General features: G+C 57.3%; 7 protein-coding genes across 15 annotated transcripts; 5 read left to right on the top strand and 2 right to left on the bottom strand.

The window, feature by feature from the left end:
- Positions 1-864: 864 nt before the first annotated feature.
- On the top strand, positions 865-27,314 carry SPIRE2 (spire type actin nucleation factor 2). Of its 2 annotated transcripts, XM_068527746.1 has the most exons (14): positions 865-1,162; positions 8,538-8,578; positions 12,928-13,287; positions 15,955-16,035; positions 16,122-16,286; positions 16,892-16,978; positions 17,152-17,538; positions 18,183-18,360; positions 19,347-19,459; positions 21,674-21,808; positions 21,900-21,967; positions 25,959-25,986; positions 26,595-26,710; positions 26,939-27,314. In XM_068527746.1, exons 1-14 carry the CDS (start codon positions 892-894, stop codon positions 27,159-27,161), a joined length of 2,253 nt encoding a protein of 750 aa, XP_068383847.1. In that variant the 5' UTR covers positions 865-891; the 3' UTR covers positions 27,162-27,314. The 2 variants fall into 2 exon arrangements, with proteins under 2 accessions (XP_068383847.1, XP_068383846.1); XM_068527745.1 differs by lacking the exons at positions 25,959-25,986; positions 26,595-26,710; positions 26,939-27,314 and adding an exon at positions 23,154-23,272 and having other exon boundaries at positions 892-1,162.
- Positions 27,315-30,469: 3,155 nt separating this feature from the next.
- On the top strand, positions 30,470-53,868 carry TCF25 (transcription factor 25). Of its 3 annotated transcripts, none has more exons than XM_068528358.1 (18): positions 30,470-30,744; positions 39,573-39,737; positions 40,635-40,709; positions 41,147-41,265; positions 41,728-41,793; positions 44,698-44,780; positions 45,816-45,946; positions 46,055-46,154; positions 46,819-46,912; positions 48,122-48,214; positions 48,323-48,428; positions 49,418-49,577; positions 50,647-50,734; positions 51,264-51,422; positions 51,533-51,623; positions 52,145-52,224; positions 53,387-53,459; positions 53,570-53,868. In XM_068528358.1, the coding sequence occupies exons 1-18, from the start codon at positions 30,553-30,555 to the stop codon at positions 53,726-53,728; spliced, it is 2,034 nt and encodes a 677-aa protein (XP_068384459.1). In that variant the 5' UTR covers positions 30,470-30,552; the 3' UTR covers positions 53,729-53,868. The 3 variants fall into 3 exon arrangements, with proteins under 3 accessions (XP_068384459.1, XP_068384461.1, XP_068384460.1); XM_068528360.1 differs by having other exon boundaries at positions 30,475-30,744; positions 41,147-41,250; positions 51,204-51,422; positions 52,145-52,263; XM_068528359.1 differs by having other exon boundaries at positions 30,476-30,744; positions 51,204-51,422; positions 52,145-52,263.
- A 101-nt stretch (positions 53,869-53,969) lies between these two features.
- On the top strand, positions 53,970-69,817 carry TUBB3 (tubulin beta 3 class III). 2 transcript variants are annotated; one of them, XM_068528369.1, is made up of 6 exons: positions 53,970-58,449; positions 60,041-60,045; positions 61,447-61,574; positions 66,949-67,057; positions 67,596-67,706; positions 68,404-69,817. In XM_068528369.1, the coding sequence occupies exons 1-6, from the start codon at positions 57,500-57,502 to the stop codon at positions 69,477-69,479; spliced, it is 2,379 nt and encodes a 792-aa protein (XP_068384470.1). In that variant the 5' UTR covers positions 53,970-57,499; the 3' UTR covers positions 69,480-69,817. The 2 variants fall into 2 exon arrangements, with proteins under 2 accessions (XP_068384470.1, XP_068384469.1); XM_068528368.1 differs by lacking the exons at positions 53,970-58,449; positions 60,041-60,045; positions 66,949-67,057 and having other exon boundaries at positions 61,462-61,574.
- A 5,752-nt stretch (positions 69,818-75,569) lies between these two features.
- DEF8 (differentially expressed in FDCP 8 homolog) lies at positions 75,570-91,696 on the top strand. Of its 5 annotated transcripts, none has more exons than XM_068528364.1 (12): positions 75,570-75,654; positions 80,950-81,083; positions 81,720-81,817; positions 83,179-83,328; positions 84,271-84,412; positions 85,649-85,813; positions 86,379-86,506; positions 86,673-86,786; positions 87,641-87,718; positions 88,299-88,439; positions 88,542-88,651; positions 89,767-91,696. In XM_068528364.1, the coding sequence occupies exons 2-12, from the start codon at positions 80,960-80,962 to the stop codon at positions 89,867-89,869; spliced, it is 1,353 nt and encodes a 450-aa protein (XP_068384465.1). In that variant the 5' UTR covers positions 75,570-75,654; positions 80,950-80,959; the 3' UTR covers positions 89,870-91,696. The 5 variants fall into 5 exon arrangements, with proteins under 5 accessions (XP_068384465.1, XP_068384466.1, XP_068384467.1 ...); XM_068528365.1 differs by having other exon boundaries at positions 87,638-87,718; positions 88,350-88,439; XM_068528366.1 differs by having other exon boundaries at positions 87,638-87,718; positions 88,610-88,651.
- Positions 91,697-95,392: 3,696 nt separating this feature from the next.
- Positions 95,393-96,760, bottom strand: LOC137753556 (tigger transposable element-derived protein 1-like). Its single transcript, XM_068528804.1, has one exon. The coding sequence runs from the start codon at positions 96,758-96,760 to the stop codon at positions 95,393-95,395; it is 1,368 nt and encodes a 455-aa protein (XP_068384905.1).
- Positions 96,761-100,000: 3,240 nt separating this feature from the next.
- On the top strand, positions 100,001-117,154 carry LOC137753282 (mitochondrial inner membrane m-AAA protease component AFG3L1-like). The gene is given in 13 exon segments (XM_068528373.1): positions 100,001-100,069; positions 101,195-101,282; positions 104,533-104,598; positions 105,170-105,294; positions 105,663-106,035; positions 108,033-108,170; positions 108,381-108,521; positions 109,839-109,947; positions 110,590-110,715; positions 113,592-113,702; positions 114,864-114,979; positions 115,399-115,599; positions 115,681-117,154. Coding segments are annotated over 13 exon segments (2,151 nt in total). The 5' UTR covers positions 100,001-100,046; the 3' UTR covers positions 116,215-117,154.
- A 1,902-nt stretch (positions 117,155-119,056) lies between these two features.
- On the bottom strand, positions 119,057-120,322 carry DBNDD1 (dysbindin domain containing 1). The gene is made up of 3 exons (XM_068528372.1): positions 120,240-120,322; positions 119,936-120,076; positions 119,057-119,224 (listed from the first exon to the last, which is right to left on the bottom strand). Exons 2-3 carry the CDS (start codon positions 120,006-120,008, stop codon positions 119,067-119,069), a joined length of 231 nt encoding a protein of 76 aa, XP_068384473.1. The 5' UTR covers positions 120,009-120,076; positions 120,240-120,322; the 3' UTR covers positions 119,057-119,066.
- Positions 120,323-121,896: the final 1,574 nt, after the last annotated feature.

Raw genomic sequence — 121,896 nt, 5'->3', positions numbered from 1 at the left:
GCCGCCTCCCACGCACGGAGAGAGGCCAGGCGGGGACGAAGCGCTGCTCCATCGCCGGTGCTCTGCGCCTCTGCCCATGTTCCACGGAGACACCGGGGCTCATTAACGCTGCCGCGTGTCCCCGCTGGAAAGGGACGCTTATTAAGTGCTTCCTACTCGGGTCTTTCTGCCTCTCATCACCCTGAGTGGTGACTCCTGAGGTCACTCTGCCAGCCGGCTCTGCGGCACCGCTGCTCCTCCTGCAGTCACGGGCCTCCCGGCTCTGCCGCAGCCCAGGGTCCAACGTGCCGGGGCCCCACTATTACCGCGGTGGGTCTTGGGCTGGATGCTGGCCTGGCACGAGTGTGAGAGCCCGGCGTGGGTTCGCGGGCAAGGCGAGGAGAACCGCGTCTCAGTACGCGCCTCCCTCCGAGCGTCCCTCTGCGGGTCCCGGCTCTGCACAACCCCCCGCACCCCGTCCCTTCCACCTTCCTCACCGCGCCCCCTCACCTGGACCCTCCCCCCAGCAACCGGATCCCGGCTTCTCCACCCCCTCCTCTGGCCCAGCTCCGCGCCCCCTCCCACCTGCCTCACCCCCTCCACGGGCCTCCCCCCGCCCCTCCCTCCCCTCCCCCTCCCCCTCTCCCTCTCCTCCCCTCCTGCTCCTCCCCTGCCCTCCTCCTCCCCCTCCTCCTCCCCCCCTCCTCCTCCCCCTCCTCCTCCCCCTCCTCCTCCCCTTCCTCCTCCTCTCCCAGGCCTCACCTGCGGCCGCTCGCGCTGGGCGGGGCCCGACAATGACAAAGCAGCGGCCGGCGGCGCGGGATCCGCCCCCCGCGCTTCGCGGGCGCGTCGGCCCTGGCGCGGCTGTTATGGAAACGGGCTGGGCGCGCAGGCGGCGATGATGGGGCGGCCATGGCCCGGGCCGGCAGCTCCAGCGGCGACGCGGCCGCGGGCGAGCGGGCCGGGGGCGCTGGGCGGCCAGAGCCGTGGGAGCTGTCCCTGGAGGAGGTGCTGAAGGCGTACGAGCAGCCCATCAACGAGGAGCAGGCGTGGGCCGTGTGCTTCCAGTGCTGCCGCGGGCTGCGGGGCGCGCCGGGCGGCCGGCGGCGCATCCGGGACACAGCGGACATCCTTCTGCGCAGGGACGGCTCGGTCAGCGCGCAGCGGGAGCCCGGCGCGGCAGGTGAGGCCGGGGGCGGGGGCGCGGCGGGGCGGCGGGCGGTGTCCGCCCGGGGGGAGGGGCTGAGACCCTCCCTCCCTCTGCTGGACCTGGACCTGGACCCGGCGCCGGCGCCCCCCTTCTGGCGCCTTCCCTCTCTGGACCCGCCGACCTCTCCCATTTCCGCGCCCTCCCTCTGCCGCACTGGGGGCCCCTCCTCCACCTTCTCTCTCTACGAGACTGGAAGGCCCTCCTCCCTCCTCTCCCCTTTCTGGATTGGGAGCCCCCAGCAACTCTCCGCTGGGACGCGGACCTCCGCCCCTTGCCCCTGCTTTTCCTCTCTCCCTCTGCTAGACATGAAAGTCACTCTTTCGACCTGGGACCCTCACCCCCCCTCCCTTTCCTGGACTCCCCCCCACCTGAAACCCATCTTAACATCAGGGCCAGCTGCTGGCTGGAGAGGAGGGGGCTTTGGCTCCTTGCCTGAGGCCCTTCAGCAGGGAGACTGGACTCTGCCCCTCCTACCGCGGTCCTCCCCACCTGGGCTGCTTCCTTTTCCTCTGGGGGTCTGCAGCCCTCAGACCTTCCCACCCAGTGACTGGTGGTGTGGATCCTTGTTGGAGTGGTAGGTGCACAGGCGCTTAGGCACGAAAGGAAACACATGTTTTCCTCGGGCTCGTTTTCCGTGGGTATGAAGATTTAACAGAGAATGTGTAAAATTTGGGGAACAACTTGCTTAGTGTTCTGCTCTGAACCATGAACGGGAACCAACAATGAAGCCCTTGAAAGATACTTGAAGTCTATGCAGAATGATGAGTTTAAGTGATTTGTAGCCTCTTTAAGAAAAAAGTTTTCTTCCTGGAAAAGTGGAGTGCTGGGACGGAGCATATGATGATATTACCCCCAAAAGTGATACCCCTGGGGAAGCACACAGGCCAGCTGTGTGTGCTGGAGGGGGTGGGTTTGCAGAAATCCATGGGCAGACTCATGGAGGGCTGGGAAGGACCAGGGCAAAGCTAGCCAGAAGCGACAGCTCCTTTGGTAACAGGGAGGGGTCTGCTGAACCTCTCCCACCCCCTAGGACCGTCACTATTTCTCCACAAGCTTCTTCTCATCTCTGAACCCTGCTCCCACCTCCCTTAACACCTCAGCTGTGTGACACTTGAGAGTTGCTCTATTTTGCACAAAAACACTTATTTGACAGGAGAAAATAATAAGAGCTGGACTCAAACAGTCCTGTTCCCATTTTACAGTCGGGTAAGCTGAGGCTCAGGCTTACCCATAGTCACACAGGAAGCGGCAGGATTTGGATTCAGCCCTGATGCTCTCAATGCCTGTGTCCACTGTCTTCAAAGGCTGGGCTGAGAGCACGATACAGGATGGCCTCTCCTCATCGGTGGGGCCCTGGAGTCTGCATATTCACCAAGAGTTTTTCTCTTAAAGCTGTATGTCCTCCTTAAAAGACCTTCCCTGTGCCCCTCCTCATCCCGGAAGACAAGCAGTGTAACCCAGGGGGTGGCTTCTGGCACCGCAGAGCAGTACAGGACTATAACGGGCCTGCCTGGTCTCACCCTCTGACTTTAAAGATGGGGAAGCTGAGGCACAGAGTGGTAAGTGGTTCACCACCAGTCAGATGCAGAGCTGAGGGGTCCCTGCATCTCTGACTGTGGGGTCAGTACTCTCCACAGTGGACCACAAGGGCCATCCTCGGGTGCAGCGGTCATCTGGTTCTGTCCACCTCTCCAGCCCCGGGGATGTGTCAGCCCCTTCTTCCTGGTCCCTGCAGGCCCAGCGGCACTTGTGCTGCCTTCATACTCACAGGTCGACTGGAAATCCAAGGCTGCGCTTCAAAGCTCACGTGTGGCCACTCTCCACTGACCTGTATGGGGACGTCCCAGCCCACGACACAGAGGAGCCCAATTTCGTTTTCCCTTAGGCATGATCTTTGGTGTCTGTCCATAAACACGTCTTGTAAAGGTGGATGAGTTTTGTGACTTGCTGCCTCTTTAAAGATTAAGAAAAATAGATTACCCTGAACTTTCTCTTCTGTCCCTGTTGAGCTTTTGTGAATCAGCTGAAACTTTAGACCAGCTGTCTCCCTAAGGTAGCTAACCCAGCGTTTCTCTGGGACTTGAGTGATTACTGGATTCACTGAAAGATGCGTGTTTATCTCGTGCTGTAATCGCAGTTGAGAAGAAGGTTCCCATCCTCCCTCAGGAAGTTCTGGTAAACGTAGGCGTTAAGTCAATGTTTAAAATAACTTTAAAGAAACCAACAACCAGGGACTTCTCTGGCAGTCCAGAGGTTGAGACTCTGTGCTTCCACTGCAGGGGGAGTAGGTTCGACCCCTGGTCAGGGAGCTAAGATCCCACATGCCACGTGGCCAAAAAGAAGAAAAAAGAAAAGAAATCAACAACCAAACTAAACCTGACTTGCAGGGGGCGGGGGGGTGTGGAGGAGTACTATTACTTTAGCATATGAGTGGGAATACTTCCCACTTCCAGCTAAGCAGGGGACGCTTACTCGAGTAAACTTCCTAGTTGGCAAGTCTGAAGACTTCTTCATAACTGCTCGGAAGCCCCCTTTTTCAAGTGGGAAAATGGAAAAACATGTTAACAGTGAAGTTATTTTTAAGAGGCCATTATTAAAACCTCCCGATGGGCAAGGGTGTTTTGTTTTGTTTTTAACTTGAGGCAAGAAAGTCCACCAGGCATCTCTGCAGTGCGTGTGCTGACCGTCCTCTGAGGCGAAGCCCATTCTTGCAGCGTGGCCAGTGGTCAGTGGTCCTGGGACACTTTCAGTGGCATTTGTCCGCCTGATGCCTCCAGGGCAGGCCCGCCAGGACACTGCCTGCTCCAAAGCAGCGCTCGGCTGTCACCTTGCCTGAGACCTCCCACCCTCCCAGCCGACATTTGCGGGCAAACATAACATACTTTTCTCCAGGCACCAGGCTCTCCCCCATGAAAACCCCCTTGGGCAGGTGGAGGGTGGGTTCGGGGTGTTGATGGGGCTCCTTTCACCTCCGACCTTCTCCATTCTGCTTACGCTCATTTACACACCGCCCTGCTTTTCTGGGTTTTTTTCTTGTCAGTTTTGGTGCTAGAATTTTGCACAGGCCCCTCTCTTCACGCTTGGCTGCTCATGTGACCTGTCCGCCGGGTCACACCTGCCCCTGCACCCCTCCTCCCACTCCGTCCTTTTCTGCCTGTAGTTCTGAGGCCACTGGCCCTTCCAGGCCCTCCCCCCACCAAGCACCGGGCCCTGTCTCCAGGGTCAAGCTTCCCCCTTGCAGCCCACCGCTGCCTAGAGGCAAGGCCTTCCCAGTTCACCTCGTTTGCAGCCCTGAGTTCCAAACACAGAGGCCGTTTAGTTTGTCCTGCGTTGGACCTTGGCATCCCTGTGTCATGAGCTTCATGGGGCCCAGTTCTCTATCTACCTCTTTACCTCCAGCCCAGTAGGTGGAGAAATAGCAGTGCTGGGGCCCCCACTCCTCCTGCATAAACTGGGCTGAGAGTGGCACGTGCCCAGGGAGTGGGGAGGACTCATGAGGGAACATCAGTACGGAGCCCACATCACCCTGGGCCCAGGGACCTGTGCACACAGACACACAGACACACGTGCTGCTCTTTCTGCCCCTGCTGCTGCTGTTTTCTGTGCTGCTGTCACTGTGTGTGTACGTGGGGCCGTCTGTGCTCACTGGAGATGCCCCTTCCCACGTCTCCTGGCCCAGCATGTCCCTTCCCAGGAGCTGAAGTTGGACCCCTGGTGTTCCAGGCAACCCTGCGTGTCCTGTGGGCTCCGGGCCCTCAAGGTGGACTTGCTGGGCCTCACTGGGAGATCGCCTCCTGAGTGACCAGGGACTGTCTCTGTAGCTTGCCTATATCTTTTTTAAAATTTTTATTTATTTATTTTTGGCTGTGTTGGCTCTTAGTTGCTGCACGCGGGCTTTCTCTAGTTGCGGCGAGCGGGGGCTACTCTTCATTGCGGTGCGTGGGCTTCTCATTGCAGTAGCTCCTCTTGTTGCGGAGCGTGGGCTGTAGGCGCGCAGGCTTCAGTAGTTGTGGCTCGTGGGCTCTAGAGTGCAGGCTCAGTAGTTGTGGTGCACGGGCTTAGCTGCTCCGCGGCATGTGGGATCTTCCCGGACCAGGGCTCAAACCCATGTCCCCTGCATTGGCAGGCGGCTTCTTAACCACTGTGCCACCAGGGAAGTCCCACCTGTGTCTTTTTAAATGGCTCTCCACACAGATGGACGTACAGGTGAGGGCTGAGTGTCCAGCAGTGAGAGGTGAGCAGAGGCTGGCTGGAAAGATGAAATCCTGCTTCCGAGGAGAGCATACTTCCCTGAATCTCCTCCTGGCAGCCAGAGTATTTCTGGTTGAAACATTTTCTTTCAACCAGGTCCTTCCCGTATGGCTTTTGTCTCCTGCTTCTTGACCCCCCAGCAAAGCTGCCATGCACCCTTGCTGTCATGCAGGGGTCCTCCCGGGCCCTTTGCTCCTGTGAGGGTCACACAGTCAAGACATGGTGCGGGGATGCAGCGGCTCCACCTTGCCATCCTGGGAGACGGGGAGCGAGGGAAGCACTGCTGTGAGCCCATCGTACAGACGAGAAAACCGAGGTTCAGGAAGCAAAGCAGCGATGCAGTCACCCTCGGGGAGAGGTGGGGACAGGGCTGGCGAGTAGACTCAGCCTTAGCTTGCGCCCACCGCTGCCTGACCTTGGGAAGTTACTTAGGCCTCTGGGTGCCTCAGTTTCATTCTCTGTGCAGTGGGGGTTTGATAGCAACTGCCCCAGAGGCCGTGTGGATGTTTGGGGAGCCTTGGGACATACCTGGCCCAGGAGGCACTGGCTTGTGGGCTGTCCTGATCCTGGTCCCATGTGCACCTCCCCAGACACAGCTGGGGAAGCAGCTCCCGCAGGTTCATGTGATGGGCCCAGAGCAGGACTGCAGGAGGCAGGGGCCTGGGCACTGCTCCACTGCACAGTTCTTGATGGGAAACGTCCTCCGCTGCAGAGAACACCAAGCACCCCCTTCATAAAAATGGGGGCGAGGGCTGAAGGCACTGCATGGGGCAGGTGGGCGTGCGTGCGTGTGTGCGTGCGTGTGTGCGTGGGAAGGGTGTGAATGTGTGAGCTGGTGTGCTTGTAGATAGCACTGAGATTTAGTCTCACCTCTGAGCAAGGATTACCTCACAGGAAGGCAGTCCCTTGACAAGCTGTGTTCCCTGTTGGGACACCTGTGAGATGCCTGTGCCTGGGGTCACATGACAAATGACCCCACTGTAAGCTCAGCCCACCCGGCCCTTTGCCAGTTCTGCCCCATGCTTCTAGAAGAGGCTTCAGGTCTTTGGGGTCCCTGGGGGACCTGTGTGCCCTGGAGACTTGGCTCATGGGGGATGCAGCCCAGCCTCTCTGCCACTGCAGGGCCCCACTCCTGCTACCCAGGTGTTCACGCAGAAGGGGTCCTCGGTCCCCGGGACGGCATCAACGGTTCAGTGCCAGGGCCACGCTGTGGGGGCCGAGGTATCTGTGTGGCTCCCACAAAGGGAGCACCGGGCACTGGTTGCTCTGGTCCCAGGACGTGGCCGTCTAAGCAGACACGCCAGTGAGTGTCAGGTGCTAGGGTTTCGCTGTGATCCTGTTAGACTCCTGGGAGGGAGTTTGGCCTCCGGGTACGGCCCAGTCAAGGAGGAGGTGGCCTGGAGTTGGCACCCCGGTAGCTGGGCAGATGAGCCTGAGCTGAGCCCAGGGCGCCCACCACTGTGTCAGCCCCGCCTGCAAGCCCCAGCTCCACCATTTGTTAGCTGTGTGGTCTTGGTCAATCTCTGTATCTCTCTGAGCTTCAGTTTCCTCCTCTGTAAAGAGGGAGCCGTGGCGCCAGCCTCCACAAGGAGTCTGTGGACTGAAGCCACGGTAAGTCACTTGTTAGCTCTGCAGCAAAGCGCTGGGCACGGAACCACCGCGGGGCCCCCGAGTCTGTGCGACTTAAAATACAACTGGGTTGGTGAACACTCACCTTCCAGACCGTGCTGGGTTGTGATGGGCGCTGAGGGCTGGCTGCCCCCTGCCCCCTTGAAATCAGGGAAACTCGGGGCCCTGGCACCTCCGGGAAGCACCTTTGTCAAGTGTGATCCCTTGCACCTTCCATGGCCCCCATTCACAGCTACAGGCTTTTACTGACCATCCAACACCTGTATACGCCCAGCTGCTCACTGGGAGTTAATGCTCACTGTTGCATTAACTCCACTGATGCTGGGGGTGCAGTGTCTTCCATTATTTAATGGATCAGCCCGACACAAACGCGCTTTATCTTTGGCAGTCTTCCGGTCTCTTGATGGCATTTTGAAAATATTTGCAGAGTTAGCAGGTTCACTTAGCAGAGAATTGCACAGTTTGTGTTTTTTATCCACCTCAATTTAAGGCAGCTAAACTTCATACCCTAACACAGTTCTGCGTGCCTTATTCAAGGCAGGTGGTGGAAGGAGGTGGGTTTTCTGTGTCTCGTCCAGCCTGGCCCCTTGGGAGGCCTGGGGGTGGCTCAGGGAGTGACTGGAGCATAGATTCTGGGGTCCCCCAGCCTGGCCACACCCGGCACCACCACTTACTAGCTGTGACACCTTGGGGCCAACGAGCTCACTCCCTTGGGCATCCGTTTCCTCATCTGTGAAATGGGTACACGAACCATCTACCTCCTGGGCTGTACACCGGTTACACAACTGAGTACTTGTAAACATGCCAACTCAGTGCCATGTTTAATAATAAACATAATAAAATACCTAGAGCCCAATTCAGCACCTGGGTTTCGTCCCGGAGACTCTGAATCTCTGGCAGAGACAGTCTGGGGAGAAATCCCCAAACCCAGAGGTGGTGGCCAGATGCCAGCTGACCCAGTGCAGCTGTTGGGAACTCTGGAGCAAGGCCTGCCCTTTCCACTGCGTCTGGGTTTCTCATCTAGCTCTGATTTGGGGGTGTGCGGCTTCCGACCGTGAGGGCTTTCCCTGGGCCTGGCTGACCCGAGCTGGCCCCTGGCTACTTCCTCTCTCCCCTTTCACTTGTGCCCCCAGCCTTGCTTCCCAAGGGGGCGGGATGGACCCCGTGGCCCTGTTGGCTGCTCCTCTCTGAGTGGTCGCTGTACGGGGCGAGCAGGGGCTGTCTTTGCCAGCCGACCCTCCGCCCCTGGGGCAGGGCTGCACGGCTCGCCTGGTGTCCAGCCCGGAGCTGGGCCTTGTCGGTGTCCGTGCAGTGGCTGATGGCTCAGCTTTCTGGTTTCCGATGGAGACCTTGGGCGATGCGCCGTGTGCTCCGGGTGGGGGGGCAGTGGGGGGCGGGGGCCGGCCCCGTGTGTCGGGTCCCGGGGCCGCTGAAGCTGGTCCTGACTGCCTCTTCTCTCCCCTTGCAGAGTCCACAGCGATGGTGTCACCGGCCAGCTCGGAAGCTCAGGTACTTTACAAACAAACTTTACACGTTAAAGTTAGGTGTCTTGTATATCGCACATAAAGTTATACAGTTGTTCCCGTGAGGCAGGACGCAGATAAATGCTCAGTGGCTTAGTGGAAAGGCTTGATGGGGAGATTGAGCCCAGAGGGCAGGCGGTGATGGGGGAGCCCGCCAGGGTGGTGTGGACTCGGTGGGCCTGAAGTTCAGGGGAAGTGAGGTACCCACCTCCCTCTCCCCTGCGACCCCCGGGCTCCTGGAGGGGCCTCCCATTGACCCGAGGGAGGAGGGGGCAAAGGTGATGTGGTCTCTGGGGCTCCCTGGTCACAGAGTGTTGGACAGGAATTGGGTCTGGGGGACAAACAGGAAAAGCAGCCCACAACCAATGTCCCGGAGCGTCCACCCAACCCAGAACGCAAACCTCACCGGCAGGACCTCTTCCTGTGTCTCCCGTCCCATCTGCCCGCCCCCAGGTAATTGAATTTGATGTTTAGCATTCTCCTGCCTTACAAAAAACAGTTTTGTGCAAATACATATTTATATATTAAACACAGTGTTAGAGCAAGGGTGTGGGCACAGGCCAAAAGAGGCTGTATGGTTTGCTGTGTAGAGTTTAGAAACAATAATAAAACCATCCCCAAGTTTTCTGACTTTTTCTCATCGCCACGTGCTGGCAATTCTTAATAATGTCAGTGATTAGATATCCCCTCTGGCTGGGGTGGATGCCCTGCTGTTTACACAACATGGATTTCCCATAGGATTGCTGTGAACTCTGTGCTATACCGTTTTCTGGAATTTGAGGGGGAAAAACGCAGCCACGTGTTTTCAAGAACCGATTTCACTGCTCGGCCCTGCTCCCGCTGCTGGGGCTGCCCTGCTGCCCGCAGGCCCCGAGTAGACTTGTGTTCACGACCTCCCGCTCCGAAGGAGGCCTCTTGTTATCAGTTTTGAAAATATTTACAAGGAACTTTGTATGTAGGGGTGCAGTCTGCACTGTTCTGCCTGGAGCCTCATAAATCAACCTGAGAGCCCCGCCCGAGGAAGTGGGGCAGGGCAGTCTCCTGTGCTGTTTGCCTAGATTCTCACACTGGCCCTTCAGTTACTCGGGCCGGTCCCTGGGGCTGGCCCACTGGGCCTGCGGGTGCCTGGTTCCCACGCTGCCCGGGCAGGCGGGGCCCAGGGTTCTGAGACTCTTGGCCGGCTGCCCAGATTTTTCCTTATGGGGAAGCCGGTGGTCTTTGCCTTTGGGAAGCTTTTAAGGAGCAGCTATCAGATAAGAGGCTGCAGTGGAGTTAACCCTTTCACTGATGTGATGCCCGCACGGGCCTGCGACCAGGAGAACGGGGTGGGGGTGGGGGGGCGGAGAGGCTGGGCGGGCGGCAGGCTGTGCTGCGCTGGAGCAGGGGAGCTTTGCTGCCTGCCCCACCCCATGGGGCACAGTGGCCTCCTTCGGAGAGACTGGGTCAGGGCCACCCCTGTGCTTGGCAGGGGCTGTGAGGCCCCCCCCGGGGGGGCGGGAGTGGAGTTCACTCCCCCCACCATCTCCTTCCTGGCCCCCACCTCTGGGGCACGAAAGGACCGCTGGAAATTTGTGTGAAGTGCGGCCCTCGCCCACCCACTCGTCCTGCGGGGCATCCAGGCGCTTTCTGGAGATCCCACTGCCACAGGGACTCCACCAGCCACGGCCTGGCCCTTCGGTCACCTGTGGGATGTGACCGGCCTTCGGGCCTCTGACTCATGGTTTTAGGGTGCGACTTGGAGCCAGGTCTGACCCTTGCCTCCTGAGGCAGAGATAAGACACCTCCAGGCTGGGAGCGTTGTTGACTTTTGCTGGAACTTTTCTCCCACTGGGGCCTTGCTCCTCCCACGCGTCCGGTGTCCCGAGCCAGGCTGACGCCCCTACGCCCCCTCCAGGCTCAGGGTGTCTTCTCTGGCGTTTCTGCAGGACAGGGAAGGCCTGTTCTTGTGCCCTGTCCCCTGCACAGCACTGACACTCGCACCTGTCCTTCAGCTCTGCTCCAGCCCACTCCCTTGGGGCCCAGGGGGGTGGGATCACAGGAAAGGAGAGGAGAGGCCAGAAGGCCCCGGGAGTCCAGGTGGCCTGGTGCCTGGTGAGGGTGCAGCTCTGTCCATGGCACGAGGTCAGGGCAGAGGCTGCAGGCCAACCCGACCCCCAGGCCAGCGCGGCCATTCTGTGCCATTCTGTGTCTCTGCCCCACCTGTGAAACGAGAGGTTACCTCAAGGCTTGTGGCAAGGTGAAGTGGCAAAGAGCTGTTGTCATTTTGGTGTGTGTGTATCTTTTGCATCGTTGTCCTCAAGGGAAACCACAAAAGCAGTTTCAAACACAAAAACAAAGTGCCGTGCACACTGGATGCAGCTTCCTTATTCTTTTTTTTTTTTTTTTTAAGGATTTATTTATTTATTTTTGACTGCATTGGGTCTTCGTTGCTGCGCGCGGGCTTTCTCTGGTTGCTGCGAGTGGGGGCTACTCTTCATTGCAGTGCACGTGCTTCTCATTGCGGTGGCTTCTCTTGTTGTGGAGCACGGGCTCTAGGCGCACGGACTTCAGTAGTTGTGGCACACGGGCTCAGTAGTTGTGGCTCGCGGGCTTAGTTGCTCCGTGGCATGTGGGATCTTCCTGGACCAGGGCTCGAACCCCTGTCCCCTGCGTTGGCAGGCGGATTCTTAACCACTGTGCCACCAGGGAAGTCCAGCTTCCTTATTCTTATTTCTTATGCTCAGCTGCGCCACTGGCTGGCATGGAACTGCTTTCCCCTCGGTGCCTCCCTGTCAAGCAGACCCGCGTCCCAGGGCCACTGTGTGAGCAGGGACTGTCGGGTGCACACGGCACTGGGACAGATGACCATCTTCCACAGAACCTGGATTCCTAGATGTTAATGGTAGTCTGTGCAAACAGGGTTCCTTGCCAAGTAAAATTGAAAGCAGAGTGAAGAGGTCTCTCTACCGCAGGACTCAGATTCCTAATGTGCTAATCCACTTTTAAAAAAACTTATTATGGGACTTCCCTGGTGGCACAGTGTTTAAGAATCTGCCTGCCAATGCAGGGGACACAGGTTCGTGCCCTGGTCTGGGAAGATCCCACAGGCTGCAGAGCAGCTAAGCTCGTGCGCCACAACTACTGAGCCTGTGCTCTAGAACCCGCGAGTCACAACTACTGAGCCCACGTGCCACAACTACTGAAGCCCGCGTGCCTAGAGCCCATGCTCCGCAACAAGAGACGCCGTTGCAGTGGGAAGCCCGCGCACCGCGACTGAGAGTAGCCCCCGCTCGCCACAACTAGAGAAAGCCCGGACGCAGCAACAAAGACCCAATGCAGCCAAAAATAAATAAATTAATAAATTAAAAAAAAAAAACATTACGGAGAAAGAATTTCAAGCATATACAAAGCCAGCAGAATAGCATGGTGGGCCCCACAGCTAAGGACACACCTGTTCCCTGCGGGCCCCGCCCCTTCCCTCCGCACCTGCCCCCTGGTGACCCCACCCTGCTCCCCGTACTCAGGTACAATTATTTTTTAGGTTTTTCTTTTTCAGCTTAAATTTACATACATTGAAATTTACATGCAGCTTAAAATACTTGAGGGGATCTCGCTTTTTGTGAGTTCCAGTGTCAAGCTTTATCGAATAAGCTAGTCTTTCTCCTCTGATTTAAAATATGCTGTTACAGCATATGAAAAGCTAACGTTTCATTAGGTTGCCTCTCTGTCTTTTTTTAACAAAGTTGTTGGGGTAAGCTTTCATTTGGTGAGTTCTGACCAATGTGTATACCACGTACGCAACGCTGCACTCAAGAATACAGACCTCTTCCAACGTCCCCCAAGTTCCTGTGCTCCTCCAACCTCCACCCCCCATGCCGGCTGGGAGCCACGGGCCGGCCCTTGGTGACTGTAGAGTCGATTTGTCTTGCTTAGAGCTCCGTGTGTGCGGAGCCGAGCAGCCTGGAGTTCTGGCCTGGGCTGTGCGTGGGGGTCAGGGCTCCACACGGCTGCCCAGCTCACGACTTGTGAGGATACACGTTTTTCCTCTCTCCTGGTTCAGTTCCCCAGAGAGGAGCTGCAGTCCCGCGGTAAAAGCGTGTTGGATTACAAGAACTTGCCACACAGTCTTCCACAGTGGCTGTGCTGCTCGGGAGCACGCTGTTCCCTGTCTGGGTGACCCTGGGCGCATCCCCAGGGAGGACAGCTTCTGTTCCATTTCACCATTAGAAGCCGCGCGGTGGTGACCTTCTCCTGCGGCGGCTGGGACTCAGGCCCGCCGCCGGCCCCCTCCCGGCACCCCTCCCGTGCGTGTGTGCCCTCCCTGCCTGTCTGTGACCGCGGGCCCCTGTCCCGCAGGTGGTTCAGTCGCTGGGCTTCGCCATCTACCGCGCGCTGGACTGGGGCCTGGCAGAGCACGAGGAGCGCGAGCTCAGCCCGCAGCTGGAGCGGCTCATCGACCTCATGGCCAACAGCGACTGCGACGACGATGGCGGTGGCGGGGCAGCCGACGAGGGCTACGGGGCCCCCGAGGAGGAGGAGGAGGCCGAGGGCGGCCCCCGCGCCGTGCGCACCTTCACGCAGGCCATGCGCCTGTGCGCCGCGCGCCTGACCGAGTCCCGGGGCGCTCAGACCCACTACCAGGCCGTGTGCCGCGCACTCTTCGTGGAGACGCTGGAGCTGCGCGCCTTCCTCGCCAGGGTCCGGGAGGCCAAGGAGGTGAGTGGAGACTCGGGGGGAGGGACCAGGCCGTAGGGACCAAGGACGTGGGGGCGTCTGGGAGGGGCTGAGGGTGCGGCAGGCGGAGCACGTGGGGGTGGGTGGAGCAAGGGGTGGGGCCGTGAAGGCGCCTCCACCCGCAGAGGCGGGGCCAGGTGGGCGGAGCCAGGCTGTCAGTCCCCGTCTCTGCCTCCTTCCCTGTGTCCCTCTGTCGGTCCACAGGTCGTGGAAATCCTCCGCTCGCAGCTCACTCTGTGTGGGAGTGCCCTGAACGCTTTGTAGGTTTTAGCTTAACCCGCACACCTCCTGCTTACTCGGTTTTGCACAGGAGGGAACTGAGGCTCAGAAACTTACATAAGTGGCACCTTTACCCTGTGACCTCACTCCTGTTGCCTCTAAGTTAGTTATTAACGTCCCTGATCCCCATGTTTACATCTGCAAAAGGGGCTGTGAGTCCTGCCTCCGGCTCACCTGCCCAGGTGATGGTTCCTTCTGAAAATAGGGTGCAGAGGGCGGCCCAGGACCCATGCAGAGGTGCCAGCGTGCTGGAGCTTTGGGGAGGTGGGCGGTTCAGTGAGAGGACACTCGCCCAGGTGTTTGCCCCGCTGGTGACAGTCTGCTGTTCCCCTCCACCTCCCTCCGTGGTTATCACCCTTTTCCCAGATGAGCAGTTGGAAAGCCTCTGAGGGGCTGTGTCCTTGCCCCACGCCACAGCTAGTACAGAGCAGAGGGGGCCTGACCCGGCTCCCAGCTGGCCTTCTCCCGGGGCTGCTCTGCTTCTTCGTGGTCTCAAAGTCACAGGAGGTGACAGTCTCCGCCCCAGCTCTCCCAGCCTCTCCCTTGGCGGGAACTGAGGTGTTTCCTTGAAACGGGGGTCACAGCCCACAGGGACCCCTGCCTTCCACCAGCATTTCACAGATGAGAAGAAACAGAGATTTTGGAGAGGTCAGGAGGTATTTTTGGAATTAACTGATGCTGGCCCCTGATTCCACCCTGGCCCTTTGTGGGCATGTGTCTCTCGTTTCCTCTGACCAGGAAGCGTGCCTGCACAGCTTCCCTGGCCCTGAGCTTGAGCAGGCTCTCAGGGTTGTTTTGATCGATGGGCCTGGGACCCAGCGCAGGACAATTCAGATGCTGCTTGAGCCACTTGGCCCTCATCTGCAGCCCAATCCTAGCCCAAGGGGGGGGTGGTCCCTCTGCACAGCCTGTGCCTCCGAAGCCCCATCCCCCTTCTTCCCTCCCCACGCTTCCCCGGCATCTCAGAGATGCCCTTGCAGTGCTCTCATTGTGGATGGCCCTAATGCTTTTCTGTCACCTGTCCTGTTGCTGAGGCCAATTCCTTACCCAGGCAATGAAAGCTCTTTGTTTTAGGAGCGAACAGCTCTAGACTTCAAGCAGTTGACCCAAGAGAAGTCCGGGAAATTGGAGGAGGTGGTGAGAGGGAGGCTGTTGGTGGGGCGCAGCTCGGCTGGCGTTTGGGGCAGAAACAGCCAACTCGGGGCAGGTAGAGATACTCCAGGCAGGACAGGAGACCCACCTTCATGCCCTTTGCGGAGACTGCCAGGTCACACGCAGGTCTATTTTTAGAATCACACACCTTGTGCTTCTCAGAGACTTGGCAGAGTTTTCTAGAGCGTCCCAAAGCAGTTTGGCAAGTGGCTTGGGGTGAAAGCCAGGGTAACCAGTTCTGTCTGATTTGGGGGATGGGGTGGGCGAGGCTGTGCGCCAAAGGCAGCTGCTTCTCCAGGGTGGAAGATTGGGGAGAGCAGAGCCCCAGCTGCTGCCAAGATCCAGGGCAACGAACCTAGCAGCTTCTTCCCAAATTCTCAGCGTAGGACAGCTACCTAACAATCCCCAGCATCCTTGGGCCCTCACCATGAGGGCAGCATTCTTCCCAGTTCGTGAAATACGTCCCTGTGACTGTTTGCCTGGACCTGCTGAGTAACTCACCCTCTCGGCCGTCCACCCACCCATCCGACTACCCATTTATTGATTCATTTATTCCTTCAACCAATGTTTAAGACCTAGCATGTGTCACACAGTGCTAGGAGCCAGAAACACTAAGATAAGAAGATAAAAGCGAAAACAGAAAACGTGGTTCTGGCCTCACGGAGCCAACCATTCAGACAACAATCAAAGCAGCAGATAAACGTACAACTGCAGGAGGGATCCTGTGCAGAGAAGCGCCAAGGGTGTCCCATGAGGGTGGGTGTGCGTGGGGCCCAGGGGCCCTGTGAGCTGAGGTCTGAAGCCCTTCCCGGATGAGGGAGTGGCCTCCACGCCTGCGTCTGCTGTCTGTGGAAGACACGGTGCCTGGGGGTGGGCGGGTGGGGTGTGGATCAGTGAGGGAAGGGGGCAGATTCTACTGCAGCCAGGAGGTACTGTGTGGTGCCATGTGGAGGCTGTGCTTTCTCCTCTGCCCTTGCCTGGGAGATGCAGCCACAGGTAGCCAGTGGGACACAAGTGTTCCCGTGTGGTTCCAAGGCTGATGGCTTGGTTCCCCCAGGTATCTTTCTGAGCCCCAAAGCCTTGTCCAAAATGCCCACTTGTCCCTTTTTTAGCTGGTGGGCTAGTAGCCCATGTGGTACATGAGCGTCCCCAGGGGGACAGACCAGCAGGGCCCACATCCCCACGGCTGCTGTTCTCCCGTTTCTCCTGGACTTACAGATGCTGCAGAAGCTTCGGGAGGACGAGCCGCAGTCAGAGAAGCCCCTGATGGAGCTCGACAGCCTGGGACGCACGGACTGGGTAAGCCGTGGCCCCCGCTGGCCCGGGGCAGAGCCCGGGAGCCCTGCCCGGGGCTAAGGGCCATTTTCATCTTCTCGGGGGCCCAGGCCCGACTCTGGGTCCAGCTCATGCGGGAGCTCCGCCACGGGGTGAAGCTGAAGAAGGTGCAGGAGCAGGAGTTCAACTCCCTGCCCACAGAGTTCCAGCTCACCCCCTTCGAGATGCTGATGCAGGACATCCGCGCCAGGAACTACAAGCTGCGCAAGGTCATGGTGAGCCTCTCAAGGTCATGGTGGGCCACTCGAGGTCATAGTGGGCCCCTCAAGGTCATGGTGGGCCACTCGAGGTCATAGTGGACCCCTCAAGGTCATGGTGGGCCTCTCTAGGTCATGGTAAGCCGTGTTGAAGGGGGTCCACGTTCAGCCCCCTCTGCTCGCTGGAGCCCCTGCTTGGTGTGCTGGCCACTGAACTGGGGCAGACGTGGCCCGGAGTCACATGGCTCATGGTCCTTTCAGGGACACAGTGTGACAAGGGCAGGGAGAAGGGGACCAGGGGAGGAGCTGAGGCTGCAGGATCGTCCCATTTAACGCTCACATAGCCCTCGCTGTGTGCTAGCATCGCTGAGAATCTTAAACGTGCGAGTTAATTTCATTGTTATGACAACCCTATGAGGTGGTGCCACTGACCCCCATTTCCACATGAAGAATCTGAGATGCAGGGAAAGCTCATGGTCAGGCCTTGAAGGCCACGGCCACACAGCCGCTGAGAGGGAGGCTGGAGTGAGGCCCAGGCGCTGCCCATGGCTGCATGAGCCCCTCTCAAGGCCGCAGCCCTGGCAGATGGGCCCTTAGCCCTGCTGCCCTCACCCCACACACAGGTCAACGGGGACATCCCTCCCAGGGTGAAGAAGGATGCCCATGAACTTATCCTGGACTTCATCCGCTCCCGGCCTCCGCTGAAGCAGGTACCGGCTCCCTTGGGGCGTTTGGAAGGTTGGTTCTGGGGCGCTCACTGCCCCAGGAGCACGCAGGGCCTCCACGTCCGCCCCTGTGATGCCGCGGGCTCCGGATTCCTCATGCAGGGTTCCTCCCCAGCTTGGGAGTCGGCCCCCACCTGGCGCTGCCACACCCCTTGCAGGTCTCAGAGAGAAGGCTTCGCCCCTTACCCCAGAAACAGAGAACGCTGCACGAGAAGATCCTGGAGGAGATCAAGCAGGAACGCAGGCTGCGCCCCGTGGAGGGCAGGCACTGGGACGGGCGGGGTGAGCACGGGACACCCCCTCCCCTGCCCCTTGCCTCCCCTCCACCCCCCAACCCGTCCTGTCCTGTCCTGCCTCACCTGCTGCCTGCCCCAGGGTTCGGCTCTCTGCCCTGCATCCTCAACGCCTGCTCTGGGGACGTCAAGTCCAGCTCCTGCATCAACCTATCCGTCACGGATGCCGGGAGTAGTGCCCAGCGCCCGCGGCCCCGAGTCCTGCTCAAGGCGCCCACGCTGGCTGAGATGGAGGAGATGAACATATCCGAGGTCAGAGCCCACGGGTTCCTGAAGAGAGACTGAGGAGGAGGGGGGGAGGGGGAGGAGGAAGGGGAGGGAGGGGAGGTGGGGGTGGGGGGGAGGGGGAGGAGGGAGGGGGCAAGGACACAGCCAGTGTCCGGCGTCCAGCTCTGTGGGACGTGTCCTGCTGTGAAGCTGGTGTCCTGCTGTGGGGCTGGGTCTGCCCTGTGGGCAAGCATGGCCGGGCTCAGGGACCCTTTCCCATCTTGGTGGCTCAGAAGGGTCACTGGGACGGTGGCCTTGAGCCACTGTGGCCTCTGCACAAAAAGGTCTAAAGCAGAGCGCTCCGTCCTCCTGGGGCTGGGAAGCTGGGCAGCCCCCCTTGGAGGTGAAAAGCCAGCATGTCCCAGTGGGGCTCTGCATCCTGGCTGCTGCCCTCTGAGCCCAGAGACCAGGGTGGTGGCCATGTCCACGGGCCCCACCTGCCCCAGACCTGCCCTCCCAGGGCTTTCCAGGGGCCGCAGACCAGGGTCTGGTTTTCGAGGCACCCGCCTCCCCCCTGGCCTGGGCAGTGTGTAGTGGAGGCCCCTGTGCCCGACACCTCAGCCCAAGGGCAGGCAGGAGGCGCTGGCGGGCAGAGAGGTCAGGGCGGTGCCGGGCTGGTGTGTTCTCAGGAGGAAGAGTCGCCGTGTGCGGAGGTGACACTGAGGCGAGACCGCTCTTTCTCGGAGCACGACCTGGCCCAGCTCCGGAGCGAGGTGACCTCTGGCCTGCAGCCCCCTGGAGGCCTGGAGCCGGCTCGGCCGCGTGCGGGCAGCGTGCAGTCCTGGACGCCCAGCGCCCAGGAGCCGGGTGGGTGCTGCCCTCCCTTCCCTGGACACCCTCCTGCGGGCGCCCTTTGCCCCTGCCCAGTCCCAGTGGCTTCAGAGGGTACAGGGAGCTCGCACCTGCAGGAAGGGTATTTATCACCCAGGCAGCCATCCCCCACCTTTTAAAACTTTATGAAATTAGTAATCCATATTCACTGTAAAGCTCTAAAAAAAAGTTCCCAGGATTCTATTACCTGGGGATAATTGCTGTTGACATATTGGTGTATAGAAAGAAAGCTGGATGGATGGACGATTGATAGATCCGCCTAGTCTTTCTGTCAATGGAGACGTGCCCACAGAGTAGCACACACCACTCTGGAGCCTGACCAGTGCCCTGGGCTTTGTCACGAGCCCCGCCCTTTCCCTGTCGGTCAGCGCGCAGGACGGTACGGTTCTGCTGGCCACGCAGGGTTAGTTGGTCCCCTCCGTGGTGAAGGCTGGACCCCACCAAGTGCCCCGGGTCACAGGGTTGCCACCCCGCCCAGTGCCTCCCACCAGATGTGGCCAGGCCCCCTTCTCTCCCCTCAAGGTCACCTTGAGCCCCCGTGTTGTTTTCTGGCCCCTCTCGGGATGGTCTCATTTAGTGGCTATGACTCCTGGTGTGAAGAGGTCCAGGCCAGGGATTCCGTACCTCACTGTCCCCCCGTGGTGGAGGTGGACCCCCTCTTGCCCCTCTTCCCCCTCCGACCCTCTCTGCCCCTCTGGGTCTCCCGGAAAAGTGTGGTGAGGGGGGCTGACCAAGGCTGCCACGGCCCCATCGTGGGGCTCAGATATGGGCCCCTCTGGCTTGCCGCACTGCACAGGCCCTCGCTGTGGGTGACGTGTCCTCTACTAGACCCCTCACCCCCAGGAAACCACCCCACCATCATCTCCTGCTGCCTGGAGGGCCATCTCCCTGCTCCCTGGGCACAGCTGTCCGACGCCAGAACTCCTGCAGGTTGTCCTGACAGCCCCCGGCTCTTCTACCAGGTTCTGTCAGCGTCCAGTCCCGGCCTGACCCCAGCTCCCCGCCACGCAGTGACCTGGGCTCAGTCGACAGGCCTGGGGCCTCCGAGGCCCCAGACGCCAATCACCGGTGGCTGGTGAGTGAGGGAGGCGCTGTCGGCCAGGGTGGCTGTGATGGGGTGGTGCGCCTGCTGGGCTCTGGGGTGGGGAGGGCTCCCCTCAGTGGCGAGTGGGGTCCCCGCTCCAGCCACCCCATCTGGGCAGGTTGGTCTTTGCTGCCACCCCCTGGACCTTCTGGGCACCGCGGCCCCCCGGGCCGGAGAAGGGCCTTGCTAAGGGGACAGCCCAGTTCCATCTCTGGGGGGGTCAGGACAGGCGAGAAGCCCAGCGCCCTGTGCCTGGAAGGCAGCGTGGTGACACCGGAGAGCACTTTCTCAGGTCTCGACTCTGTGCTGTTCCCTCGCTGCGCCTCAGTTTCATTGGCTGTGAATTTTGTCTGACTTTTCATTGTGTAGAGCTAACAGTTGCTGCTGTTTTGAGGTCCCCACTTGGACCTGAACCTTGGTGCATGATTTTATCAAATGGGATGAGAGCAGTGAAGTGCCTGGGGGGCCACAGGGCACCTTGCTGGCGTGTGGAGGAACGTCCGGGGTGTGGTTGTTATAATCGCTTCCTTGAAGTTTTACCAAGAGCCTCAAGTGAGAACAGATGTTCAAAGGCTTTGAAAAGTTAAGGTCGTGTTACTGTTAATACTCCCCAACTGAAGGGCATGCTTTCCCCTCTGAGTCCTGTATTAGGTGTCTTTTGCCGTGTAAAAAATCACCCCCAAACTTAGCAGCTACAACAACACATTTATTATCTCACAGTTTCTGTGGGTCCCGAACCCGGAAGTGGCTCGCCTCGGCCCGGCGGCCCTGGCTCGGACTCGAGCGAGGCTGCAGCTGGAGTGTCAGCAGGGCTCCCGCCTCACCTGAAGGCTCCACCCGCCTCCAAGGAGGCTCCTCCCCCGGCTGTGGGCAGGAGGCCTCAGCTCCTCCCGTGTGGCCTCTCCCCGGGGCTGCCTGAGTGCCCTCACAGCATGGCTCCCCCCCCGGGGTGAGCAATCCGAGAGCCAGGAGGAAGCCAGTGTCTTTATGACCCAGTCTCGGAGGGGACACACTGTCACTTCCGCCTTATCCGTTCAGTACAAATGAGTCACTGAGTCCTACTCAGGGGGCCACTTCTTGACAGCAGGGATGTCAAGGATTCGGGGGACGTGTTTGAATAGCAAGTCCTGTAAGTGTTTCCCTTCCGAGCGGCTTGGCTCTCAAACCCGAGAACTTGAGTGGCCTTGCCTCTGCCCTGAGTACGTGCTCAGCCCAATCTGCCCAGCACCCAGCTTGAGATCTCTTGGCAATGTGTGCAGTTAGTGTAACATCTGTAAGGTGTAAGGTTTAGAGGGGAATTGTTCAAATATAAACAGCACCACCAGGCTACTAGAAACAGAAATCAGAAGCCAGAAGACCTGGACGCTTCTGGTTGGAGAAGAACACGGGGTCCCAGACTCACCTGATGCCACACAGTAGCAGCTGACCAACAAGCCTAAATAGGACAGTCCTGAAAGTCTGACCCATAAACACTGTCCAACTCCCACCAGCCTCTGGTGCCTCCCATGCCGCCTCATCTTGGTAGCTAACGTTTCAATTCCGGGCGCCAGGCACTGCGTCCTCTCAGTGGAGCTGAAATGCCCCGCTTTATAGAAGAGGAACTGACGCTTTGAGAGATGGAGTTCTGTGCTAAGAATACAGGACTGTTCCCCTGGGGGCTAGGACAGGGTGTACTCGCCATGGCGGCCCAAAGGGCCGGGCGGTTATGACGACGTGGATAGGTGCAACCACCTGACTGGCAGACCCGGAGTCGCAGTGGATGGTTGGCGCTGGGAGGGAGGTGGGAGCGGGGGAGGGTTCCAGGAGGGGGGGCAGTGGGCCTGGGGGCTCTGGCTGGCTTTGACTGGCTTGGTGTTGGCAGGTGGGGAGCAAGGCTGGAGGCAGATGCTTCAGGTCCGGGAGCACTGCGAACGAAGGTGGGACGGGCTGAAGGGTTACATGTGCAACGAGGCCATCGACGGGCTGGGGGCTGACCGGTGGGGTGGGCAGGGCCGGTCAGAGAGCCCTTGCCTGTAGCCGTGCACAGAGAAGTCCTAGGGAGCAGTACGGCTCCCTGGCGTGGCCGAGCTGAGGAGTGGGGCGTTTTATGGAGCTGCTGGGCTTGGTGGACCAAGGCCAGGGAGGTGCCAGGGTCCTCAGGGAAGAGGGGAACTTGTGGAGACGCCCTGAGAGCCTGAGACCGGCCCCTCGGGCCTCCTGCCACAGGAGTTCAGCCACCCCGTGGAGAGCCTGGCTCTGACGGTGGAGGAGGTGATGGATGTGCGCCGTGTGCTGGTGAAGGCCGAGATGGAGAAGTTCCTGCAGAATAAGGAGCTCTTCAGCAGTCTGAAGAAGGGGAAGGTGAGGAGCCCGGGGTTGGGGCAGGTGAGGGCAGGACTGGGCCTGGCGAGTTCTGGACAAAACTGGGCTCTAACCAGACCTTTCCGTACAGATTTGCTGCTGCTGCCGGACCAAGTTCCCACTGTTCTCCTGGCCGCCCACCTGTCTCTTTTGCAAGAGGTGAGTGAGCCTTTTGAATGCACCTTGGCTGTGAATTAACATGGGAAGGAGGGCTAAGAAGCCTCTAGGCTTCTGTCCAGTAGAGCTTCCTGTGATTCTGAGGATGATCTATCAGGCACTGTGAGTCGTGCAAGGAAGGGACAGAATTTTTAATTTAATCGTAACAGCTGAGCAGCCCCCACTTTCAGCCAAGGTGGGGTAACAGGAAGCAGGACAGGCATCTTCCACATGAAACAGCCAAAAAGAAAAAAAAAACAAAAACAAAACTCAAAGACATGAAACACCGGTTCTCAAGACATCAGGTATCAAGCAACCAACGGGAAGCAGACAGGGTGAGCTGTATCCTAGGACTGCCTCAACTCTGGACTCGGAGCCTGTTCAGCTCCTGGAGTGGAGGAGCTAAAGCTGAGAACCAGGGGACCCGGGCATCTAGAGTTCTCCCCTATGGAGAGAGTCCTCCAGGAAGCAGGTCTCAAGAGACCTGCAGAAGGTCCCCCTTGAGTGTTCAGTGTTCTGATCAGCACATACATGCAAGGAAATTACTGAGGGTTTGGAAGGAATCATCTTGAAGCACAGATTGGCAAACTCCAGCCCATGGGCCAAATCTGGCCCACTGCCTATTTTATAAATAAAGTTTTATTGGAACACAGCCACACCCATCTGTTTATTATTCATTTAGCCACACCTAAAATGTTGACTATCTGAGCTTTTACAGAAAAAGTTGACTGACCCTGTCCTAAGGTTTTAAAGGAACAGTACCAGGAATAGTGTCTATTCCCACCAGCCACGGTGGAAAGTTGTGATTCATGGCCGCTGAGTGGAATACACAGGAAGGTCTTGCCTCACTAGCAGGAATAAGTGCCCCTAGACTGAGCACTGCTCCAGAACTAACAAATCGCAAAAGCAAGACCAGAAAGGACCAAACTATTCCCAAGTGTCTTAACTGCTTCCCAGAGCAAAGCTCAAGAATAGGAATAAAGAAATATCCAGCACCGAGCAAGATAAAACGCCTGGCATCCAATCAAATATTATCAGGCATGTCAAGAAGCAGGAAAACATGACCCATGATGAGAAAAATCAATCAAATCACCCAGAACTGACACAGATTTTAGGATTAGCAGATAAGGACATTAAAAGGTTTTTTGTTTTTTGTTTTTGTTTTTGTTTTTTTGGCCACACCGCACAGCATGCGGGATCTGAGTTCCCCAACCAGAGATTGAACCCGCGCCCCCTGCAGTGGAAGTGTGGAGTCTTAACCACTGGACCACCAGGGAAGTCCCGTGGACATTAAAAGTTTTGAACTGCATTTCATATGCTGCCAAAGTTAAAGACATGGAAAAGGTAAAGAAGAGACAAATCAAACCTCTAGGCATGAAAACTGGAATGTTTGGGATGAAAATTACACTGGATGATTTATAGCAGCTTAGACATTCAGAGGACTGTGCAGAAGAAAAGATTAGTTAACTTGAAGACGTAGCAATAGAAACTATCCAAAACAAAATTATCCAAAACAAAAACACTGAGAGAAAAAAGAATTTAAAAATAAAAAAGGTGTTGGCAAGCTATGGGATAACGTTAAGAAGCCTAATATAGGTGTAATTAAAGTCCCCAAAGATGTGGGGGCAGAAAAAGTATTTGAAGAAATAACAGCTAAAAAGGTTTTCCGAATTTGATGAAAAATATAAACCTACAAGAAACTCAGTGAACCCCAAGCACAAGAAATATGAATAAAATCACACCAAGACACATAATAATTAAATTGATCAAAACCGGTGATAAAGAGAAATTCCTAAAGTCAGTCAGCAAATAAAGACATGTTATGTACAGAGAAAGAGAAAGATGACTGCAGATTTCTCACCAAAACATTGCAGGCAAGATGTCAGTGGAACAACATCTTTAAGGTACTGAAAGAAGGAAAAAAAAACGGTCAGTCTAGAATTCTGTACCCAGCAAGAGGCAAAAGTAAAGACATTTCCAGAAATACAGAAGCCAAAAAAATTCTTCACCAGCAGACCCACACTGGAACAAATGTTAAACGAGGTCTGCCACGTAGATGGAAAATGACACCAGATGGAGATCTGAATGTACACAAAGGAATAAGAGCACTAGGAACAGCAACTCCTGACATATAAGATTATCTTTTTATACCTCTTTAAAAGGTAAACCAATACCCAGCACCCAACAAGGTAAAATTCAGTGTCCATCATCCAGTCAAAGATTACCAGGCATGCAAAAAAATAATAAAAATGTATTTGGGGGGTTATCACGTATCTCTAACTAAAAAATATAACAATAGCATTAAGACCAGAGGTGGAGGATTGTAAGTATGCTGTTACAAGTTTTTATATGAGATGGTAAAATATTACTTGAAGGAAGACTGTGGTAAATTAAACACTATCCTATGAGCCCAAAAGCAACCACTGGAATGGCTTGTATGTCAACAAAGAAGATAAAATGGAATCATAAAAAATACTCAATACAGAAAGCATAAACAGGAAAAGGGAACAAAGAACAAATAGGACAAAAAGAAAACAAATCACAAGATGATAGACTTAAACCCAATTATATCAACAATTACATTAAACATAAATGGTGTAAACAATCCAATTAAAAGGCAGAGTTTCCCAGATTGAATAAAGAAAGCGAGACAATCTGCTGTCCACAAGACATGTAATTTATTTTTTATTTTATTTTATTTTTTGGCTATGCTGCATGGCTTGCAGGATCTTAGTTCCCCAACCGGGGATCAAACCCAAGCCCCCTGCAAACCCAAGCACGGAGTCCTAACCACTGGACCGCCATGGAATTCCCAAGACATGTACATTAAATAAAAGACACAAACTGGTTGGAGGGAGACGGGTGGAGAAAGATACACCACACCAACAGTAGTCTAAAGAAAGCTTGAGTCGATATATTAATACAATACAAAGTAGACTATGGAGTAAAGAATATTATCAGAGTTAAAGGAGTTCATTTCACAATGATAAAAGGAGGAAATAATCCTGAACATTTTCCACACCTAGCAAGAGATTCAATATACATGGAACAAAACATTGACAGGCTGCACGGAAAAATAGCTAAATCCATGGTTACAGTTAGAGATATGAAACCCTAAGGGTATAGGAGATTTGAATGACACTATCACCAACTTGATCTAAGTGACATTTAGAGAAACTAGACCCAACAGTGGGATGTATGTTCTTATCGAGTGCACACGGAACGTTCACCAAAATTGACTATTCTGGGTCAAAAAACAAGTCTCAAAAATGCGGAAGGATTGATATCATACAAAGTATGTTCCCTGACCACAGTAAAATAAAATCAAACTAATACAGAGGTTCGTTGATGGCGAATTAATTATGGGACATCCATGCAAGAGTGCATGGTCCCTTGTTTTAAAAAATGAATTTGTACAATTTGTACTGATGTGGAGAAGAGCCCTGGTGTATCTTTATAGGATAGTACACATGATACCCCATTTCATTTATTGTATTTTTATTTTAAATGTATGTTTTTGTTAATTTATGCTTAGATATGGAGAATGGAAACTGCTGATAGTAGGGATCATCTCTAGGATGGGCTTTACAGGAGAGGACTCCTGTCTAAATTAAAATTCTCTCTAGTGTTTGAATTTTTACAGCAAGAAGGCATTCACTTTTGAAATCACGTATGGGAAATAAAAACTGTTAATCACTGCTTAAAGCTGGGCATCTCACTTGAGGGCGTCTGGCTCTGACGGTGCTTGTGGAGAGGGGTCAGGTACCCTCCACTCCAGACCAGATGCTCCCCAGAAAGAGCGAGGAGGGGCAGAAGGATTTTGGGTGTAGAGCTGAGCAAGAAGAAAAGCAAGATTTGGGAGTAAAATGAAAGTAAAGCACTGACGTGGCCAGGGGTCAAGCAGGAGGCAGTGACAGCCTGGCCTCGCCTGTGTGCTGGGCGGGTGCTGGACCCCTCACAGCTGACACTGCTAACCCTCTTCTTTTCTCTCCAGAGCTGTCTGCAGTTCCTGCAACATAAAGGTGAGGACCACCTGGGGTCAGAGCGAGGGCCCGCATCTCAGGTGTCCTGCGGCCTGACTGGGCCTGTCCGGGGGTGGGCAGAGGCTCTGCTGTCTCCTGTCAGATGATCCCCGCTCACTACTCACCACTTCAGCTTCCTCCAGAGCAATCCACTCCTACACTTCCCAAGACTGCAGTTTTTAAAGACCCTTGTAAATGGTCCCTTTTTTAAAAAATTAAATATTCTGTGTTAGTAGGCCAGTGCCAGGAGACCCGTCTCGTTCTCTAAAAGTCCTCCTTCTGACACCCCAAATTCCTCGAGTGTTTTTGCAAAGCCTCATTTTATAGCAGCTTGGGGTGTCTGCGTACACGCAGGTGTGCACAGAGGTAAAGGATAACATTTGGAAGGATGTCACCCCTTTACACCTCGTCCCAGAAACAATCATCTGTTTGAGGGATTTTTACCACCGCTATTTTCAAACCCTTACTTTTTATGCTGCCACTTGGCCATAGAGAGACCACCTCATCGATGTTAAGTACTGATAACATACAGGCCGCAGTGCTCCATCTTGTGTGTTGGCGGCTGTTCAGGGGGACCAGGGTGCCTGGAGTGTCTCTCTGTCTTGCAGATGAAGATGCCGTCTAAGAAGTTTGCACACATCCCCGTGTACACGCTGGGCTTCGAGAGTCCTCAGAGGGTGTCAACCGCCAAGGTCCCGCTGGCGCAGAGAAGAGACGCCTTCCAGTGCGTGCCTGCCCTTGGTGACGTCCCTGTGGTGGGCAGCCATCACAGTCACCCGGAAGCTGGGCAGGGGCCTGTGTGCTGGGGTGGGCTGGGGCTGAGAGGTCAGAGCCCAGGACCCAAATTCCGCCCAAGGAAGAGCTGCTGCGGGATGGACTTTGCTCTGCCTGCTGTGGGTGCGGGGGGATGTGGAGACTCGGGAGGACCCCTGACGGCCCCGTCCTGCCCCAGACCCCTGCAGGGGCCCCACTGGCGGAGCGTGGAGGAGGAGTTCCCGCACATCTACACCCACGGCTGCGTCCTGAAGGACGTCTGCAGCGACTGCACCGGCTTCGTGGCGGACGTGGTGCGCTCCAGCCGCAGGAGTGTGGACGCCCTCAACACCACGCCCCGCCGCGCCCGCCACACCCAGTCCCTCTACGTCTCGAACACCTGGACACTCGACCTCAAGTGATGGCTGTGGCCCCCTGGCCGCCCGGTCAGAGGCTTTTCGAGGTGCCCGGGTGACCATGCTTCTGGGGAGGAGCCAGGCTAGTCCTGGACCAGGCGGAGAAGCCCCCGTCCTGGGGCACGGCGGCCCCCGGCCCTCATGATGTGCATGTACATATATACATATACAGATACGTTTATGTAATATATACACACAGCATATATATTTATATTCATGCTTCCTGGCCCCAGAGTTCATTTGGGGTCAGGCTCACTCCAGGACCCTCCCTGGGGGAGGCTGTTTCCTCTCAGGATTCCTTGAGCAGAGCAGGGGCAGGGGGGGCAGATGGGAACAGGTCTTCTCACTCAGATGCGGAAGGGGCACGTGGGCATACAGCAGAGGGCCCCAGCAGTGGGGCTCTGGGGAAGAAGGTCCTGCCCGCACGTTTTCTTTTCCGGCAGCTTCCCCTCCCTGGGTGGACGTCCAGGCCGGGACAGGGGTCCTTGGTCCCCAGGGGGCCTGGAGCACCCCCCTCGCACCTGTGCTCTCCTAGCAGGGCCGTGGGCTGCGGAGGCACCTGGGAAGCCTCTCAGTGGGCTAGGATTCCCATTGGGCATCCCAGCCCTCCATGTGGAAGGTCTAAGGCCAAGCTCACTCCCGGCCCCCACCTGGCATCCGTACCCCGGCCATCCGCCACGCAGCCAGTGTCACTGGCCTCACACACTCAGAGGTGTGGGGATGGTGCTGGCCCGGGGGCCCTGGCGATGCTGGCGGTCCCGGTACGGGAAGGAGCTCTGTAAATTGCACACAAGGCCACTCCTGGCCGAATAAAGGTGGCCTCCCAGTCTCCCGGCCGGGGTGTGCACTGAGAGCTGCCCGGTTGCAGGGGTGGGCCTGTGCTCCAAGGGCGGACACTGGGCTCTGAGGGGCCACCTGCCCTCGGGTGCCATCATGACACGCACGTGCTCAGGCACACTCCATGATCTGGCCATCTTGGTCCTACAGCCGACAGGGCTGTGTGTGTGTGTGTGTGACAGCCGCACAGCCTGCTGCCTGTCACCTCCCAGCCTGGGAACACTTTGGCCTCATCCGCCAGATCTCTACTCCTGTTCTCCAGGCAAAGGGTTCCCTCAGGGCCGGCAGGTTTGGGGGGAACCTGTGGGTGAGCACCCGGGTGCTCTGCCTGCCCACAAGGAAGGGGGCTTCTGTTGTCACCCCCATCTTACAGATGAGGAAACTGAGGCTCAAAGAGGTGAGGGAATTTGGCCACAGGTGCACAGCTTGCCCAGGATCTTCAGCCAGGCCTATCAGATGCCAGGCTCTAAGGCCTGGCACACAGATATGGGCCCGGAGGAGGCCCCAAGGGACAGACCTTGTAACAGACGGGCCTACGGGTGAGATGCTTTCTTCAGCTAGGGTCCAGGACCCTCAATGACAATTACAGCAGCCAGGAGAAACAGCCCATTCCCAGCACTTGTTCTGAGCACTTCATGGGCAGGCAGTATTGTTATCCCCATTTTAAAATGAGAAAACTGGCACACAGAGGGTAAAGAATTGCCCCCGGTCACACAACCAGCAAGGAGAAAGCACTTCCAAGGGCAGATAATCCTGCAGGTGTGGAAACAGGGCAGGTGACACGAGCAGGGCCATGCTCCCAATAGGGGGAGACCCAGGTTCTTATCCTCACAGGAACACCTTGAAATGAAAGCCCATCGGAAAACAGAATAAACCCCATCCTGGGACAGCTGGGCTAAGCCAGGAGGGCCCACAGGGCTCCAGGGTGAGGTCAGGAGGGAGGGTCCTGCTGTCCTGGCTGCTGGGGCTCACCTCCCGCCGACTCCAGGTGCAGAAAGCTGTAGTGCTGGCCCAGGGAACCCAGCCCTGCCTCCGCTCACCTAATTTAGATCCTGACAGACGGAGGTCGCTCGCTCTAGAACTGTTCACAACCAAGCTTCTCGCTGAGGACCAGGCCTTCGGGAGCACAGAGAGAGGCTCATGTTCAGAGTTGCCTGTTCAAGGAAGGCACCCCTCACAGCCCCCCGGCTGCCGACTTAACAGACGGCAAGGCAGGAAGCAGCTCCTGGTGACACTCCCCTCGTTTCCACCCACAGGTGAGGCGATAAGCCTGCATAAGCTGGTCACACCTTGGAATAGCAGTGACACAATCTATTGAACAACTAGCCTGATCCCTGAACAATCAATTTTTAGGAGGATGGTGCCCTGGAGGTCCTGTATGTGCTGAGCGTGACTCTTAGTGGCTGGATTGGGGGGGGTGGGGGGGTGTGAGGCAGCAGCCACGTGCCAGCTAGCGTGAAGCAGTTCAAGATCCCATGACCAGTATGGCTGCCAGGCCAGCGGCGTGAGCACTGCCACACACACCTGCTTCCCTTCTGGGGCTGTGCCAGCAGCCTTCCTCATCTCAGCTCTGGAACCACAGACACGAAGGCAGACCCACATTCTACCTGGGCCAGTTCCTTACTCTCTGAGTCCCAGTTTCTTTACCTGTAAAGGGGAGGACGTCTACCTTCCAGGGCCAGATAAGAACTCAGGACAAGGCTTGGCGCCACAGTGAGGGTCGTCCGCGACCCTCCTCCGTCAGGGTGGGAGGGCCCCTTCCCCACACCAGACCATCCTGCCCTAGCGTTTGGACCTCTGCAGTGCAGGGGTTCTCAATCTGCCTGTACACTCTAATCCCCTGAAGAGCTTTTTAAAAATGTCAATGCCAAACCCCACATTGGAATTTCTAGGGATGAGTCCTCGACCTTCACTGTAAAAATCCCTCCAGGAGATGATGACACACGGTAAGGGTGGCGAGCCTCCACTTTAGACCACGGATTCCCACACCTAGATGTACAGGAAAATCACCTGGGACGCACTAATGACGACAAAAAGCAAACGCCCAGGGCGTACCCTAAGGGTCGGTTTCAGCCTGCCCTGGGAGAGGGGTCCAGATCCGCAGCTTTGGGAAGCTCCTCGGCTTGGACGCGCCTACTTTTAATGAGGACAGAACTGTCTCGCCGTCAGCCCTGGAGGCGGCCTGCCGCGACTGGGCGCACCACCCCCCCCCGCGACCCGCCCCCAGCTGCCGCCCGGCCCCGCCCCCGCCCCGCCGGCCCGCACTCGCTACTGGAGGCTCGGAGCCCCGCGCCCTCCAAACGTCTCTCGCTGCCGCGCCTCCAGGAGACCCAGAGACACCCGCCCGCGGAAGCGCCCAAATCTCGCGAGAACTCGCCCGGAAGTGCCTGCGCCTTCTTTGATGCCACCGCAGACAGAGAGGAAGTTCCGGAAGGCCGCAGCGCGCAGACGCGACACGCCAGACTCGCGCCACCGCGCCTTAAGTGCGCAGGCGCGCCGTCTGCTCTCTTTTCCGCTCTTCCTTCTGCCCGTCTCTAGACGTCAGCGGCTGTTGGGTCCTATGTCGCGCCGGGCCCTCCGGAGGCTGAGGGGGGAACAGCGCGGCCAGGAGCCCCTCGGGCCTGGCGCCCTGCAGTTTGTCCTCCACGATGATGATGATGTGGAAGAAGAAGGCCCAAAGCGGGGGCCAGGTGGCCGGCGCCCCCGGGGCGCAGGGGAGGAGGGCGTCCGTGTCAACAACCGGTTCGAGTTGGTGAGGCGTGGGGCTGCCTGGGGTGGGGGCCCGGGGTGGGGGCGGCAAGCGAGGAGGGTCCGTGACGTCACGGGGCGGGGCTACGGGGGTCTGGGCTGCAGTGGGGGGCGGGGCGAAAGGAGTGGGCGGTGGCCTGAGGCCGGGGGCGGGGCTACGTTGGCTTTGGGCTGCGGTGAGGGGCGGGGCCATAGTCCGGGGGCGGGGTAAGGGGGGGTCCTGGCTGCAGCGGGTGGGCGGGGCCGCAGCGCGGTGGGCGAGGCTTCGCTCCCAGGGTCTGGGGGCGCCAACCCTGATTTCAGGCTTAAGTGTCTCCCTCGCGGTGCTGTAGCAGGGCCTTCGCAAACGATCTCGGTTGGTCCTCACAACCCAGGACTCGGTGCCTCTCTGCCCGTCGCTGCGTCCCCATAGCAGGTGTCTGGCACAGAAAAATAACGCCACCCCTCCACCCCCGCCCCCCCGCCCCCCCCCCGCCCCCCCCCCCCCCCCCCGTCTCTGTAGCGCTGGCCTCAGTCTGTAATTCTGCACGTGCTCGTTCTCGCTCCCTTGACCGACCTGTGCGGCAGGTACCGTGTCTGCTTGCTCACCGTGTGTCCCTAGCACCATGTGCCCGGCGCACACTAGGGCGCGACCGCGGTTGCCGAGTGATTGGAGGAGTACCAGTAGGTGTGAAGATCGTGGAGACACCAGCTGCCCAGCTGTCGTCTGTAAGGGTTTTTAGTCTGGCAACCGCTCCCAACTTCAAAGGAAGTTGGCAGGTTAGGGGCCCATCCTAAGACTGGGGAGTGTGGGCTGCCAGTCTGGGAGTTTGGTTTAGAGATTGTCCACGTTTCTCCAACGTAAGAGGCAGCCTCACCCTGTAGTTTCTGCTGGAGGCGGGACCAAGTCCGTCTTCAAATTCTCCAGACTCTCCCGCCACCTACCTCTTCTGAGCCTCCTCGCTCCCTTGTTTCTTGCCATTTCTTTGTTTTTAATTTTTTATTATGGAAAATTTCAAACACATGCAAAAATAGAGCAGTACAAGTAACCTTCACGGGCCCCCACCCAGCTTCCACGGTTCTCCACACATGGCCGGTTTTTCCCCAGTGCTCCCATCACATCATTTATCCCTAGGTTTTCCAGTCATTTTTTGACTTCTCTCAAAATCCTCGAGGCTTCTTTCCATCCCACTTGTTAACAGGCTGAAATGAGTTTGTGTTGAAGTCGGCTGTTTTCCCTGACCGTCTGTCAAGTGTACTTTCTCCTTTTTCTGACATCCTCCAGGTTTAGTCTTCTTTTTTTTTCAGTCTTAAACAACAGTAACTCATTTGGAAAACGTTCACACGTTCCAGGCCCTGCTGTGATGTCGTGTGTCTTACGGTCTGGGAAGGTCATGTTGTCCCCATTGTACAAATAAGGTAGTAAGTGACACCCACAGTGAAATCCAGGCTCTGGACTCTTTTTTTTTTTAATTATTTATGTATTTATTTTTGGCTGCGTTGGGTCTTTGTTGCTGTGCGCGGGCCTTCTCTAGTTGCAGCGAGTGGGGGCTACTCTTCATTGCAGTGCATGGGCTTCTCATTGTGGTGGCTTCTCTTGTTGCGGAGCACGGGCTCTAGGCGCGCGGGCTTCAGTAGTTGTGGCACACAAGCTCAGTAGTTGTGGTGCACGGGCTTAGTTGCTCTGTGGCATGTGGGATCTTACCGGACCAGGGCTCGAACCTGTGTCCCCTGCATTGGCATGCGGGTTCTTAACCACTGCGCCACTGAGGAAGTCCCTAAAATTGTATTCTGAACCATGCCCTGGTGTTTGTCTCTGAAGCAAAGTTAGCGTTCCTTCTGAAGAAGAAAGGAGGGTAGATGGACAGTGGGCCGGGGTGTGGGGATAGATGAAAAAAAAAAGGCAGGTGCTTCTGTGTGTGAATAGAGGGAAAAGGTGCTTCTGTGGACTCCCTGTGGTATCGGTCAGGTCAGAGGGACCCAGCAGCTGCCCCTGCCGAGTGCTGTGCTGTGCGTGTCCTCCTCGGCTCTCCGGCAGGACCCTGATGTTGCACAGACCTCCGTCGTAGTCTCTGGATTCAGACGCCATCTTCACATCGTCTCCTTTAGGTGTCTCGCAGACGTCTCAGGCTCAGTGTGTCCAGACTTTAACTGCCCTCTCTGCCTCCTCCAGCCTTCCCTGTCTGTTGAGGGCAGCTCCACTCTTCTGCTGCCAAGGCCATCAGCCTGGAATACACCCCTGACCTTTTTCTCTCACACACCGCATGCAAACCCTGGTGAAGTCCTGGGCGGCTGCAGGTGTAGCACCTGTGGTGTGGCCGTCGCCTCTGCCTGGATACTTCTGACCCGGTCCCGCTCGTCCTCTTGGCCTCTGCAGCCTGGTGCAGCAGCCACAAGGATCCTGTTAGGCCCACATCTGCTCTCAGCCCTTTCTCACAGCCCGCCAGGGACCGGATCGCCCGCCTCATCTCCCCCTGATCTCGCCCGCTCTGCTCCAGCCACAGGCCTGGAACACAGGTCTCCCCGCCGTCCCCTCTACCCGGAACACCCCATATTCCTGTGTCACTTCCCCCGCTCAGGCTTCACTCAGATGTCGCCTTCTGAGTCTTGCTTACCCTTCCCACCGATTGAAAGTTACAGCCCCTCCCCCCCTCCCCCCATTCTTCTGATCTTTCCCCTTTTTCCCTGGAAGTTATCACAGAACAAACCGTACAAGTTACCCACGTGTTCTTTTTATCTCATGCTGCTTGGCCCCCACTGCCGGAGAGTATCAGCCGTGTGAGAACAGAGACTTTGTTGTTCCCTTGCCCATCCCCACCCCCGGAACAGTGTCTGTTCTCTTAGGTGTGCGGAGAGGTCGCGGCATGAGTCAGTGTTTCCTCTGAGGACAGAGTGTGAGCGTCTGCACACGGGCTTTGCATCCCGGCTCCGCCTCTTCTTACCTGTGAGAACTTGGGCAGGGTTCCTAACATACGCGTCGGCTCCCCTGTTTCCTGGGGATGATGTTACTTACCTCATGGGGTTGTCACAAAGAGTCAGTGAACTAATGTGTACAGCCCTTAGCCCATGCCGGGCGCGCAGTACTCAGCAAATGTTGATGTTAAATCATGTTGACAGCCAAGAACTTCAGTAGAAACATGTGACCCTAAGTGGTTTAGAGACGTTTCTAGGGGCTGGTACCCCCCTCTCCCCCTGGGGAGTGGGAAGACACCTTTCTGTGACTTAATGGCTGGGACTGTCCTCTTTGCTAGCTCTTGGGTGAGTTTCCTTGGCCTTAGATTAGAAATCGCCTTTTCTACCTCATTCAGAGTGGTTTTTGAAAATCGGTTTTATTGAAATGTAATTTATATGTAATAAATGCACCTGTTTTAAGGGTATAGTTTGAGTTTTGCAGCATAACGTACTGTGCAACTGTTAAAAATGGTGTTGTAAAATAGAATTTATTAGTGTTTTGGGGTCAGGGACCACTTTGACAATCTGATAAAAAACCACAAGCTTTTAAAAACTATCAGGATTTATTCTATATCATTGAAAAGTTTTAGCGAGGAAGATTATTTTTTTCTGAAGAATTACGTGTGTATGTCTCTCTGTTTTCATGTACAATATAGTGGCCAGTCTCTGAAAGAAATCTAGATTGGAAGAAATCGAAGTTGTGTAATTAAATAAAAGGAAACTTGTTCCAAAGTAAGCGTCATTGATGAGGTTGCTCTTGTTTGACTGGAATAAGAACTGGACGTTGTTCAGTGACCGTCGACTCGCGGACATTGGTCATCTTCATGTTTGATGCCCAGTTCTGCTGGCAGCAGGAGCCAGACCCTGGATTCGCATTCACAAACGCATTTGGTAACAGGTGGTATTGGAACCCCTGTAGATTTTTTCACTGCTCAATGGCACATTTGGTCGTGGATTACAATAATTTTCTAAGATTCTTCAGGTTAGTGTCATGTCACATCACTTCTTTTGTCCTCAAGTCTGTGAGAAAACCTTTAGCAGAGGTGGCCTCATCCATGCCAGTTTCCACCTACTGAAAGATGGTAGAAAGATGAGGCTTTGTCATCCCTGACTGCATGCTGGAGAAGAACTTCCTCAGTAATGTCAAGTTTTAATGTTTTCCCTCTTTTAATAGGAAAAATAACTTTTTTTTTCCAGTTAGCACTCTTAGGGGCCCTAAAACGAAAGGCGTTTTTTGCTTTGTTTTGTCTTTTTCGGCTGCACCATGCAACTTGCGGGATCTTAGTTCCCCGACCAGGGATCAAACCCGGGCACAGGGAGGCTGTCCCAGCAGATCGTGGTGCTCATGCTGAGCCAGGGGACAGATCAGATTTGGGATCTGTAGAAGTGGCTGGAGTTAAGGGGGAAGGTGCTGGAGAGGAGGAGTTCCGGAAACCTGCTCGGAGTCTTGGGCTCGATACTAAGCTGTGTTGGGCATAGAACAGCCAATGGGGGAAGGGCAACACGAGACACTCACCACCACTCGAGCTCCCAGGGTTGGGAAAACATTCAGCTCTGACCGACCAGAACACAGAGGCCTAACCGAGAAGCCTGGTGACCAGTGGAGGCTTCAGAAAGGCCCTTCCATAGCAGTAGGGCTAACGTCTCCCTCCAGTGAAGAGTACTCTATGCCTGTCTTAAGATAGCTTGAAAATAAAGTTTGGAGGTATTGTGCTAATCTGCGAGTAAATTAACTGCCTGCCTGAACAAACGTCAACACTTTATTAAGTAAAAGGACAAAATCTAGTCACTCAGCAGTGTAGCATCATGACAGCTAGCACACACTAAAAAATTACCAGACACATGAAGAAGCAGGAAAATGTGATTCATAACCAGGAGACAAAGCATTCAGGAGAAACAAGCCCGGTAAAATCATACGCAGACCTAAGACAAGATATAAATATATTCAAGGATTTAAAGGAAAGCATGAATGTAATGAGGGAAAATATAGGGAATCTCACTAGGGAAGTATAAACTATAAAAGAGCAAATTCCAGATGTGAAAAATATATATTATCTGAAATGCATAACTAGCTTGATGGTCTGAATTGCAGATTATAGATACTTGAGAAGAAAAGGTGAGTGATCTTGAAGTTAAGGCAAAGACACTATCCAGACTGTCCAGAAAGGGGAAAAATAACCTCAGTCCTTTGTAGGACAATATCAAGGAGTCTAATGTCTGTAATTGTGGGAGCGGAACAGAGGCAGGAAGTTGGGCAGAAAAAATAACTGATGAAATAGTGGCAGAAAAAGTCCCAAATTTGACACAAAAGAAAACCCCATAGATCCAAGAAGTTCAACAAACCCTAAGCAGGATATGATTTAGCAGCAGTTTGAATCATAACTGCTGTAAACCCATGGTGAAGAAAAGTCATAAACGAAGCTGGAGGTTAGAGACACATTATCTACAGGGAAGCAATCACTGACTTACCGTTAGATCAGAGCAGGCCTGCAGACAGTGGGTCACCATCTCTAAAGTGCCGAAAGAGAAGTGGACCTGGCATAGTATATCCAGTGAAATGCTTCTCAAAAATGAATGTGAAATAAAAGATGTTTTCATAAACCCAAAAGCTGAGAAAATTCATTGTCGAAAGGCTTACACTAAGAGAAATGTTAAAGGAAACTTCATTTTGAAGGTAAATAATACCAGATGGGAATGTGGATGTATGTGAAGGAGTGCTGGAAATGGTGAATATTGGGATAGATGCATAATCTTTTCTAGTTTTAAAATTTCTTTTTAAGATAATTTGCTGTGTAAAGCAAAAGTAATAGTGTATTGTTGGGTTTATAACATGTGAAAGTAAAATACGTGGCCTGACTAGTAGTGGGAGGAAGGGCAGAGTGGGCTGGGCCGTTGGGTGGTCTCGTGTTTTCTGTGACATGATAGAATATCTCATGAAGGATACTCTCGGCAAACCCCGGAGCAGCCACCAAAAGTATAAGGCAGACACAGTGTGCTGCTGGCATAAATGCAGATACACAGGCAAGCACAGCAGAAACAAAACTTCAGAAGTGAATTCACACACAGTCCACTGTTTTTTTCCAGAGCAAGTCAGTATCCCTGTAAGACATGGTGTTAGAATAACTGGCTGGTGGTGTGGGGAGAGATGAACTTCAGCCATACCCGCTCCTCCACACGCACAGTCACAGCTCCACACGCTAAAACTATCACACTTTTAATAGAAGTCGTAGGAGGATAGCTTTGATGTTCCTGGACTGGGTCTAGGAAGCACTAACTAATTATAAGAAAGGGTTGATACAATGGACTTCATCAAAATTTAAAACTTTTCTGCTCATCAAAAGATGTAGTCAGGAAAATGAATAGGCCTGCCGCAAACCGAGAAGGAGCTCACAAGAGCCATGACAGAGGCCTCGCCCCAGAGGGTGTGGCCCCTCAGTAACACGTCAGCCCAATTTTAGTGAACAGACACTTCCCAAAGGAGTGGGGAAGTACTCAACACTATTAGGCTACAGGTAAATGTGAATTAAAATTGTAATACGATACCCCTGTGCACCCATCAGAATGGCCAAAATGAGAGCATGTGGGGCTGGCAGCCTTGAGGCGGGGGATGAAATTGTCCGACCGCTGGAAACAGGCCTGGCAATTCAGCATAAACCTGACGCCTCGCACCCCAACAACCACTTCTGGACACTTACCCAGAAGACTTCACAAATGTTCACAGCAGCTTAATCCACAGTAGCCCCAAACAGGAAACAAAAGACTCCCAATGGATAAACTAATGTGGTGTATCCATGCAAAGGAATACTAGTCGCCAGGAACCAGGAGCTAACTGCTAATACAAGAACAGGACGAACCTCAGAAGCCGTACACTCCAGAAGACACTGGCCGGGCGGGCACGGCGTCCTGGGACAGGCAAAGCCACAGTGCTGAAGACCCTAGGGTTCGCCAGCATCGGCAGGAGGGTCAGCTGGGGGTGGAACGAGGCCTGTGTTTCTGGGGTAACAGGAGGGTCAGCTGGGGGTGGAGCGAGGCCTGTGTTTCTGGGGTAACAGGAGGGTCAGCTGGGGGTGGAGCGAGGCCTGTGTTTCTGGGGTAACAGGAGGGTTTTGTCTCCTGATAAGAGTGTAGGTTACACAGCTCTGCCAAAACTTGTCCTGTACGTTCATTTCAAGAGATGTAAATTGTACCCAGGTTTTTTCTTTTTTTTTTTTTAAAGAAAAAGCTTCCTACCCCCCAGCAGAGATCCAGCCCCTCCCCCGTCCTCACTGAAGTGTTCATGGTGCCTTGTCCTGAGGATTCCAGAGAGCACACAGGCAGCAGACAAGACCCTCTGGAAATAGGGACCCGTTTGGGACCTCGAAACTGATGACCATGGCAGCTCCTGGATGGCAAGTCAGATTGATGTCAGGATGCTGGGCGGAGGTCTCGGGCCGGCGCCGGCCCGTGTGGGGAGCCGTGAGTCGTGCTCCTTCGCAGAGCTCTTTCCAAAGCTCCTCAGGGTCCTGTGTGCAAGAGTCAAGAGTTTTTCTTTCTGTTGAAGTTGACCTTGGCATGGAGCTTCTCATAAACTGGAATTTCTGGAAACACCTCAAGCTTCCACAGGGGGCTCAAAAATGAGAATTTTTTTTTTAAGGATGTGAGCATGACTTAATAAAAGTAAAGCAGTCCCGGGCTTCCCTGGGAGGCGTCACCAGCGCTGAGTGCTGGACAAAGCGTGGGGCTGTTCCTCCGGGACCCCTGCTGTGGAGAGGCACCGTCCGCGGGGCCCTCACTGCAGTTCCTCCCTTCGCACCGAGGTCCACGGCGGGGCCTGGCCTCACGGTGCTGTGCCCGCCGCGGTGTGCGTGGTCCTGTCGTTACAGAAAAAGGTCTGTGAATTTGCTAGGCAGGTGTCACACAGCCCTGAGCTTCACCCTGGCCGCGTGGGGACCTCCGCTGGTGAAGATGCGAAACCAGGGAGCACAGACGCGCGTGCGTCCCTTCCCTTGAGACTTCCGTCAGAGCCCCGGGCCCCGCGGGGACAGGCAGTGGCCAGTCGCTGAGAACTTCGCCCCAGTTTTGTTCTGAAATCATCGCAGGGTTCTGGGGGTTAGAGTGGATTTTATTTTTATTTTTTTAGCTTTATATTTTTCGGATGTTCTGAATCTTTTATGTACGTTTTTGCATTTATTTTTGGACCTCGGTGAGCCAGGTCGCGTCCCTCTGATGTGTCTCGTGAAGCGTGGTGTTGGTGCTGCGTGTCGCCTCTTTTGTTTGCTGATTCATTTACTAGCAGAAGGGCCAGAGCTTGTCCCGTGACTTGTCCCTGCCCCGTCTCCTCCAGAGCGAGGGTGTGAGTCTCCTGGGACCTTCCTTTCAGCATCGTGTTCCTGAGGTCTGCGTGTGCACACGAGCGTGGTTCGTCCCTGTTCACCGCTGTCTAAGGCTCCCCTGACGGATGCGTTACCGTTCTTATTATTGAGTATCTATCTCCTGGGCCTTGTCTTCCCCCAGGCGCTGGTCCTGTCTGCTGGTGTAGAACAGCTGGCCGGAGTCCAGGTGGGAGGAGGGAACAGTGAGGCATTAGCGTGTGTGTTTACTCTGGGGTGGTGCTCGGTAGGGGGAGAAGTTGTCCCGTGTAGGATTCCTCATCACGTCACCCCTGAGGACAGATCCCGTAGCCACACAGCGCCCCAGCGTTCTCTGGGACCATGACTGAAGTGGCCCTGGCCCCGCACTGCTGAGAGGGGAGCGCCGTGGCCGCTGGGCTAGCAGACATCTGTGGTCCTCCCTCTACAACCTCAGCGACCCGGAAGGTGCCCGCCCCCCTCTCCCCGCAACACGCGTGCATCTCAGAGTCACCTTTTAATTGGTGCCTAGGATGCCCCCGTAACGCCCTTGCTCCCCCATCTGTGTTTCCAGATAAACATCGAGGACCTCGAGGAGGCGCCCGGGGTGAACGGGGACAGGACCGACTGTCTGCTCATCGATGCTGCAGCATCGGGGGACAAAAGGAGGGCCCAGAGTGGACGCTCAGAGTCCAGGAAGGACGGCGACGTGGCGGACGCGGCGGTGCCCCCAGAGCAGGTGCAGCTCCCCCTACACGCCCCGCTGGCGTTCTCTGAGGGCCATTTTGTGAATTGCCCGGCTGCCCCCAGACTTCCTTGGGAGCCCTGATCAGATTGGCTTGGAGTCCTCAAGACTGGTGGCGGCTGGCGAGGGGCCACAGTCTGGGTCCCCAGACACGTCTCCCTGGCACGAGGCCTGCCCCCTGTTTTGGGAGAGTGCCCTTCTGCCCAGGTGGGGCGTGTTCTTCGTGACTGTGTGTCTGCAGCTCGGGCCGGGTGGACCGGGGCCCTTGGTGGATGCACTGGAAGAGACACGTAGGCCAGCTTAGGGTTGGTTGGGTGTGGCAGTGGCAGCTGAGCAGCACGGTGAGGAAGGGGGTCCCTATAGGAGGCCCCTCGTCACTCACCCAGCAAGTGCTCACGGCGAGCCAGTCTGTGCCCTCCAGGGACCTCTGGTGCAGCTGGGCACTTGACTGGTCTTGGGGTGCCGGGGGGCTTCCTCGAGGACCTTCACACTGATGGAAGGTGGTGGCCGGGGAAAGGCACGAGAGGTCTTGAGGTGGGGGACTGCAGGCGTGGCGGCCTGGGGTGCGGAGTCCTGGGCTCCAGGCCGGCTGAGTGTGGCAGGGAGTGGTTGACACGGTGACGGGTGAGAGCAGAGGGCAGGTGGGCGGAGGGTCCAGACCCCGTGAGTGGTCAGGGAGACCTCAGAAAGGTGGGGGCCAGACCAGAGTCAGGGAGACCAGTGGGAGGTGTCAGTTGCTGTAGAGAAGTGGGTGCGTTCATAGGACATTCAGAAGGTGGACGGCCGGGCGGTGGGCCTGCTGCTGTGTCCCCGTGCAGCTGGCTGCTCTAGTTCTTGGATTTAAGATGTCATTGTCTGTTTCCATTGACCGAAATGAGCTTCTTTTGTTAGTCTAATACAAGTGGCAGACTCCGCAAGAAGAAAAGGAAACAGAAAAATAAGAAAAACGCTACAGGAGAAAGCTCGGTATGTGTGGCTGGTGGATTTCCTCTCTGTTCTTTTCTGAATGTTTCTTGAGGTGGTGTTGAAAACATTTCGTTTTTTTCTTGATGTTTTATCTGACTAATTTAGAGGTCAGGGGAAATTACCAAATTTGTTCACTTCGATCCTTGAGGGTTAGAGCCCTCCTCTCCGTGCTTTCCATTTTCTAGCAAACATCCGAAACGGTGCTCTTCCGATGGCAGAGTCCCTTCCTGGTCTGTGATTCTGACTGTTCCTCTTACGAAGCATCTCTCCTTTTTTCTAAATGTACGTGCAGTACAGGGTGTTCAGATTGTACTGTCTTTCAGGAGGGAAACACAATATAATACTTGTTCTTTGTAAGAGTAAATCTTGCTATTGATGGTTACTTATAAAGTCAGCAGGTCAGTGTGGTGGTGAACATGTCATTTGGGGACTTGCAGGAGAACGGGCTGGAGGACATCGACCGCATCCTGGAGAGGATTGAGGATGCCAGCGGCTGCAGCCACCCAGGCCCGCCCCCACTGAGTGCCAAGAAGCACGTCCTGTACGTGGAGCACAGGTGTGGCCTCGCCGAGTGAGGAGAGCTCATCTGTGGGGACAGCGGGGAGGGGACGGGGCAGCCCTGACCTCCCAGGACCTTTCTCTAGCTCTGCGTGTCTGGGAACGTTCTTTCTTGGGCTGCATTAAAGCTGCCGTTCAGGGGTGAATTATCCATCCCCTGTTCCTTTAGGTGCTTAATGAAGCCCTGTCCCAACCGCAGACTGTTGCCAGCATTAAAAATCAGCCACCTTCCTTCCTAAGGCAGTGAAGACCCCTCGATCTCATGCCCGGGCTCACGCTGCTCTGACTCGGCCTGGCGAGTGGTGGCCGGTCTCGGCCACGGGCCGTGTGGTTGCAGAGAAATCAGGCCTGCTGGAGAGCCGTTCTCCCTGCTGGGTCCTTTTGTGACTTTCTAACATTCTCAGGATCGTTGTTAACACACTCAATTTCATTTTTCTCTGTAAAATTTTCAATTCTCTAGACACTTGAATCCAGACACGGAACTGAAAAGGTATTTTGGTGCCCGAGCCGTCCTGGGGGAGCAGAGGTAAGACCAACACTGCTGTGTGCTCAGCTGAGGGAAGGGAAGGGAGGGTGTTTCAGCCACAGTGAAAAAGGAAGCCCACGGGACCCGAAGGGGAGTCGAGGAGAAGTCGCGTGGCCTTGTCTGTGGGTGTTGGGCTCCATCACTCACTGCCTGCTCTCCCCCGCGGGTCCTAGTTTTACAAAGATTCTGAAGTTTGAGCTTCTGGCCTTGAAATCTTAGCCAGACTCATTTTTGCTTTTCGGTCGAGAGCAGTGCCGATGTGGGGTTTGGGGTCTGAGATGAGTTTGACCTTCGTGGACGTGAGTTCTGGTGGCTGGGGCCCTGCGGTCAGCGCCGCGGGAGCGCCCAGAGCGTGGGGATCCCGGACGTCCTGTGGGAAGGGGGCTCTTCTGCCTGGGCCGCTCCCTTGCAGGGCGCAGCCCTGACTGTGGGAGCTTTCCCTCGGCAGAGGCTTATAAATGCTGCTTATGAAAAAGAGCTGCTTATTCAAGCAGTTCCGAGCCGTCACCCTTGCCCCCCACAGATAACCCTTCAAGGCTGTTTGCTGCACATCCTGGGCCCCGTGCACATGTCTTGCTTCCTGAGGCTGTAGGGTTCTGCTATCTCTCACATCCCTGGTTTGCACGGCTGGGTCCTGAGCACCATTTACCCTGCGCTACTGCACCAGCAGCATGGGGGGAGCAGGCGCCCAGGGCACAGGTGTCGGGGTGCATTTGGCGGCAGCGCCTGCTGGCACTTGGCGTGGGGATGCCCAGGAGGGGTGTCACCCGCTGCCCCCCGAGAGTTGAACCCCTACGCCCCCCGTCTGCGTGCTGCTTCCTCCTCGGATCCATGGCAGGTGTAGGAGGCTTTAAAGTCTGTCATGATGTGAAGAGGAAAAATAGTCTCCATGTGTTTGGTTTTTTGGTCTTTTTTTAATTGGGGTATAGTTATTTTACAATGTTGTGTAGTCTCCATGGTTTTTTTTGTTTTGTTTATTTATTTATTTATGGCTGTGTTGGGTCTTCGTTTCTGTGCGAGGGCTTTCTCTAGTTGCGGCGAATGGGGGCCACTCTTCATCGCGGTGCGCGGACCTCTCATTATCGCGGCCTCTCTTATTGCGGAGCAGAGGCTCCAGACGCGCAGGCTCAGTAGTTGTGGCTCACGGGCCTAGTTGCTCCACAGCACGTGGGATCTTCCCAGACCAGGGCTCGAACCCGTGTCCCCTGCATCGGCAGGCGGATTCTCAACCACTGCGCCACCAGGGAAGCCCAGTCTCCATGTTTTTGACTTTGTTTTTTGTTTTGTTTTGGCCGTGCCGTGTGGCATGAGGGATCTTGGTTCCCCAGCCAGGGGTTGAACCCGTGCCCCCTGCGGTGGAAGTGCAGTGTCTTAACCACTGGACCGCCAGGGAAGTCCCTGACTTTTATTTGTTTGATTATGAATGAGGTTGAGGATTTTTTTCATGTCATTCGCTCACACTTTCCTTGTATTTCTCATTGCATTTGCTTTATAATTTGCTTTTATTTTTGGTGTTAAGTTATTCAGGACATAAGGGTCTCTGACTTTGTCTTCTTTTTTGGAATATTAATGAAAAACATTTTAACTCAAAATGTTCACCTTTTTTACCTGGATTGCCCTGGGCTGGACCTTCCACCCCAACCCGCCCTCGCTTCCTTTGCATCTGCCTGGTCTGTCTGTACATGTTTGCCTGGTCTTATTTCTGTGCAAATTATACTTACTACTAGCAGTTAGTTAATCGTAACTGCATTTATTGTTTTTCACAGTGTTACTGTAGTTGTCATTTATTACGTTTCCTTCTGTAAACAATGAAGTCCTGTGCGTGGGCTCCCGTGCGCAGCCGTGGTCCCTCCTCGTCCCCTCGCCCCACTCGTGTCCGGTCCCCTCGGGATCTCCAGGTGCCGTGTGCGCTGCTCTCTCCCGGGTCCTCCCGTCTGGGCCTCCTCTGCTGCTGGTGTCTGCTCCCCCGTTGGCGCCCCACCTCCCAGTGGCAGCCTCTTCTGCATGGACGGCTCACTGCAGGGCTGGACCATCCCCTGGGATTCCATAGACGGGACAGTTCTGAGCATCCAGTGAATTCTCCTTTTTTTCACAATTACCAATTACCCAGAATCATTCCACATTTTAGTTTCCTTCAGATTTTGACCATGGTTTTCTTGAAGAGTTGTTTTTTCTCCTGCAGTTTCTTACTTTTATTTCATCCCATTCCTAACACAATCCAGATTTTTACTCAATTTTTTTCTTAATGAAATAGTTCATATTATCAAAAATGTATCCAGAGTGATATACATGGGTCCACTTGGCCACTACTCAGCTCAAGAAATAAAGCATCAGTGACAGAGCAGAAAGCCCTCGGTGTGACCACGGCTGTGGGGAGGGGCGAGCGCCTGCAGCAGAGACCCCGGCTGAGAGAGCCGCGGCACTGGGCCTGGGGGAGGGAGCTGGGCCGACCCCGCTGCCCACCCGTGCTCCTGTGTCTGGCTGGCTTTCTTCCAGAAGTGTGTGGGTGTTTGCTGCCGATGTCCCATCTCTGTTGCTTGGCGGGGCGGGGTCTCCCGAGAGGGCAGATGAGAAGGGCCCTCTGCCCTGCGCAGCCGCGTCGTCCAGGGGAAGGCAGCTCATTTGTGTCCGCGGGTCACTGCCGGCTTGCTCTCGCCTTGTCGTCTTCACGTTAGGTTCTCACCTTCTGTTTCTTTTCTACCTTTCCTAACGTTTTGCTGCACTACAGGTTTCCTGTTTCTCCTCCCTCTTCCGTGGTGGTTTGGTTGCTCGGATCACAGTCTGCCGTCTCGTCCGGCAGGGTGACGGCCGTTGTCAAGGCGGTTTGTGTTCTGTCCTTGTCCTGCCCTTGCCCGCAAAGGTCCGGCAGCGGAGGTAAAGCCGTACCCTGTCTGTTCTTCGCAGGCCGCGGCAGAGACAGCGCGTGTACCCCAAGTGTACGTGGCTGACCACCCCTAAGAGCGCCTGGCCCCGGTACACCAAACCAGGTGAGGGTGCTGGGCCGCAGGGACACGCCTCTGCGTGTGCAGAGCCAGTGTGCGTGTGTGCAGCCGAGGGCCCTGGGAGGGGCTGGGGGAGCCCCCTGTCTGGGCACAGACCCCCACCTGCCGTGTGTTTTCTTAACCGTGTGCTAATCAGTGTTTCTCCACCTTCTTCCTTTGTGCTGTGGATCCTACGCCATGGGAAGCAGTCAAGTTCACTTTATATTTTGTTGCAAACTGGAGAGTAATTTAATAATTAATAATTTAAAGAAAATGAACATTAATTTAATAATTTAAATCAGTAATTTAATTTAGTAATTTAAAGAAAAATAGCAGCAGTGCAGAAAGGTTTGGGTGCAGGGTAATAATGCCCTGCCGGGGTGGGGGGGGCTTGGCTGTGTGGCATCAAGGATCATGGGGCCCTGGGGCCTGGCATGCCCTGCGAGACCCCCTGTGCTCAGTGAGGACATGGGAAGCCATGGTCCTAGTGGGCATCTCGTCCCCCTTTTCCTTCACTCCCATGTTCCCAGCAGCGGCCCCTGGGCACAGGCAGAGAGAGGGGCTCATTGCCACGGGGTCCTGTAGGGCTGACCTCAATGGGGCCGTTAGGAGGGTGTCGCCAGGGGCGTCCCGGGACCCTGACTAGTCTCCTGAAGGTAACGAAGGGGAATGAAGTTGTCAGGCTCACGAGAAGACCCTGGACCCCGTCCACCCAGAGTCAGCGCAAGGAGCAGAGAGAGGACGTCGTGGCTTAGCAGTCCCTGTCGCCTTGGAGGCCTGGCAGTGGCCCCTGCGCCATGTCCCACGCCCGCCTGGATCACGGCTCTAAGCAGACAGTGTCTGGGGCTGACCAGACGGGGTGGGGGAGGCGGGCTGTGCGTGTCCCCTCCCTGTTGTCCTGGGATGTCGGTGCTCCGTCCACGCTCCTGGGGGGAGGAACGTCTTCACAGGCAAGGTGTAGAGGCGGGTGTCGCTGGTGTGGCCCGAGCTGCGGGCAGTCAGCCCTGGGCATCCTGACGCCGGCACCCCCTACTCCCCCAGGTCTGTCGATGCGGCTGCTGGAGTCTAGGAAAGGCCGCTCCACCTTCGCCTTTGAGCACAGCGAGGAGTACCAGCAGACGCAGCACAAGTTCCTGGCCGCCGTGGAGTCCCTGGAGCCCAACAACATCGTGGTGCGCGGGCGCCCTGGGGGGTCTCGGAGGCGCGGGGCGCGCGAGGTGCCGGAGGTGGGCCCGCGGCCTTCCTGGGCCTCGTCCCATCAGCGTCCTCCCGCCTCGCAGGTCCTGCTGCAGACCAGCCCCTACCACGTGGACTCGCTCCTGCAGCTCAGCGACGCCTGCCGCTTCCAGGAGGACCAGGAGATGGCGCGGGACCTCGTGGGTAAGGCCTGGCGGGCAGCCCCACCTCAGTTGCTGGGGACGTGGTGGCTTTGCCAGGACGTTCTTTAAGTGGGCGCTTTATTGAGATAAAATTCATCTACTGTGAAATTCACCCCTTTAAAGCATACAGTTCCTTGGTTTTTAGTAGATGCAGACTTGTACAGCCTCATCCTTGTTGATTCTGGGTCACTTCCACCATGTGTGAAAGAAACCCGCCTCCCCTAGCCCCTGGCAACCGCCGGTCTGCCCTCTGTCTCCGGACTTCCCTGTAAATGGAATCACGACACACGTCTCCATCTGGCTTCTGTCATTTACCGTGATGTCCTCAGTGTTCACCTATGTGGGCCATGTGTCAGGACGTCATTCCTTTTGTGATGATGGATGGTCCACATTTCGTGGCCTGTTTCCACCCTCGGCTCCTGGGAGTCAGCCCCTGGGGGTGCGTGGGCTTCATGAGAGGCGTGTGGTTCCTCCGGCCGGAGCGGGCGTGGCCAGGTCACACCTCTGTGGTTGACGTGATCCCCGTGGGCACGTCCTCGCCCGTCACTTTCCAACTTCTAGTCTCGTGGCCACCTCCCTTCTGGAGCTTTCCTCAGGAGCCACAGAGGACGGGTTTGCAGCCGCCGCGCAGAGGCTGACGCCCGCCCCGTGTCTGTTGCCTGCAGAGCGTGCGCTGTACAGCATGGAGTGTGCCTTCCACCCCTTGTTCAGCCTCACCAGTGGGACCTGCCGGCTGGACTACCGCAGGCCCGAGAACAGGTGAGCCGGCCAGCCAGGCGTTCACAGGTGCACACCGTCTTTCCTCGCGAGTGTCGTAGGCGTCACAGGTGACGTGGGTGCTAGGGTGGGCGCAGTGGGAACAGGTGCCACGGGACCGTCCACGAGGGCTCCCACTGGGGTCCCAGGGCTTCACGCTGTGTTTAAAGCTTGAACGCAGGAGGGCTGGGCCTGAGGGCGGACGGACCAGGCTGGCCTGGGCTTTAAACTTGTCCACGTTAGGAGGGAGCCTCACCGGCCGCCTCACTGCGATGGGACCGCTAGTCGTGTTTCCTTGTGTGTTTGGACTCGGTCCGCAGCCCACGCATTTGGGGTCCTCGGGAACGCCTTGCGGGCAGCAGCTCGAACGCAGCCCCATCGTGTTCCTGTCACGCATGCCCATGGGACCCTCTTCCTGCAGACGCTCCTCCCCCGAAGCCCCCGCTCTCAGCAGCACAGGCCTGAGCGGACACCGCGGCCTCCCTGCTGACCTCAGCCTCTGGCCTCTCACCCTCCGCCTGCTCTTCAGGGCCCTGCAGGCGTGGGCACGCTCTCCGCTCTGGGCGCCCCCGCCAACCCTCCCCGCACCCCCCCCCCCCCACCGTGTTGTCTCCGGCCGTCCTGGGTTGCGTCCCTTGTAGGATGTGTTCCCCAGCCTGGGGGCTGTCGTGGGCCCCAGGGCACAGTGACCCCCACTGCACAGATTGTCTGCAGCGTGTGTGGGGTCTGAATTTTCTCTCTTGCTTCTAGTTGTGTGAGTTTTGTCTCTCCAATGAAATTCTTAGTTCTTTGCGATGCTGTAAAATACTAACGTTCCCAGGCATTAACAGGGCAGGGAGCTGTTGATCAAAACAACAGCCCACCAGGCAGCTGCTGAGATTTGAGAATAAATCTAGATGGTAATTACAGTAGCAGATTTTAACTCTCCTCCCTTAAATGATAGTTTTTAAAAAAAATGCCCAAGAAGATGCAGATCTCCACTAACAAATAGGCTTGGTTTTCTGTCCGTGCACACACACGTGACCGCAAACAACAAGCAGAGTCACCTTCTCTGCAGACCGGACCCTGGTGAACGTTCGCGCTGATTAGGCCACACGGGAAATGCCAGCGAAGCCTGTGGGCAGAGGGTGGACGCAGTGCCGGACGAGGCGCCAGGCGACGTGCTCTGCTGCCTGCCGTGCTCTCATTCACGAGGAACTGTCTTGGGTCTAGGAGCTTCTACCTGGCCCTCTACAAGCAGATGAGCTTCCTGGAGAAGCGGGGCTGCCCACGCACGGCGCTGGAGTACTGCAAGCTCATCCTCAGGTAGGGCTGCCGCCCGCTCCCCTCCCCACCGGGGCCGCGGCCTGCGGACGTCCGCGCCGGCCCACTGTGGGTTTTGTCTCCCTCTGCTCGCCGTGCTGCCTCCGGAAGCCTGGAGCCGGACGAGGACCCCCTGTGCATGCTGCTGCTACTCGACCACCTGGCCTTAAGGGCACGGAGCTACGAGTACTTGATCCGCCTCTTCCAGGAGTGGGAGGTGGGTGTGAGCACACGCCAGGCCGGGCAGGGACGCCAGGGGAGGGTCCGGGGCTTCAGGCGGGGCTGGGACGCCAGGGGAGGGCCCCCGGGCAGACCCCAGGGGGCCTGCCTCGCCGCCTGCTTACACGTGAGCGCGAGCGTGCAGAGGGAGCCGTGAGGTGGGGGAGGCCACCGTGGCTCGACCCCTGGACGCGTTGGTGCACGTGGGGTCTGAGACGGGCAGGAGGCAGGCCGTCAACTGTCTCATTAATAACCTGCATTTCGTATCCTAGTGGTGCTGTTTTAGATAACACTGGGTTATAGATAATGTAGTAACATAAATTTCACCTGTTTTCTTTTTAATTTGGCTGCTGTAAGATGTAGACTGGCGCTGTGCTCCTGTTGGGTGGCACCGTCTCGGGGACACCTGTAGCCGGGAGCGGGCGGGGGCCAGGAGGTGACAGCCTTTTACTTATTCTGTGTTTGAATTTCTTCACCGCACGTGTTGGTGTATAGTTGAAAGACAGCTACGTAAATTATTTTGAACTCTGGATCATGTGGCCTGCTTGGGCGAGGATTCCCCGGTGCGGGGTCTAGTTCACACAGGTTCCTGGAGTTCACAGAAATGCAGCTGCTGGGCGCCGCCCACGGTGGGGCTGCACCAGGACGTCTGGGGGAGGGGGGGAGGTTACAGAAGTCTCCAGAGACCGTGCTGTCACGTGACACATAGGCATGGGGAGGGAGGCGAGAGCCGGCCCGGTCAGCAGACGTGGAGGTGGGGCGGCCCCACCCCCCAGAGGACCCCGGCCCCTGCCTGACGCCAAGCCGTGGGAAGGTGGGCATCTACTCTTCCCACCCACCCTGCCTGGGTCTGTCCACGTACCCCCAGGTCCTTTTATTTGCCTTTTCTGCACGGAGAAGGGGGACAGCTCGCCCAGGGACATCCGGGCGCCCGTGCGCTCTGCCTCTCTTGTCTGCACCACCTTGAAACGCCCAAACTCCTTGTAGGCTCATCGGAACCTGTCCCAGCTCCCCAATTTTGCCTTCTCTGTGCCGCTGGCGTATTTCCTGCTGAGTCAGCAGGCAGACCTCCCCAACCAGGAGCTGAGCTCTGCGAGGGAAAAGGCCTCTCTCCTGATCCAGCAGGCGCTTTTCATGTTCCCTGGAGGTGGGTGTGTCCCCGCAGTCCCCGCGGGCACGGATGGGTCCCAGCGCTTGCCCCAAGCTCACGGGAAGATGCATTTTCCAGCGGGGACTTCAGGCGCCGGGGCTGCAGTTTGAAAGCTAACTTTGCTCTCAGAGCACCTGGAGGTTTTAGGGTGTCCTTAGATATTAACAGTTCAAGCAAAACTTATCACCTGAAGTAGACGCGTTTTCTCTGGCGGTGGGCTGGGTGTGAGAGGAAACGGGGCCAGGAGGGGCTGAGTCAGCAAACTGGGTGTCTGTCCTCGTCCTCAAGTCCCGGTTCTCACTGGGGTGAGGAGCTCAGAGTTAGGATTGTCCTGGGTCCTCTCGGATGACCTGCTGGTTTCCATGGGCCCCTAAAATTGTGGGTGTGTGGACGGGAAAAGGGCCCACGGCTCCTCTCCTGGGCGACATTCTCAAAGGGTTTGTGACCTGAGAGAGGAGCCCACTGCCCTCTCAGGCCCTGGTGGGGCTGGGGTCCAGCACCGCGTGCAGCTCCGCAGGGGCTGGGCCGTGCAGCTCGGGCCCTCGCGCTCCCTCCCTGGCGGCAAGCCTCGCTGTGGGCGGCCGAGGCGGGGGACGCCTAGCCGCTCGGGGCTCCCGGCAGACAGCGTCCTCAGCCAGCCCCTCCTGCTCATCTCAGCTGGGCTCCATCCACACGGGCTGCCTGGCCGGGTCTGAGCCGTGCTGGCCCTTCCCGATGAGGCCCCTGACGGGAGGTTAAGGCCCTGCATGGGGGGCTGTGGCCGCCAGCAGGGCCTGCTCGCCGACCCAGAGTCTACCTGCTTCATCGGGAAGCTCCCGCCAGGCGCGTGGCTGGAGTGGAGCCCGTCCCTGGGAGAGCGTTGGGGCAGGGGTTCTCTGTGATGAGAGCATCCAGCGCATGTGCTCAGGGCTCCTGCGTGGGTCCCCTCGGGTGCAGATGGGGCCGCAGGGCAGTGGGACGGACAGCCCTCCGTGGCGGCAGGGGCCCCTGGGCTGGTGTGGGAGAGCGGCCTCCCCTGCCCCTCAGCCCTGGCCTTGCGGGCGTGACGGCCCTGCTCCCCCCGCAGTGCTCATGCCTCTGCTCGAGTACTGCAGCGTGCGCCCCGACGCCGCTGTGGCCGCGCACCGCTTCTTCGGACCCGACGCCGAGATAAGGTGCAGACTGGTGGGTGCCCTGGGCAGGGGGCGGGCCTGGGTGGCGGGACTGTCCTCCCTGCAGGGGCTCTGGGGCCCTGGCCACGTGGGCATCAGCCTGGCCTGTTGGACACAGCAGGGGCCCTGGGGCTGTAACGTCCTTGCAGCCGTGAGTGTGGTTCAGATGCCTGTGTTGGCACCTGCTGCCTTTTAAAATTTCTCGTAAAACGTGAAGGAAAACGTGGGACTTGGGAGCCAGCCACCTCAAGCCCGGTCACGAAACTGGGGCGGGCTCTCCGGTGTCTGTGCGCACAGGTGTTTGCGTTCTCCTTGTATTTAGATTCTGATTGAGGAGCTCGTTCTCAGTAAGGACGCTGCATCAGGAGCAAGTGCCTGTGTGCCCTGCCCCGGCGTCCCTGTCCCTTGTCGGCAGCCCCCTCTGGGCAGCCTCTTGCCCCTCCAGGTCTCAGCACGCCCTGGATGCCCACAGGCACCGGCGTGCGCGTGGAGCCGGGGCCCATGGGGGTCTCACAGGCCCCACTGCCCACAGCCAGCCCCCCGCCCTGAGCCAGCTGGTAAGCCTGTACCTCGGGAGGTCCCACTTCCTCTGGAAGGAGCCGGCCACCATGAGCTGGCTGGAGGAGAACGTGCATGAGGTTCTGCAAGCGGTGGACGCCGGGGACCCCACCGTGGAGGCGTGTGAGAGCAGGTGAGCCCGGGGCCGGGGTGCGGGCAGTGCTCTCAGGACCAGGCCCGTCTCGCGGGCGGCGCAGGGCCGCGGCCACCTCCACCACTGCCCCTCGTCTCCCTGGGCCCTAGGCGCAAGGTGCTGTACCAGCGCGCACCCAGAAACATCCACCGCCACGTGGTCCTGTCGGAGATCAAGGAAGCCATTGCCGCCCTACCTCCGGTAAGGGAGCAGGCTGGACTCGGGCTTCTTCCTGCCAGCAGCTCTGCCCCCGGCTCGGGGTCACGGGCAGAGGCCCCTCCCCTCACAGACACTCGCGTTCTGAGAGGCAGAGCCGCGCCTGCAGCTTTCCGTGACCTTATGGGGCTCAGAGCGGTGACCTGGTGGCTCGGAGCCCCGAGGCCAGTAGCCGGCAGCCTGGGAGTAAGGCCCTGACATGTTGCAGGGAGCCTGGGAGTGAGGCCCTGACATGTTGCAGGGAGGTCACAGCATGTGTGAGGGGAGGTCCTGTGGTTCCCACGCCCACGCCGGCCCCTGGGCTCATGCCAGGCCTCTGAAGCGGGCCGGACGAGCGTCCTGGTGGAGGAAGGGCCGTCCTGCCCCCTCGCCCAGGTTTTCAGTACGGGGAGCACGGCCTCGCAAGCAAGGGCCACTCCGTCAGACTCTTCCCACTCCCAGCAGAAGGGCCTGGTCCAGAGTAGAATCAGCTGAAAGTCGCCCCTCTGCTCTGTGCCTTTCTGAAGGACGTGAGTACGCAGTCTGTGCTGGGCTATGACCCTTTGCCTCCCTTGGACACCATCTACTCCTACGTCAGACCGGAGAGGTACTTGCTGCTCTGCTCCTTTGCCCACACGGCTCCGAGGTCAGTGCTGGGGCTCGGGGGGTCTTGCTGCCTCAGACTCAAGCCCTCAGAGAATACGGTGATCTGGGGTCACGGATCAGCTGTTGCAGGCCATGTGTTTTCACTTATTTGTCCATCTAAGGCCGTTTCTCTGTCAGGTTCTGGAGCAAGTGGTGGAGATAGGGTAGGAAGCAGTTGTAGAATCCGGGAATAAATGTAAAATCAGAACTGCAGTAAGAACCTGCGAGGAAACAGCGGGTGAGCCTGACATGTGAAAGGCTGCTGGTTTCCAGCAGGAGCCTCAGCCTGTGCAGAGGCCCCGCCAGGGACGAGTGTCTGGCAGAGTCAGGCCAGGACGCAGAAGGCCCCGAGGTCCAGCCAGGAGAGCAGGGGCGGGCACCGCGGTGCCCGAGTCTGCAGGCTGCCTTCAGAATTGGCTCATACAAACGCTTTTTTTCCCCCTTTCCTTCCGGTCTTTAAAGCTTTACCTTAAGTAATTGCTTTACTTCAAGTAATTGCTTTACTTCATGTAGAGCCTGTGGTCACAGAGTCACCGACCTGGGAGAGTCACAGACAGACTTTCTCGTTTCCAGGCTTCAGGCGGACATACTTTGTAGAATGAAGTCCTTTTTGTTCTCTGCTGAATTATAAAAGTTGAGCGCCCATTCATAAGGAAATATAGTCTCCAGTTAAATTCTCAACAGGTTAAGATGAAAATTATTAACGATCAGCGTCTGTGGCTTCAACACCAAGCTGACGTGCTGGGCGTGGCCACACTGAGGATGGCTGTGTGCTGTGCTGGCTCCAGGCGCCCGGGAAGTGCAGGAGGGCCCCCCGCCGTGCCCTAACCCTAACCCCCCGCCGTGACGCATGCCCAGAATCTTCTCTCCACCCCTCAATTCTGAGCGAAGGACACTTTGAAACACAGCTTTTCTCAAGAGCGAGTGGGGCTTGCCTGCAGTGGCCCCACTCTCCGCTCCACTCAGCTGGCCACGTTCCGAAGGCCAGCCCCACGCTGGACCCCCTCCCCCTCGGGCCTGAGCCATCCCCCTGCCGCCCCCGCCCCCCTCTCTCCCCAGCCGCCGTGGGGGCTGCCCTCGTGGCCCCGCCAGGGGCTTTCTGACCGTCCTGACTCCCCTTCCAGGCTCAGCCCCGTCAGCCACGGAAACACCATCGCCCTCTTCTTCCGCTCCTTGTTGCCGAACTACACCGTGGAGGTACGTGGAGCCCAGCACGTGGGGGCCGCCAGCCTCTGAGACCGGGTGTCGGGTCCCGGGGCGGGGGCACGACCCAGCAGGCGCGGCTCAGACGAGTCTCATTGCCGCAGGGGGAGCGGCCGGAGGACGGAGGGGCCGGGGGTCCACACCTTGACCAGGGCTTGAACAGGCTGATGCTGGCCCTGCGGGACATGATGGCCAACTTCCACTTCCACGACCTGGAGGTGCCGCGCGAGGACCACCCCGAGGGCGACGGGGAGTGGGACTGAGGCACGGGCGGGGCCCCAGCACTGTGCAGTTACGTTCCTGATTCTGTGCTGGTCGGATCGGCCAGGTCCCCGACCTAGAAGTGCTGCCGTGTTGTCCTCCTGCCTCTGCTGTTCTATAAACGTGAACGGGTTGCGCTCTGCCCGGCGTGAGCTCTTCTTTCCGGGCGCTGCGGTCGGCGCCCCCAGATCCGCACACCCCGCAAGGCTCCCCAAGAGTGTGGCCCGCGGCCACTCACGGCCGAGCCCCAGCCCCGGGCAGGCCCTCCCCGCCGCTGCCCTGCCGGCCTGGGGCATCGCAGAGCCAGACTCCACGCTCGCTTCCGGGAGCGCCGTCAGTGGGGAGGCCGAGAGGTGTGCTTTGGAAAGGACGCTCGTCTTGGCAGCTCTGGGGGGTGTACGTGGCAGAGACTGGGGGGCACTTGGTCCAGGGGTGAACGGACAGCGGGCTGGGGAGGGTGAAGGGATGGGACCTGGTGCTCTTGAGTGACAGCTCAGAACCACACGGGCTGCCTGTGACTAAGGATCCTGTTTGGTTCTGGAAGGATCCAGGCCACCAAGGTTGTGAGCCCCACATGCTACTCTGTACACTGGGCACCCTCCCAGCCCTGACCTCTACCCACAGAGGCTGCCCGTGTGCTCCAGGGTGTGATTGGGGCCCCAGGCTGGTCAGTGTGGCAGGAAGCGTGACCCAGCCATCTCTCGTCAGCATGCACCCAAGTCCTGGTCCGTTGGCCCATCTTCCAGGAAGTCTGTGGCATCCTGATCGTGATGTGGGCTCACCTACTGCAGAGGCCTGTGAGGTCATCCTTCCAGCTGTTCCCAAGTCGGGGGTGCCTCTGTGCCTTGAACACCCGTGGCAAGGACAGGGCCCTGCAGATGTGGTTACCCCTCCCACCATCCACAGCCAGCTCAGAGACTGAGCCTGCCCTAGAACCACATGGTCCCCACCAGGGTAGCCTGTGATGAACTTCAGCAAGTAAGACAGTCTGCTGGGCGTCTTCTGGGAAGGGGTTTGATCTCTGAAAATGACAGGCAAGCAAGGAGAGCTTGGCACCCTACCTCTTCCAACCTTAAATACATTTAGGTGAGGATGTGATGTGTGGAGCTACAGCAGCCATCTTGCAACCAGGAATCAAACTTTAAAATGAAGAGCCAGTGTCCTGGGGATAGTGAAGCAGAGGCTGGGCCCAGGAAGTGATGAAACTGCTCACCACCCCCAGGCCTGCTGCCCACCCAGTGCTCAGTCATGCTGCTCCGTCTAATGGGGGTGAGAAGACAGCCAGGGCCCTCACATCTAGGCACCTACTGTAAAGGCTCAACTGACCACTCAGGCCTTGCGCTGCTCATGGATTGCTGATGGGTTGTGCTCTTTCCCATCAGGTCACACTCCACCTCAGGTCTTCAGCATGGGCACCAAAGGGTGGGCACAAAAGCCCCTCCTTTCCCCAAGTTAAAGGAAACTGGACAACCCTGGAACCCAGAACCTATGACCCAGCTCTGGGCCAGGTCTTCCTGAGATCTCTCCTTGGTGAGGGGAGGGGGCAGGGGGGCTGGCTGCACTCCCCGTGGCTGCCGTCGGGGGACCCCCATAAAGGAAGGCCTCCTCGGCATGGCTGTGGCTAGACAGGGCTGCCCCTTGGCTCTGCAGGCAGCAGCTCGTCGGGCTCCAGCTCCCATGAGCTCCCTTACATGCTGAGCCTTTGTGTGCTGCGGGCCTGACCCTGTTCTGGTGCTGGGGACCCAGCACTGAGACAGTTGCTGCCCTCACAGCCTCGTGAGTGGTCGGCACATGGTCTCATGTGGTATGTCCTCTGAGGGGGTGGCCGTACCCCCCACCGCCTGTCTGGCCAGTCCTCACTTGCTTTCTTCCGGGGGCACTAGAGATCAAGCGGGTAGGACTGGCCGCAGGGTTAGCTGTGGTTTCACGTGGACGTTTCCCAGGCCTGTGACCAATCGCAGCTCAGCTGTACCTGCTGTCCCCCTCCCTCGGGGTGAGAACCAGACAGGGAGTCTCGAGGCCTCCCCAGGAAGAGGGCTGTGGTCTCATGGCAAAGGCCCCGCAGTTCTCCTGGCCTTTGAAGTCTCAGGCTGGGGGCGCTGGGTCTGGGGAGGCACGGCAGTCTCAAAGGCCTCATTGATGGAGCCGTGATGACACGTAAGCTAGAGGCAGGACACTGCTCGCCCGGCGGCCAGGGAGTCCTGGGACTCACGGGGCAGAGACGCCGGGGTTCAGGGCAGCGGGGCCAGCACCGCCCCCACCGTGACTCTGCCTCGTGGTCCTGCCCTGGGACCCTTTGTTCCCTTTGGGGTTCTCCACCAGGAGGTGGGGCGCCCTGGTTCCTGCGGAGCCCAGGCAAGGCCCTTCCTTCCACCCTCCTGTACGTGGCGGGTGGGGGCTCGTGCATGGCCAGAAACAGGCGAACAGGTCCACCAGGGTGTAAAACGGTTTGGCGGAATCTACCAGAGCTGAAGGTGTGCCTCTGACCATGCGGTCCCACCCGTGTGTCACCCAGCAGCAGTGTCTGTGACGGACGGGGGCCACCCAAACGCCCACGCGGCCTGCGCGTTAACGACCGACCGCTGCGTGCGGCCGCGAGGGTGTCTCAGTGCTGAGTGAGGAAGGGTCCAGAGTCCACACGTATCAGGCTCCAAAACAGGCAAAGGTAACCGATGGGTGGGGCCGGGAGGACACCCCAGAGGGTCTGGTGCAGTCAGTGTTTGATTGACTGACTGACTGGGTGCTGCTTTCCCGGCTGTATTTGGATGAGGTGTGCACCAACCTGCATGTTTATGATTCGTGTACTCTCATGTACGACGCGCTTCAATAAATAGCACCAGCGGAGGCAAAGGGGGAAAGGGCCGTGTGAGTCGTCAAGGGCAGGGAAGGGAGCTGACGCTGGTGAGCAGGTGCGCCCTCCCCCGTCTGGTGGGGGGCACAGGACGGACCCAAACGGGAACATCACAGCCCAGCGCCTTCAGAGCACCAGACCCTCGGCCCGCCTGACTTCCCCAACCCGTGAGGGGCCGGCCCCGCGGTCCACGCCCACCCCGCCCTCAGAGGAGGCTTTTGTCGTCGGCACCGGGCCCTCTTTAGTGACAGAGTGCTGGCTCGGCTGGGGGTCCTTGGGGCAGGGCCGCCTTCAGTCAGCATTTAACGTGGGGCAGGCGGGGTGCGTGCGTGTGTGTGTGTGTGTGTGTGTGTGTGTGTGTGTGTGTGCAAGTCTCAGAGGCAGGTCCGGAGCGGAACTCCCGTGCCCGCGACACCTGGAGGGGAGGTGGGCTGAGCACGGGCGCGGCTGGCCAGACTGCCTGCAGTGGTCTGAGCGCCAAGCAGCCGGGACAGGCCCGGGTGCCAGCTGCGCCATCTAGCGGCAGCCCTCACGCTGCAGCCGGGCACACGCCCGTCACGGTGCCGCCCTCAGGAGGAGGGGCTCTGCGGATGACTTTAAAGATGCTGAGGAAGGCAGGAGGTCTCGTAGGACCGGAGGTAGCAAGAGGCCTAGAAATGTCCGGATCTGGGCGACCGCACCTCCAGGGAAGAGGGGAGGTGCACTGAGGACCAGGAGAGGGACACTGAGCCCATAGGGCCGGCAACTGGGAGCTTGGGGTCCTGGCTGGGAAGTGACTGGACTCTGGTGGAGAGGCCTGGGGCCGCGCCTGGGCCGACATTTGTCCAGCCCCGGAGGACGGAGTGTGAGGGGCCTCCCGGTGGAGCCATGAGTTGAGCGGGACCCTGAGAGCAAGGACCTCTTCCTGCTCCCTGGCAGGACGATGCCAGTGCTCGGCCCCCAGAGGCAGCTGCTGGGTTCCCTCAACTCCACGTCTCCAGCCACCCCCCGCCTCGGGCTGGCCACCAACCAGACGGGGCCCCAGTGCCTGGAGGTGTCCGTTCCCGAAGGGCTGTTCCTCAGCTTGGGGCTGGTGAGTCTCGTGGAGAACGTGCTGGTGGTGGCCGCCATCATCAAGAACCGCAACCTGCACTCGCCCATGTACTACTTCATCTGCTGCCTGGCCGTGTCCGACCTGCTTGTGAGCGTCAGCAACGTGCTGGAGACGGCCGTCATGCTGCTGCTGGAGGCCGGCGCCGTGGCCCCTCGGGCTGCCGTGGTGCAGCAGCTGGACGACGTCATTGATGTGCTCATCTGCAGCTCCATGGTGTCCAGCCTCTGCTTCCTGGGCGCCATCGCCGTGGACCGCTACATCTCCATCTTCTACGCCCTGCGGTACCACAGCCTCGTGACGCTGCCCAGGGCGTGGCGGGCCATCGCGGCCATCTGGGTGGCCAGCGTCCTCGCCAGCACCCTCTTCATCGCCTACTACAACCACGCGGCAGTCCTGCTGTGTCTCGTAAGTTTCTTTGTAGCCATGCTGGCGCTCATGGCGGTGCTGTACGTCCACATGCTGGCCTGGGCATGCCAGCACGCCCGGGGCATTGCCCGGCTCCACAAGAGGCAGCACTCCACCCAGCAGGGCTTCGGCCTCAAGGGCGCGGCCACCCTCACCATCCTGCTGGGCACCTTCTTCCTCTTCTGGGGCCCCTTCTTCCTCCACCTCTCGCTCATCGTCCTCTGCCCTCAACACCCCACCTGTGGCTGCGTCTTCAAGAACTTCAACCTCTTCCTCACCCTCATCATCTGCAACGCCATCGTGGACCCTCTCATCTACGCCTTCCGCAGCCAGGAGCTCCGGAAGACGCTCCAAGAGGTGCTGCAGGGCTCCTGGTGAGCTGCTGGGCAGAGGGAGGGGGTGCTGTTGTGCGGCCCAAGCCCTGGGTGGCCGGGGCAGTCCCTTGGCAGAGAGGACGGGCTAGGCCACCTCTGAAGGTGTGGACGCACAGACCCTCTGGGGCCCGAGAGAGGAATGGCACGAAGCTCCAGGAGGAGCTGTCGGGGATGGAGGAGGCTGGGGAGACGGCGGGGCACTGCCCACGTCTCTAGAGTCCCCCCTCATCCAGAGACCCGCCGCACCCACTCTGGGGACTGCCTCCCCGCCACCCCGCCCACTGGGATGTGCAGCGTGGTGGCAAAAGCTGTCGGCAGTGCTGCTCCAAGGACTTCGTGACCAGCAAGGAGGAAGGCGTGGAGCAAGGTGGGAGGGCGGGGCTCCTCTCTTCTAAGGCTCAGTGGTGACCGGAGAGCCAGGGCTCAGCCCATCTGTCGACACCGCACGCCCCCGGCAGACAGTGCCGGCCAACACCTGCTCTGGGTGAAGCAGGGGCCATCGGCCTGAATCGGGGACCAGTACCCAGGCTCCTGGGGCCAGGAAGCAGTCTAGTAATAAATTCTATGTTTGGTGCAGCCTCCTTGCCATCTGTCTTGCCTCCTTCCAGAAGCTGCTTGAAGCTTGAGGTGGAGGAATGGGGGCGGGGCTGAAGAGGGGAAGGAAGGAAGGAAGTCTCAGGAACTGGCCAGAAACCGTGGCTGGCCTGCCCAGGTGAGGAAACCACAGCCCCACCTGGGGGAGAGGGTGGAGGACCTGACCACACCCACTCGATCCTGTGTCTTTGCTTTCTCTCTGGGGTGCAAACCCCAGCCCAGAGCAACTGGCGGAAGGGCAGCAGCTGCCCTGCCCCCAGTCACCACCATGGTGACAAGACCCCCAACACTGTCCAGGCGCCCTCAACTGCAGCACAAGCAGGACCACAGTAACCCATGTGTGACCCTGGCCAGAACGTGGCCCTCTCTCGGCCCAGTCCCGCAGCCCCTCGTCCATATCCCTGCCTCGTCCAGCGGCAGGGTGGCCCGGAGGCTGGGGTCTGCTCTCTTCCAAGTACTGCCCTTCTGGGAGGAGGGTCAGGGCTCCACCAGCCCTGGGGAGTGTGAGGCAAGGCTGCCCAGAATGGGGTGAGGCTGTCCAGGGGCTGCAGGGGTGTCCAAGCCCCAGGGGAGTGGGCCTCTGGGGTGGACCGTGCTGCCTGATGCTGGGAGCCCTTGGGCCCTCCCTCTGCTGCGACCCTGGGCTGAGTTCCCACCCGGTTCCTCCACAGACACAGCATACATTCGACCCCCTTCCTGGTATAGGCTCAGTGGAGGAACAGTGATGGTACCAGCCAAATCCAAGGCAGGTCTAGTAATGCCTGCAGCCCCTGCCGCCCCCTGGCCAGCCACCCGAGCCCTGTCCCGGCCAGTTCCTGCCCGCCCACCACTGGCAGCTCCAGCCCTGACTGCTGACCTCGGAGCTGGGAGCTGGTTCCCAGCAGGGCCGGCTTTTGCTGGGAGACAGGATGATGAGTCAGCCTCGAGCCGGGCACCAGAGCCCTCTGGGGATGGAGGGGGAGCTGGCTTGGCCCGATGCCATCCTGCAGGGCGGCAGGGCGGGTGATGGGTCCTGGTCAACAGGATGCAAAGCTTCTTCCTTTGCTCAACAGGGAGGCGCAGCCAGCTCCAGGGAAGAGCCAAACGCTCACCAGGACCCCCTGAACGGGGACAGGGAGGGGCCCCAGGCGGCTGGAAGCCAACCACAGAAAGCCACATCATGGACGTGTTGTGAGGGAGGGCGTCTCTCGAGAACAAAAGGCCCATTTCTAGACTTGCCAAGCTGGGGAAGCTGCAAGAGGAGAGAGAGAGGGTCGCGCACACAGCCACACCACACAAGCAGTGTGAACGCACGGACAGGAACAGGTCCGCACGCTGTGGCCGAGACCCCTCCTGAGGATTTTGTTACTGAAATATCAGGAGGACTTTATGACAGGCGGCTTCACTATAACGTCTGACCCCAGCAGACCGCTAGGCCAGTGGGTCGTCCAGCCTCTGAACTGCGTGCCCACTTCACCGCCTCCCTTCTCTCCCTTATGCGCACACCATCTCCCTACGTAGCTCCCCCAGCCCACCGAATTTCCTTGGCCTCACTTGGACCAAGACTCCAGGGGTACAGGTGACATCAGGGAGAGTGAGTCAGACAGAAACCACTGCCCCACCCCCCCGTCAGTTCTGTGCCTGGCTTGTTTGTGGCCTTATGACAATTCCTGACACCGACGTCCACTGAGCAGCAGCTACATGCCAGGTGCTGTGCCTGGCAGGGGTACAAAGCAGCCCCACCTGCTAGGTCCATTTGGAATCTCATGGCAGCCCCCTGGGGAAGAAGGGGCAGGTGGCATCCCCCAGTGCAGAGAAGAACAGTAAAACTGAGATGCCATAGCAACCCACCGCCACCCTCCTGCACTCACAGCCCTTCTGACTCAGACGTTTGGGATCCCTGCTCCATGATTTCTTTCTTCTGTTGAGAAGTCGGTGCCTGCTGCAGCCTTTTCCTGGCCACCCCGCCATTAGGGGACCCGGCAAAGCTCAGAGTACCTGGTCTGCCCCTTCGCGACACAAGACAGGGAGCTGGGAGGCGTCCATGTTGGCCTTTCGGGGTGGGAGATGGGGTTGGTCCCTACACAGGTGTGGACAAGAAAAGACCCTCCTCGCAAAGCCCAGGGGTGAGGCTGCCGCTGGGGTGGGATAGAGACGGCAGCCGGGGCTGGGGCCGAGGGCCAAGGGGGCTTCTATTGTCCTCCCCGGAGCTCGCCAGCCCCTCCTTTCGGGTGCGCGGCCCCCAGACCCCTGGGGCGGCGGGAGGAGGCGCTGCAGCGCGCGGTGGAGCGGGGATGCGCGGTGCTGATGCTGCAGCCCTGCCGCATTCTGCGGCGGCGTCCCCGGATTGGCCGCGCGCGATGACGCCAGGCCGGGCGCGGCGGGCGGGGCCCAGCCTATAAGAGCGGGCGGCGGGGGCGGCAGATCCTCCGCAGCCAGCCCCGGCCCCAGCGCGTCCGCCTGCGTCCCGCAGCCGCCCGCCACACGCACCGAGCATGAGGGAGATCGTGCACATCCAGGCCGGCCAGTGCGGCAACCAGATCGGGGCCAAGGTGAGGCCGCGCGCCGCCCCCCTGCGCCGGGCCCCGCACCCGGCGCGCATCCCGGGTCCCCCCCGCCTACCCCTCGAGCCGGTCCCCGGGGGGAGGGAAGCAGGGAGGCGGTGCGCGCAGAGCCGCACCCCGAGCCTCACTCGCCACTGCGAAGCCTAGAAGAGAAGGATGGGCTGGCCCTCGCTGCGGGCTGCCGGGACGCCGGGTCGTCCCCTCTGCCATTCCCACCCCCGCCTTTCCTCTGCCCCTACCGGGCTTACCTCGGGCCTGCGGGAGCACAGCGCAGGTCAGCCTCTACGCTCCATCCACCCGCCGCTGCAGGTGCGGGGTGGGGCGGGGGGGCTCTGGCTGGGCGTGGCCCTCTTCTCTGGGGTCACAATGCAGCCTCGGGCGAGATGGGTGGGGTGGGCAGGTTTGGGTGGGGCCCCCCGCGAAGCCGTAATGATCCCCCCCACCCCGGCACGCCAGTGACTTGGTACCCTCCAAGCGTCCAGAGCCGCCCGCGTGCCCCCGCCTAGCTGTGACCACCCTCAGCTTCCTGGCCCCACCCTTTTCCTTTGTTGGGGGAGGCATTGGGCCCGGACTCGGGATGACCTTGGTCGAGGACTGGACTCTCCCTCAGCGTAGCCCTGCCTGGGCAACCTGTCGCCCCTCGCCACAGGGTTGGATCAAACCCACGTAGGGACCGCGAGTCTCGGGGTCGGACGTGGGAACAAAGCCGGGGTGGGCGGGTGGGGTCGAGAGCTACTTCACCACTAGGCCCCTCCCCTCCATTGTTAGCCCACCTCACAGATGTTGGAACTGAGGCGGGAAGGGGATGGCGTCATCCCCAGCCGAACCCAGGAGGCAGGTGTCCCATCCCTAAGTCCAGGGTAGCTGTCCCTTGCCCAAGGTCACACAGCAAGTGGAGACAGAGCCTCTCCACCCTCCGGCTCTCAGTCTCTGCAGATGCCCAGCGCAGGGCTCAGGCTGGGTGGGTGCGGCCTGCTGCCCCCTGTGCTCTCCTCAGAACAATATGGGGGGGGGGGGCGGGTTGCTTTGTCAGCACCAAGGCCAGGGACCCAGCGAGGGATGGTGTCTAGCTGGTTCCCCAAGGAGGCAGTGGGAGGAGACAGGTCCTGGAGGGGAAGGGGCCAGGAAAGGCTTCCTCTGGAGGCTGTTGCCATGGAAACCGGGCAAGAACAAAAAGCTAATTACAACAGGGCTGGGGCAGCCACGTGGCTGAGATGTAAATTGCAACTTGGGCTCTAGGGTGGAGGCGCCTCACATGGGGGGGAGGGCATAGTGGGGAGACACCCTAATCACCGAGGAGACAGCTGTGCCTGCCAGAGGAAGGGGCTGGGGGAGGGGAGGCCTGAGGGACCAAGGCCTCAAATTAAATCAGGGCTCTGGGGGCTGTCACTGACAGCTGCCCTGGACGGGCAGAAGGGGCCATGGGCTCATTAATGTGGTCACAGGGGCCAGGCCTGCCCTGAGCATCTGCTCCTCCGATAGTCAGGGGTCACTGAAGGGAAGCAGGGCAGCCTGAGTCCCACCATGAGCCTGTGGGAGTGGTGATCCTGTCACGGGGCTTCCTTCTATGGCTGGACCGGCACGGATCAGGCAAGGGCATGTTCATGCCCAGCTGCAGCCCCAGGGGTGGGGGGCAGGGCAGAGGCAGCGGCCCGAGTGCTGGACAGTGGCCTCCGCAGAGATTTTTCCTGCTTCAAGTGCAGTGGCCCTTGGGTTTGCTCATTACTTTTTATTCATTTTGGCTTAATTTCCTTAACTCTTGTTTGTTTTTAAAACTAATATCTGATCCTTTTTAACAATGCAAAAGAGAGAGTGGTGGATTTGGGGGGAGGGGGATCGTTTCTTCCTTTTCAACCGCTGCCCTTTGCAGTGACCAATGGAAGCAGTCTAGTGGTTTCCTTCCGGCCTCCCTGCCCTGGAAAATCTCCAGAACCAAACTGGACGCGCTCACAGCGTGTGTGGGGATTTGCCTGCCCCGGCGCCCAGCACCTGCCCTGTGGACAGGCAGGCGTTCCTTGGCCATTTTTGTTTCCAGCTTCCGTACTGGTTGTGGCCTCCTGGTGGAGGGATAGCAAACTTTTTTCGCCCATCACCAGCAGTAGCTGACTGGGGTGGGCAAGAGGGGCTGCTTCCCCTGCTTGGGGGCGGGCCGCCCACTTGGGGGAGGGCCTGGCTGCGGGTGGGGATGGGAGTGGAAGTTATGGAGGGAGGTCAGGGCGATCGGGGCCAAGAGAGAGCACGGCTCTCGTGAGAGGTGACATGACAGCATTTATGACTCGTGACAATGACCACTACGTGTTGGGCGCTGCACCTCTCGAGGCTGCGGTGGGATTGGGTGTCGCCCTTCCCCCAAGGATAAAAAAAACGCCTGGGAGGGACAGGGCAGGAGTTTGAATCTAGGCCTGTGTGGACACATCAGGATGGGCAGGGAGCCCCCAGCTCCCACAGTGGGGCGAAGAGTCTGGGAACCCCACCCTCCTCCCCTAGGGGGGCAGGGCCGTCCTGGAGCCTTTGTCTGCGCCCAGCCTCTCGGCCGCTGGGCGGGGCCTCGGAAGGGCGGGCCCTGGCCCTGACAGCCAATGGGAAGAGGAATTTCTGGTTTCCGCACCACCACCTCCCCCCCCCCCCCCCGCCCCTCCCAGTTGGGTCCTGTCGGTGCTCGCTGTGCACGGGCCGGGGAGGGGCATGGGGTCCTAGAGGGGCTTAACGGCCCCCAGTCGGCCAGCCCTCCCTCCCGGGAGCCACTGCACCCCTCTTGCCTTGGGCTCCTGCGCGCGCCCCGCCACCTCCCCCGCCCACGAGCGTAGGCGCCGGAAAGGTCAGCACCACGGACAGCGCCGCGCCGCACGCCCCCAGCTCGAGACAAAACCGTGGGGTCTGAAATAGGAGCCCTGGCCTGGACCCTGGGGTCCACGCGCCATCTGGCAGTTTTCTCATCTGTAGTGATGATCATAATTATTCTTTAATTTATAAAATAGTATTTTGTTATTTATTAAATGTTATATGATCTGTATATATAATATATTCTACTAAGTTTTTATTATTTTAAATTACAATTCGTATTTGTTTTAACTACAAAAGCTATTATTAACATATTCTCCTTCTAAAAAGTTGAAACATTGCAGATAAGGCTAAAGTGCCCATGTGAGCACCTCACCCCTCTCGGTCCCTCTCTTCAGGCAGGACAAGTATTTTCCACCATTCTAGTCCATCTTCTGGGCATATGCACCTATGTATAAAAAATATAGCATCTGCTGCGAGATTTTTGCTTTTACTCTGTATATCACTGCAATGTGCCTTTTCCCCTAAGGGTGTGCCTTGGAGATCTGCTCATACAAGTGATGATCTTTTATTGCAACACAATATTCCAAAGTATATTGATTTTATTTTATTTATCAGTGAATATGACTTTACAAATTTAAATAACATCTAAGGCCTTTTAATTTGGTGAGGCCAACATTTGCTGACTGCTTTTATGTGTCAGGCCTTGAGTTGACCACTTGAAGTGGGTATCATATTATGTCCACTTTACAGATGAGAAAATGGAGGTCCTGAGAGGTGGAGTCACTGGCACACACTGGCCAGTGCTGGAGTCTGCACTCACTCTGGTCTGCTGCCTCCTGGAAGCCTATGCATTCCATAGCGGGGTCCAGAGAACTTTCCATAGATGTGTTGGTGGCTCGGTGGCTGAGTCACTCTCTGCCCCTCCCGCACTTGCCATCTCAAGCTCATCCCTTCTCTACAGGGGCTGTGGGTGTCTCTGAAGCCAGAGGTCTGGGGTGTTCCAGGGCTGTGGGGGCCAAGGCCCCCGGCTCACACTCTCCTGAGGAGGGCTTGGGGAACCAAGCAGTGGGAGGAAGCTCTGATCAGGCCCTGAATGCCTCAGTGACACCTCTAATTACAGCGTTAATACACACTTAATGCAGAAAAAAAGAAGAAAACTTATCAATGACAAAAACACACAAAGGAGGAAGAAGTCCAGCCCCCACCCTTGCTGAGAGCTGACCTCTGATAATAGTCTCTCTGGGTGAAATGCCAAGATTCTTCTGTTCATACTTTTCAGGTTTTAAGATTTTTTAAATTTTTAACTAATCTTTTTTGGTTTTTTTTTTTTTTTGAGAAGTTAACGTGCACATGACAAAAATTCCCAAAGAACCAAATGGTGTGCAGTGTCAAAGCCTCTCCCCCCACCCAGGACCACTCTCAGGCACGGCTGCCAGGAGCAGATTTTTGAATGTCTGTCAGAGACATCTATATATAGATGCGCACGTGAAAACTGATTTCTAACTGCTTTTCTCACTGAGCAGTCCTTTCCCCAGCACATGACCCATATGTAGAGGCCCTTTGCTTCTTGGGGCTTTCACACCCATTCTTCTGAGTCACCCCAACCCTGAGGGGCAAACGGGAGGGGCACTGGTCAGTCACACGGTGTGTGACCACGATCTCCAGCCTGCATGGGCAGCTGTGCTCTGAGACAGCCTGGAAGTGCCCCTGGGGCGAGCACAGAGCACTGTGCAGCCTTCCCTTCACCCAGGGCGGGTGTCTTTGCGTGCTAATAATCCCACACGGCACTCACCATTCACAGGCTCTGTGCAGAGTAACTTGCTTTATTCTCACAACAACCTGGCCCACTGAACGGGTGAGGCCACGGAGGCACAGAGAATCTGCAGGACCTGCCCAAGGTCACGCAGCTGGGAAGGGGTGGTCCTGCCCTGCCCCAGTCCTGAGAGAAGCGCGGTAGGTTCCTGCCCAGGGCGAGCAGGGCAGGAGGCCGGGGGCAGAGTGAGCCCTTGAAGCTGGGGCTGTGCCGTCTCAGCTTGGCCAGGCTGGGTAACCCCAGGCAAGTGAGTCCCCACTCAGGCCCCTGTGGTTCCTGTTGGCTGAGGCTGCTGATGGGCTGGACGCTGCCAGGCCCTGTCACTGGACATCTTTGCCTCGACACTGAGGGGCACGCATATCCTGGACCCTGTCTCCAGCACTTACCTTCTCTGTGCTTCAGCTTTCTCATCTGAAAGGAGAGAGTTAAAAAAGAAACACCCCAAGAGGGTGTTTATTACTCATGGAGAAGTGGACTGCCCAAGGCCCCTGGTCACCAAGTGCAGAGCCGGGTCTGGGGGCCCGGGTCTGTGTCAGTTGAGCCCTGAACCACCCTGAAAGCTCTGGTCTCCATGGACATGCATATTTATTATGACAATTTTCTTACAGACGACAGAGCTAGGGGCTCTTTTTCAAAGTCACTCAAAGGCCTAGTGCAGGCTTTGGGACCAAGCCCCTAATTTTGTACCGGGGCTTCAAGGCTACGGGAGGGAAGGGGCCTGGTGGGGGTCACGACCACCTACTGACCCCTCCGTTCCCCCTGCAGTTCTGGGAGGTCATCAGCGACGAGCACGGGATAGACCCCAGTGGCAATTATGTAGGGGATTCGGACCTGCAGCTGGAGCGCATCAGCGTCTACTACAACGAGGCCTCTTGTGAGCCCCCATCCTGGACCGAGGGGTGGGGTGGGGGGACCTTGACTGCTGGGGCCCAGCATCGCTGCCCTCCTTTCGGTTGGCTGGCAGGTGCAACCAGAGACTCACAGAATAAAGACAAGGGACCCTAATAACCCTAGCGAGAGTCAAATGTGTTTAATGGCCATGAGACACACGCACAGTCCGGTGGAATGGCCAGGGCTGGGCAGGGTCCCAAAGGCCCCTTCAGGAGGCCCATGGGAGGGTCCAGAGCAGGGGTTACCTGGAGAGGTCGAGCAGGGGCTACTCAGCAACTGGTGCGAAATGGTGTCTTTAGTGAACTGGCAAAATATTAACCTGCCCACGTAGACATGGGATTTGGTCCTGGCTGTCCGGATGTCAACCAGGACTCCCTTTTCACACATGGCTCCTGCCTCTCTGACCCCAGAGTCTGAGCTCTTAGGGTGAGAGCACGAGGCTGGCAGTCCGGGGCAGGACTTAGGGGGCAGGAGGGGCGCCTAGCTTCTGTGACCCACGTAACCCACCCCTCTGCCCTCAGCTCACAAGTATGTGCCTCGGGCCATCCTGGTGGACCTGGAGCCTGGAACCATGGACAGCGTCCGGTCTGGGGCCTTCGGGCACCTCTTCAGGCCTGACAACTTCATCTTCGGTAAGTTTCCCCTGCCCCAGCCTCTCCTGGTGGACCCCACTGCCGGCAAACCCAGATCAACAGAAACAAGGGCAGAGTCACCCCTGCCTGTGACCCTGCAGAGCAGATCTGATCTCCCCAATTTGCAGCTTGGGACAGAGTCCCAGAGAAAGGGTTCTGTGCAAGGAACAGACACCACTTGTGATTTCAAGCAGAACGATGTGTGAAACAGAGGCTTGAGCTCACAGGATCCTTAGAGAGATGGGGGGCGGGGGTCGGGGCGGGGGGCAGAAGCAGAGCCTCCAGAGGACACCAGCTCACGAGCACGCAACGCAGCTGTCCTCACACCCGTGACTCTGGCGGCAGGGCCCTGGGTGCTCACACAGTGACAGGAGGAAGGCCACACCCTGCTTCCACCCCCCAGCGCTCAGCACCCCAACTGATGGGCATGACCCTCCTCCCGACCCCGGGCTGCAAGGGATTCTGGGGGTTGCAGTTTACCCTTCCAGCACAGCCGGCCAGAGCGTGGGTGGGCTGGAGGGGAGGGCTGATCGACTCCCCACATGGTGTGGCTTGTGCTAAGAGCCAGGGAGGGGGTGAGAAGGTGCGGGCAACCCCACTTCATGGAGGGTAAACAGGCACAGGGCTGTGTCCGTGGTTGCCCTCAGGCAGGCTCTGGAGGTCTGACCCCGTCCGTGTCCCCCTGCCCCCGTCCCAGGTCAGAGCGGGGCCGGCAACAACTGGGCCAAGGGCCACTACACGGAGGGTGCCGAGCTGGTGGACTCGGTCCTGGATGTGGTGCGGAAGGAGTGTGAGAATTGCGACTGCCTGCAGGGCTTCCAGCTGACCCACTCGCTGGGGGGCGGCACGGGCTCGGGCATGGGCACGCTGCTCATCAGCAAGGTCCGCGAGGAGTACCCCGACCGCATCATGAACACCTTCAGCGTGGTGCCCTCGCCCAAGGTGTCGGACACGGTGGTGGAGCCCTACAACGCCACGCTGTCCATCCACCAGCTGGTGGAGAACACGGACGAGACGTACTGCATCGACAACGAGGCGCTGTACGACATCTGCTTCCGCACCCTCAAGCTGGCCACGCCCACCTACGGGGACCTCAACCACCTGGTGTCGGCCACCATGAGCGGGGTCACCACCTCCCTGCGCTTCCCCGGCCAGCTCAACGCCGACCTGCGCAAGCTGGCCGTGAACATGGTGCCCTTCCCGCGCCTGCACTTCTTCATGCCCGGCTTCGCCCCGCTCACCGCCCGCGGCAGCCAGCAGTACCGCGCGCTGACGGTGCCCGAGCTCACGCAGCAGATGTTTGATGCCAAGAACATGATGGCGGCCTGCGACCCCCGCCACGGGCGCTACCTGACCGTGGCCACCGTCTTCCGGGGGCGCATGTCCATGAAGGAGGTGGACGAGCAGATGCTGGCCATCCAGAGCAAGAACAGCAGCTACTTTGTGGAGTGGATCCCCAACAACGTGAAGGTGGCCGTGTGCGACATCCCGCCCCGCGGGCTCAAGATGTCCTCCACTTTCATCGGCAACAGCACGGCCATCCAGGAGCTGTTCAAGCGCATCTCGGAGCAGTTCACGGCCATGTTCCGCCGCAAGGCCTTCCTGCACTGGTACACGGGCGAGGGCATGGACGAGATGGAGTTCACCGAGGCCGAGAGCAACATGAACGACCTGGTGTCCGAGTACCAGCAGTACCAGGACGCCACGGCCGAGGAGGAGGGGGAGATATATGAAGATGATGAGGAGGAATCCGAGGCCCAGGGCCCCAAGTGAAGCAGCTGAAGGGGTGGGACGTGGCCGCGGCCGGGACCGAGAGGTCTGTCCCCTGAGCCATGTAGCCCCTGACACACCCCTGCCCTTTACCCCACCAGGCCCGGTCATGTCACCCTAGGGCTCCCAAGTGTGTGTCCTTTAGTATTTACAGCATCCCCGCCCTGTGTGAGTCTTCTCAGCTGTCTTCCGCCATAGGTCAAATCCATTTTGTGTGGCCCGTTTGTCTCTCTGCTTTATTATCAGCTCCAGGCCTGATGTTTTATGGTTTGTTTTGTTTTTTTTACTGGTTTGTGTTTATATTTTGGGGGGATACTTAATAAATTTATTGCTGTCAGATACCCGTGCCTGGTGCTGGAGATTGCTTCTTATTCTGGAAAGTTGGGGCCAGAGGGGCGAGGAGGGGCAGACAGGGAGGCCCGGCGGCGGGGGCAGAACAGAGCGTCATTGTCTCCCAGTGGGGGCTGAGACGGGCCTGTGCTTGGAAACTGCAGCTGTCCCAAGGTGCAGCCCCTGGCAGGGGAGCTCCTGGCGGTGGCGCTGGAGAAGGTGGCCATGGCTGCAGGAAGTCCAGGCGTGCTCTCAGGCGACCCGGGACCAGCCCCAGTCCCCTCCAGGGTGACTCGTGCTGCAGACTTTTCCTCTGGCTTATCCGGGTGCTAGACGTTAGAGGCAGGCAGCCGAGACCCAAAGGGGAGTGAGGACCTTGAGGACTCCCCCGGGAAATGTGGTGTGCTGGAGGGCAGGGGCTTGAGCCCTGGGGAAGGGCGGGTCGGGTCAGCGAGGTGTGGGCACGGCACCCGGCGCAGCCGGGCTGGGAGCGAAGTTCTGGCCCACGCGCCCCCTGGCGGTCGTTTCTTGTGGCCGCAGGGCGTCCAAGGTCCCGCTGGAAGGGGAAACCTGGCCGCCCCCTCCTCATATAGGGAGAGAAGTGGAATCCCAGAGGCGCTGCCTGCCCGGGGCCCAGGTGAGCCCGTGCAGAGCTGGACGGGCCCAGACCCTCTGCCCTCGGCCTCCGCACACCCCACCCCTCGAAGCCAGGGTCTCATCAAGCCCAGCTCCCCCGGGACACCCCTGCACCCCACCCTTCTGGGTGGATACCTGGGCAGAGAGAGGCCGAAGGGGCTGATCTGGACCAGGGAATGGAAGCCCCGAGAGGGCCGGCATCCAGGGCTCTGGCAGGAGCGGATGCTTCCGGGCGCCTGCTCCGGGCCAGGCCAGCTCCAAGCCCGTCGCCCGGCTGACCCTGAAGAGCTTGCTCGCCCACCTCACACGCAAGGCGGCCAGGCTACAGTGAGTGTGACTGCTGTGTGTGTGTGTCTGAGCCCCGCACTGGGCCCTCCTCTCTGGGTGGTGAAGGCCCCGACTCCACGCCCACGGCAGCTTCACAGGGCTGCGGCCTCCGTGCGCTGCGGGGTGGGGTGTCCACAGCTCAGGTTCTCAAGGGGCTCAGGGACCCCCAGAGACTGGAGCCCCCCGCCAGGTGCTGACAAAGGTGCTCCCGGTAGCCAGGTGCTCAGGCTGGGTGCCCCGGCCCACGGTCTTCCCAGGCTCTCTCCTGAGGGGTGGAAACCTGTGCCTTCTTTAACCTTTACAGTGAGGCCACCAGGTTTCCAGGCAGGAAACGAGGCTCAGAGAAGTGAGTGTCTGCCCGTTGGCAGGTGGCACGGCTGGGGGTCCGGCCCAGGCTCTGTACCTCTCCACTCTGCTTAAAGTGGCCACAGATCCACTTCCCTCCTGAGCACCTGCACCTGTGAGAACTTCGTCCTGGCTCGGGTCACTGAGATGAAGCTGGCCTCCTTGGGCCACCCTGCCTTCTCCGCCTAGAGAGCAACCCCGCTCTAGCGCTCACAATGGCCTAGGACGCCTCTGTTGCTCCCCGGGGTTCCTCTCCTGCGGGGGGTGCTTGGCACCTCCCTCCTCTCCTGCTGGGTTCCTTGCCCCCGTCCCTTGAGCCTCCGGCTCCCTTTCTTATGAGGGGCCATTTAGTTCTCTCCTGTTTTCCTCAGTCCTAGCCTCACTCCTTACCCTACATCGCAGACGTTGTGGAGCAGAGACAAGCCAGCCCTGGGCTCTGCGTGCATTCCTGACCCGCAGCGTCCCTGAGCGAGCTGAATGGCTGTGCTTTACGTCACTGCATTTCAGCGTGGTTCGCTGTGCGCCTGGAAACAGGAGCACACGTGGAAAGTGTCTGGAACAGCACGTGGCCCGTAACAAAAGCCCTAAGTGTCAGCTCTCACATGCCTGTTATTAGTGGTGAGGCGAGATTATTTGCAGGGATGCTTGGACAGGAGCGGGCAGGGGCAGCCCGCTCAGGGGCTACTGAGTCTCACCTGAACTTCCCAGAAGGGCTCTGATTGGCCCAGTGCCATCCAGTATTGACACCACTATTGGATGGCCTTTGGGGCCACCTACCTCATTGGCTGCTTTGCCTTCAGGTCCGTCTGTCCCTTTCAGCCTGGGTGATGGGCCAGGGGCATCCAGACCTGGGCACACTCCCGGCCCTGGCCCTGCGCCCTCAGCCTGGCATGCGGGCTGCTCAGGCGCCAGGAGATGGCCTCACCCCCAGGGACAGGGCTGCCAAAGCAAATACAGGATGCCCAGTGACATTGGAATTTCAGACGAAGAACAAATAACATTCCACTTGGGGACATGTTTATACTAAGCAATTATTCCTCAGTTACAAAATCTGGTAATCTGAGACTGGGGTCCCCGCAGCCCCACAGCTGGGCCTGTTCTGGGGGCAGGCAGCCCTGAGCTCTTCATCCACTAGGTCACACGTCCCGGCAAACTTGTGAGGCAGATGCTTCAGAGGAAGAGGCCAAGGCCTGGAGACAGGCAAAGCTGCCCAAGACCCCGGCCTCCAGCAGCAGGGACACAACTTGAACGGAGGATGCTGGAGCCGATCATCATGGTTCCCACCACCCCTGGGGGACAACGACAGCTTGAGAAGGGGGGCAGTGAGTGTGGAATGGAGATGACCGTCATCTCTGCCCCTCTCCACGTGGCAGGGCACTTCCCCTCTCTAGGGCACCTTCCCCAGCTGCAAAGAACACGTCCGCTCATATTTTAGGAGTTGGAATTCCATATAGATCCAATTGAAAGAAAAGACGTAGGCTCTTAAAATTCTTTGAAAACGACTTGCTTAGATAATAATAAATGAGTGGGTACACATACGAGTGCAATAAAGCTCAGCATGTCAAGGCCACCAGATGCAGGGGCTGCTGCCAGCACAAGGGTGGGGTGTGGCGTGTGCGGTCCTCCCCAAGAGAGGATGGGCCAGGGCACCAGGGGTTTGGAGGAAGGATGGAGCCAAGCAAAACTGAAGGGAATCAAGTCACCGTGGGCTGGGTGTGACGACATCCACCTCAGACCAGGACTTCGAAGCTGACTAGGGTCCCATTTCCTTGGTAACTACAGAGTTCAAGTATTAGTAGACGTGGGACATTGGTGTGGATGCTTCCGTATGTTTTTCTGTCTTCTTCTCTGAGGGTTTTAGAGGAGGACTGTATTCTCATCCAGCAGGAACCGTTTATAAGGTCAGCTGAGAGTCTCCCCGGGATTCTCCTCCACTTTCCAGCGCCTGTCATACACCTAACATTCCTTCCAGCAGCCCTGGGGAATACAACGGCATGATTGTCAGAGGAAAACTAGAGAACAAAGATGAACATGGTTGTGCTAACGCTGGAATCGAGCCAGCATGTCCCAGATCAGTGGCTGCCTGGGGATAGAGGTGGGGACAGGGAGGGGGGATGGCAAGGGGGCAGGAGGAAGCCTTTGAGGAGGAGGATGGACAGGCTTACCATCTTAATGATCGTCATAGTTTCTCAGGTGCATGCAACTGTCAAAACTGACCAGATGGTGCACTTAAACATGAAGCTTGCCGTATGTCAATCACACCTCCATAAAGCTGTTAAGAAAAAAGAAACTTCCAACAGCTGTCATCTCACCGCAAATCAAAGGCAGTGTGTTTACAGGGACCCGCAGCCCCTCGCCTCTCCCGTTCCCCTCCTCGCCCTTCGCCGTTCACCAGACTCCGGCCGCAGGAGCCTGCTCTCTGTTCCCCTGGCACACAGCCTCTTCTGGCGCCTGGGGGCCTTCGCAGGTGCAGCTCCTGAGCGCTCTGTCCCAGCTGTCCTGCGGTTCTCTCCTTCTTACCCTCTTGGTCTGGAGCATGATATCCTCCTCCCAGACCTTGTTTGCCACCTTGTCATCCTGTTTATTTTCTTACTGTGCTTCACATCTCTTACTGATTTGCACCTTTGCTTATTGTCTGTCTGGCTCCTTGAGGTCTGGGGCCGTGTCTGTTTTCTCCCCGCTCTGTCACAGGGGGAGTGGGCCCCTTGCCAGGTGGAACATTCTTCCTCTGAGGGCCAGTCTCACTCAGGACTGGCCCTTCCTCAGTCCCTGTAAGTAAGCACCTACGTGTCTAGGTACTGTTCTAGGCCCCAGAGAGTGAAGAAAGCAAACAAAACCCTTGCCTACAGCCTTTATTTAGTGTCTGGTGCGGGGAGGGGGGTGGGGACAGACAAAAATCAAGTGAAAATGTACAAGACAGGACATCAGACAGTGACACGAGTTATGGAGAGAAACCCAGCAGGGTCCCCTGGAGAGCAGTAATTATACTGGTTCCCACAGACACAGACGTCTCCAACACTCGCCCCCATCTCCACTGAGCAGCCCCTAGTCTCACTGTGCCTCAGTTTCATCCTCTGTGAAATGGGGTAGAATTGCAGTGCTTCCCTCCCTCAACAGTTGTGAACATGGGTGGAAGGAAGCACGACCATCTGCTGCTTGCACAGTGATTCCCTCTTCCTTTTTTCTCCCTCAACCACTGGGGTTTCAAAGAAAATTAGGGGACTTCCCTGGTGGCGCAGTGGTTAAGAATCCACCTGCCAATGCAGGGGACACGGATTCGAGCCCTGGTCCGGGAGGATCCCACATGCCGCGGAGCAACTAAGCCCATGTGCCACAACTACTGAGCCTGCGCTCTAGAGCCCGCGAGCCACAACTACTGAGCCCACGTGCCACAACTACTGGAGGCCGCACGCCTAGAGCCCGTGCTCCACAACAAGAGAAGCCACCACAATGAGAAGCCCGCGCACCGCAACGAAGAGTAGCCCCCGCTCACCACAACTAGAGAAAAGACCGCGCACAGCAACGAAGACCCAACGCAGCCAAAAATAAATAAATTAAAAAAAAAAAAAAGAGAATTAAATACCAACGTTTAAAAGAGTGTTTGGTTTCGACTTAAACCAGGACTTTTGTGATTATGGAAAATCTAGGCAATGCTGTCCCCTGCCTATACCATTGTCGATGGAAAATCAATCAGTCGATCTAAGGAAGAAATGGAAAATTTTATTCGAGCCAAATTTGAGGATTACAACCCAGGAAAACCATCTCAGTAAAGCTCCAAGGACTGTTCTGCCATTAGAAGTCAAGTCACAGTTATACAGGTTTTTTAAGACAGAGGGCTGGACATCAAATGACATATTATTGACAGTTTAAACAATCTAGATCTAAGCTCATCCTGGCCCCTTACAAGATCAGGAAGGAACCTTATCTTTTTCTAAAAATAGATTTTAAAATATTTATTTATTTATTTATTTTGGCTGTGCCGGGTCTTTGCTGTGGCATGCGGACTCTTAGTTGAGACATGTGGGATCTAGTTCCCTGACCAGGGATGGAACGGGAGCCCCTTGCACTGGGAGCGCAGAGTCTTACCCACTGGTCTACCACGGAAATCCCGGAACCCTATCTTCTAAGCAGCTGTCCTGGATGCCAGGAGAATGTCGCTCTTTGTGGTTGAGCAGGCATTTCTGCCGATGGGGAGGTTTGATCGATGCATAAATGCAGATACAGCTGCACAGCGGGGAGAGAGGAGGCCAAAGGGCAGAGAAAATTTTTACGTTTAAAATTTTCTTGTCTTGCCATAAAACATGAATTTTATTTCACGCCAGCGTGAAGAGCTGGGATGAAGTGTCACCCATTTCCTGGAGCGAGAGGTGGAGGCCTCCGGGCCGGGGGCGGGACGCGCAGACGCCGCCTGTGCTGTGAGCCTCCGGGCCGCAGGAGGCAGCAGCGGGCGGGGCGGATACAGTGTATCGAGGGCGGCGGTGGATACGATGTAACGAGGCTGGCGGGGCGCACACAATGTAGCGAGGGCTGCGGCGGTCAGGTGAGCGGCGGAGCGGGCGCGGGTGGGGGTCTGGGTGGAGGAGACGGGGACGCTCGGGCCGCCGCGCCCCGGAGCTCGCAGAGCCCCCTCTCCCGACGCGGACCCCGGGGCGCAGGGCGCCAGGGACCCGCCCGAGGCCCCGGCCCGGGCGCAGAGCAGGATTCAGACCCGCGGGTCCTCACCAGGGCGCAGAGGGGTTTGGAGACTCAGCCGCCCCCACCCACTCGAGCAGGGTTCAGCGGGGAAGGCCGCCCCCCCCCCCCCCCCCCCGGCAGATGACACTGTCACTGCTTCCAGCTGCCGACACTCGCTGTCTGCAGGATCCGTGAGGCCCGAGGGGTCGCCGTGGCTGTGCCGCCCTGCGCTGGGGCTGCACCACTCGGAGCCTCAGTTTCCTCATCTATGAAACGGGCGGGCGTGGTGGAAGAGACCTGCCCCTGTGCGGAGCCAGTTGGCGAGGGTCCCCAGAGTGTATGTTGTTGTTGTGGGTGAAGGTGGCGGAGGCCCGTTTGGGGGCGGCGTCTCCCGGACGCGGGGGCGGCTGCTGCTAAGCTTCAGCCGCAAACAGGCCTTCAAGGGACAGTAAATGCCCCTGCGCGGTCCTGGCGGGCCTCCTTCCCGGTGTGAGCAGTTAAGATGCACCTTCGGCCCTGCCCCCTCCGGGGAGAAGTCCAGGGGCCTCTGGTGGCAGCCGGGGTGATAGCAGGACCTCTTGGTGGCCGTGCCTCCCGGAGAACAGGAGAGGCTGGCTGGGGCACATCTGAGCTTCAGCCCCTGTTCCTCGGGGCCCTGAGAGGTCTTGGGCTTTGTTCTGAGCTTTCCTTTGATTGCAAAGCCGTGGAGTCCGCAGCCCCCGTGAGAGGAGGTCTCTGGAGGAGGGTAGACAGTGGAGTAGCGGGTTTCCTGCGTGCCTCTCAGTGCCCACCTTCCTGCGTGCTCCTCTCTGAGGCCAAGCCTGAATTCCGCGTGCAGAGCTCTCTGGGGGGTGAACCTGGTGGGGTGGTGAGGGTTGCTGTCGCTTTCCTCAAAGTCAGCTGCCGCGCACTACATCTGCCAGGCCCCTGTGTTGGGACATCATCTGTCTGCCCTCGGCAGCTCCCCTCCCACACCCCCAAATACGATTCTCCAACTTGGCCGGAGAGAAACTGGGGCTGAGAGAAGTCAGGTGACCCCACTCATTCACTCACCTGCAGCCTCTCTGCCAGGCCTGAGACTGGCACTGCCCATAAAGGGGTTAATGAGAGATGCTTTTTCCAGGAGAGCCTGTAGCCCAAGGAGGGCTGCTGGGAAGAGTGGAGGTGTTCCTGCCTTTGAGCTCCTCCGGGCATATTTTATTTTATTTATTTATTTTTCTAGGTAGGGCCTGAGAACCTGTGCTTTTTATTTATTTATTTATTTAAATTGAAGTATAGTTGATTTACAACGTTCTGTTAGTTTCTGGTGTACAGCAAAGTGATTCAGTTAAATACGTAGATATAGATAGATATATTCTTCATATTCTTGCCGATTATGGTTTATTACAGGATGTGGAATATAGTTCCCTGTGCTATACAGTAGGACCTTGTTGTTTATCCATCCTATATATAATAGTTTGCATCTGCTGACCCCAAACGCTGGATCCAACCCCCCACCCCCTCCCCCTTGGCAACCACAAGTCTGTTCTCTATGTCTGTGAGTCTGTTTCTGTTTCGTAGATAAGTTCATTTGTGTCACATTTTAGATTCCACATATAAGCGATATCATATGGTATTTGTCTTTCTCTTTCTGACTTATTTCACTGAGTATGATAATCTCTAGGTCCATCCATGTTGCTACAAATGGCATTATTTCATTCTTTTTTTTTTTTTTGGGATTTAAAAGTGATTTATTTCCAGTTCTTACTGATTTCATTTCTCACATACACTCTTTAAGAAATAAAGGACAAAGTAGGAAATTAAAGTACATTACTAAAGACACAGCAGTGTTTGCAACACACACCCATGTCATCACATCCTCTTGTTAAGTGCTGTGTGTTTCCCATGCTCAGGCCTCACCGGACAAATTCCGTTTGAGTCTAAAAAAGTAAAATATCACCCTGTGGTCCAATAGATGGGTGAAAAAAAAATACTTTTGCAATTCCCTGGAGACAGGCCAGGGTTCTATACTGGTTGAGCCCCAGCATCCAGGCTGCACAGGTAAAGAGAGAAAAGGTGGGGTTGGGTGGGATGCCAGAAACCAGAGAGGTGAGGTGAAGGGATTACAGGAAATACCTCCTGAGGGAGGGAGTCTCCACTTTCAGACTCTTTTTTTTTTTTTTTTATTGGAGTAAAATTGCTTTACAATGTTGTGCTAGTTTCTCCTGTACAATGACGTGAATCAGCTATATGTATACCTATATCCCCTCGCTCTCGGACCTCCCTTCCACCTCCCCCCGCATCCCACCCATCTAGGTCGTCACAGAGCACCGAGCTGAGCTCCCTGTGCTATACAGCAGGTTCCCACTGGCTAGCTATTCTACACATGGCAGTGTATGTATGTCAAACCTAATCTCCCAATTCATCCTACCATTCCCTTCCCCTCCCCATGTCCACACATCCATTCTGTATGTCTGCATCTCTATTCCTGCCCTACAGATAGGTTCATCTGTACCATTTTTCTAGATTCCACATATATGCATTAATATACGATATTTGTTTTTCTCTTTCTGGCTTACTTCCCTCTGTATGACAGACTCTAGGTCCATCCACATCTCTACAAATGACCCAATTTCATTCCTTTTTATGGCTGAGTAATATTCCATTATATATATGTACCACATCTTCTTTATCCATTCGTCTGTCAGTGGATATTTAGGTTGTTTCCATGTGTTGGCTACTGTGCATAGTGCTGCTGTGAACATAGGGGTGCATGTGTCTTTTTGAATTATGGTTTCCTCCAGATATATGCCCAGGAGTGGGATTGCAGGATCATATGGCAACTCTATTTCTAGTTTTCTGAGGAACCTCCATACTGTTCACCATAGTGCCTCTGGCCATCTTTTAAAACGCTGGGAGGTTTCTGGGGAGAGACCCCTGGGGGTGGCTCCTGACCCTCCCAGTCTCTTGGGGTAGGGCTGATCATCAAGTGATGTCAGGGACAGTTTGCTCTGCAGCGACTGTGGGTTACAGGCTTTACTGCCACGCACAAGTGCTTAATCCTCACCGCCCCCACCCCGCCCCAGGAGGCAGGCATGCTCCCTTATTTATGGGCAAGAAAATGCTCATCACTGGGAGAGGCAGCATTAAATCGGGCCTGGCTTATTCTTAATAGTAACAGTGATAATGATAAGTTGCAGCTGGTGTTTATTTCTGGCCAAGGTAGTCAGAACTTTGTATTGACTAATTTAATCTTTAACCCTACACAGTGGGTACTATTATTATCCCCACTTGGAACATGAGAACTCAAAAGCACAGAAAGCTTTAGGCATTTGCCCAAGGTCGCACAGCTGGAGCTGACAGAGCTGGGATTTGAATAGGGCCAGTTTGTCTGCTGACCACAAGGCTGTTAGGGTGATCAGTCAGGATCTGTTTTGGCTGCAAGAGACAGAACTCCTCCTCCCAGTAACAGTAGTTTAAACAGAAGTTTATTTCTGTCTCACCTGAATGAAGCCTGGGGGTGAGCAGCTCAGGGCTTCCTCACCACTCCGGAAGAAGGGCTTAGTGAATATGGATCTCACTTGTTAGTGACAACTGGATCTCCCCTGCGCTCTGGGGGCTTCCTAGGGCACTGTGGCCCTTGCCATCTGGGGCGGTGCTGGGCATCAGGGCCTGACCACCCTGTGTGAGCTGCCCAGAGACATCAGGTCATAAGGGAGACCGTGACTTGGGCCCGTGGCATCTGTGTCCTGCCCTGTTTTGACCTAGGGGCAGCTAGTCAATGGGTGCCAGGTTCTACCAGGCTGGAACTTCCAACCCACATCCCACTACAGAGACCAGAGAGGCAGGCGAGGTCCCAGGGGGTGTGTGAGAGTCCCTGCCCAGGTGCAGGGCAGCACTGGGTGGGGTGGGGTGGCCCTGGGCCATCCACTCTGGCTCAGTTCTCCTTTCATGGGCTGGAGGGCAGATAGGAGTCAGAGGATTGCCTTGTATAATAACAAATTATTTCAGACGGTAACCAGGTATAAGGAAAGCATAATCAACAACCATGCCCTTACTACAAAGCTTTAACAAACATCTGTCCAACTTCTGTGAGCTCATTTGGCCCTGAAGCAGAGAGAGGCTAAGGGATGTGGACCCGCTAGTTAAGTGGGGGGACCTGGGAGGCAAACCCCAGCAAAGTCCCTTCTTCTGTCTCAGGAGCATCAGCCCCGTGTGTTCGCGGTTTGCTGAGCTCTGGGCAGGGGAAAGCAGTGCCAGGCTGTGAACCAGACACTTCCTGCCTGTTTCCTTGGATCCCGAGGTGTGGGGCTGGGCATGGGCTCTGGCCACGTGGGGCATCGGTGCAGCGCCAGCCTGGCCCACACGGTGACTACACAGCGTTCGTGGACCCTCCCCATGGGGCACGGGGAGGTGGGCCCTGCCCAAGGCCACACTGCAGGTGGCAGAGCAGGCCTGAGCCCTGGTGTCAGCACTGACCCTTCTGCTGGGTGGGGGGGGGCGGGGGCGGCGGGGAGGGCGGGTTCTGGATGCTCTGACTGGAAAGGAGCACCTTGGGTCCAGGGCCAGAGGGAGGCACTGAGTCCCGGCAGGTGTGATCCTTGGGTCCAGGGCCAGAAGGGAAGAACTGGGTCCCGGCAGGTGTGATCCTCGGGTCCAGGGCCAGAGGGAGGCACTGAGTCCCGGCAGGTGTGATCCTCGGGTCCAGGGCCAGAGGGAGGCACTGAGTCCCGGCAGGTGTGATCCTCGGGTCCAGGGCCAGAGGGAGGCACTGAGTCCCGGCAGGTGTGATCCTGGGAGCAGCACAGCCTTGGCCCCTCGGTGGACAGGGAGGGCACGGCCCTCCCAGGGCAGGCGAGGCAGGTGGGATCCACGGGGCCCGTGCTGGAGGTGTGACTGGGCGCGCCCCCCTGGCCCTCCTGCCCCATCAGCGGCTTGGACATCGCTGCTGTTTCTGCGGGGGCTCCAGCAGTGGGCGCCGGGGTGAGGGGGCTGAGCTGGTTTGGGGAGGGTCTGAAGGGGGAGGCCGTGGTGTGGGGGTGTTCGGCCCGGACCCTCCTGGGGAAGGGAGAGGGGCCAGGCCTCCCCTCCGAAGCCCCAGGCACTCAGAAAGGCGAGGGGACCGCGGCGAGCCCGGGAGCTGGACACCCACCTCTGCCCCGCCCGGCCCGCCCGCCCGCAGGTGGGGTGCTATGGAACATGACGAGAAGCTCGCCCGGTTCCGGCAGGTCCACCTCAATCCTTTCAACAAGCAGCTCGGGCCCTGGCAGCATGAGCAGGGGGCTGGCAAGGAGGCCCTGGAGGTCGCTTCTGAAGGTGGGTGCTGGGGGCTGCTGTGCGGGTGGTCTGACCCCGTCACACCGGCGCCCCCTCTACAGGGTTCCTCCCGTGGACACGCGGGGGCCCCCCTCTTCTCTGCAGCACAGCCCGCTTTCCCCTGCTGCATCCCCTGGGGAATGAACCCTCCCCCGGGCAGGGATGTGTGCCCGTCTCGTCACTGCTGTGTCCCAGGGCCCAGCACACACCGGGTGCTCACTTGGAGAACGCGTGGGGCGTGAACTCAGCGCCAAGATCTGGAGGGTGAGAGGTCAGCAGGATGTGAGCCCCGAGACTGCGGATGGAGCCAACGGGGTGCCGGGGGCCCCGGGGGCGTGTGTGCAGAGGTGGCCGGTGTCCACACGGGGTTTCACGTGTTCTGGTGTGTAGCGCTCCAGCGGCCTTTCTCGAGCCCGTAGATGTACACACGAGGCATGGGCCTTAGAAATCGGCATGTTTCCGTAATATTTACTGTTTTTGCACGGCACTCTCCTGTCTGCACAAGGATACGGGTGCCTTCGCAAATGCAAACAGGGCCGATGCCAGGGCAGGGCCCTGCTTCCCTCGCCTCCCGTGGGCTCCACGGCCTCCTCCTGGGGGTGGCAGGCTGACTCGTCTCTCTGCCGCCCTCCCCAGAGGCCCTGCCCGAGCTGCCCCCGGGAGAGCCAGAGTTCCGCTGTCCTGAGCGCGTGATGGATCTAGGCCTGTCTGAGGACCACTTCGCCCGCCCTGTGGTAAGGTTCAGGGTCTGCGGGCGGGGAGGGGGACAAGGTGAGCCCCCAAAGCACGAGGAGACGGCCATGTCCATCTCAGCAGGGGTTCCTGGGCCTGGAATCTGAGGCCCATGTGACACCTGGCTCCCACCCCCAAAACGTGTTTGCGGGCCTGTGGGGACGGGCTGGACCTGGGATTGGGAGCCTGGGCCACTGTTCTCCTGAGCGCTGTTCCCTCCCCTCCGCACCCGGATCCTGTGAAGCAGATGTGAGAGTTAATTCCATCTGGGGTCCCAGGGAATCCTATAGTCACGCTGTAGGGTGAGGGAGAGGGCGGGAGAGGGGAAGACCCCTGCCCACACCCGCTGCCCGCTCAGCTAGGCAGGGCCACTCTTGTCTGTGCTATATTTTGTTCCGTGGAAACCTTGCTGTTTCTTGTTTTGTTTGTTTGTTTGTTTTTTAATAAAAGGGCTCTAATAATTTTTTTTTAAAGTTTGAAAGTCTTCCCGTTTTATGCAAACTATCTCCAACTTTTGAGAGAAACGTTATAGTAACATTCAAATATGATTTTTTAAAAATTCACCTGGAGACCCCAGTTCTCTTCTGCTATTCATTTTTGTTGTTCATGTGGCCTTTAAGCTTTATGCTTTGCTGGTACAGATACCTATTTCATTTATGTGTTTTGCGTCTTTATTATAACATTTCTGAGCCCCTCCTATGGGCCACACACTGGTTTCCCAGAGAGGTGGCACCTCCTCTTTGCCTGGAGGCTCAGTGTACTGGGGGGAGGAGCATGGCTTCTGAGGGCAGTGACACTCCTTTCCTGGGGCAAGGTCAGCCCCAGCTCTGAGACCTGGCCCGTCTCCCTGCCCCTGAGTCTAGGGGCTTTGCTGGGCCCCGCCCCCGGTCCACCTGTGAGGTGCTGGGGCCAGGGGCGGGCGGGTGCCCGGGGTGTCTCTGAGCTTGGTGACCGAACCAGAGGCCACTTCCTCTCCTTGTTGACAGACGAGTGTCATTTCCCTGCTTTCATCCAAGAGGAAGTTCTGTAGAAGTAAGCGAAATAGCATAGCCAGAAAAGCAATTGGATTTCTAAAAGAGGGAAGTTGTGTTTTGAAAAACATCCTGAATTAGGCCTCCAGAGGCCCATGGGTGGACAGGTCCAGAGAGGGGGCAGGTGGTGTGGGGTGGCTCCTGCCTCTGCTGCCCGGCTTCCCGGGTCTTGAGCAAGTCCTCGGCCACCTGGGCCACCTGGGCGAGCAGGGCCAGGGAGGTCTTCTCTGGGCACAACTGCCTATGAGGCTGGGCCTGGCCAAAAAGGAGAGCACGCGGGGGGCATCTGTCATTGTCCCCAAACCCGCCACCTCCCACCTCCGCCCGAGCAGGGCCTGTTCCTGGCCTCTGACATCCAGCAGCTGCGGCAGGCCATCCAGGAGTGCAAGCAGGTGATCCTGGAGCTGCCGGAGCACTCGGAGAAGCAGAAGGACGCCGTGGTGAGGCTCATCCACCTCCGGCTGAAGCTCCAGGAGCTGAAGGTGGGTGCCGGCCGCCCCCCGCCAGGCAGCTGGAGCTGGGCTGGGGCGCACACGTCCGGAGGCCGGGCCGCCTCTGGGGCCGAGGGGCTGAGGTTCCACCCTCCGCACCTGACTGGCTGAAGCTACCCAGGAAGGCGGGAGGGAGAGATGGGCCCTCACCCCAGGCGCAGCCTGTTTCTCTGCTAGTGTGATGTGATCGCAGTCTCCTGGGTCATGTGTCCACCCACTGGGGCAAGTGGGTGAGTTAATCCCACCTTGAACCACATGACCCAGAGCAGGGGGTGCTTTGCCGAAGGTGACAACAGAAGGGCTCGTGGATCCTGGAAGCCAAACACCACAGGGGTCCATCATGTAGCCCTTGAGTCTGTGCCCTGTTTGGCTGGGGCCCCTCCGCATCCCTGCGCTGGTTCCTGAGTCCCTGGGAATATAGACAGTGGAATGTTCATTAGAATATAGGTAAGGCTATGGCACGAGCTAAGACACCCCAAAATAACAGTGGCTGAAAGGAATTGGTTGTGTAGTTTTACTCGTGTGGAAATGTTGTAGGTGGCCCAGGGCCCATCTGGCAGCTCTTGGTGTTGGAGACCCCAGGTCCTCCTTTTCTGGTGCTCTGCCACTCCCTGGCAAGTCCACGACAGCCCCCCACTGCCTCTGGGTCTGCACCCAACCGGCAAAAGCAATGCGGGAAGGGCAGCGAAGGCCCTTTCACTCCTGCTCACGTGCCCCGGGGGCAGCACCTAGGTACCAAGGTAGTCTGTAATCTGGGTGGTCCCGGCCTGACCAATCACTGTGTTCTATTGTAAGGGAAGGGCTGCGGCACTGGGGTAAATTTCACAACCTCTGCTACACGTGGTACCTGGGAGACGTCGTCAAGGGGCTCATGTGACGGGAAAAGAGCTGCCGCCTGGCTCACCTGTGACCCCTCCCTGGCCCCCTCCCCAGGACCCCAATGAGGATGAGCCCAACATCCGAGTCCTTCTTGAGCACCGCTTCTACAAGGAGAAGAGCAAGAGTGTGAAGCAAACCTGTGACAAGTGTCACACCGTCATCTGGGGGCTCATTCAGACCTGGTACACCTGCACAGGTGGGGCAAGACCAGACTGCTCCTTCTGGCCTGGCACTCCAGGCCCCAGGGGAGGGGGAAATTCTCTGCTGTGTTTTCGGTATTTACTGAACCCTGCGGCGTGGGGGTGTGGGGGTGGGGGGGATGGGAGGTACAGCAAGGGATGAAAGACCCAGATACCTGCCTTCACCAGGCTCACATCCACTACCACGCGTGGCTATGCAAATTTCAATTAATTAAAGTAAATAGCTAGTTCCTCAGTTGTACCTTGCACATTCCAAGTACGCAATAGCCACATGAGGCTGGTGGTCACCCGTTGGACAGTGCAGACAGGACGTTTCCATCACTGCAGAGAATTCCATTGGAGGTGCTGTTGTGGATGAAAAATCGAATAAGTAAATGAAATGGTATGTTAGACATACAGTGAAAAAGAATAAGGAAAGGGACTGGCCTGTGTTGGGGAGGGGGATGGGTGCTATGTTAGGGTGAAATGAAAAGGCATCATGTGACATTTAATAAAAATCTTGGAGGTTGGGGGCAAACCAGGAGTGTATCTAGGAAGGAACATTTCTGCAGGGGAGCTGTCTGTGCAAAGGCCCTGTGGTCAGTGTGTGTCCACTGTCTTCGAGGAGGAGCAGAGAGCAGTGTGGCTGGAGCACTGTGTCTGGGAGGGGGCGTGGCAGAGGTGGGCTCAGAGGTGGCTAGAGCCTTTTGCGTAAGCGCACTGGGGCTACAGGTGAGTGCAGGACGTACTTAGGTTTTAACTCCGGCTGCTGAGCTGAGCGTGGCCTGAAGGAGGGAAAGGGATGGCCTGTGACCAGGGTGGGGCGTTCGCATGAGAAGGGGCCAAGTGCAGCCCTAGCGGAAGGACTGGGATGACGTCTCAGTAGGTGGAAAGATGGAGGCGTGGAAACCTGAGCTGGGAAGACCGGGGCGGGGCTGGTCAGGAAGAGCTGGATCCCACTTAGACAGCTTGGGTTTGAGCCCTTTAGGCACCCAGATGGGAATGGCAGGTAGGTCCCTGGCCCTTTGAGTATGGAGTTGGGGGGGAAAGGTCTGCATGTACCTTCAGGGCAAGACTTGGGTGGGGACTGAAGGGACCTCTGACATTTGGGAACCTGCAGTGGTGCCTGGAGAGGCTCTTGCGTTGGTCTGGGAATCGGAGTAGAGGCCCCTGGGGGTCCCAGCAGCTGAAGGTCAGCCTGGGCCGCAGGGTGCCCACCCTTCTAAGAGGCACGTTGTCGGGCCCCCAACCAGGGTGTTATTACCGCTGTCACAGCAAGTGTTTGAACCTCATCTCCAAGCCCTGCGTGCGGTCCAAAGTCAGCCACCAGGCCGAGTATGAGCTGAACATCTGCCCCGAGGCAGGGCTGGACAGCCAGGACTACCGCTGTGCTGAGTGCCGGGCACCCATCTCTCTGCGTGAGTGCCGCGGGGAGAGCAGGGCACAGGGCCGAGGGGAGCGGCCTGGGCCAGGAGCCCTGCCAACAGCTGTATGAGAAGCTTGGGTGCGTGCAATGGCTAAGGGTAGCGTGACTCCGGTGGAGCGAGTCCTGCTCCTTTCCTGGGGAAGCGACAAGGGGCTGCTACGGGTGCCTTTTCACTTCGCACCCGGGCAGGGTGAGGTTGCAACGTGGGTCCCCTAGGAGTCCCTGCAGGGCTGGGCTGCCCTCAGCCTCCCACGTGCGGCCGCACTGTCACAGGAAACCCCCCTCGATGGGGAAATCCCGCAACAGTAACTCACAGGCTGTGTACCAGGCCTTCTTCCTAGAAATCTACTGCCTCTGGCAGTCGCCTGGCGGGAGTCCTACTATTGTCCCATTTTACTGGTGAGAAACAGGGAAGCAGGGTGGCCTAGAAGACGATGAGTCGGGTGTGGAGGGTGGAACCCTTGGCCCCGCTGGTTCTCGTCCTGTGTGCCGTGGGCGCAGCTGGGGGAGGGACCTCGCAGGTCTCCCAGACTTTGTAACGCTCTCCCTCTCCACAGGGGGTGTGCCCAGCGAGGCCCGGCAGTGCGACTACACCGGCCAGTACTACTGCAGCCACTGCCACTGGAACGACCTGGCTGTCATCCCAGCGCGGGTGGTGCACAACTGGGACTTCGAGCCGCGCAAGGTGGGCGGGGAGCGCAGCGAGGTGGAGCGAGGGGCACGGCCCTGGGGTACAGCCCTCGCCGGCTGGGGATTGGGTGGGGAGGGGGCGTGGCCTGGGGGAGAGGCGGGGCTCAGGGTGGGGGCTTGGGGGCGGGGCGCCGGAGGTGCCGCCTTCCCACCCCCGGCAGGTGTCCCGCGGCAGCATGCGCTACCTGGCGCTGATGGTGTCGAGGCCCGTGCTCCGGCTGCGGGAGATCAACCCTCTGCTGTTCAACTACGTGGAGGAGCTGGTGGAGATCCGGGTGAGGCTGGGGAGGGGGCGGGCGTGGGGCGACTCTGCTCCCCCCGGGGTGTGGTGGAGCGAAGAGATGCCGCCTGCTTAGCTGGGCCCCGCCCCTGTCCTTTAAGTTAAAGTCGCTAAAGCAACTGTCCAGCCACAATATGAAATACAACGCAAGGATCAGAGGCAATTTGAATTTTTCTAGTAGCCACGTTAGAAAATAAGAAGCAGGTGCAGTTCCTTTCAGTGATGTAGTTTATCTAACCCAACCTATCGGTGTACATTATGGAGATACACTGCACTGTTTCTCTTTCTTGCACTAGTTTGCGTCCCAGTGCGTATTCTCCCCTTGACCACGTCTGTGTGCTCAGGTGCTGGACGCGTCTGGGGGCCACTCTCTTTGCCACTCAGCAGGAGGCCGGGGTGGGGCACGGGCAGGTGAGGGTGCCTCAGGCTGGTGCTGAGAGGGGTGGGGCTTGAAGGGGAGCGGGCTGAGGCACAGCAGGCTGAGCTGCCGAGATCCCGGGCTGAGGAGGGGTTTGACTGGTCAGTCTCCATCGATGGAGGCAAGCTCAGATGCGCCCGAGGTGTGTGTGCACGTGTGGAGCTGGGCTCGGGGGAGAGACTGCGGACCAAGGAACCTCAGGATCCTGCCTGGCCGGGACGCTGTGGCTTGAACTTGAGCTTGGCTGGAGCGCTCAGATCTGGGGCTGTGCTGGGGGACGGGAAGGTACCTCCATTCCCTACTGACCCAGAGGGTAAGATGACATAACTTCCTACACAGCCAGAGCAGGGCCAGCCCCGCCCCCACAGACACACCAGGCGCAGCCCCTGCCCCCGCCAGGGATGCCCACCTGCCCCTCTTGTCCACAGAAGCTGCGCCAGGATATCTTGCTCATGAAGCCGTATTTCATCACCTGCAGGGAGGCCATGGCAGCACGCCTGCTCCTGCAGGTCAGCCCACCTGCCCCGGGGGGTGGGGGGAAGGGGATCTGTCGGGGAGGGTGGGTGGGAAGCAGACCAGGGCCGTGAGGGGATGACTTGATACCTTGTGTGTGTTGTGCTGTTAGCAGAAGGTCTCCACACTGTCCCCGGGAACACTAGGTCTGCCGTAAGCAAACAGGCATTGTACCCACAAAAACGTTCTCTGATTCCATCCACGTGGGAAGCGCTGAGAGGAGCGGGTCTCATCCTGCAGCCTTCATGGGAGTCTCCATGGAGTGGACCAGGCACGGCCAGCCCAGGAAGGGTTGACCACAAAACACTTTTCAAGGCTCACCTGTTTATTTCTTCTACAAATACTCACTGGGTGCCTGCTGCAGGCAGACAGTGTCTGGGTCCTGGGGGGCAGGGAGCAGAGCAGTGCCCTTCGGGTTGGGCAGACAAGAAAAGCAGGAAGCAGCGCGTGTCGGGGGGTGGCGAGGTGTGTGGACGAGATAAAGTGGGGAAGGGGGCCCAGCTGCTGCCGAGCCGGGGTGTGGGCAGTGCGAGGGCCCTGGCCCGCCACCAGGGGTCACGGTGGCTGGGCCCGCAGCTCCAGGACCGGCAGCACTTTGTGGAGAACGACGAGATGTACTCCGTGCAGGACCTGCTGGACGCACACACGGGCCGCCTGGGCTGCTCGCTGGCGGAGACCCACACGCTGTTTGCCAAGCACATCAAGCTGGACTGCGAGGTGGGCCCCCCCGCGGGCCAGGTGGGGAGGGCGGGAGGGGGGCTCTGGCGGACGTGCCTCCCACCCTGGGAGCGGGCACTGACCATCCCGCCTCGCCGCCAGCGGTGCCAGGCCAAGGGCTTTGTGTGTGAGCTCTGCAGAGAGGGTGACGTGCTCTTCCCCTTCGACAGCCACACGTCAGTGTGCGCGGACTGCTCCGCCGTCTTCCACAGGTCGGTGCTCGAGACCCCGACCCCCGACCCCAACGCCGCCCCCCGCCCCCCGCCGATAGACACGGGGAGAGGGAGGGAGGGAGACACTGGGGCTTGATCTTCGCCACCTGGTTTCAGATCCCTTTGCCTTGATCCTGAGATGTGGACTTAGACCCTGATGGTGAGACTCAGCTGAAGTTCCGCTGGGAAGAAGCCCCCGTGGGCTGGGGAGGGGTGCGCAGCCCAGACCCCGTGGGTGCGCACGTATCCAGCTGGCTTCCCTCCTCCACCGGGACTGAGGTTTAGCTGAGGCCAGAGCTTCCTAAACTTCTTAGCTCTTGTGATTTTTTTTCAAACATTCCCTAGGCCACAAGAAATACCTAACATTTTTGTTTATTAAGTACTTAGGTTCAAACAACTTAAGCATTTATGTCCTAAAGACTTGCGGGTGTTTGGAAGAGTGATACACATAAATCGGAAGAAAGATATTTGAATTCGTTAAGCACAGTTACCAATAGGCGTGCGCCTGCTGGGCCCACACAGCTTCTCACACTGGGCTCAGATGGGACCCCGCCACCCCTGTTTCAGTCCACACTGGTTTTTCCTGGCACTTGGTGTTCCTCAGAGCCACCGCCGACCTCACAGGTCTGCAGAGCTGGGATTGCGGTTGCAGTGACTATAGCAGAAGCTGTGGTTAAAACCGTGAGCTCCCTCGAGCTAGCAGTTTGCGTGGTGTCTGTCCTGTCAAATACTGCTACGCCCCCTTCAAACATTTAAACTGCCGTGGGGACCGTGTGCACCTCCACAGAGCCCTGAGTGGGGGCTCTGCATGGTGGTGGGGACAGGTCGGGGGTCACTGAGCTCTGAGCAGAACCCTCCCCGTCAGAGGGTGACAGGCAATAGGTGTGGAGCGGTTAGGAGGGGCCCGCACAGAGGGACGGGACAGCGGGCCTGGCAGGCACGCCTGGGTGCAGCCCTCTGCACTGACCCTTTGGGAGAAACTCCGCTTCAGTTTCCCCGTCCGTCTGGAGGGATACTGGGACCTGACTTAAGGAGCTTGTGAAGCCTCGGTGGTAGAAGTCTACATGCAGAGAGCTGTGCCCCTTCCCGGGCTGACCCTGTCTCCCCGCCCCCAGGGACTGCTACTACGACAATTCCACCACGTGCCCTAGGTGTGCCCGCCTCACCTTGCGGAAGCAGTCACTCTTCCAGGAGCCTGGTCCAGACGTGGACGCCTAGAGCTACGGAACCCCTCGTGGGCCTGTCTGGGGCCCGCCCTGCCGGTCGTTGCCAAAGTCAAGGTGTTTCTTGTGCTCTGGAGACCCTAGGCTACAGCCCCTGGACCTCTCCCCAGCACCTCGGGGATGATGGTAAGCGCTGGGGGATGACTGGCCTCGTGGGGCACCACAAGGACCATCATCCCCTAGCGCTTACTGGGACTTGGGGCAGCCATGCCTGGCTGTTTTCCGGCTGCTGCGTGGGCCAAGATGTGCACCCCCTCCCCGAACTGCAGAGCTGTAAGGGGAGGGGAGTGGGGGAGGGATTCTTCTCATCTCCCCTTGGCCAAGAGCCCCCCACACCCTTGGGACCAAGGCTGCTGGGCCTGGGCCACCCTGGAAATCCTGGAGGGCTTCCGGGTAGTGGCCGACAAGACTGAGGAGACCAGCTGCACACACTCAGCCTTGGCCTGGGATTTATCTGCGGTGGATGCTTTGGGTTCTACGTGGAGGCTCCCTCCCCCGGCCCCTTGTCTCTCTGGGGACCTCTGGTTGTCCCTGGCTGGGGCTGTTCATAACTATCTCCCAAGGGCCCTGCCCCTGCCTCCCCCCAGGGTTCTCTCTCTGGGTCCTCCTCTGGAGGGCCAGTCCAAGGGTTACTGGCTTTTTCTACACAGCGTGGAAGGAAGGGGCCATCTAGCTGTCACCTCTGGGGGGACCGGCCGCCGCCCCTGCCTTGGCCCAGCCCAGCTTACGCTGGTGCTCCAAGCTGGGGGGCTGGGGGTCCCGCCCAAAGAGGCTGCCCTGCTTCCGGGTATGGAGCAGGGACTGTGCCCCCGGGGGAGGTCAGGGTTAGGTGAGAGGGCTGGTGACAGTAGGCCCGGGACCCAGTGTGCCGAGGAGCTGCATCCTGCCACCACGGTGCCTGCCTGTAGAGGCCTCGGCGACCCCGACCGGGGGCCTTCCGTTTGGGGGCCTGAGGTCAGGCACCAGAAATCTTTGCTCCAGCAGAGGGAGCCCGGGATGCAGGACTGACCCCCAGCTATCCAGTGGGAGAGCTGCGTTTGCGGGGACCCTTGGGAGACCCTGCCGTCCAGGGGAAGGCCCATGGGAAGAGGACGTCTCAGGACACGGCTGCGCAGTTCTTCCTGCCTTCCTCCCCGCCCTGAACTGTGCTCGACTATTGACGCACAGGCGGTGGGCGGTGGGCAGGGGATACAGCCAGCTGGGCGTCCATCACCTTTGACTGGCAAGCCCGAGCAGAGGCTCGGCCAGCAGAAAGGCCAGCTTACCTAGCTGTTGGGCCGACGCGGGCGGTGGGTAAAGACAGCGCCACCCCCTCCTCACCCCTCTGCACCCCAGGGAAGCCCTGTCCGGTGGCTTTAGGCGACCCCCTCCGTCTGTGCTGAGCACAGTGGGAGGCTGGCCCCCATCGGGACCCCTTTCTTCTCGGGGTTGAGCGGGGGTTAAAGGCTAAATGCCCTGCTACACCCCAGATCTGCACACGTCTCACCGCAGCGTCGCATTTCTGTCATAGGGATGTTGGCTATCCCCGAATTCACCGTGTAATCAGCACATCATTCCAGCTACAATGACTGTGTCCACAGGAAACGTTAGTGGACTGCCATTTGTTGGGCAAAGTTGGCTTTGTTTTTTTTAAACTACCCCCATTACCTCTGCCCCATCTCCCCCTTCTGGATGACAAATTCTTTGAACAGAATCATGTGTGGGTCTGAGTCCACCTCATGGTAGCAAGAACCCACCAAGGAACCAGTTAGCATGGGCAGGCCCTCCCAGGAGAGCTGTGTAATGGGCTGCAGCCCCTGTCTCACTAAATCTGTGTTCTCCAGACCGTGGTGTGTGTGCTGAACTGGGGACAGGGCAGGGTTTGCTTGACATACGAATCAAACACAGGTTTAGTCACAGCCCACAGCCCTCCCCATCCAACGGGGTCGACTGTAATCTGGGCATCGTGCCTAGGCCTCAGTGTGCTGACCCCTCTAAGAGGCACTAAAACACATCCCTGGTGGGGCTGTTTGGGTGCCAGGAGGCACCGGGCACAGCCTGGCACACGGAGAATGCTCAGTGAGTAGAAGCTCCGTCTTCTCTGCATAACCCTCCCGGTGGAAAGACTGTCTCGTTAACGCACCGTAAGTAGTGCACGTCCCAGGTGTAGCTCCTGGGAGCCTCTCGCGTCTTCACAAGCTGGACCCACTGACAGGGCCCTTGGACTTCAGGAGAACCCTACACCCCCTCCCAAATTACATTCAAAGCTCTGTATATGTACATTTCTCTAGAGATATGAGCCCTGGTTTTGACCAGGATCTCAAAGAAAACATCAGGAATGTGCTTGAGAAGGTGCCTTTATCCAGCTGCATCCAGACAGGCTGGTAGACAGCAGCCCTATGGCCGAGGAGACCTGAGAGCTCGATGGGGGCACAGGCAGAGGGTGGGGGAAAGGCGTGTGAGGGGGTCCGTGGGCCTGGTGCTGGCAGCCCCAGCTTCAAACAGCTAAGGCTGCACGTAGGCATCAGAGGACGTGGCCTCCAACCACCCCCTTCAGGTATGAAAGAGTACTTTCTTTTAACCTTTTAATTTTGACAAATTTAGGTTTACAGAAGTGTTGCAGAAACACTCCCAGGTGCCCATCTCCTGCATTCCATAAATGTTAACATCTTGCCCCATTTGCTTCATCCTTTCTCCACACTCTTGTGAACCATCTGGCAGTTAAGTTGCCCCTTTGCCTCTAAGTAACTCGTGTGTTACTCCCAAACAAGGACGTTGCCTTACACGGCTGCAGTGCGGTCATAACATCAGGAGTTGACATTGATTTGGGACCATAAAACCTACAACAAACCGTATTCACATTTTGCCATTCAGTTGCCATGTCGTTTTACCCTTTAATCTGGAAGGGTTCATGACACTGACATTGAAAAGCACAGGCTAGGGACGTCCCTCGTGGCGCAGTGGTTAAGAGTCTGCCTGCCAATGCAGGGGACATGGGTTTGAGCCCTGGTTCGGGAAGCTCCCACATGCCATGGAGCAACGAAGCCCGTGAGCCACAAGTACTGAGCCTGCGAGCCACAACTGCTGCTACTGTGGCAGCAGAACAACTGAAGCCTGTGTGCGTAGAGCCCCTGCTCTGCAACAAGAGAAGCCACCGCAATGAGAAGCCCGCGCACGGCAAGGAAGAGGAGCCCCCGCTCGCCACTAGAAAAAGCCCGCGTGCAGTGACAAAGACCCAACGCAGCCAAATAAATTAATTAAAAAAAAAAAAAAAAAGAAAAGCACTGGCTAATTATTCTGAAGACTTTCCTCCAGTGTGGGTTTTTCTGATCGGATTTGGGCTTTGCACTTTTGGTGGGATTTTCACAGAAGTGATGCTGTGTCTGTAGTGTGTCATCTGTCCTACTCCTGGAGATGCTTTGGTCCCCCCGTCTCCTGTGTCCTTTTGACACGGTCCTGGCATTCTTTAGGCACTTGCTTCCTTTCCAGTATAGCAAGGTGTTCCAGGCTTATTCTGTAATTTCCCCAGTCCCAGCCCTGGAACCAGTCATGTTTCTGAGGAGCCCCAGAACCTTCTGGTGGAGCATGGCACTCAGGAAACAAGATGTGGTCGTTGGTTACGCTCATGGCTGGGGTAGGAAATAGTACCCCATGTCCATTTCCTTATTGGTCTATAAACATATTAAAAACCATGAGTTTACACTGATACTTCCAACTTCAAAACAACACAAGAGTCATTCTTTCCCTTTTTCATATTTGCAATTCCCTTGCTTGACAGTGAGAAACCCGGCTCCATTATCCATAATATACTTATTTGCTCCATCCGAGAGTACACACAAAGCACCTTCGGCATTGCTCACCTATGCTGGTGAAAAACAAGGCTACTAACAAGCGTTTAATATTTGTTTAGATTCTTTTTTGTCTCTAGTCTGAGGGCATATAGTCAAAATAAGGTGTTTAAAATTTACTTGGGTGTTTCTCCCCCTTCATTGTGGATATGCAATTCATGCGCAATATGGTTCCATTCATATACTCCACTGTTTTATTTCCCTACCCTTGTTTACTTTTGTTTGTGCAATATATTAACATGGTTCCCCAACCAGAACTTCCCAAAAGGTACAAAAGTTACATCTTCCCCCCACCCCCATAACCAATCTCTTTAGTCTCCGATTTCTCCTTCCTGTGTTTCTTTTCGTACAAGATACGTGTGTATTTTATTTCCCTTTCTTTCTTCCACAAAAGGTAGCACACTCTACTCTTGCATGTTGCTTTTTTTCAATTAATAATATATTCTGGAAACCACTCCGCATCAGCTGAGTTCTTCCTTATTCTACTATTATGGTAGCTGTCATCATTTACAACTGTCTTACATTCCACCGTGTGGAAGCGCCATTTTATATTTGACTATTTCACTTGAGACTCTTCAGGCTGTTCCATAGCTTTTGCAGTTACAAACAAGGCTGCAACAAATAATCCGTGCACATATATTTTCTTTTGTTGTCAGTATATTTTTAGGGTATAATCCTGAAAGTGGGATTGCTAAATCAAAAGAAATATATTTTTTATTAGTGTTCAATGCCCCTCGGTAAGGGATGTGCAAACCTGCACTCTCACCAGCAGCGAATGAGGGTGCCAGTAATGCCACAGCCACACCAAGAGAATGTGCAGTCACACTTTTTGATTACTGCCCATCTGAATGATGAGAAATGGTATCTGTGTAGCTTTCATTTGCATTTCTCGAGTGAGGTCAAGCTTATGTTTCAAGATCCAATTTACTCATTTATGAATTCTATCTTTTGCCCACTTTTCTATTGGATTTTTGGTATTCTCAATCTTTAACAGTCCTTCACATATCAGGGATATCAGCCCATTATCTGTGAGAAATTTTCTTCCAGTGTGTCACTTGCCTTTGACCTTGTTTGTAGTGTTTTATCCTCATAGAAAAGTTTCGTTTTGTTACCTTTTCATATGGTTAAACTGATTAATCTTAAATCTCCTCTGGATTTTGAGTCCTAGAAAATCTTCCCCAACACCCATGTCAAAGACATTCATCCATGTGTTTTGTAGTACTTGTATGGTTTCAATTTTTACATTTAGATCCCTCATCGGTTTGTTTATTCTTGTGTATGCTGTGAGTTATGAATTAACTATCTTTTGCCAAATTTTAACCAGCTGTCCTGCACTATTTAAAAAAAAAAAAGCCTACCTGTATCTATTTCTGGACTTTCTATTGTATTCTACAGGTCTGAATTACCTCCCTGATTCAATCACAGAGGTTTTATAGTGTGTTTTAATGTCTACCAGGGCTAGTCTCCTCGTAGTTTGTTTTAAATAACTTTTCCTGGATCTTCTTTCATTCAATCTTCTTAAAGCACATATTTAAGTAAAATTTTAATGCCAAAATTGATGCTCTTAAGTGTCAAAATGAAAATACCAGAAGCAGGGTTTCCAGGGATGTTAAACACCTGAAAGCAGAGGCTTGGCTGGGCCTCACCCAGGAGGTCACCCTGTTGCATCTGGTCACGCACCCTGAGGCCGCCTAGGAGAGCTGCTTTGAGCGCCGCTCCTTCTCACTGTACAGGTCCCTGTAGCAGCTTATTGCGTCGTTGATTGCTCTCGAAACTTTCAGGTTCCACGCATCATCAGGGCCGTTACTGGTAAGGACCTGCAAGCCGGCCTCGAAATGCGAGAAGGCTGCTGACAGCTCCCGTGTGGTTAGTTGGCGCAGGGCAGGTGCAGCCTCTTCACCTGCCTCCTCCTCCTCTCCTGCCGGTTCCTGCTCCAGCCGCACCAGCTCCTCATTTGAGAGACCCTCCTCGTGGGACAGCAGCAGCTGGTCCACGTCAGCTTCTCCCACCTCTCCGAGCGCCACACTCTTGGCAAGGGTCACGATATTCTGTTGAAGCTGGGCAATGTTGTCTGTTTGGGAAACACTCTGGAACTGAACACACTCGGGCCAAATCTTCTTCCACACGCCGTTCATTGTTGCTGGCCTGAGCTCCTCCCAAGCTATTGCAATGTTGTCCACAGCATCCATGATGCTGTACTTTCTCCAAAACTCCCTGATCTCAGCTGTATCGTCCCCATCTGTTGCTTCTAGGATGTGCTCAAAAGTCCTTCTCAGGTAATGAGCTTTGAAGGTAGAGGCCACACCTTGACCCATGGGCTGGATCGAGTCAGCTGTATTGTCATGAAGATATTCCACTCTTACATTATCAGACAGATCGCTCAAATTTACTGGGTGGCATGGTGCGTTGTCTAAGATGAGCAGTGCTTTGTTGGTGAGATTATTTTGGGCACAGTATTTTTCAATGGCAGGGCAAAAAAAGTATGTGAACCACTCATGAAAGATGCTCCTGGTTGCCCAGGCCTTTTTATTTGAGCGCCAAATCACAGGCAAATTGGGCTTGGAGTACCCCTCCAGAGCCTTGGGGTTTTCTGAGTGGTACACCAATAAGGGCTTCAACTTAAAGTCCCCAGCTGCATTGCCGCCAAGAAGCAGCATCAAGCGATCTTTGGATGATTTAAACCCGGGCTCAGCTTTCTCTTCTACCGAAATAAACGTTCTTTCAGGCATTCTTTTCCAATAAAGCCCTGTCTCATCTACATTAAAAACTTGCTGGGGGGTGTACTCACCTTCTTGGATGATGCTTTTCAGGACTTCTGGATATACATCCTCCTTGCCAGGAGCCGTGCTGTTCATCTTGAAGTGGGGCAAACAGTGGCGTTCCTTGAATCTCACAAACCACCCTTTACTTGCACTAAACTTTGCTGTTTGCGAGCTTTCCCCTTGTTCACGCTGTAAGTCATCAAACAAACTCTTAGCCTTCTCCTGAATAACGGCGACGCTCAGGGGCACGTTTCGCTGGCTCTGGTCTTCAAGCCAGACACGCAACAACCGCTCCATGGTCTCCATGACTGCACTTCGGTGGCGAGTCAACCGGGAGGCTCTCAACGGAGTAGCTATTTGTGAACTCGCTTTGATTTTTTCTTTGTTATCTCGGATTGTCGCCACTGTAGAGACAGCAAGGCCTAAGGCCTTTGCGACCTGGCTGAGCTTTTCACCCACTTCAAACCGTCTTAACACTTCTAATTTCACGTCGAGGGTAATTGCTTTCCGTTCCCTTTTGGCACTCGGGATGGCCGTCGCATTTCGGGGCCTTTTCCCAAGCATCTTTGCCTCCGGAATGTACTAAAAGAACAGCAGTCCCAGGTGCGAGAAAGCCTGTGGTTATTCTATGCCCCCTTGCAGAACTTGGGGAAGAGAAAGTGGGGCTTCGAGGAGGCGCAGGCTGCCGTCCCTGGGGACGTGGAAGGGTCAGCACAGGCCGGCCCACGACACTGTCCAGGGCGGCCAGCGTGGGCCTCCGGCGTCGATCAGAGCGTCCACATCCCTGGACAGCACGCGTGGGTTCCCGTGATGCAGAAACAACTCCGTGAGCGGCAGTAGGCTGCACAGCACACGCAGCCCCAGTGCTATGCTTCCTGCCGGAACCGGTTCCCAGCGCGGCGCCGGGACCACCAGGAGCCCGCGGGCTGGGCCTGGCGGGGCGGCGTTCACTCTTGTGAGCCGCTTCCCATGGAGGACCCCGGAAATACCTGTCCTTGGAGACGCCGGATTTAAAATAAATCTGAAGGCGCTGGCTGTCCCCTCAGCACCTCGCCCGCGTCGGTCACCGCGGGCCAGGGCGGCGCGCAGGTTGAGATCCGAGTCAGGCCGTAGAGTAGACACCTAAGGAGAGGTCCCCGCGTCGTCGCCTTGGCCTCACCGCGCATGCGTCCGGCACCCGGAGGTCGGCTGGGGGTGCGGCGCCCTATGACCTATTCACCGCTGCACTGGGCGTGCGCGCGCCCGAGCGGCGCGAGGTCGGGGTCGGGGGATGTCGCAGTGGCTGGTGGTGGCGGCCGGGCCGCTCGCCGTGCTGTGGCGATGCGGCGGTGGCCCACGAAGCGGCAGGACGGCCGGGGCAGGCGTGAGGGCCCTCGGAACCGCCCAGCAGGTGAGCGGGGAGGCGTTGCCCGGCGGTTCCGGGCGGCGGGGGCGGGGCCTGCGCTCGACGCCGCGGTGACGTCATCCAGCTGCGCCGGCCGCGCGGGGACCGGGTGTGAGAACCGGGGCACCGAAAAGCGGGGGTGCGGCGGCGGCTACCACATCCCCCGGCCAGCGCGGGGGAGCGGGGCGCGGGAACCGGGTGCGGGAACCCGGGCACCGAGAGGCGGAGGCGTGGCGGCGGCGATCACACCCCCGGCCGGCTGGCCCCGGGGCTCCAGCCCATCCCCGCGGCTGAGCAGGCTGACGCTCGCCCGAACCGGTCTCCGTCTGTCCTCGGAGCCCCCGCCCTTTTCTTGGAAAGTTCCCGCTGCCTCCCAGCGCCCTGTCCACTGCCCGCGCGTCCTTATTCCAGTCTCCCAAGAGCCGCGTGGAGCGAATTGCGTTCAGGCCTCTCTCCGCTGCGAACCTACCGTGTCATCTCGGGCGCTCGCTCCGACCGCGAGGTGGTTTCCTCCTGGGCTCAGCGGTGATATGACTTCTGCACTATCTCGCAGGGTTGCTCTCTGTTATGATGACGGACGTGAAAGAGTTTTGTCAAGTCTTATGTGGTTTTTATTCGAGCAACATTCGTCGAGTCCAGTTCTGCCGCTCTAATCGTAGCTAACATTTTGTGAGGGCTTCCGTGTTAAGGGCTTTACAGGGACGGTCTCCTTTAAGTCTTATACCCGTCCTGTAGGTAGGAGGTGCTCTAACTCTGTTTTAGAGGAGAGGAAACGTAAGGCCACAGCTGGTCAGCATCTGCGCTTTTAGATACTCCTGTATTGTACGCCTTCCCCTGGGTTAGATACTCTGAAATACACCATATTTTAAGGTTTGTTTTTGTACATCCCAGGGAGCAGTGATCACATTGAATTCTTTTCTGAGGGACTAATGTGGAGCCTCGGATTTTGATCGGAGAAAGTTATCTTGGTTTTAAGACAGTATTGAAAGACGGAGAAGGGTTCCATGGGTTCATTTTCTGTCCTGTCTTCAGGAGTGAACTTTTCTCTCTCATCTCTGTTCATTTTGGAGCTGGTGCACGTCAGTTTCAGGTTGTTTCCGGTAATATCAGTGAAAGCAGAGCCTTTCACCTGTGGCCACGTGGCAGCTCAGTATTGCAGGGGGCTGTGCTAGTTGTTAACCGGGTGGAAGGCAGTCATTGATGGGGTGCAGCGCAGGTGTGTCATGAATTCCATGGACCTCAGTGGTTTTAGTCATGAAGGGAGGAAGTTGGATGATCTTTGTGTTCCTTCCCAGACTGAGCTGTCCTGTTCATCTGTGGAGTCTGCTAGCCAGGGCATGTCACAGGGAACGGGACAGGCAAGGGCTTTGCCCCGTGAGCTGCTCTCCTTTGAGGGCTTGGTGACTTGTAGTCTGAGGGGGGCATGTGAAGGCTGGAGATGAAGTAGCAGACTGCTTCATAGTTAAAAGATGTGCCCATTTAACTATAGTCAGCACTCCTCAAGGGGAAGCTTATGTTCTGGAAGTTTCTATGAGTTATTTTTTCATTCAGTGAGCTTCCTACATTGTTCCTGCCACACAAGACAACAAATGTGTAGGTAGCATGTTAGGCGGTTATATGAGGTATGAAAGAAGAGGAAGCAGAAGAAAGGAAGTAGGAAACGAAGAGAAGGGGTGGAGGAGGATAAATGTCACGTTATCTTAGGTGGGGTAATCGACTTCTGAAGGAAGTGAGGATTGAGCTGGAGCTGCCGGCCTATTCACAAGCGCCTGGTGGGGCTGCACCTGTGTGCATCTGAGACACAGACCAGGGTCACCTGATTTGTGATCTTACAAAGAAAGGACAGTGGTGCTTTGCTTGTTAAAGGGAGACTGTGGTGTGCACAGCTTCACGTGTTGGCTTTGCATATCCAAACACCAAGAATGGATGGTAGACCCCTGTCTTTGAGAGCTGCATCTGACCTAATGTGGTCCCCTAATCAAATCAGAAAAAGACTAAATTATAAATTAAAATAAAGGAATTGGATATTTTCTCAAGTTTTGGGGGCCTGAAGATCATACTTTGTCCTTCTAGGGTTGGAGGCTGCCTGACAGCGAGACTGGACGCCAGAATCCTCGCCACACACCTCCGGCTCCCAGTTGCCTTGCCTCAGGTGCTCACCAGCCCCTCTGAACTTCTGCGTTCCCACCCCGCAGGGGGATGGCAGCACCTGCTTCCTCAGGGTGGGCACTGGGGAGCAGAGGAGGGGACCGAAGCGCCTGGCACCCAACCAGGGCCCAGGACCACCACCTTCTGTGCGCCTTTGCCTAAACTTCCCCTCACAGTGACAGCCTTTGCGACATCAGGTTCTGGTCCCCTTGTGCGCGGTGACCTGCTGCGGTGGGGAGGTGGCATTCATGGCGCACAGGCTCCAGGAGCCTCAGCACTGGTAACCGCCATGTCTCCTTCCTGAGCTTCCCTGTTTGGAGTTTTCCCTGATTTTAGTACCTTTCTCATAGCTTACCTTACTTTTTAGTGCTCTGTGGCCTTTGATAGGGATGTGTGAATAATTTGGCTTATGAGCAAATTAATAATCATTAGGGAATGAGTTTGCTTTGGGGAATAGCCTGCCTCACCGTGAAAGATGGCACGACTGAAATAACACAAGTGTCGTCACCTGCGGATCCAGTTTCATTGTAACAAAATATTGGGAACAATCCAAATCTTTGGTTAGGTTGGGGTTTTTTTGAATACAGTTAGTACTAGGTTACTGAGTGTGCTTAGAGCTTGTTTTTTAGTATGGTGGCTTTTATTGTGCTCGTTTTTGCTGTAATGGCTTTTGACCTGTGATAGTGAAAACCCCAAATTGTCTCTAGTTCTGTCCTTAATTGATGTTAAGTATTGTTAGCAGCTTACGGTAAAAACTGTTGTTTTCCTCTCTGAGAACTATGGAAAATACAACGTCTAGGAAAACGTTTGCTTTCCTGACAAAAACACTAACCTGTGGCTGATCAAAGATAAATCATAATATTCTTTGGTTTTTAAATTTCATATGATTTTAATGTTAGAATAATGTTTGTTTTTGAGGCTGTAAAAGTTTCAGTGACTAAAATTGCCTGAGGCAGGAAGTGATTAGTTTTGTTTTGTTTTTTTTTGACAGCTGTAGCTCTAAAAATTCTTCATGTATCTCTGCTTTGCATTCAGTTTTTTCTTCTCCTGTTTGAATCATATTGTTAATGAGATAAAGCAGATAAAGGCCTCAGGTTTACACCCCAGCCCAAATCCTGGTCCCTTTGAGCCTGTAACTGCCACTGTGAGAAGGTGCCCCATCGGACTGCAGAGGAAGCTAATTCTCTTTCCCATTTCAGTGCCTCCAGGGAATCCGCTTTCAGCAGTTGGCTCTGTGGAAGAGACAGACGTCAGTTTACCAGTGGCTGTGTTCAAAACCACCCAAAGGTACCTGTCTTTCTCCTACCATCGTTGGCAGCATAAGGTCACAGGAACCGAGGCGAGTGTGGCTTCCTTGGTGTCCTGCATCATGGGGAGTGGAGACAGGGTGCATGATGGCTCAGGAGGCCCGGACCTCTCGTTTTCTAGCTTCCGTATTCAGTCACGCTTAGCTCTCCCCATTTCTGGGTCACCTGCCGCCACGTCTTTACAGTTTTGATATATCAGTGTAGGTGGTGGAAGAGAAACTCTGCCAGAAGGAAGTTGCTGCTGGGTGAATCTTTGGGGATGCATGGGAACAAACCTTTGTTTCTGCACATCTGAGGGCCAAGCTGAGCCTCACGTTTGGAAAGCAGAACAGAGACCTCATGTAGAGTGCAGTTAGTTTGGGGCACGTGTAGCCCCGAGGGCGGGCGGTGGGCTGTGCTCAGCGCTTCTCGGGAGACCCTGTGTGGAGGCTTGCAGTGCGGAGCGGAGGGCACTTAGGACGCGGAGGCGCACGCTGGTCTCGCCAAGCTGAGGTCAGGAAGAAAACCCGCTTCTCCCGTACTCTTCCTCTCCTGGGTTGACAGTGTGGCTGCTTTTGTGAGTGTGGTGTGCGCACCTCATCATTTTGTCCCAGTGGGTTTGAGAAGTTCTTTAAGAGGAGTAGAAGAAACACAGACTTAGAAAACCAACAGCTCCAAAAAAAAAAAGAAAAACCAAACAAAACGGTAAAGGGGACATCTGACAAATCAGACTGTCAAAATTTTACGTTTGAGAATTTTTTAATTCTTTAATTAAGTTAACTATTTTTGGCCACCCATGCAGCATGTGGGATCCTAGTTCCCCGACCAGGGATTGAACCCATGCCCCCTGCAGCGGAAGCGCAGCGTCCTAACCACTGGACCGCCAGGGAAGTCCCCACTGGAGAATTTTTTTTTTTTTTAATTTTTATTTATGTATTCATTTATGGCTGTGTTGGGTCTTCGTTTCTGTGCAAGGGCTTTCTCTAGTTGCGGCGAGTGGGGGCCACTCTTCATCGCGGTGCGCGAGCCTCTCACTATCGCGGCTTCTCTTGTTGCGGAGCACAGGGTCCAGATGCGCAGACTCAGTAATTGTGGCTCACGGGCCCAGTTGCTCCGCGGCATGTGGGATCCTCCCAGACCAGGGCTCGAACCCGTGTCCCCTGCATTGGCAGGTGGATTCTCAACAACTGCGCCACCAGGGAAGCCCCCCACTGGAGAATTTTTAAAGCGTTCATTAATGTTGAGTTAGTCTGGGGAGGTGAGCAGCAGGGGGCCCGTGCGTGGGTGGTCCTGGTATTTCCTTCCCTTCACTTGTCTGTGGACGTGGCCTCACTCCCTCCCTTTGTCTTCGGGGCTCAGCACCTCCACAGCTTGTGTGGGTCTGAAGCCTCGACAGATCTGTTTGTGAAGTTATCGCGTAGTTTGGTGATGTGGGTGGGTGAAGTGAATATTCAGCGGTGTGTTTCTCCTGGGAAATGTCTCCTGCTCGGGTAGCCAGGAGCAAGAAGTGGAACGAGGCCCATAAAAGCTCGTTGGGAGGAGTGCTTACATGATTCGCTACAAACGTAGGACTTCTTTGAAGACTCGTGTTTTGTCCTTAATGTTTATGCAAATCTTCACTCTATCTTATAATGTGTTTGGCCGTTCCTGGGGTCATTCTGGCCTTCGGGCTTCCATGGCTTTGAGTTGGGGTTGCTGCAGTGGTGCCGTGTACGTCATGGGGCAGCTCGGGCTTTTATCCTGGAACTTGGATGAATGTTGTGCTCAGGCCCTGCATCTGCTGTTGTTGACTGGCTGTGGATGGATTGCCTAGCGGAGAAAGTGATTTTTGTCTCAAGTCTCTGTCTGCCCACCTTTTCTTTCTTTCTTTTTTTTTTTAACATCTTTATTGGAGTATAATTGATTTTATTTTATTTTATTTTTTATTATTTATTTATTTATTTATTTATTTTTTATAACATCTTTGCCCACCTTTTCTTTACTCAGGGGAATGTTTTTTTTTTTTTTAATATTTATTTATTTAGCTCTGCTGAGTCTTAGTTGCGGCACGCGGGATCTTCATCGCCGTGTGCGGGATCTTTTTTAGCTGTGGCACTCGGGCTCCTTACTTGCGGCATGCGAGCGCTTAGTTGTGGCATGTGGGATCTAGTTCCCTGACCAGGGATCGAACTCGGGCCCCCTGCACTGGGAGCGCAGAGTCTTAACCACTGGACCACCAGGGAAGTCCCAGTAATCTTCATTTTAAAACAGCATTGTTTTTTTTCTTGATTACAAAGGTAATACATGCTTGCTGCAAAAAAATTTGGGGAAATAAATAAAAGTATAAAGAAAGAAATCGCCGTCTGCTAACCCAGGCTGGCCTTTTTTTGTGATCCTCCTGGCCGGTCTGAAAGCGGAGCTGCTCACTCTTCTACACCCTCTGTCTGACTGTCCCGTTGCACACTCCAGCAGCGGTGCACTGTGCTGGGGGAAGCGTGACGGGTCAGCTGGGCAGGGGTCCCGCGGGGCAGGGAGGACGCGCCCTGCCTTCGCCTCCATGAACCTGAGAGCTGGCGGGGCCCGGCTGGCTGGGGCTCCGCGTGTTGGCGGAGAAGCCAGGGCGGGCAGTCACCTGGAGTCCTGTCTGCCGTGGTTCCAGCTGTGTTACAGGCGTGTGCAGGAGTCGGGTGGTGGTGAGGTTCCACACTCGGGGTCGTGTCCTCGCCGTGCAGTCCTGAGTCTTCCTGCTGTTTCCAGGAGGAGCTGTGTTGTTTCCAGTGGTTGTGGTGGTGTGGGCAGCAGGCCGTGTCTGAAGCTCCCCAGAGGGTGCGTGCCTTCGGGGCAGCGGGCTGTTCAGGCGACAGCAGCTAGCAGGCCTTGGGGCTGCACTTTCATTCTCATCGGCACCGTTTTCTTGTGGTGCCTGCTGTCCGACCAGGGATTGAACCTGGAAAGCCCAGAATCCTAACCACTAGGCCACCAGGGAACCTCCCTCCTCTGGGAGTTTTAAGCCAGTTTGGAGGCTTAGTGCTCAGATGTGCCACATCTTAATCCCTCTTCTTGCATTGGTTCCTGTTTATTAAAATAATCCCAGGCTAAAACTGTCCATGTTAGTAGGAAACAAAACCAAGACCTGTCCTGCGGAGTGTGAGCTGCCGTCGGACAGAGGCGCAGCCCGTGTGTGTGAGGCTCGTCCGAGGAAGAGGCCCAGGGTTGCTGCGCCGTGTCCTGCCTGGGACCCCAGCTGTTCTGACTTGTCGTCTCTTTTCTAGGTGGACCGGCTGGAAGTCGTGAACAGACAGTTTGTGTGTGTTATTCCTGCCCCTGCGACGTCTGAGGTGAGGGCTGGGCTCAAGGCCGGTGTCCCAGACGTAGGTTTTGGTTTTGGTTTTAGCATAAGGTGTAGTTTTCTGGGAATTCCCTCGTGGTCCAGTGGTTAGGACTCCGAACTCTCACTGCCAAGGGTGCCGGTTCAGTCCCTGGTCAGGGAACTAAGATCCCGCAAGCCTCGCGGCCAAAAAAATGTAGTTTTCTGTTTTTTTAGAGAAATGCCTTCCCTGGTTTCACTTTCCAGCACCCACCTGTGCTTGTTTGTTTTGGTGACACGACAGGAACAGTCTTCCGAGTAGCACAGGACCCTCATAAAGCTGTAACTGTGCTTCAGTTTTGCCAAGTAACACGTGACAGCTGCCAGCTGAGATCTGGAAGGGGGAAGAATAAAATGACAGAGGAAGGCGATGTCAGCTGTCGATGGGCATTTATACTTCGACCTCAAACCTAAGCCTGTGGTTTGGGGCCAGGACAGGTGGCCTGTCAGAGCTGCTCGGGGCTTTGCTGGGAGAGGCTCTGGGGAGGGGCAGCGGCTGTGGGGGGCACCCCCTACAGCGCCTGGCGCCTTGGTCTCAACAGAAGTTCGTGTGGTTCAACATCGGCAGCGTGGACACCTTCGAGCGCAAGCTGGAGACCGCCCACTGGGAGCTGGGCATCGAGCTCGCGGAGCAGACGGCCGTGGTCTACACCACCGAGAGCGACGGGTGAGTGGGCGCAGCTGGGCCCGGGACTGGCCACGCAGCGCTTCCTGCTGAACCCGCTTAGGCGTGTTACAGGCGTTCTCCGACAGTCACAGTGTCTGAGGTGGAAGATAAATTTGTTAGCTCTGTTTTTATTGAGGAAAGAATTGATCGGGGAAATGTTTAGCTAGGCAGCCTGAGGACTGTGTGCAGTGGGCCGGGAAGGGCTCAGCTGCGGGGAGGCCGTGCTGGGTCTGGAGGGGTTCTGAGTGAGGGGCCGCAGCTGCCTTGCCCGCCCCACAGGTGAAATCGGGCAGGTAGATGTGCGTGGATGGGGGAAGCTGCATATACAGGTTGGCACGTTAAAGAACAAACTGTTCCCTTTTGTGTAGCAAAACCAAGTTCTGGAGCCGTCCACTGTTCATGGCCTGGAGGCAGTGTTTCTGGCCTGCCTCTCAAGGGAATGTGACAGATGGTTTTCTTGGACTTTCTCGGTCTTTCTTGCGAAGCCTGGTGCCCACCTTTCTCCTGATCGGAATCCTCCTCTGTGTCGCGAGGAGGGGCCCGATGGGGGCTGGGCGTGGCAGGCGAGGAGGGGGCCTCTTCACCGTTGGCGAGACCACAGCCAAGATCATGAAGAACAACATCGGCGTGCGCTTTGCAGACGTGGTTGGTTGCGAAGAAGCCAAGTTGGAGATCATGGAGTTTGTGAATTTCCTGAAGAATCCCAAGCAGTATCAGGACCTCGGGGCCAAAATTCCAAAGGTACTGATGTGAGAAAGCATGGTGATGGTCTGAGCTTCGCCCTGGTTCACTGTGGACAGAGCTGGGACGGTGTAGCTTTTGGTAATGCTTCTGTGTATTATTAGATCACAGTGGGGAGTGGAAATCTCATTTGCGGAGTAGAAGAGTGAAAATCCTCTTATCTGATTAGCTGTTTTAAACTATAAAACTGGAATCATAGGGACAGTGCACGCCCACCTGGAGTGTGTTTATTTCACCTTCAAGCACAAACATACGTCTTTGTTGGTGTGGTGTCTCGTTTAGAGCACAGGCCTTCCTTTGAGTTTGGCCCCAGTGATCAAATTCTCTGTTAAATATCCTGCACAAAGCACTTAACGTCTATAGTTTTGTTTCTTTAAAATGAACTGAGAATGTAGAAGCAATCTGAGTGCAGAATCCTGTATTTTTGACTGTTTCTTACTCTTTCAGTTTTCTATCCATTCAATTTGACAGCATTTTTCTTTAACAGTTTGCCTTTATTACTTTATTAGCTAAAGCCTTCAACTTTGTTTTTGAAGAAACAACTTTCTTTACCATTACTTATTATCAAAGTATATAATAAAAACAAGTACATGGAATTCCCTGGCGGTCTAGTGGTTAGGACTTGGGGCTTTCCTTGCCGTGGCCCGGGTTCAATCCCTGGTTGGGAAACTAAGATTCTGCAAGCTGCATAGCGTGGCCAAAAAAAAAAAAGAAAAAACCATCAAGTACAACTCTCGTAAATGGGTCTGGGATCAGATGCAGCTGCCTCTCGGGAAGCCCACGACCCAGTAGTGGGGCAGGTGTGCGGTGTGGGCGCAGGTTGGGGTGCCGTGCAGAGGAAGTGGAGCTACGGTGATTCTGGCCGCTCCGTCTACCTGCGGGTGCCTCTGGGTGTCGACCTTCTGAGGGCCCGGCCGAAGCTGTGAGTCCTTTTCCCAGAAAGGTTTGCGTCTCACGTAGAACAGATTCACAGGTCCCTCGCGGCATACCTGGGCCCTGGACCAGGCTACGAGCTCTCGGGTGGATAGCGCTCACCGCGCTGACCTTCCTGGTGGCCCCGTGCTTCCCCCAGAGTGCCCTGAACAACAGGAGAGCGTGACTGACCGCTGGGGCTTTGTGGGCAGGAGGTTTGTGCTTCTGTTTGACCACCTGGTGAGAGCTGGCTGGAAAGCCGGCTGTGGGGGGGCACAGAAGACTCCCTGGGTCCCAAGGCCCCTGCCTTGAGGAGACCCTCTGTGAATCCACATCCACATTCACGGGGACGTGGGGCCCTGACGCCTTGTGGTTTTGAGTTTTGTGGCTCCCTCCTCCCTCCCTTTATGTATTTTGTTTTTGTCCTTAAAGACTTAAAAAAACAACCTTAGAGTCTCCTTTGAAATAAGTAGGTATTAACCCACACCCTCGACTAGAAATGGAGGAATATGAGCCCCGTTTAAATCTCTCCTCGATTTTCAGGCATAATGGTGACCCCGAAAGGAACACCGAGGTGTGTTTCTGGGGCGTGAATTGTGAATTTAAACCTTAAGTCAGCGTAGAAACAGGCAGGTTGTCGATCAGGAAGCACAGGTGCCAGTGGCCACACCCAGGTGCCGCCTTCACGGCTGCCGGTGGACCCGCTGGACAGAGTCACGTGACCGGGTCTGGGGCGTGGGCTCTTGTTCGTCCTGGTGTGAGTTGGTGTGTTTTCATAGGGCAGTTTGGCAAAGGCCATTAAACGTCAGACCGCGAGATCCAGCGAGCCCTGCCCTGGGAGCATTGCCTGAAGAAATAACCTGCTCGGCTGGACTGGGGGTGTGGGGGGCTTTCCCGTGTCTGCAGCGTTTGAACATTTCGTGGTGAACGTGCGTTCATTTTACAAGCAGAAAGTACCACACTGAAAGCAATCCTCAGCCGACCTGCGTGGAGCAGGCCTAGAAAACGCCTGTTCAGTAGAACGTGACTTTCTCCTCGGCTCCATCTGTGCCCTTTCAGAACCAGCCATTGTCTTTCTGTTTCAGGGAGCCATGCTCACTGGTCCTCCTGGTACCGGCAAAACGATTCTCGCCAGGGCGACTGCAGGGGAGGCCAGTGTGCCCTTCATCACCGTGAATGGGTCCGAGTTCCTGGAAATGTTTGTCGGCGTCGGTCCAGCTCGGGTAGGGGGATGCGCCCTTGCCCTTGCCCTGGGCTTCGTATGGGGCCCTGGCAACAGGCGCAGAGCACAGATGGGCAGGGGGACCCGGGTGGGCAGGCAGAGCAGCTGAGACGGGAGTCGAGTTCCAGAGGCGAGGGCTCAGCTTGGTGAGCTCTTTAGTCCTGTGATGGTACCAGTGACAAAGCAGACCCTGCGTGGACTCCTGTTTCAGGTTCGTGACATGTTTGCAATGGCCCGAAAAAATGCTCCCTGTATCTTGTTCATTGACGAGATGGACGCGATCGGCCGTGGGCACCTTGGGGGCCAGAGCGAGCAGGAGAACACCCTGAACCAGTTGCTCGTGGAGATGGACGGGGCGGCCGCACGACCGTACCCCAGGCCTTCGTCTGTGCCGGACCTCCCCGGGCGAGAGCCCCTGCTTGCTCTGTTTTCAGGAAGGCTGTTCTCGGCACACACGGTGGAGGGAGCTGCCCTCAGAGCTCAGCGCAGGACGGGGCCGACGCCCAGGCTCCTTCCACGCTGGCCTCTGACTCGGGCCGCCTCCTGCCCAGAACCCCTCTCCTCTCTCCCCCTGGGGACCACTGCTCGGGGAGGTCCCAGCTCAGCGTGACAGCCCGGCAGCCCTGCCGAAGCTTCGCGGGAAGCGTCTAGGCGTTCTTACTAGTTTCCAAATTTGGAGAAGCTTTTGTTCGACCTTTGGCAGGTCTTGTCCTCGTTTTGGCTTTGGAGCTGTGCTGGGGTTCCCGACACGACCCCGGGTTTGGTGACTCGCCGGGAGGACTCCGTGTTTAGTTGGATTCAGGAGCACGGTTGAGTGCAGTGGCAGCACACAGCGGAATCACAGGGAGCCTGGCGGCTAGGGAAGCCGGCCGCAGCCTCTGGAGCCCTGGACTGGCAGTATGCAGCTGCTTGCCTGGCAGCGGGCTGGGCGACGCTCGGGAATGGGGTTTCCGCTGGGGGCTGGTCACGTGGCAGCCCCTGCCCCGCACGTGCCACGATCCCAGCCTCCCAGGAGGAAGGCAGGTGCTTCGCAGAAACCACACGTCTGCACGCACAGTTGAGGCGCAGGGAGCCCCTCTCATCAGGGGGCGGTCCTGAATTCCAGGTCCCAGAGGCGGCCGAGGGCCCCCGCGAGCAGGCCTTTCTGCGGATGAGGGCTGGGTGAGCTCAGGCCCTCGCCGCCCCGCCTGCCTTCCGGTCTGGCTCCCTGAGCCCAGCAAGCCGTCCAGGGCCTGGGTGGAGGGAGGTCTCCACAGCGGCCCAGGGCCCCGACGGTGGCAGCTCTGCCCAGCCCCTGCAGCTCGCCGCGTGGTGTCAGAGGCTGGCCGTAATAGACCAGTAATGAATTAGGATGGGCGTCCGTGGCCTGAGGAAGGTCTGCACGTGCGCCTCAGTCAGAGCAGTGGGGGCCGCGGGGACCAGAGTCGCTGGTTGCTTCCTGAGACGGGTCAGAGCTAGCCCTGGGCGTGAGTGTCCGCCCCACTCGGAGTGGCCTGTGCAGTGGGCTGCGAGCCAGCAGGAGAAGCAGGCCCAGCCTCGGGCTTCCGGGGTGGGTGGCAGGGGTCCTAGGAAGATGGGGGCCAGCTGCGCAGGGGAGGAGCCCTGGGAAGCGGAGAGACTCCTGCTGCCTGGGCCCGCTCCTTGGCCTCACCTGCTTCTCTCCTGTCCAGGGTTCAGCTCTACCACGAACGTCATGGTGCTGGCCGGCACCAGCCGCCCCGACATCCTCGACCCAGCCCTGACGCGGCCTGGCCGGTTCGGCCGTCAGGTTTACATTGGTGCGTGTGCTGGTCGCCTGGGTGCTGAGACGTGGCTCTCCCCTCCTTTGGGTTGAAAGTTTGGTTAGATCTTTAGCTGTGTATTTGGAGGAGATTTTGATCGGGGTCCTAAAGCCGTGAATACAGTGTTGTGAAACGGTGGAGGTGCGTGGGTGCCCCTCACTTTGGGAAGAACAGGTGTGCTTGGGGCTGGGAGAAGGTCACTGCAGTCCATGCAGGTGGGAGCGAGGTGACAGACTTGGATCCTTCAGCTTTTATTTTTTGTGCGCCGTTACAAAAATTCAGAGGGCGGTTAGCGAGAGAAGCATTCACCCTGGCCCTTTCCACTGGTGAGGAGATCCTGGGAATTTAGGACTTGAGTCCTGCACGGACCCCATGCTACCAGGGCAGCCAGACTTTTGCTTGTGGTTGGGTCCCTGTCCTGGGATGGATTTGCGTGGACCAGAGGCTCCACGGTCAGGAAGTTCTTTGATGTGTTGAAGAGCTGAACGTACGTGACCTGTGGGTCGTTTCTGCCACGGGGAGCTCCCTGGCCCGGGTCGGACAGCCGAGTGTGCAGCACAGACATGCAGGGGAGGGCCCTTGCAGTGAAGTGGCTGCAGGTGACCTCACCCTGGCCCTCAGTGCCTCTCTCTCTGTTAGCCCCCCCTGACATCAAAGGCAGGTCGTCCATCTTCAGGGTCCACCTGCGTCCACTCAAGTTGGACGAGAGCCTCAGCGAGGACGCCCTGGCGAGGAAGCTTGCGGCCCTCACTCCAGGCTTCACAGGTGAGTGTGGCCAGGTGGGCCGTGCGGGTCTGGACGTGTCGTCGGTGGGTGGTGTCTCGTTGTGCCATTGGTCCTGGCATGTGCTGCCCTTGTCTTTGGAACTTTTGAGTCTGATGGACATATCGGAGGCCTCAGAGATGATTAGCCCCAAGGCTGGCTTGTGCCTGTTTGAACTCCTCCCACCCCGGGAACATAGTGCAGTGACGCCTCGTCCCCTTGGCATGCTGCCCATCGAAGAGGTCATGGTTCAGCACTTCCCAAATTGGATGACAGACCTGAGTCTACACGTCCAAGAAGTTGAATAAACTGCAAGTAGGGATAAACCCAGAGACGTCCACACTGAGATACAGTGTAATCCACGTTGGTCAGAGATAACGAGAGACTGTTGAAGCCAACCAGACAGAAGGGACACCTAGTGGGGATGGGTCTTCAGTAAGGTTAACAACCGATTCTCCTTGGAGACCATGAGGCCAGAAGGCAGTGGATCTGGCAAAACTGTTCTTCAATAGGGAAGGAGAAATAAAGGCATTCCTAGATTGTTTTTTAAAGTTGAGGGAACGTATTATATTTAAACCTGCCCTCCAGGAACTGCTGGAGTCCTTTGGGCTGAGACGAAAGGGCGCCAGCCAGTGACTCGGAGCTGCGCGGGCAGGTGGCCCTGGAGAGACGGCTGCATAGGTGAACGTAAAGGCCAGCATCCTGCGTGTTTTTGGTTTGCAGCTCCTCTGTTTTCCCTTTATGATTTAAAGGGCAGGTGCTTAAACTCATAAAGACATGTCTGTGTTAATGGGCACATAAAGTAAAAAGATGTAACCTGTGAAGGTGGGAGGGGCTGTGTAGGAGCAGAACCTTTGTACATTGTTAAAGCTGGAAAGGGAAAAACTGATTCTAACCTTCCTGGGGAGCTGCCAGGGGACTGAAGAGCCAGCACCGTCTGTGCAGAGCAGAGCTGGAAGACACACTTCCCTAATGCAGAACTTACCTACAGAGCTCCAGTGAACAGAACGGGGCTGCTGGCACAAGGGTGGCCGTAGACCAATAGAGTAGAACTGAGAGCCCAGATATGTGCTTGTACATCTCGGTCAGTTGCTTTTTTAAATTTATTTTATTTATTTATTTTTGGCTGCATTAGGTCTTCGTTGCGCACGGGCTTTCTCTAGTTGCGGCGAGCGGGGGCTTCTCTTCGTTGCAGAGCGGGGGCTTCTCATTGCAGTGGCTTCTCTTGTTGTGGAGTACGGGCTCTAGGTGCACAGGCTTCAGTAGTTGTGACTCGCGGGCTCTAGAGCGCAGGCGCGGTAGTTGTGGCGCACGGGCTTAGTTGCTCCGCAGCATGTGGGATCTTCCCGGACCAGGGCTCGAACCCGTGTCCCCTGTATTGGCAGGTGGATTCTTAACCACTGTGCCACCAGGGAAGTCCTTGGTCAGTTGTTTTTGTCAAGGGTGTGAAGACCATTTGATGGGGAAAGAACAGTTTGTTCAATCAGATGCGCTGGGACAACGGTGTCCACAAGCAAAAGGACGAAACTAGACCTTAGACGACATGCAGCGGTCAACTCAAAATGGATGAGACTTAAACTGTGGAGATAGAAATATAAAGGTCTTAAAAGAAAATCTTTGTGACCTTGGATTTGGCAATGGTTTCTTAAAGCACAAGCAACAAGTGAGAAAACAAATTAGACTTCTTCAACATTAAAATCTTTTGTGCATCAAGGGACATTATTGAGGTGGTGAGAAGACAGCCCACAGAATAGAAGAAACTATTTGGAGATTATGCATCTGGTAGGGGTTTATAATCCAAAATATTTAAAGAACCCAATTTAAAAATGGGAAAAGGATTTGAACAGACGTTTTTCCAAAGAAGGTATACAGATGGCCAGAAAGCACATAAAAAGGTGCTCAGTGATATTAGTCATTAGGAAAACGCATATCAAAACCACAGTGTGACAGCACCTCACGCCCACCAGGATGGCCGTAAAAGGCAGATGGATGAGTTGCCAGGGGTGTAGGGAGACGGCCGTGCTCGCGTGGTGCTGGTGGGGATGTAAGATAATGTGGCCACGGGGATCCGCCTGGCAGTTCTTCAAGAAGTGAAGTACAGTTACCGTATGACCCCAGTTCCACTCCTCGGTATCTAAGAGAATTGAAAACATTTGTTCACACAAAGGCTTTACACAGATGTTCACAGCAGCATAATTCATAATAGCCAAGAGGTACAGACCACCCCAGTGTCCAGCGGTGTGTGACTGGATAGATGTGTATAGAGTGGGTACAGAGGGCCCGCTGTACTGGCCATGTTATATCAGGGACTTGAGCGTCCATGGAGTTTGCTGTCTCCTGTGAAGGCCTCGGGGCGCCTGTGCATGTGATGGAACCTCATTCATCTGTGGAAAGGAATGAAATACCAATACATGCTACGATAGCGGATGAATGTGAAAACACTGTGTCGCGTGAAAGAAGCACACACAAAAGACCACCTATTGTGTGATTCCATTTATGTGAAACGTCCAGAACAGGGAAATCCATAGAGACAGAAAGTAGGTTAGTTGGCTGGGCATGGGTACAGGAATTAGCCACATACATCACATCCGTGATGGAAATGTCTGAAATGAGATCAGGGCAATGGTTGCACATCTTGATAAATTTACTAAAAGTCTTTGAAATGTACACTTAAAACGGGTAGATTTTATGTTAAATAAATCATACCTCAGTAAATTGTTGAACCAAAATACTGGCTGAAAGCAACAGTGACTGACAGAGCAGGTCCCATTTCCTTCAAGTCCCTGACCTAGTTTAGTTCTGGTCCCTCTGCTGGAGATTTTCCTCTTAAGAATCCGCCCTGGGGCACTGATGGGACTGTTTCTCCTTTTCCGGGTCAGGTGCTGATATTTCTAACGTTTGCAACGAAGCGACCCTGATCGCCGCCGGCCACCTGAGTCCTTTTGTCCGGGAGAAGCACTTGGAGCAGGCCGTTGAGAGGGTCATCGGAGGTGAGCCGGGCAGTGTTGAGGGGCGGTTTCCAGCTCTGACCTGCAGCAGGCCCACCCTGGGGCCCCAGCTTCACTTCAGTGAGCTGCAGCCGTGGACAGTTTTCCAGACCAAAATCTGGGACTTGGGATCTGCCAGCAGCTTTCGTGCTCTTACTAGAGCAACATGTAGAATTTCAAAGAGATGTAACCTCCAGGGCGCTGCGTCAGACCCAGGTTCGGGTGCTGCCCGTGGCCGAGAGGCAGGTTGTTCGCGTGCTTCCTTGGGAAGCTTCAGCGTGGGGTAGAGGTCTCCCGAGTGCCCTCCCGGGGACGGAGGTCAGGGAGGTAGGTGTCCGTGTGGCCAGCAGCCGTCCTTCCTGATCCCGCCCCACGGCTGTGAGAACCAGCCCGTCTCCAGACAGCAGGTTGGCAGGGCTGCTTTGTCTTTGCTTGACGTTTTGTTGAAGTGTGGCGTGCACAGACAAGTGTCAGCAGGTTGGCAGGGCTGCTTTGTCTTTGCTTCACGTTTTGTTGGAGTGTGGCGTGCACAGACAAGTGTCAGCAGGTTGGCAGGGCTGCTTTGTCTTTGCTTCACGTTTTGTTGGAGTGTGGCGTGCACAGACAAGTGTCAGCAGGTTGGCAGGGCTGCTTTGTCTTTGCTTCAGGTTTTGTTGAAGTGTGGCGTGCACAGACAAGCGTCAGTAACCCAAGGCAGTCGCCACAGCTGCTCGACACTGTCCTGGTGGCGCTGCTGAGCTGACCAGCCCTGAAGCTGAGCTCACGCGAGTATTGGTGCCTTCTCTGTGCCCTGTTCCCTGCCTGTGACTGGGTGTAGGCGGCGTAGAGAATGCTCCTGGTCTCCCTGCGTCCGGCCTCTCTGCCAGTCAAGCCACGGAGAGTAGCTAAGCCCCTTGGCTACAAACGGGCCCCCAAAGGCACCTGCCGCTTGCACGGTGGGGCGGGGCTTCGGCAGGGCAGAAGGCAGTGTAGCGTCTGGCGTGGAGGGACAGGCGCCCAGCAGGCCTGAGCGGTGTGCGTGGAGCGGACAGGCTGCGGGTCTGTCCTGGGCGGACGGAGGCCCTGACCAGCCCCCAACATGCCCGCAGTGCAGAATGGGGCCTTGGCGCCCACCTCTCAGCTGTCCGTTTGTCCTCTGCCTCTTGCCATGAGCTTGACTTGTAGGTCCCGAGAAGAAGACGCGGGTCCTGCAGCCCAGTGAGAAGATGACGGTGGCCTACCATGAGGCCGGCCACGCGGTGGTGGGCTGGTTCCTGGAGCACGCAGACCCCCTGCTCAAGGTTGGCCCATCCCCTCGCGCATCTGCGGTGTGGTTCAGGGCCCACTTCCCTCCCGGGGGTGCTGTGTGGGCACGGTGCATTCCGGGCGGCGGCCCTCTTCACTCTTTGAGGATGTAATGGTCTAGAATTTGTTACAAGATTCCTTGAGGGGTGGGTGGGCAGAGAGGGGGGTGCTGGTTCCAGGAGGAGTCTGGATGCTGGCCACTTGACACCTGGAGTTTCCATGTTAAACTCACGTCACCCTAAACTTTCCTCTGATGGCACGGCCCCTCCACAGCTTCCTGGGACGGCGGGACAGAGGGGCTTTCTGTGTTCATCCTTGGGGTGACCTGTCAGCGCTGGGGCCCAGGGTTTCCTCTCCTCCTCCGGGATGCCCGGGGACCCTGGGGGTGACAGGGCGCGCCTGCCGTATCTGGCAGGCGTCCATCATCCCCCGGGGCAAGGGGCTCGGCTACGCCCAGTGCCTGCCCAGGGAGCAGTGCCTGTACACGCGGGAGCAGCTCTCGGACCGCATGTGCGCCGTGCTGGGTGGCCGGGTGGCCGAGCAGCTGTTCTTCGGGCAGATCACCACGGGGGCCCAGGACGACCTGAGGAAGGTCACCCAGAGTGCCTAGGCCCAGGTAAGGCGGTGGCCGCGGGGGCTGGGAAGGGGGCTCAGGGCACCGTCCGCCAGGCTCACACCCGCCCCTCGCCTGCCCCAGATTGTGCAGTTCGGGATGAGCAAGAAGCTGGGCCAGGTGTCCTTCGACCTCCCCCGGCCCGGCGAGGTGCTGGCGGAGAAGCCGTACAGCGAGGCCATGGCCCAGCTCATCGACCAGGAGGCTCGGCGGCTGGTCAGCTCCGCGCACGCGCGCACCCCGGACCTGCTGACGTGCTGCCGGGAGCAGGTGGACGAGGCGGGTGGGGCCGGCCCGTCCCCAGGGTCGGGGCGGGGGCTCTGCAGGGCGCCGGGCGGACGGCCTGGCATGGCCTGGCGTGCAGCTGGGCAGGCGGCTGCTGGGGAAGGAGGTGCTGGAGCGGGCCGACATGGTGGAGCTGCTTGGGCCCTGACCCTTTGCAGAGAAGACCACCTGCGAGGAGCTCGTGGAGGGCACGGGTGGCCTGGAGGAGGACACGTCCCTTCCCGAGGGGCTGACGGGCGGGCGGCACGGAGTGCCCCGTGGAGGAGAGCCCAGCCTAGCGCCCCTGCCTGGAGAGCAGCCTCCGCAATCTCCAGAGAGCAAATTAAAACGTGATAATCACAAATGGGTGTTTTCAGGTCAGGGTCCTCTGAGCCCACGGGGATTCCAGCTCCCAGAACGTGCCCTTCCACCAAGGCGGGGGCTGGGACCCTGTTCCCGAGTCGGAGGGGAGGGCAGTGGCCGAAACTCACCTCTCCCCTGGGGGCCTGCGTGTAGGAACCCCCTGGGCCTCCCACGAGGTGGGTGGTGGGCTCATCTGCTGGGGACAGCCGCCCAGCGGGGGGACATCGGTGCTGGTCACCTCACGTGCCCCGGGGAGAGACGGAGAGGGGGCTTTTGGCCCAGTCCAGAAATCCTCAAGGTCTGTCCGTGGCGAGAGGTTCAGAACTGAGGAAAGGAGAATGCTAGCCAGGCGTCAAGCGAGTAGCTGTTAGGGTGGCGGGAGACCAGTTAGTCCTTACGGAGGGGCCGCGCCACTTCCACAGGCGGGGCGTCTGGGGGGTCTGAGCCTGAGGGGTACCCCAGCGGAGCCGCCCCTGTTCTCAGGGTAGGGGCCTTGCCAACCGTGCGTCTCCGGGTAGCTGCGTTCCTTGTGGCCCGTGTTGTTAGGGTCCAGGAGAGGGGGCTCTGGGTTGCTCCACGTGGGAGGACAGCCACCGGGGGTCGTAGCGAAGCTCTAGGGCCGAGTCTTCCATCCCCCGGTTGGTCCTGGAGCGAGGCCAGGGCCCAGCCCCCGGGGAGTCGGGGTTAGTGGAAATGGCCCCGGGGGTCCCCAGAACACGGCCAGGGCGTCGGAGTCGTCAGAACTGTGACAGTAGCAGCAGCTGCTGCCTTGGGGTGGGCGACGCGGGCTGACTGCGGGAGCAGGGGCACTGCCCCATGTGCCCGCCGCTGCTGTCCCCGCCGTGGCCACACGCTGGGCCTCGGGGATGAAATTTTCCAGATCTTTTGGTATATTTGCCTCAAAAATAGAGTTTCCAACTTGGGACAAACACTTTCAAGTTTGTTGTTTGTGAAACGTGTATTGCTGAATTTCTGAGATCTCTGGGGCTCATCCTGTGATGCAGCCTCGAACGCTCAGCCTCTGTGTGTTGTGCTGCTTGGCGTCCTGCAGGGGCCTGTCCTGGGGCTCCTTCTGATGGAGGTGGGGTGCCCTCCTTGACCCCAGGAAGGACCCACGTCGTCCCGAGCCTGGGGCTCTGTTCCTTGGGAGGCTGGGTGCAGCCCCTCCCCGGGTCCAGGGCACTCCCCTGGTGACAGCGCCCCTGCCTGCGTGCCCTGTGCCCGCACCCCCTCCAGTCTCCTCAGCCCCCCCCTTCACCTCGCACCCCGCCTGGGCCATCGCACCGCCTGGGCCGAGGCCTGGCTGAGGATCTCGGGTTAGGAAGGCTCAGCCCCGCAGGAGGGACCGCCCGGCATGGGGCACGCGGCCTGCATCTCGTGGTGGTGAAAACGGTCCCGGTTTAGGCTTCATCCCTGGTCTCTGCTCACAGGCGGGCCCTACCTGGCGGCCACCTCCCCAGGAACCTGCCCCAGGCTGGGAAGAGCCTCTCGGGAGCGCCTCTGCCTCTTCCAGCCTGGGCTTGTGGGGGCAGGGTCTTCGCTTCTTTAACGCCTGGGGAGCCAGGGCGCTTGGCCCTGAAACGTGACCCAAATAAGAGCCCAGGGTGTGTCACAGTGGAACCCCCAGTGGCTTTAGCTGGGGGAGGACCAGAGCGCGGAGCTCCTGGAGGCCCCTAGAGCAGCCCAGCCCGCACGCCGGAGCTCCCACGTCAGCTGGAAAGGAAGAGACTGGTCAGCGAGACTTGGGACAGGGTGCTGTTTTAATCCTGCTGTTTGGAAATGAGATCTGCAGAAGCCGTAGCAAGAAGGATGGGAACTCGGCGGCGGGGAAGACCTGGGGGGCGGGGGGCGCGGCTGCCCTCGCGGGATCCCTTTTAAGTGAAATTCTTGGTTGTGTCTGGAAGACACCTCCGTGTTGCTGCCCCTCACGTGCCCCTCCTGGCGCAGAGGGCGACCCTTTTCCTGGCGGGACGTGCTGTAGCCACGCCCAGTGGGCCCAGCATGTGCCCAGGCCTGTTTTCCTTCCCCAGAAACGTTTCAGTGGAGAAGGGGTCAGGGCAGGTGGCCTTGGGGACTGAAAGCAAGCTTACACGTTTGTTTTAAAACTGTTCTCGGACTCGCTGTCTGACTGGAAGCCGGTTCCGTCCCTTAGTGTGTAAGCAGTGTGTGGAGCAGCCGAGCCTGGCGCCCCCGAATTGGGGGCCAGGCGCTGTGCCCAGGTCCCCTCACGTCCCCATGCCCCTTGGGCTGCTGCACGCGTGTGCGTGCCTGTGTGTGCGTGTGTCAGGTGGGCCGCGGGGACTGTCATGGCAAGGATGGGGGGAGGGCGAACCTCGCCTGCCCCTGCCCTGCCCGGCGGTCTGAGGCAGTCGTGACATATTTGGTGTTCCGAGCTCAGGAGGTGGGTCTGGCTCTCAGGCAGGGACCATGGCAAGCAGGGTATTAGGGTCTGGGGGCTCTGGTGCTGATACTTCCTGGGCGGCAGGAGGGGGGCAGGGTTGGAATCAAGGCGGTTAGGGCAGCAGGGTGTCCCGCAGGCTGGAGCTTGGCACTGCCGTTCAAGACTGGACCCCCGAGACCCCCGGGGGGTTGCAGAGCGCCTCTCACGGGCAGGTCTCTGCTCACCGCACCCCTACCCGGGAGTCTAGTGACAGACGAGAACACCATTCCTACAGACAGAAGTCTCATCTCATCCCTGGGCCTGGTCCCTGATCCAGGGACCAGGAAGAGCTGGACGTAAGGCCACTGGGCTGTGCTTATGCGGAGGCGCCACGTGGGGCGGGCAGCGTCCACGGGGCCACGGCTGCCCGGACCTGCCCCGCCTCGGCCCTGGGCCAGCCGGCCTAGTCCTCCTTGGGCCTCTCCACGGTGAGAAAGGTGTCCACAACGGCAGGCTGCCGCTCAGGGTCGCCGAAGGGCTGCTTCTCACGGTTCTGCTCGGCCCTGGTGCGTGTCCAGGAGGGGGAGCGCAGACAGCCGGCCCTGGGCAGCGGGTGTAGGCCTGGTGGGAACACGGGCTGGGGTCAGTATGGCTTGGGGTCCCAGGTCACTCTTTCAGCTACTGGGCTGGGCCCGTGTGTGCCTCCAGCACGGGGTCGGGCCACATGTTGGGGTCCCCTGGGCACCAGCAATGTGTACATGTGGGTCTGGGTGCAGCCCGGCCAGGGGCTTTCCTGTTGTCCCCAGGAGGGTCCCCATGCAGCCGAGGCGCCCGCCCTGGGGGTGAGCCTGGCCCGGAGCAGGTGCCACCCCCCTCACCCCCCGCCCCCCGCCTGCATGGGCAGTGAGCTGAGAGGGGGGAAGGTCCCTGGGCCCCCATACCCCCGGCGGCTCCCGAGCCGTTTCTGCGGCCTGCGGGCTCCAGCACTTCCCGGGAACTGAGCTGAGGAGGGGCCAGGACTGGTGAACACCACCCCCTTTGTGCTCTGCCTACTTGGGATTAAACCCAAGTAGTGAATTCTGCTTTCAGTGGGACTGTGGCTGTGGCCTTACGTTGGCATTTGAAAAGTGAAATTAAGGAGGGGTAGAAAAATCCCTTTGAGTCGGCAGACAGGTGTGTGAAGTGCAGAAATGGTGAGTGAGATGGTGCCGTGTCGACAAACACTTAAACACGCATCAGAAAGGAAATCATTTTCCACAGTGGGTCTCCAGGGAGCCGTGCTGGGTGGCCTGAGGCCCCAGGACCCCCTCCAGACCCCGGCAGCAGCCCCACCTGCGGGTGAGTCGCTGGCCAGGTTCTCGTCATCTGAGTCGGCAAAGACCTCGGCCAGCTCCTGGTCGGACATGTCGGTCAACTCGGTGAGGTCCAGGAGGTCAAAGTGCACCTCCAGGGAGGAGACGCTGCTCAGGGGCTCTGCGGGCAGAGGGGCGTGTCAGCGGGGCCAGGTGAAGGCCAGTGCGGTGGGAACAAGGAGGGGCTGAACCATCCCCGGCGCCTGCTCCCCGGGGCGCACCCGAGGCCCAGGGACCCGCCCCTGGTCCCGGGGAGCACGCTGGGACAGGTGGGCGGTACTTACGCCGCCTCTCCGTGACCTGCAGGAGACCCGGTGCCGGTACTGGGACGCCCACCTCCTCCTCGGCCACAGGTGAGTGGCTGCCGGTCCCCGTCCCAGGAACGGGGGTGCCCAGGGCAGCCCTTGGCACCTCGACCTCCTTAACTACCCCTGCAACAGAGAAGGTGTTACCCGGGAGGGGACTGCGGTCTCCCACCGCCACCCCCAGGACGCAGGCTGGGAGGACTTGAGAACCTGGCCCATTGAGCCTTCCCTTGAGGCTCTGGGCAGTGACCGCAGTGGCCAGGGGTGACCTTGGGTCAGGAATCCAGACAAGGGGCAGAGGGCTTCTCCGAGGATGCTGCCCTTCCCCGTAACCCTGATTTCCAGACCCTTTGCCCTGATTACTTGAGCAGGAATGACCACAGGTCTCGCGGGGACACTTGCTGGTCCTGTCGGAGCCCCCAAGACACCAATACGGTCACCTGTCTCTACTTTTTGGTCCAACCTGGGGTCGGGTGGGCGGTTGTGCATTTCCTTGCCCTTTGGCGCCCTTTAATCCAGAACGGCCCCGGCTCACCTGTCTGTCCCGTGTTGTGTTTGACTCCACGTAACACGTTCTCACATAAAACGATTCCCGGACGGTGGACGCAACAACCCCTCCCCACCGACCACGCCTCCGGACTGGGAATGTTACTCCAGGGTTTTTTCTATGCAATTCTTGTTTTTATGTAATGGCTCATTTCATGTAATTTTTTGTCGGGTGAGAGGCGAGGCCCCTTGGGGATCTGCTTGGTGGAGACTGTGCCACTCAGGGGCGGGCCCTCCACCCCACGGAATGCTTGCTGTCACCAGGGCAGACACTGCTCCTTCACGCCTCCTACCAGCTCCTCCAGAGCGTTCCAGGGCCCTCCGCCCCACACGGCCAGGGGTCCCAGTCGTCTGGCAGGCACGTGCCCTGAGGCGACGGGACCCCTTGGCTCCCTGGCGTCCCCACTGCTGCTCTCTCCTGAGCCCCCCCCCCGACAGAGACCCCACCTGTCCCCAGCTGGGGGACCCCCAGCTGAACAGGTGCTCAGTAAAGAGTGAGGAACGCCCTCCCGCTCCCTCAGCAGTGTGGCCGGCCATCCCGGGGGTCCAGCGCCGAGAGCTGGGTGTGGACGAAGCCACAGAAGCAGCTGCCAAGGGGGGGGCCCGCCAGGGGGGCCCAGTGCCGACAGCTGCCAGTGAGGGGTGGGCCTGTGTGGCCAGCAGCCTGGCGGGCTGCGTGGGTCTGGAGGGTCCCTGGCTGGGTGGGATTTGCAGCTGCAGAGCTGGCTGGGTCGCCCCTGGCTTCTAGGAGGGAACCGCTCCCTGGGAAGCATGGCTGAGGGGAGGTGGGCCTGCTGACTGGCGGGGCCTGCCTGGCTCTGCCCTGTGCTGTGTCATCACTCAGGGCCCAGGGCTGGCCGACTGGACTGGGGCTGGGGATCTGGTTTCCACCTTGCTGCCGCATTTGGAACGTGGTGTCTGAGCACCCTTGGAGGGTAGGGTTACACCCCCTGGTGTCCCGGCCCGACCAGAGGGCACGGGAGCTGGGGTGAGCGGGGAACCTCTCCCGAACCTCAGAATCCCTGCTGAGGGTCGAAGGCCCAGGAAGCCCTTGGGGACCTTTGCTCTGCAAGACAGTGTTCTGCTTCCT

Source organism: Eschrichtius robustus, chromosome 19 (assembly GCF_028021215.1).
Source record: "Eschrichtius robustus isolate mEscRob2 chromosome 19, mEscRob2.pri, whole genome shotgun sequence".
In the NCBI taxonomy this organism is placed as follows: domain Eukaryota; kingdom Metazoa; phylum Chordata; class Mammalia; order Artiodactyla; family Eschrichtiidae; genus Eschrichtius; species Eschrichtius robustus.
Note: the sequence above shows the minus strand (reverse complement) of the source record. Positions and strands in the feature narration are given on the sequence as shown.

Excerpts from the sequence above, each read along its gene's own strand:
- SPIRE2 (XM_068527746.1), top strand. The coding sequence starts at position 892 with ATGGCCCGGGCCGGCAGCTCCAGCGGCGACGCGGCCGCGGGCGAGCGG. Across the intron at positions 21,809-21,899 it reads GCAGTCTGAAGAAGGGGAAG|ATTTGCTGCTGCTGCCGGAC; the intron begins GTGAGGAGCCCG and ends CTTTCCGTACAG. Across the intron at positions 26,711-26,938 it reads CAGAGAAGAGACGCCTTCCA|ACCCCTGCAGGGGCCCCACT; the intron begins GTGCGTGCCTGC and ends GTCCTGCCCCAG.
- TCF25 (XM_068528359.1), top strand. The coding sequence starts at position 30,553 with ATGTCGCGCCGGGCCCTCCGGAGGCTGAGGGGGGAACAGCGCGGCCAG. Across the intron at positions 39,738-40,634 it reads CGGCGGTGCCCCCAGAGCAG|TCTAATACAAGTGGCAGACT; the intron begins GTGCAGCTCCCC and ends TTCTTTTGTTAG. Across the intron at positions 53,460-53,569 it reads TGCCGAACTACACCGTGGAG|GGGGAGCGGCCGGAGGACGG; the intron begins GTACGTGGAGCC and ends TCATTGCCGCAG.
- TUBB3 (XM_068528369.1), top strand. The coding sequence starts at position 57,500 with ATGCCAGTGCTCGGCCCCCAGAGGCAGCTGCTGGGTTCCCTCAACTCC. Across the intron at positions 61,575-66,948 it reads GCAACCAGATCGGGGCCAAG|TTCTGGGAGGTCATCAGCGA; the intron begins GTGAGGCCGCGC and ends TTCCCCCTGCAG. Across the intron at positions 67,707-68,403 it reads GCCTGACAACTTCATCTTCG|GTCAGAGCGGGGCCGGCAAC; the intron begins GTAAGTTTCCCC and ends CCCCCGTCCCAG.
- DEF8 (XM_068528363.1), top strand. The coding sequence starts at position 80,960 with ATGGAACATGACGAGAAGCTCGCCCGGTTCCGGCAGGTCCACCTCAAT. Across the intron at positions 83,329-84,270 it reads TGAAGCTCCAGGAGCTGAAG|GACCCCAATGAGGATGAGCC; the intron begins GTGGGTGCCGGC and ends CCCCCTCCCCAG. Across the intron at positions 88,440-88,541 it reads ACATCAAGCTGGACTGCGAG|CGGTGCCAGGCCAAGGGCTT; the intron begins GTGGGCCCCCCC and ends CCTCGCCGCCAG.
- LOC137753556 (XM_068528804.1), bottom strand. The coding sequence starts at position 96,760 with ATGGAGCGGTTGTTGCGTGTCTGGCTTGAAGACCAGAGCCAGCGAAAC.
- DBNDD1 (XM_068528372.1), bottom strand. The coding sequence starts at position 120,008 with ATGTCCGACCAGGAGCTGGCCGAGGTCTTTGCCGACTCAGATGACGAG. Across the intron at positions 119,225-119,935 it reads GGCCAGCGACTCACCCGCAG|GCCTACACCCGCTGCCCAGG; the intron begins GTGGGGCTGCTG and ends TGTTCCCACCAG.